The sequence below is a fragment of the Eschscholzia californica genome, unplaced genomic scaffold (genome assembly GCF_041429995.1).
Source record: "Eschscholzia californica isolate CP2 unplaced genomic scaffold, dmEscCali1.0.p SCAF_1, whole genome shotgun sequence".
Taxonomy (NCBI): Eukaryota; Viridiplantae; Streptophyta; class Magnoliopsida; order Ranunculales; family Papaveraceae; genus Eschscholzia; species Eschscholzia californica.
Genome location: NW_028238198.1, coordinates 47904263 through 48048441, shown reverse-complemented (window position 1 = coordinate 48048441; position 144179 = coordinate 47904263). Strand labels below are relative to the sequence as shown.

The 144179-nt window shown below is 37.1% G+C and overlaps 9 protein-coding genes and 1 pseudogene across 17 annotated transcripts; 4 read left to right on the top strand and 6 right to left on the bottom strand.

The window, feature by feature from the left end:
• Positions 1-673: 673 nt before the first annotated feature.
• Positions 674-3112, bottom strand: LOC147567281 (uncharacterized). Its single transcript, XM_086657390.1, has one exon. The coding sequence runs from the start codon at positions 3110-3112 to the stop codon at positions 674-676; it is 2439 nt and encodes an 812-aa protein (XP_086513516.1).
• Positions 3113-9310: 6198 nt separating this feature from the next.
• On the bottom strand, positions 9311-14161 carry LOC147567280 (uncharacterized). The gene is made up of 5 exons (XM_086653915.1): positions 13634-14161; positions 12406-12503; positions 12254-12319; positions 9773-10635; positions 9311-9593 (listed from the first exon to the last, which is right to left on the bottom strand). Exons 1-5 carry the CDS (start codon positions 14032-14034, stop codon positions 9582-9584), a joined length of 1440 nt encoding a protein of 479 aa, XP_086510041.1. The 5' UTR covers positions 14035-14161; the 3' UTR covers positions 9311-9581.
• A 25399-nt stretch (positions 14162-39560) lies between these two features.
• On the bottom strand, positions 39561-40288 carry LOC147567279 (ferredoxin-A pseudogene; annotated as a pseudogene).
• Positions 39561-49426, bottom strand: LOC147567278 (transmembrane 9 superfamily member 1-like). The gene is made up of 12 exons (XM_086653914.1): positions 49138-49426; positions 44791-44983; positions 44578-44682; positions 44405-44422; positions 44214-44311; positions 43979-44131; positions 42866-43000; positions 42572-42738; positions 42251-42345; positions 41710-42083; positions 41269-41542; positions 39561-41033 (listed from the first exon to the last, which is right to left on the bottom strand). Exons 1-12 carry the CDS (start codon positions 49243-49245, stop codon positions 40966-40968), a joined length of 1788 nt encoding a protein of 595 aa, XP_086510040.1. The 5' UTR covers positions 49246-49426; the 3' UTR covers positions 39561-40965.
• An 873-nt stretch (positions 49427-50299) lies between these two features.
• On the bottom strand, positions 50300-54249 carry LOC147567277 (short-chain dehydrogenase TIC 32 B, chloroplastic-like). The gene is made up of 8 exons (XM_086653913.1): positions 53929-54249; positions 53552-53783; positions 53372-53451; positions 53131-53287; positions 51747-51825; positions 51400-51481; positions 51252-51310; positions 50300-50701 (listed from the first exon to the last, which is right to left on the bottom strand). The coding sequence occupies exons 1-8, from the start codon at positions 54044-54046 to the stop codon at positions 50516-50518; spliced, it is 993 nt and encodes a 330-aa protein (XP_086510039.1). The 5' UTR covers positions 54047-54249; the 3' UTR covers positions 50300-50515.
• A 2713-nt stretch (positions 54250-56962) lies between these two features.
• LOC147567276 (uncharacterized) lies at positions 56963-59851 on the top strand. Of its 4 annotated transcripts, none has more exons than XM_086653911.1 (7): positions 56963-57127; positions 58020-58079; positions 58164-58235; positions 58488-58721; positions 58887-59030; positions 59256-59320; positions 59567-59851. In XM_086653911.1, the coding sequence occupies exons 1-4, from the start codon at positions 57072-57074 to the stop codon at positions 58690-58692; spliced, it is 393 nt and encodes a 130-aa protein (XP_086510037.1). In that variant the 5' UTR covers positions 56963-57071; the 3' UTR covers positions 58693-58721; positions 58887-59030; positions 59256-59320; positions 59567-59851. The 4 variants fall into 4 exon arrangements, with proteins under 4 accessions (XP_086510037.1, XP_086510036.1, XP_086510035.1 ...); XM_086653910.1 differs by having other exon boundaries at positions 59246-59320; XM_086653909.1 differs by having other exon boundaries at positions 58887-59320.
• A 1246-nt stretch (positions 59852-61097) lies between these two features.
• On the top strand, positions 61098-77056 carry RECQ4A (DNA helicase (RECQl4A)). Of its 2 annotated transcripts, XM_086653907.1 has the most exons (28): positions 61209-61375; positions 61965-62058; positions 62684-62778; positions 62887-62982; positions 63067-63231; positions 65175-65232; positions 65557-66066; positions 66181-66348; positions 66422-66552; positions 66661-67036; positions 67559-67690; positions 70568-70654; positions 70766-70893; positions 72551-72671; positions 72754-72905; positions 72982-73117; positions 73509-73632; positions 73715-73785; positions 73891-73959; positions 74080-74208; positions 74300-74458; positions 74570-74650; positions 74745-74906; positions 75034-75089; positions 75806-75932; positions 76099-76196; positions 76293-76370; positions 76443-77056. In XM_086653907.1, exons 4-28 carry the CDS (start codon positions 62954-62956, stop codon positions 76867-76869), a joined length of 3774 nt encoding a protein of 1257 aa, XP_086510033.1. In that variant the 5' UTR covers positions 61209-61375; positions 61965-62058; positions 62684-62778; positions 62887-62953; the 3' UTR covers positions 76870-77056. The 2 variants fall into 2 exon arrangements, with proteins under 2 accessions (XP_086510032.1, XP_086510033.1); XM_086653906.1 differs by lacking the exon at positions 62684-62778 and having other exon boundaries at positions 61098-61375.
• Positions 77057-92633: 15577 nt separating this feature from the next.
• LOC147567274 (proteasome subunit alpha type-4-like) lies at positions 92634-96192 on the bottom strand. Of its 2 annotated transcripts, none has more exons than XM_086653904.1 (2): positions 95244-96192; positions 92634-93520 (listed from the first exon to the last, which is right to left on the bottom strand). In XM_086653904.1, exon 2 carries the CDS (start codon positions 93505-93507, stop codon positions 92755-92757), a length of 753 nt encoding a protein of 250 aa, XP_086510030.1. In that variant the 5' UTR covers positions 93508-93520; positions 95244-96192; the 3' UTR covers positions 92634-92754. The 2 variants fall into 2 exon arrangements, with proteins under 2 accessions (XP_086510030.1, XP_086510031.1); XM_086653905.1 differs by having other exon boundaries at positions 92634-94573; positions 94818-95334.
• A 14474-nt stretch (positions 96193-110666) lies between these two features.
• LOC147567273 (uncharacterized) lies at positions 110667-113956 on the top strand. The gene is made up of 5 exons (XM_086657388.1): positions 110667-110972; positions 111941-112051; positions 113436-113491; positions 113591-113641; positions 113761-113956. Exons 1-5 carry the CDS (start codon positions 110667-110669, stop codon positions 113954-113956), a joined length of 720 nt encoding a protein of 239 aa, XP_086513514.1.
• Positions 113957-122889: 8933 nt separating this feature from the next.
• On the top strand, positions 122890-129153 carry LOC147567272 (DNA-binding bromodomain-containing protein). Of its 4 annotated transcripts, none has more exons than XM_086653901.1 (8): positions 122890-123278; positions 123522-124237; positions 124342-124419; positions 124947-125190; positions 126628-126724; positions 126974-127112; positions 128061-128399; positions 128704-129153. In XM_086653901.1, exons 2-8 carry the CDS (start codon positions 123581-123583, stop codon positions 128905-128907), a joined length of 1758 nt encoding a protein of 585 aa, XP_086510027.1. In that variant the 5' UTR covers positions 122890-123278; positions 123522-123580; the 3' UTR covers positions 128908-129153. The 4 variants fall into 4 exon arrangements, with proteins under 4 accessions (XP_086510027.1, XP_086510025.1, XP_086510028.1 ...); XM_086653899.1 differs by having other exon boundaries at positions 123032-123278; positions 126625-126724; XM_086653902.1 differs by having other exon boundaries at positions 123060-123278; positions 123525-124237.
• The last annotated feature ends 15026 nt before the right edge of the window (positions 129154-144179 follow it).

The following is a 144179-nucleotide window of genomic DNA, read 5'->3' as shown; positions in this document are numbered from 1 at the left end:
AACTCTCTCTCCTCAAAAAACCCTAAGTGATGTTTCCACACACCATTTACAAATTTCACCCATCTATTGTTGATGGTCAATTTTTGTATGTGTTCAGTAGCCATACTCATGTTTGTTTCATAAAAAAAGAGTTACAAGACAATGAGGAATTAGCCCACAGCCCTATCAAAAGGGTTGGCCTCTATTTATGTCATTCCAACTTTGCCTTCCATACAGGGGCGGAGCCAGGATTTAAAACTATACAGGACTAGCCTAAAAATTTTATAACTATATTTTTTCTTACGATAAATATATATTTGTCGAAAATAACATGTAAAGCCAATTTTTGGTGTCAAAGTACAATTTTGTAACATTATTGTCACAAACCATATATGAGAAGTAATATCATACCTATTAAGAATGCGAAGTTCGTCCGTTGCAATTATATCCCATACTTTGTCCAAAAGACTACCTATCAAAAGAAACATTTTGCAAAATATCATATACTAAGAATTTATCTATACAATGCGATAGTTCATTGAATTATAAAGTTCACAAAAGAGTAAATAAGATCAAAGTAATATTTTCATTTCATTGTGTACATACTACCACATTTAGCATATAACAAAAGAGGGTATATAGCAAAAAACAAAAGATGTACAAAACATCGAAAATCAAATGACATGTAACTATACTACTTGAGTTGAGCCCTACGATCCTTCAACTTATAAAATTCATCAATTATTAAATCAGAATCGATTGTTTCGGCTATTTCCTTCTCGATGTGTATAATCATGCAGTCTCTTAGGAAATCATCCTCCATTTTGCTACGAAGTGTTGTTTTGACATGCTTCATGGCTGAAAATGCTCTCTCAGTAGTTGCCGTAGAAACTGGTAAAGTTAACACCAAAAAAATCAATCTATAAACCAGACAATAAGACTTCGACATTCTTGTTTCAACCAATTTCTTGCACAACTCTGACATCGTAGCTAAATTTTGAAATTCCGAATGGTGAAGCACATCATGCTCATAATGTGACAATTGGCATCTCAAACCATTTATATCTTGGTTAGTAAAATCTTCTGGAAAATACTTTTCAGCAAGAAGGCAAATATCATCGATCTTAAACGACCTAAAAGCATCTGTAGGATCCAAGGTTGAACTAAGTATAAGAAGTTCGATTGCTTCATCAGTAAACCTTGTATTCAACTCCTCTAACTGAAAATCGATGGCGACATTAAATAAATCTATATGGTAATGATGTGCCAATGTGATATTGTCTTGTTGCCGACAAGAACGAAGTGAACCGACTACATAAGGATCACTCATATCCGGTATTATCACATCATTTTTATTACAAAATGCTTCTACTTGTTCTATGAAAGCATCCCAACCATCTTGTCTCAACTCCCTAAGAAGTGATTTTGTACTTTTTACAAGTCTCATTGCATTGACAATATCTTGAGATTTTTTCTGAAGAGCTTGACAAAGCAAATCAGTGATCTCCATAATCTTACACATCAAATGCAATATAAAAACGGTTTGAAACGTTGTCACCGCAATGAACAAACCCTCGGCTTCTCCACATAAAGTACGAGTTGGTGCGGTTTTCATTAAATTTCTAAGAACTCCACACGTTGCACTAAACATATCGATCAAACTCTTCACGGAACTTAAGTGGGAGCTCCAACGAGTAGCCCCCGGTCGTTGCAAGTTGCTTATTTGGTTTAACCCTTTGCCCGTCTCAAGCTCATCATCTTCTAACAAACTCGCAATTTCATTAACTCGAAAAGATTTTAATTCATCTTGCCTTAAAGGTGAAGCACAAAGAAAATTGACGGTGGCATTCAATGTTGAATAAAATCGATAAATAGCATTTACGTCTTTACATGCTCCAACTAGTGCTAGTTGTAGTCTATGGGCAAAGCAATGCACATAGTATGCATAAGGACAATCTTTAAGAAATAATGCTTGCAATCCATTAAAAGCTCCACGCATATTGCTAGCACCATCATACCCTTGACCTCGCATATTTTCCGTATGGAGGTCGTTACGAATAAAGACATTAGTTATTGCTTGCTTGAGAGTCAAAGAGGCGGTATTTTTCACATGTAAAATATCAAAAAATCGTTCTTTGATAGATCCACCATCATCAACAAATCGCAAGACAATACCTATTTGCTCCTTGTGTGATTCATCTTGTGCTTCGTCGACAAGAATGCAAAACTTTGATGATCCAACTTCTTCTCGAATCTTGTTTCTTACTTTGTTAGCAAGGATTGATAATATTTCCTTTTGAATTGTAGGAGATGTATATTTAGCATTTTGTGGAGCATTTTCTAAGACAACTTGTTGGATTTCATCATTGTTCTTAGCCAAAAGTTTTACCAACTCAATGAAATTGCCACGATTCAACGAATTTGTAGATTCATCATGCCCCCTAAATGCACTTGTTTGATAGGCAAGATATCGTAAACAATCAATAGATTCGTTGAGTCTTCGCCGATTTTTCTTCACTAGTTCCTTCGATTGTACATTAATCATCTTATCAATATGTCTAGATGTCCAACCTAAATCTTGACAAGCTTTTACGGCCAACATGTGTTGAGAATTATGATCTCCCATATGTGTTAGGAATGCACATTTTTTTCCATCTTTGACACTCTTCCATCTTCTAAATCCTTGATCCGTAAATGATGTACGTTTTGGAGGATTTGTTTCAAAGATAAAACATGGAAAACAATAGGCCGCATCTTTTGTAGGAGAATACTCAAGCCAAGGAAATAAGGTATACCAAGAATCTTGAAATCTTCGGGATTGCTTTCCAAACTTTGTTGTTGGGTAGTCTTTAAGGATAGGTTGATAAGGTCCCGCATTAAGATATGCACGTCGAAGTTCATCTTGTTTGTTAATAGGATGTTTCCAAATTTGAAGGCGCAATCCCAAATCACGTATAAAAGATGTAGCATCAACTTCTTCTTCTAAAACATTCAAAGGAGGTTGTCCATCTTCTACTAAATTTTCAATGTTGGATATAGAAGGTGGAGGTTCTAAATCATTTTTGTTGTTTTCTCTTGTTGAAGTAAAAAACGAATATAGAGTTTTTTTTCCTTCGTTTGGGTACTTGAGCATCTTCGGACATTTTAGCCTAAAGTTAGATCAACATGAAAACAAAGCAAATTTAGATGAATTCTTACTCTCTAAGTTACAAAAAGATCATGGATCTTATTAGCTAAGTCTTGTCTAAAATTCATATACCCCTTAAACTCATAAAGACCTAAAGTTACAATCAAAATTTCATCCAAATCATCTAAACTAGTAGCTCAATTTATCTACACCATTAACCCTAACAATAAAGTAATGGACAATGAATTAATGAATCTCAATTATCTACCTAAAAATCAATAACCAAATAGAAATAGTAATACCTAAAAAAAAAAACTTTGGGTAATCCCACCAATCCACCATTGCTATTTGTACTTATCCTTGTCATAAATCAACCTCTCAATAGTTCAAGACCTTTAGCAACAGAACCGTTTGTATTACCTTCACAACTAAAACAACTCTAGTAATGGTTTTCTAATTCTAAATATAACGGATTTCGGCTTCGGCAAACATTTCATGATGATTGTTTCCAGAGATGCATAGACAAACAAACATATAAAAGTCATATTACTTCATTTTTCATTAATCAGAGAAAGTAGAGGACTTATTTTGTTCCAAATCTCTCTAACTAGGAACCAAAACTTTCCCATTCTCTAACCTTATTGTAGCTCTTACCACATCTTATTTGTCTATATGCATAAAAGAATTACTAACAGAAACATCAATAGATATACCAAATAAGAACAAGTAATGAATGAATCATGAATTTTGCAAAATGAAAAGGATTGAAAATGTGGGAAAAGATTATCGTCATCATATCATAACATACCTTGAACTGAGGATGAGTGGGGACTGATTTAGGGGAAAAGATTATCAAAATTAAAGATTATCATCATCATTGATTTCACGAGCAAACCCTCTCTCGGTTAAGATTTCAGTTCGTAAACCCTTTCTCTCTAGTTCGTAAACCCTTTCTCTCTCTAGTTCTTATCAGACAAGATAAGAGGGAAAAAAATATCCCTGGCTGTTTTACTAAAATGACCCTTCCTCTTTATAAAAATAACCGAACTACCCCTGGTTGCAGCCAGGGGTAGTCTCTACGTGCATCCGCCCCTTGCTTCCATACTTCAATCACTATTGTAACCCTATGGGTGCTTCTACCATGTGGCCTGAGGATAAAAGATAAGTCATAAATTATTTTCATTTTAAGAAATCAAAGTTCAATTTCTCCATTACAACAACAAAAAAAAAAAGTTCAATTCCGCCTACACTTTTAATAATCGCATATTGTAGAAAACTCTAACTTAAATCGAATTAGTATTCGCACTCTGCTTTTCACCGATAACACTAATGACTACCATGTTTTGTAACTATGTACCCAGTTCTGTTAACGCACGGAGCAATATTGTATGTTGTTCTCATCTCTCTTTCATCCATCTTCATGTCTTAATGACTTGATGTAATATCCTTAATTTTTAGTTAAAAGGTATTCAGCAACTTGTCAGGTAAAACAGGGGTTATCTTTGCAAAAGGTGCAGGTTTTAGGGGATTTTATGCAATTGGGTAAAATTTAGGGGATGTATTACAATCAGGCAAAACTTTTTTTTTTTTTTTTGAGGTACAAGAAGAACTAGCTAAAACAATGATACAAAGCCTCCGGTAGATCAGATACAGAGAGCCACAGCCAGATTCTCACGTTCATACGACTTCATTTAGCTAAATGATCCGCTTTGTAGTTGCCTTCTCTGAGGATATGAGTATAGATAACTTTGATGAAATCACCTTCTAGCTGATGCACCTTTTCTATAAGCTTTTCTGTCTGCCAGGAGAGATCTGATTGCTCTTTATTAAGTTTCTGAACTATATTACGGTTGTCAGTTTCAATATGAAGATAAGCAATGTTCTTTTTCGTAGACCACTCGAGAGCTTTGATGATAGCCCCACATTCGCATTCTTCTGCATTTTGGCCCCGAATATTGGAAGCCGCTGCCGCTATAAAGTTTGCCTGGTTGTCGTGCATGATACACCCAATACCTGCTAATTCCTACGCTGCTATAAAAGAGGCGTCCACATTAATTTTAACAAAAGGAGGTGTCGGTGGTGACCATAACTTAACATTTTCGTTCTGCTGTGAAGTACGCTGATGGTTAATGAGATTAGTAGCACATTTAATTTTATATATGATCAGCATCGGATTAGTATTATTCGACGAAAAGCATTTATCACATCTGGCTTTCCATATGTGCAAAGAATAGTCGCAAATAGGCTACTTATCTGTTCATTTATATCTTTCCATGAAGTAATCCAGTCAAGCAGATTTAGGATATTAACCGATATAACATTAAAATGTAACCAGATCATGGCCGCCAAGTCACAATGTAAGAGGACATGGATCATTGTTTCCTGTTCCTGACAAAATTCACATGTATAGTTGTTACCAATATACTTACCAATTTTATCTCTTACCGGTAAGCTGTTAGTACAACATTTCCATAGGAATAGTTTGATTTTGGGCATTATTGGCATGTGCCAAATGAAATTCCATTCCTTCGTCTCATAAGGATAGTGCTCAGTTCGCAAATAATAGTACATGGATTTAATAGTGAATTTACCAGATTTGGTTAATGACCATCTAGCTGTGTCGTCCAACTGTCCCTGTAAATTAATACTCAAGATAGTATTGCATATATCACTGTTAAAGCATTGAGTTAAAATATTTGTGTCCCATTTATTATTGCTAATCAGCTGAGCCACCATAGTGAGGTTACTATTATTAGGGTTGCTTAAGGGAGGAGGATGATTAGGTATCCAGTAGTCATGCCAGATATTTATGTTAGTACCTTTATTAATATCCCAAAAAGTAAGTTTGGACACTTTATCAACATGTTTGGATATGGATTTCCAGAGCCAAGAGTGGTGATTTTTCGCCTCTTTAGGTTTATGATCTTTGGTGAAATATTTAGATTTAAGGATAGAAGCCCATGGGGAGCCAGGATCTTTGATGAGCAACCAGACAAGTTTACTCAAAAAAACTTGATTATCCAAAATAGGGTAACGAAATCCAAGCCCGCCTAATTTTTTGGAAGACAGATAGCCGACCAGTTAATGGTATGGATCGAATTGGGTTTTCCCCACCAGAAAGCTCTTTGCAGAGCTTCAATGCGATTGCTTATATCTTTTGGGATGGCAAAGCATTGCATTTGGTATCGGGGCACAGCCGCTGCTATTGTATTAATAACAATACAACGGCCAGCTTGGGAAAGGAGAGAGGTTTGCCATTTGAATAGCTTATTCTGAATTTGAGTAGTGAGAGAAGAAAACACTTTCTGTTTATTGGCTCCTATGAAAAGATGAGTGCCAAGATATTTATCGAGGTTAGAGGATTGGTGAACTTTCAGATTTCGAATAATCATACGTTTGATTTCAGATGAGTGTTTTTCGAAAAGAAAATAGTAGATTTGTCGAAGTTAATCATCTGGCCAGACGCCGAACTGAAAGTATCGAGGATGTGCTGAAGCGAAGAGGTATTGTCCAGGGAATTCTGGCCAAATATGATACAATCATCAGCGAATAGGAGGTGTTTGATATTAATACTGGTTCTGGGGATAGGGAAACCTTTGAAGGGCGTAACCACCCTGTTAGTTTCCAGAAGACGACTGAGGCCTTCCATGGCAAGAGTAAACAAGAAGGGAGAAAGAGGATCACCTTGCCTAATGCCCCTGCTGACATTGAAGGTAGGTCAGGTCTGCCATTAATGAGAACAACCATGGTCGAAGTAGAAATACAAGTGTGAATGAGGTTAATCCAATGAGCCGCAAACCCCATCCGACTCATAATTGCCTCTAAGAAATCTCATTCGATACGATCGAAAGCTTTAGATATATCAAGTTTAAGAGCAAAGAAACTTTTCGATCCTCGAGTGAGCTTAAAAGAGTGCGCCACCTCTTGACTGATAATAATGTTATCAGTAATTTGTCTACCGGGAACATATGCTGCCTGAAAAGGCGATATGATCTCATGGAGAACCGATTTGAGACGATTGGCCAGAATTTTGGTGATGATTTTATAGGTGGTATTCATAAGACTAATGGGTCTATAGTCAGACGTAGTCAGGCAAAACTTGAAGACCAAAACGTAAATTAATATGCTCACCATTTGGTTCTAGGGTTGGGAATATGGCCAGGCAAACCGATCCACCCGCAAGTGACCACGAGCGCCCACTAACCGAGTCGGGCAAGGCACGTCTGACTTATAAGTGTCTAGCGAAAGGTCGCGGACTAGAGAGGCTTCCCGGAGGTCCGCATGTGCCCGTCCACTTCAAGGATTGCTCATCGGTCCGTCCAGATACTCGTCCGTTTACGCGCTCATTGTCCGAAAGAATACCGACCCTTAGATTACCTAGGGTTAAATTACAACTATTAGATTATCAGAAGGCTAAGTATATAACTCATAAATTAACCTAAATCATTTTATTCTTCTCATCTTCTGTTATGATATCCCAAATTCCTAACCCTGGTCGAGCGGTTGAACATTTCAACTTTCAACCCTAATCTTTAGTCTTCAACTGTTTTTCATGACTTCATCCTTCAATTTCAACCTTCTTTAACCTTCAGGTTTCAACCCTCTTCTAACTTCAAGGTTTCAACCGTTCAACCCTGATCTTTATTCATTTCGGTTTTATTTAAGTTATCATCTTCAAGACTTCAACCTTCAACGGAACAAGCCAACGGCTACCTTCAAGGTTCAACTCTCTTCAAACACATCTTGAAATCTACGGACCTGTTTGTTTCAGTTCGAAACCAGATCTTCTCATCTTCGAATTTCCTCATCTTCAAATCATCTTGTTTATGTTCGATTAAGTCGGTAAGATCTTCTCATCTTCTTCTTTTAATAGATGTTAGTTTATTCTTTTGCAAATTTTAAGGCTCGAATTTCTTTTTTTTAGTTAATTATATTCTAATTACGTCATTTGAGTTTCTCACCTAGTGGAACATTCTTAGTTTTTTTTAAAGAAATCGACTACGATCTAAGTTAGTCGTTACAATGCATTGATACATCATCAAGATGTGATAAGCACGATAACCGCTTAAATTAAACCAATAATTAAAGAGGCCTAAAGCTCGACAACAAATAACCTAAAGCCCGACAACATCTACTTTAATTAGTACCTAAATTACATGAGATAAATCTTGGTGATAAACTGATGCAGGCGCATAAACGTGTGGGCCCACGTCCACGTGTGCCCACACCCTATTGGGTCATAATAGTAGTTTATTTAGTAGAGGAGAAGTTACTCTAATTTGATATTTCTTTAATTTTAAGTTTCTATGTTTGAGTAGTTTATTATTTTAGGAATTCTAGTTTGAGTCTATCTAGGAAGGTTTATTATCTTATAAAAGGAGATCTAGTCTATGTTATTATTCACCTTGAAGAGAAAAACCATTGAAGTTATTAAGAATTTAAGTTTATTTTATCGTTTCTTACAGTTTTCTTTAACTATTCATAGTTTATTTTATTGTTCTTTAATTATTCCGCTGCGTCTACATCATAAACCACCGAGAATCAATCCCAAGACTTCATGGACTTAAGAGGGATGTCCTACCACTACACCAAAAGATGGTGGACAACATTCTTAGTTGATAAACAAAGATTTTTATAAGAAATTTTATAGTACTTGTGGACAATATAATTATAAAATGTTTAGATTTTAATATTTCGGTCTCTATCTCTCATGAAATAAGTTCTAATAACAATAATTAGATTCTTTTTTCCATGGTAAAAATGCTTAAGTAACAAGCCTTGAAAGATAACCGAAAGTCCGAAACTATTAGACACTCAATCAATATCGATAGTGAGATACCGACCAGGACCCGACCCATTGACACCCTAGTAAGAAGTTTTCTAGATGTGAATGCTTATTTTGGGGGATGATCAATACTTACCAAAGGTGATGAGTCACAATGTATTAAAAATATTAAAGTCAGTTGAGTAGAAACTATTACGTTTCTCTGCTTCAAAGATAGTGTATAGAAATGATAATTATTATAAAGAAAGAACGATTTGAAATTCTCTTTATGAAGCCTAAGCTAAAAAAAACCAAAAGATTGAAGCCCATCCCCAATCCTAAGATTAATTTGCTCTATATCACAACATTTTATTCCAGGGAAGATGGATAGAGATGAGTACGACCGAAAAATAACATAAGCATTTAAAAGGAAAGGAAAAGAAAGAAACAGGAGCTATAGTAGTAAATATATTAATTATTATACTACAATTTTCGAAGATGTAGTGCAATTCCACTTGAACCATGATAAGGACACAATGAACAGAATGCAGCCATTAGTTACAGAAATACATACTCTACTACTACTACTCTATGGTAGGCCTGTAACAAGTATTCTTGTCAAAAGATACGGACAGACGAAATTGCATTCACTTGTTTGCCAAAATCTTCTCATCTTTACCTCCTTCCCCCACGGCATTTATGTCAATATTTTCAGTACCGATCCTGCAGTAACCAATATTAATTGTCAGACGGTTGGACGAGTAGGTAAGATGTAGACAATGGAAATTTCAACTGCCCGTAACTCCATTAAAACTTAAAACGCAGGGGCAACAATAGAGAAGTAACCAAGATAGTTCCTCTCAGCCTCTTGGAAATGGAAAATAAGATGAAAGATTTCATACTTGTTCATTCCTTGCTTGTCCCATTGGCACATAACCTCCTTGCTCTTCTGGCTTGCCGTCTGACTGCACCTGTTGGAACCTTTGTCCTTCTCCAGGTCCAGGATAACTCTGCCTGAAGCCAGGGCTGATACCTCCTTGCCCATATCCTCCACTTGGTGGGGAGCTGAAATTCCTATTACCCCCACCGAAATCCGTCTGCCCAGCAGGTGCATAGTTCCTTTGATCCCCTTGCATGAAATTTCTCTGTTCTTGAGGAAAATTACCTTGATCACCTCCCCTATAGTTAGATGAAGGCATTGGATCTCTTCTATCCCCTGCATAATTCTCTCCCCCTCCAGGGGTAAAGGCATTGTCCCTACTACCCATTGGCATGGGATCTCTAAGCTGTCCCTGTCCTGGAGACCCATAATTTGGCTGTGGCGAGTAGCTCTGCTGAGCCCCAATGTTCCTCCCATCTCCTTGCGTTGGCGCATGTCTGTCATATGGTTGGTATCTTCCATCTCCTTGCATAGGAGCAGGGCGATCATATGGTTGGTTTCTTCCATCTCCTTGCATAGGGGCCTGGCGGTCATATGGTTGGTTTCTCACATCTCCTTGCATAGGGGTTTGACGATCATATGGTTGGTTTCTCACATCCCCTTGCATAGGAGCTTGACGATTATATGGTTGGTTTCTTCCATCTCCTTGCATGGGGGGCGGGCGATCATATGGTTGACTCCCTTGTTGTGGGGGCATTGTGTTTCTCGGGCCGTCGTACCGTGGCCGATCATAATTTCGATTACGGTCACCATATCTTCCTTGCGACCTCCCGTATTGAACTGGAGGCGGCCTTGGTATGATTGTCCCATTAATATACTTGTCTCCTACAAATATTGTAAATCAAATACATGTGAAAAAAAAATTCATACAACGATATAATGACCCAAGATTGCTGATTTGGCCAATCAGTCTCTGAAAAGGGTAATGCAGGTAGAAAATGTTAGTTTCATCCAAAAGGTGGGGCAGTAGTGAGTTTGTATTTCATTAAAAGAAGGAAATCTAAACTGCTAACTAGATCCAGAAAAACAAAAAATAAACAAGAACCTAAAGTATTAACTTGTAGTTTGTTTATCTAGGTTTGACAAATAACATTAATTCAAAACTGGTTGCTCTATATATGAGTAGAACTAAAAAGGAAGTTAAAGACTATATTCAACCAACTTTAATGATGTCCAGTGCATCAAGGTTGCTAGGGATAAAACAAAGGAGGGAGAGGTTAAATTTTGTGGGATTCAGGCATGGAGAAGCGGGCATGAGGTGCTTAAATTCTATAGATTTATATGGTTATACAATATATATATCATGTTATAAAATATGGTCATTTGATACGTATATATATATATATATAATCAACAAATAAACTACATTTTGGTATATGTGTAACGTATAGTTGTATACTTGAATAAGAAAACACAAAAGCTTATCAGTAACACGCGGAGAGGCGCTAACTTAAAAAGGCGGGGTATCAAAAATTAAGCTCGAAAAATCGGAACCGGGAACTAAGCGGCCAACCGGGGCCTAGCAGCCTAGCTACCAGGCGGGATGTCATCGGGGCCAGTCGAATATCATCGGTAAATATATATATGTATGTATGTATATATTGAGAGAGAGAGAGACTTCCATATACAAAATATAGAGAATGCTTGTTTACCACATATTATCAATTATAAACTCAAACTATCAAAAAAACATGAGTTTTTAAGGCTTTAAGAGCTTTAGTTTCAGAAATTTGAAAATAATAACAAAATGTGATGCAGAAGATGTGAAGAAGAAGAAGAAGATAAATCAAACCACAAGAGTGAGACATAAGAAAAAGCAAGATAGAAACCATTAAGAGTATAGAAAGAGACAGAGTGAGAGAGAGAGAGAGAGAGAGAGAGAGAGAGAGAGGAAACCAAGATAGAAGTTACTACATAGAGAGAGAAAGAGGGAAAAATGAGTTTTAGTGAGAGAAACTTACTAACAATGGAGGTTGATTCCTGAATCCTTGAAGAAAATAAGTGAAGAAGGAGAAGAGGAAGAGAAAAGTTCGGTGGGCAACTTGGAATAGAACAATAACCCTAGATCTAGGTTAAAAACAATTTAAAAAACTGCTCATCTGAGCCGACTAAGTCGGCGACTAGCCGCTTTGGAGCTATGCGGCTCCTACTCGCCGACATAGTCAGCTTCTGAGATCGACTAAGACTCGAAGCCCTAGTCGATCGCCTAAGACTAGAAGGCCTAGTCGATAGCCCTACTGCAGCCTGTGCCTAGACGTTGATTCTATAAGCATAGGTTAAATATAAAATAAAGCCTTTTGGACTGGCGAGATAAAGACACCGGCTATGACAAGACACCATGGTTACGAGAAACCCTTTTGTATAGAAAATGAGGCTAAACCTTAATCACTCTAATCCAATCTTTATAAGAATGCATCAAGAAAGAGAGAATTTGCAGCCATACCTCCATACTCCTTGTTCACTGGATCAATATATGAATCTGGCAAGATAAAAACAACTCCTGGCAGCCCTGGATTGAGCAAAGAAAGAAATGTTACAAGATATGTCACTGTAAATCGGATATCAAGAAAATAACTTGATGATAAGGATTTTTACCTCTGAACTTTTCTGACATTTCCTCTGTCATAACAGCCTGAAACCCATTATATGTTGTTGTGCTACAAGCATACATTCTCTTTTTTGCCTCTTCAACACTGAACTAGTATTTGATACCAGTCAGTTCAAGACTCTTGATATTAAACTAATGTATCAAAAAATTTCTCTAATAGAAATGCAATCCCAGAGTAAAGGAAGAAAATGACCGACCATATGTATTGGTCATTTGAATATTTCTATATGGCATAAGAACAACACACATGACTCCCCTTGTATTTTATTAAAAAATCTGTTTCCGTTTCAATTACATAACAGTAGAAATGTGCTGTGTGCACCACTTGAATGGGGCAAGAGATGAATAGGGTGGGTCAACCATTCAGGACGGAGCATCCCATGTGCTTTCTGCAATACATGAACTAGGGTTTCCACGTACAGCAAAGCCTGCTCCTTAAGAAGCTAACTAGGTAAGGTGGAATCAGTATGTCTGTTAAGAATTCATGGTCTCGAGGTTTAGTCGACGAAGTAGCAGTAGTTGAAGTCAAAGTGGAAAGAGAGCCATAATTGAGTAATAGGCGAAAACTTAGCCATCAGTACAAAATTGAGGAATCTAGAACCAGTGAATCAGTACGACAGTACAAAACCAAAATGAGTGAACTTGCACATATTATTATGATCATAAATGAACTCTTCTAGTTCAGAAAGAAGTGAAGTGACGACGACCCCCATTAAACAATATAAATATATGATTATCCCACTTTCCTACAACGCATGAAAACCCTATCTCACAAGTAATTTGCTAATGAACTAATTCCATGATCATACAAATATACAATTGATAGTGAACTTCTACTTAACTACCCAATTTCCATGAATGAAAATCTACAACAAAAATTTTCACATTGTAAATTCTGTCTATACCAAAGTACCAATCAAAGAACTAAATTTCGAAATATTTTCTGTCGAAATGACTGAAATATTTTCATGCCTATCGAAATTTAACTAAGTTTCTCTTAACAATGCCTTGTGAAGGAAATAAATTTCGAAAAATTTCATTCCAACTGACCCAAATATTTCCATTTCCATGCCTAAAACCAAAATTTCATTCCTTGATACCAATTAGGGCTTTATTAACTCCAATTGGATCCTCGTTTCATTCTTTATTGCTCTCAGTCAAATGTATTTCAACAAACACAATAAACAATAGATAATCAATGGCATAGTTGTTTACCTTCCAACTACTTTAGCTAGGGTTTGCACGTAAGTCTCCACCATCTCTTCAGGAGTAGGTTTAGGATCCTTTGGGAAGTCCATTGTGATAAGCCAATGGTTATAATCGCAACCCTCGAAAAGAATCGTGTCTGGAGATATCTTATCATCGTCATTGTTGTTGTATGACGATCTTGACGAATAAAAAGAAGGTAAAGATGATCGAAATGAGTGAGATTGAATTCTACTATGATTTTTAGGGTTTTGAGAGATAAATACATTGTAGGACAATGGTAGTAAAGGGGAGGATTTGTTGGACAGTGAAATTGATGAACAAGTAGAAGAAGTGATGGAGAAACAACGAGAGTTTCTAATGAGAGAAGATGAGAAAGTTAAAGCTCGACGTAGTCGAATTGAAGCCATGGATTATATTTTTCTTTCTCTTACTGAAAGAGCTTCTTCGCTTTCTTCATTTCTGGGGTTTAGCGGACCTAGGGTTTTAAAGCGACCAAGAGAAAGAGGGAAAGGAAAAGTAGGAAAATCGGGAAACGGACCTGACCCAGGCACTCAGGGCTAGGGGTGGGAATCGGGCGGGTTCGGGTGGGTTCGGGCGGACGATTTTCGGCTTCCGGAGGGAGAGCAAGCCACCCGATCGGGATATCGGACGGGTTTGGGCGGGTAAATATGAGCATGTGGGAGCCCGTGGCCCGTTTATGCCCGTTCGGGCTCGGGCGGGTCGGGTTTCAGGTTCCGTTTATATTAAATTAGACTAAATTAAAAATAACATACATAAAAAAAACATATTAAAAATATAAAAAAACTAAACTAAATTTCATCCATTATATTTATATAATCTCTACACAAAAAGTTACATCAAAAGTCGAGATTTTTTCACAAAAAATTACAGGATTGAACTTAAGTCGATGGTTTGTCGGGAGCCGTTTCTAGAATCCGTCGAAATATGATCAAGTTGGTGTTTCCACCAATCTTTCAAACGAACAAAACCTTATGTATCTGTTTCAGAGATGAATCTACAACTTTCATCATCATCCATTTATACACTATAATACTATATCATCTATCATCTAACGAGTTGCCGATCGGTGAACCAACAAAGAAAAAAGAACATTTTAGTACCACATCATATTAAAAAAAAAAGTTTGAAATTAAATAACATTACATCTCTGTTTCCAGATCATATGTAATTAAAAAAAAAATTGTTTCAGAACATCATAAACATCTCTGATCAATACTTTCTCATATTACAAAAGAAAGTTTTAACTTTTAATAACCTTACATCTCTGTTTACAGATCATATGTAAAACAAAAATATTTGTTTTATAACATCATAAACATCTCTGATCTATACCTTCTCATATTACAAAAAAAAAAATTGAACTTTTAATAACCTTACATCTCTGTCCCTTCACAGATCATATGTAAGAAAAAAAATTTTTGTTTTATAACATCATAAACATCTCTGATCTATAACTTCACATATCAAAAAGAAAGTATTACATCTCTGTTTCCAGATCATATGTAATAAAAGAAAAAATTTAATTTGTTTCATAACATAAACATCTTTGATCTATAACTTCTGATATTAGTCTTTTAGGTTTGAGGGATTTAGGTTAATGTTTGAGGGTGTTTGAGTTTTTAGGGTTGTCGGTGGTGTGGTGTGGTGTGGTGGTGGCGGTCGGCAGTACTATGGTGTGGTCTATCCGTTGTGAATGTGAGTGACTGAGGCAGCTTTAGGGTTTAGGTTAGAGAAACTGGTTTTGAGAGTTATTTATAGGCTAGATATTTTGGATCCAACGGCTATTGATCAGCAGCCGTTGGATCATAAAGTGATTAAAAAGTTAAAGGATGGGTAGCGGGTAGTGGACTGGGTTGCGGGTAACGAGCACCGGGATGGGTCGCGGGTATAGTTCGGGTAGTTCGTTCGGACGGGTATTATTTCGGGCAGGTCTCGGGTATAGTTCGGTCGGGCGGGTCGGGGTCTAATTTCGGGCAGTCTGTTTGGGCCGGTACTCGGGTAAGCCCCCTACCCGAATACCGCCCGAGCCCGCCTGAAAATTCAGGCCGGGTACACCCGTCCCGGATCAATTTTTGTCTCCGGGTAGGCTCGGATCGGGCGGTTAGGGCCGGGTTTCGAATTTCCGGACCGTTTTCTCGGCACTACTCCGGGCAAGTCAATGCCCAGTGAACTGAACGGGTGAAGTCAGCCCGTCAGAAACCAAAATCTCATGCACAAAACCGGTTGTGTGGATTAGTCCGTGACAGGCTTTTCGGGATGGGAAATTTTATGGGCAATGCCCGAATATGTTAAAGGCATGTATATTTTGCATAAAACTTGGTCAAAACAAGTTGACCACTAATAATTAGACGCAATAACCAATTGTATTTTTTCTTTGTTCATCTTCTGCCGGGCAAGAGTCTACTGTCGGCGTACAACTTCTTATTTTCAGGACAGATTAAATGTTAAAGAATTGAATTAACAGTAATTATGAATCTAGGTAAATATTCTGTTGAGAAAAATAACCACTCCAAATAGGTGATCAGTCTATTTAGAGCTTTTCTCTGATGCAGAAAACCAGGATCTTGGATGAAATGGTGAATAAATCGAACATAACCACGAAGCAAATAAAGAATAATGACACACAAGATTTATAGAGGTTCGGAGCAAGTCCTACGTCCTCTGTCAGCGGCACCAAGCAAATCCACTATGAATATGAAGTTACAACTTACCGAGTTACCGTACACAAAGTCTAGTGCATTCTCCGGTTACAAAATCTCACTACAACTCTCACCCTCACACACTTACACAACTCTCCTGATCTCATACTCTTTCTTTCTCACTTAGGTTTACAGAAATTGAAAATGAGATTCTCAAACTTGTGAATGAGCATGGTTATTTATAGCCTTCATTCACTCGTAAGATCAATACAAGCCATTAATGTTTGGCAACAAATTCTTTGCTTACCTTCCTGCATTAAATGCATGGGATACAATTTCCTCCTCAAATCAAGGGAGGAAATCAATTCAAAGACTTTCTTTCTTCCATCACAGATAGAAAAATACACATGTTTTGTGTGAAGCTCAAATCCTAGGCTACATAGCCTTTTTATTTTCACCTTGACCCCACAATATAACAATCTTCCACTTGGGGTTAAGTAAACTTGTGAGTTGGAGTTGTAGAATATTAACCTTAATCTTTTAACCTGGTTTGGTGCTAACACAACCTTCTTGATGCGGCTACCCGTCTCTCTTAGACCGAGAGAGCTACTGAAGCCTTGCAGAGCTTCAGCTTCTCAATTGTGACCCCTTTAGTAAACATGTCTGTTAGATTCTTCGAACCAAGAATTTTTTTCAAGTAGTAGCTCACCATCTTCAAGAAGCGACCGAATGAAATGGTAGCGAATATCTATATGCTTTGTCCTTGCATGATAAGCTGAGTTCTTGGCGAGATGAATAGCACTCTGACTATCATTGTACAAAATATTATTCTTTTTCTCATGCCCCAACTCTACTAATAAACCTTTCAACTATATCATCTCCTTGCTTTCTTCTATCACTGCTACATACTCTGCTTCCGTTGTTGACAATGTCACCAGCTTCTGTAACCGTGAGTTCCAACTCACTGCAGTCGATCCCAAGGTATAAACATACCCTGTCGTACTTCGCCTTTTATCAAGGTCACCTGCCAACTGACCCTTCAAGTTCTTGATTTCCTGTAGAGATGTTCCAGCCACTAACATATCATCAACATATAGTAACAAAATGATGTAACCAGAATCAAACCTTCTGATATAGCAACAATGATCTGCGTTACATCTTGAGTAGTTGTTCCTGAGCATAAAGTTATCGAACTTCTTGTACGATTGCCTTGGGGTCTGTTTTAAACCATACAAGCTCTTTTGAAGCTTGCATACCATTTCCTTCTTTCTCCGATAAACCCACTTGTTCTCCAATGCCTTCTTACCTCTTGGTAATTTTTTCAACAGCCATGTGTCGTTCTGAACAAGAGAGTTCATCTTGTCTTTCATGGAAAGCTCCCACTTGCTTGAGTCCTCATCTTGTAGTGCTTCATCAAAATGTTCTGGCTCACCATCATCTGTCAATAGCAAATGATCCATCACATTAGCATATTTTGGATTCGCCTTTGGCACACGTGATGATCTCCTTTGGGGCGAACACCGTAGATGTCTCGGTCTGAACACCTGACTGGTCTTGTGGAGCTGGCGGAGAAACTCCCACTGCTTGTGGAGTGCCTCCATGCTGCATCCGATATTCCTCTTCACCTGGAGTCTCTGCTTCTTCCACCGCTCTACTTGTCGTCCATGGAGTATCACCCATGTCAACGTATTTTTCTTTGTCGACTTGAGTGATTGATCCTTCACCTATGAGCTGTGTTGCATCCCTGCTTTTATACAATACATATTCATTGAAGGTTACATCCCTACTCCGGATTGCCTTGTGATAGGCCTAAAATAGGTCTATTCCCGCAAGTATACGGGGTCAAGTTATAGTAAGTTAGTAAATTCGTGAATCGTCCCAAGGAATAGGTAGGTAACTTCGGATATTGAATGCGGGTTTAACCCAATAATAGAGATGTCAATAACTACTTAGACTAAAAAACACACGCACCCCACTCATAAATTAGATAATTGATTTGCAAGAAAGAAGAAAATAAATAAAACTAACTAAAACCTATCTAAGAAAGAGGTGAGAAGATATCTAAGGTTATAAAATCCCCGCAATTTTCACTTTATAAAACAAGCACTAATTACTTAAATCTCTTTTGTATTTACTCGGGATCCAATATAATGAACTATTTGGATTCCGGATGATGTTCTAGATAAAACAATTTTATAATTACTAATTCGAATTGTCTTCCTTATAGAGATTCGGATCGCTTAACTATTGTTCATCATCTAAAAAGCATACTCCATCTAACAACTTAACGAAAGTATGAAATATCTAATTATGAGGCATGAGTAATGGAAAGAAAATCCAATCCATATAGATAAACAATCAATAGACATTAAAACACATCAAGGGACTTTAATTAATCAAGAACGCGTGTTACAAAGATCCAAAATGGGTTTCATTCACAACCTTAGATTGCTAAGTTAACTATACATGAAATCTAGAGTAACATTCATTGACATTGTAAAATAAATGAAAATACTAAGAAATTAATGGAAAGAAATCACCAAGAATGTTCAAAATCCATATTCCCATGTATCTCCATTTTATCCAAGATTTGCTCCAATTGTGCTCAAGAATTTTACTCCAAGAAATCCATGTAATAGCTATTTTATTGCCACCCAAATAAGAAAATGAAGGAAAATGAAGAAATTAGATGTAGAAAGAAGAGATGAAGGGGGATAAAAATGATAGAAGAATATGGAAGAAAGAAGGAGATGACTATTAATGGAATAATAGTGGTAGAGAGGAAGTAGTAGTAGTAGTAGTAGAGAAAGATGGAAGAAGAATGGAAAAGATTGATTTAGTAGTAGAGAAGAGAGAAAAAAATAGGTAAGAGGGGATTGAGAGGGTTTTCAAGTCTAGCTTTTAATGGAGGATCAAGAGTTTTTATATAGGGTTAGGGTTTGGTATGGTTAAAATGGTAAAAAAGAAACAAAGAGGGTTACTTTTGGAATTTATGAGGGTTAAATTGCAAAACCCTAAAAATAACCAAATGCATTTGGCGGCTGGGTAGGGTTTGTGGTGTTAGGGTTTTTAATCGGAAGCTATGGTGCTTTGTGTGCAAGATAGCTCGGTGGATCGGTAACAGAAATCGTCGGATTAAAGGAGTACGCGGATCTGGATGGTTTGGGAAGGGGACACGCGTCTGGGACTACCCTAATACGCAGCTTCGGGTAACACGGAAAAGGAATGAAGGAGGTGACGCTCAGCAACCGTCGATCTGGGACACGCGAAAGCCAACGTACCAGATTAAAACATGGGCATAGGACTACGGAAATTGTTGCAACGCGCTACACTGGATCGCGCTCAATGACCCAACTTCGCTGCTCTTCGGGTATACAGAACTTAGATGCACTGGCCTCCAAGATATGCCTCGTGTCTAGAGTAATACCGCAAGCCAGAACCGTGCCCGATAGTGTCCCGAATGCTGACCAAATGTGCACCAAATGTTGACCTGACTTTGACTTTGCATATTTCACTCATCCGGACTCCGAATTGACTTCCGTTTTCTCCTACGAGCTCGTCTCGGACTCTACTTCTCACCCATGCACTGAAATTGGCCAAGTTACCAAAATATCCTCGACTCCAAATGACCAAAATACCCTTCATGCATCTCTTTTCTCATTTTTAACCGTTTTTCACACCTAACTCTGCAAAAAACACCTAATCAAGAAAATCAACCATTTTATTATAATAAAGACCCGAAACGAACTAACTCGACTAAATTAAACGACTTAGATGAGACATTTTTATGACCCATCACCTTGTGAGTTTCATGGTCCCACAATTTATATCCAAATGCATCATCTCCATAACCAATAAAAATGCACTTCTTTGCCTGTGGCCTTATCTTTTTCCTTTCTGTAGGATTAAGATGGAAATAAGCAACACATCCGAAAACTTTCAGATAAGAGAGGTTAACCTTCTTGTCGGTCTAAACCTCTTCTGGAATCCTCAAATCTAATGGAATGTTGGGTGTCTAATTGATTAAGTAGCCGTTTCTAAAGCTTGTGCCCAAAAGGCTTCAAGCAACCCGCATTGCAGTCTCATGCACCTTGCTCGTGAATTTAGCATCCAATTCATACGCTCAGCTACTCCATTCTCCTGTGGTGTCCCTGGGAGCGTCCTCTCCATACGTATCCCATTAGTAGAACAGAGCTGTAAGAATTCCTTCTTGTCATACTCACCACCATTATCTGACCTTATATATTTTGGCTTCAGACCAGTTTCTGTTTCAACCAATGGCTTCCATTTCTGACATACATCAAACACGTCAGATTTATGTTTCAGAAAATAAATCCACACCTTTCTCGAGTGGTGATCGATGAAGGTAACAAAGTATTGAGCACCACCCTGAGAAGGGACATCAGCTGGTCCCCGTACATCTGTATGAACCAGGTCCAACTTTTCTTTTCTCAAGCTTCTGCCACCTCTGTGAAACTCACCCACTTTTGCTTTCCCAGAACACATTCTTCACAAAAACCCATTTCTACGTATTTTACTTCCGGCGAATGACCTGTCGAATGTAGAATCTTCATGTTCTTCTCACTCATATGTCCCAACCTTCTGTGCCATAATCTGACATCTTCAGAACTACTAGCCACTATTAGAGTAGGTCTTTCTAAAGCTTGGTAGAAAGTACTATTTCGAAGTCCTCGAGCTAATACCATAGCTCATTTTGTAACTTTCCAATTTATTTTAGTAAAGTGAACCTCACAGTCGTCGTCACAAACTTGGCCCACAGAAACCAAGTTCCTTGTCAAATTTGGGACATGCTGCACATCCTTCAGCTTCCATGTTGAACCGTTGACTTTTACGTTCACATCACCTGCACCGATGATATCACATGCTTCACCATCACCAAGGAAGACTTGGCCAAAGTTCCCTTCCTTGTAAGAGGTCATGATCCCCTTATTTCCTGTAGCATGGAAAGAAGCTCTTGAGTCTACTATCCAAGACTCATTCATACCGTCCTCGGAGAGTAATAGAAAACTCTCGGTAATCACATTGTTGTCATTAACAATGAAGACTGCATCGTCCTCTGCAGCTGCAACTACATGGACCTCTTGATCACCCATGTTTCCCGTATTGTTAGCACCCTTTCTTTCTTGACAGTCTTTCTTCATGTGCCCTTCTTTATTGCATGTCCAACACACACCTCTAGGCCTAGATCTTGATCTCCCCAAGATTTGCCTCTAAATTTACCTTTAGATTTATCGGAATTCTTATTAAAATTCCTGCCTCTGTCATATTGCATGCTTAAGACGGACCCTGAAGAAGAGCTAGAAGTGGTGTAACCTCGTTCTAGTCTCCTCTCTTCTTCACCAAGTATCATAGCCGTTACATTTTCTAGCATTAATTTCTCACTACCCGCCGAGTTGCTTATAGACGTCACAGTTGTATCCCAACTCGACGGTGATGATGATAACAACCTTAATGCTTTAACCTCATCCGAAAATGTAATGTCAACCTTCGAAAGTTGGGAGGTAATTGATTTAAACTTTCCAAGGTGAGCAGATACTGTCTCGCCTTCATTTATTTTTAAATTAAATAATTGTTCACGCAACATAATTTTACGTAAGGTTGGCGACTTCTGATAGAGTCTATCCAAAGTGTCAATTACGTCATTTGTTGTAGATATTTCTTCGACATTGTTGTAAACTTCCTCCGTAAGACACCTACGGATCACGCCAACACACTTGCGGTCAAGAATAACCTATTCTTCATCATCGAGTTTACCCTTCTTTTCCACTCCATTTAATGGAGCATGAAGATCTCTCTCATATAAATAATCCCCCATCTGTTATTTTCAATATGAGAAATTTTTACCGTTGAAAACCCGAAACCTTGCTACGTTATTTGATTTATCATCCATAACTCCAACACCGATATAAACACTATTCACGCCAAAAAACACCATTTACGATGAAAATACTATTCACGTCGAAAACACTATTCACGTCGAAAACATTATTCACGTCGGAAACACTATTCACGTGAATAGTAACTCCGTCCACCGACAACAGAAAAAATTCAACAACTCCTAACCCGGAAGCTCTGATACCAGTTGTTGAGAAAAATAACCACTCCAAATAGGTGATCAGTCTATTTAGAGTTTTTCTCTAATGCGTAAAACCAGGATCTTTGATGAAATGGTGAATAAATCGGGCATAACCACGAAGCAAATAAAGAATAATGACACCCAAGATTTATAGAGGTTCGGAGTAAGTCCTACGTCCTCTGTCAGCCGCACCAAGCAAATCCACTATGAATATAAAGTTACAACTTACCCGAGTTACCGTACACAAAGTCTAGTGCACTCTCCGGTTACAGAATCTCACTACAACTCTCACCCTCACACACTTACACAACTCTCCTGATCTCATACTCTTTCTTTCTCACTTACGTTTACAGAGAATTGAGAATGAGATTCTCAAACTTGTGAATGAGCATGGCTATTTATGGCCTTCATTCACCCGTAAGATAAATACAAGCCATTAATGTTTGGTAACAAAGTCTTTGCTCACCTTCCTGCATTAAATGCATGGGATACAATTTCCTCCTCAAATCAAGGGAGGAAATCAATTCAAAGACTTTCTTTCTTCCATCATAGATGGGAAAATACATATGTTTTGTGTGAAGCTCAAATCCTAGGCTACATAGCCTTTTTTATTTTCACCTTGACCCCACAATATAACATATTCATCGTCAAGAGTCATCGCGATATGAACAAGAGATGCATTACAAACCTGATTATCTTCCGATTCGTCGTCGATGATGATTTACGATACAAACTTTGATTAATTGAATCGGTTAGTGATGATTTGACTAGGAGAACGACGGAATTTGTTGATGTGATTTAATGGCTTCAACCGGTGGAAACGATTGAAGACAATGACATAAGATGATCATCATTATTGCTGAGAAAAAAACCAAAAAATCTCATAATCCACAACATTTTTAGTTTGAAATCTAGAGAGAGGGTAACTGAGTTCACTCGTTTGAAATCTCATACACTATTGAGAGAGAAAGTTTCATAAACAAAGGAACCTTAGGGTAGATTTCAAACTAAAAATCTCATGAACCAGAAAAAACGAGATTTCAAACCTAGAAAAAGGACCCATTAATTTGTCGACCTTCGTTTATGAAACTTTCCCCCTCTAGAGAATCCATTAACCAAGTTTAGAGAGAGATGAACCGAGTTACTTAATGTCTCTCTCTAGAGAGGGAAGAAGAAGCACGAAAAAAGTTACAGTCGCCGGCCGAATTCCGACCGGCGACTTTAATCGGAGAAGAGAAGAGATTTTTTTTTTATTTATGGCTTTGCCAGCCGGTGATTCTCCGACCTGCGGCGACCTAACGTCGTCAAGTTCCGTTAGGTCAAACATTGATTGAGGTATTGCCTCCTAGTCACACATTACCTTTAACCATTTTAGAGATTGCCTTTAGCAAGCTTGCCTTTAACAACTTTGGACATTGCCTATAAAATCTCCCTTTCGGGATTCTGATCGATCGGGTTACGGGTCCACTCGTAACACACAGTAATATAAAAGGTGGGTGATTTGGGAAACTAAACGGACGAAGTCAGCCACGGCAGAAACCAAAATCTCATGCACAAAACCGGTCGTGTGATTAGCCCATGGCGGATTCGAAATTTCAACGGGTCCGGTTATGGGTCCACTGGCGATCGGAAAATAAAAAATTATCCGGGGTACAAATTTTTTGGTAGAAATAAAAAAAAATTAGAATTCCTCCAAGCACTACAGAGAACTTTATTAGCCCCCCCCCCCCCCCCCCCTTTTTGTTAAAGGGTCTCTCTGTGAAACCATTGACTTAGTCAATTTTAAATGACCATGTTTGATTAAAGGGCCCCTGATGCAATGGGTCATAAAGCCCCACTTTGAGGGTCTATATCGCCCACATAAGTATCCCCCGTCTTAACTCTAAATCCCTCAAAAACTCAAATCTCTCAACAACACTCTTCTTCATTTTTGCAAGCAACCACGGATGAACAAACTTCCAAAAATTTTGGAGAAATAGCAGATAATTCAGAAAAATCAATTTCTAGACAAGATTTATTCTTTAAAGAGGTATATGAACATTCCCTAAGACATTTTTGACATTTTTATGATCTATTTGTTGGTTGTATGAAGATTTTTTTGTGAAAAACGAAGGTCCGTTCAATCTGGTTCCACCGAATGGCGTTTACATATTACGGGCAGACTCGACTGAATGGAACTATTCTAAGAAAAAAGTATATTCGATGAAGTTATACCATAGTTTCTTTCGACCCATCGGGGTTGTCGTGTTCAATACAGTTGCCTAATGCCGAACTCGACTTTATGGTCATGGCTCGAGCACACCGTACTAAAGAAAGTGAGTTTGGTCTGGTGTGACTGAATGCATGCTTGCAAAATAAAAATCCATAAATCTAATGCGATTTAAAACATTAAATCGAAATACTAACATGCACTTCAAATAAGGTTTAACAATCATCTTCCTTGTGTTGCTTCTTCTTCCCTCTTTTTTCTCTCCCACTACCACCATTAACTCCGGTGAGCTCCACCACAAATTCTGGCGTCCTCCACCAAAACTTCCGGCGTCTTCCTCATACTCCAGCGACCTCAACCACCACGTTCGTTCAGAATTTTATAGTTTAGCGTTATTCAATTTTTATGCAAAATTAAGAACTTTTAATTCAAAATCCGACCCAAGACTTTCTAGAGACAAATTTACTCACAAATTCATTGAATTCAAAGTTTTATCTATTGAGGTGGATCTTTGAAATTCTTCCTATGATGGGTGTACATAAAACTATTGGGTTAAAATAACCAACCAAACCCTTTTTTCTCTTCATATAACAGAAAAACTTCCAAACCCTTGTCGTCAAACCGAGTGACCTCATGTCTTCCTTCTCGGTTGTTGTAGGTCTCCTTCTTTACCTCTCTATCCGTTGAGCAAGGTGCAAGGTAATTATTCTTTCAACTTTTCCCAACTACCAATGTATATATGTTTCTCTCACTACCACTTTTTCCCAACTACCAATATATATATTTCTCTCACTACCAGGTGATTGTTATTACTTTTAACTAAGAAAAAGGCGATTGTTATTGATTTCCAAGTAATTATAGGTTTGAAAAGTACTCTTTTGATTTCCAATGTGTATAGGTTAAGCATGAGGTTGGTATGTAGCACTAAATAATTACTATTTTTGATTCCCACATGTCATCTTCCAAACTTAATATATGTTTTGAACGGTTGATTTCATAATTGTATGATAGTAACTAAAATGTAATTCACATGTACAGTTATATTTTTAAGATTAATTTATATGAACTTATTGTTTCATATTTTGTGTGAGATTAATATAATTCTAGATTAATTGTTAAGTAAATTTTGTGTACGTTCAATTTGTTTTTGTTAGATGAGTTCACAGACAGCGAAAAAGTATATGAAATGGACTTTAGATGAAAACGAGGTGTTAATTCAACTTATTGTTGAAGCCATGAACAACGGTAAATACGGTAAAGATGGTGCATTGTCGAAGACTTTCTATGACCATGTTCTAATTCCAGCTCTAAATAAAAAATTTAACGGTAATAAAACATCATATCATGTGAGTAGTAAAATTAAGAAATGGAGAGGTAAGTATAAACAAGTTAGAGATTTAATGAATTCATGCTCTGGGTTTGGTTGGGATGCAAATAACGGTAAGATTACTGTTCCACAAGAAGTTTGGGATGAATACTTTAAGGTAATTAAGCATCAAATTATATCTAACTAATTGTAATAAATTTTTTAATAAAGTATTAATCCACGTAGTTTATTACAGAAACACCCTAACAGTAAAGATTACCGGAATGAAAAATATCCAGAATACGAAGATTGGTGCACGATATTTTCTGGGTCTTCAGTTGTTGGAGGAAATGCTTGTGAAGCATCAGTCGACGGGCTACAGGGGATTAATGTCGACAACTTCGATGTTGATTTGGACCCTTTTCCTAGCGAAAATAACCATGACCAGTCTTATGACCCTCAAACTGAGGACAATACTTGTAGACCGAGTCAATCTAGTAGGAGCAAATTACATGTCCAACGAAAACGAACAAGGACTCAATATGATAAGGTTGGTGAAAGAATGATTCGAGTCTTGAAGAACTTGTTCACACTACAAGGAATCCAAACGATTGGCGTAAAGCACTTTAAGATATTCCTAGTTTGGACTACTCAATGAAAATGAAAGGAGCAAAGCTCTTACAAACACCGGAGCAGAAAATGATGTTTTCCATGATGAATCTAGATGAGCGAAGAGATTGGATATTATCTGAGCTTGATAAATGAGACTTCAGAGCTTAGGGTTTAAGATTTATTTCAGTTTGTTTTGTTTATGCTTCAATTTATACTATGTTTTAATCATATTAGTGCAACGACAATATCGTTTTATTGAGACTATTTACTTTATCTTTTCCATTATGTTATTTATAATGATCTAAATCCTGGAAGTAAGTGTTATGTTATAATTTTTTAACGTATTTAATTTATGTATATCTCTATTTATTAGGATTTTTTCAAATGGATTCTGAAAATGATTTCGAAGGTGAGGAACATGTAGAATAAATTGTTAATAACAATGACATTATTATCCGTGCAATTGCACTCTCTTGCAGTTACTATACACATGTAAGTATGTCAAATGCTCAAAGAAAGTCAATCACTAGTAAAGCGTTTATTTATATGCAACAAAAATTAAGTGATTCCCCTGATTAGTTTCGTGAGATTTATAGAATGTATCCATATACATTTCTCAAGTTGTGTCGAATTTTAAAGGAGAAATTTTTTTTAGTGGATACTTGTTATGTTACTATGGAAGAGATGCTTGGGATGTTTCTTTTAACGGTTTGTCAAAATAATAGTTATTCAGTTACTCGAGAAAGATTTGATAGATCTGAATTTCGTACAAGCATAAATTTTAAGAAAGTGTTGAAGGCGTTGACCTTATTAGCTCCGGAATTAACGGCGAATACTCCAACAACCGCCTCAATGGAGATCTTAACAGATGACCGCTTCAATCGTTACTTTCTAGTAATGAAAAAAGTTATTTTGGTCGAAAGTTAATTTATTTTATATTTTACTCTTAATTCAGTTATATAAATCATGTTATATTTGAAACTTAGGATTGTATGGGAGCTATTGATGGTACATATATTCCAGCTATGGTACCAATAAAAAACTCGATTCCATACCGTAATAGAAAATGAATTATATCACAAAATGTTCTGGCGGCGTGCACATTGCATTTGCAATTTATATATATTCGTAGTGGATGGGAAGGATCAGCAAATGATGCAAGAGTACCAAAAGATGCTTTAGAGGGAAACATTGGATTTAAAGTGTCGCGTGGTAAGATAATTATTATTTTTATCAAAATTCATTTTAATATATTTGGATGATATATGAATATTGTGCATCTAATTATATTTTGTTGTAGGTAAATTTTATTTGTTAAATGCCTGGTATCCTAATCGTCCACAATTTTTGACACCATATCGAGGAGTTCGATACCATTTAAGAAAGTTTGAGAGTACTCGACGTCCAGAAACTAAAGAAGAATTATTTAATCATCGTCATTCTTCTTTAAGAACCGCGATAGAAAGAATATTCAGAATATTTAAAGCAAGATTCGAACTTTTTAAAACTGTTCCCTCATTTCTATATAAATCACAGGCACAATTAGTTTTAGCATGTGCAGGATTACACAACTTTATTCGAAGATAATGTAGTTCAGACGAATTTGCTCCAGATGAAGAGGAAACTAAAGAGTGTACCCAGGATGAAGATTATAATGAAGAAATACAAACTCAAAAACAACAACGATAACAAGCTGGTGATTGGAGAGATAGTTTTGCTAAAAGAATGCGGAATGACAGAGTTATACAGTTATGTCGAACATTTGACTTTTTCTTTTTTCTTTTTTCTTTTTTCTTTTTTCTTTTTTCTTTTTTCTTTTTTCTTTTTTCTTTTTCATCGAAATTTAATAATAATTATGATGTTTTACGTACCCAAAAATTCAGATCATTCGATTTTCACATAAGATGGAGATGTGTGTAGAGAGAGAGAGATAAAGATGGAGGTGTGTATACAGAGAGAGAGAGGGAGAGAGAGAGAGTGGAAGATAAAAATGGAGATGTGTATACAAGGAGAGAGAGAGAGATGATTTTTCTCGTGTTTGAACGACTTAAATATAAAATGGACCCTTCAAAGATCTAACAAGAAAGGTTCAGGCCTTTTAAAAACTTCAAAACTTTTAAAATAATGTCCCAGTACTTAATAGTTTTAGAACATAAAAGTTTTGGTCCCTTCAAAGTTTTAATAAAAAAACCCTGGAACTCTTAAAGAACGTAAAAGGTACAGGACTTTGAAGTTCCAGTAAAAAAAGTCTTAACGAATAACAGGCCCTAAGGGAACTTTAATAGACCCCCCCCCCCCCCCCCCTCTTTTTGTCAAAGGGTCTCCCTGTGAAACCATTGACTTAGTCAATTTTAAATGACCATGTTTGGTTAAAGAGGCCCTTATGCAATGGGTCATAAAATCCCACTTTGATGGTGTATATCGCCCACATAAGTATCCCCGTCTTAACTCTAAATCCCTCAAAAACTCAAACCTCTCAACAACCCTCCTCTTCATTTTTGCAAGTCACCACGGATGAAGAAACTTCCAAAAATTTTGGAGAAACAGCAGACAATTCAGAAAAATCAATTTCTAGACAAGATTTATTCTTTAAAGAAATATATGTGTCACGCCACGTGTCCCAAAATAGACACTACCACGCCCCGGCAATTCACAAACGAGACAAAAATCCGACAGGGTCGCCTCTGTAAATCGAACCGGTCGCACCTGTAAAACCTGTCATGCAAACCATACATTCGCATATACAAGAAATAAACTATCGAGCGGAAGCTAAACAAACTCAACTCAGTTTCGGGTCGAAACCCGAACCACAAAAATACAAAAGCCTCATAAAACGCCGATACAACTTATAAACAACTCTAAGTGCTAAATATATACATATTAGAGTTTGGTTTCTACAATAAATACATAACTTGGAAATAACGAACATCCAATAAACGAAAAACCAACGAAAACGACGCAACACCTGCACAGTGACAATTGTGGAATACATACTTCGCCTCGAGACTACAAGAAACACCTGCACACTGACAACATGTAGGGGTCAGAATACTCACCGACACGAGTTATTCTGGTAAAAGACCAATCCAAAACCCATCACGTTTTTAAAAGTTCATTTCATAAGTTGTAAACATCATGACAACACGATTTATCAAACCAATTACTATATATACTATATATAAAACATTTTCCTGACATCTAGCAATCAATAGCAGTGATTAACTGCCCAACCATGGTGCGCTCCCAATTAAGAGAGAGTTCCTCAGGTGAATCTATAGTGCGTTAGATAGTAGCAGCTCATTTAGGCACTAGCTAATGCATTAACATCTCCTCGAGAAAGAGACTTACCCCTAGCCAGTAAGTCACTCTCCTACCAAGGGACTTCACAATCATTGAAGAGTTTACCTCGTGATACATATATATCTTAAGCACCTACATACGTTTTTTATCACCGAATTCGAATAAGAGAGCCGTCCCACAATACCCATGGAAGGACCTGAACCTCATTTTCTTCGGTACCCTGTCATGCATCTAATGCGATCTCTCAAAATCAGTTACATTCATATATCAAAACTCATATTCTCATTTAATTGATTATCTTATCAAACACGAAAGTGGAACAACCAAGAGTCATATCGCACACAAAGCAGAGGGATTCCCAATCAATGTCACCTCCTAGGCGAGCGGTCAGGGTGTACGACCCTGAGTCTCGAGCTGGACGCATGAGCACCAATGGCCAGCAAGTGAAGCACTCTACTCCCACAGGTCTCATGACTAGTGTCGCACTACCTCACCGGTCTCACACGGGTCATACCCAATGTCCACATGTCATCCTAACCTCAATGGCTACGTGCCCGTAGGATGACATAATCCGTAGTCGGGTACATACAAGAAAACCCAAGTATTTCACAATCATCGTAAAAACAGTTCGAAAGCATTTCTCGTATCACAACAAAACCATTCCAACATATTTCAGTTCATCACCAAAATTGAGTTTCATGCTACCTAAACTCTAGTTATAATGACACATATATAACAATACAAATTAGCACATTTCATTATCTATAAAACCATGCTGGATAAAGGATTCAGAACCCCTACCTAACGGTACGTCTGCTCCGCCGAAATCGTAGCAAAATCGTCTACGATAAGCTCCGGCTCCCCCCTCTACCAAAACCATAAAGAACCGATACAAACATTAGGTTCTAAACGAAGAACCTTTGCACGACAAAAACAATCAATAAAAGAAAACAACGAAAACTTAAAACATAAAAGAAATCCGTAACATTTGGAAGACTTCGAAGATATACTCGAATTCCGATCAATCTCTAACTTTCATAGCCATGTCCAAATAAGATCAATCCTATACCGTTTGAAAGATATTTATATCCTTAATATTTTATTATTGATTGACTTCGCAAAATCAGATTGAATCAGCTTCTAAATTAGCAAAATACCTCAGATGTTTCCTAACAACGTACTGTTCACTATAATTGTCACAATTCTCTCATCGTTGATCCATTTCAACCTATTCTTAAGTAGTTGGAAAGGTTATCTCATTTATAATGTTTTGTTCTCAGGTGGTTTCTCCTAATTTTAATTAGAACATCTCTGAAAACCACAAAATGTACGCAGCAGTGCATTAGTTTCACTGACCGTAAGCTGCGTGTTCGAACACTCATATTTCTCTCGTCCGAACTCCAAATTATTCGTATTATACATTTCTGGAATCGTCACGAGACAAGATACAATATCGCTGAGGACTAAAACAGGTTTTGGAACCACTACAACTAGTTAACATAGTAAAACAGTAAGCAGATTTCATGTTTGCTGAATAGCGCGCTGCTCGATAAAATAATAAAAACTTCCTCGACCGAGATCCAAATAACTTGTGCCATACCTTTTCGGAAAGCTAAACTCCTAAAATACGACTCTCGTATTTCGGGAAAGTCCGTCCGAGAACTCTACAAGGCCCAGATTGTACGACAACAGACTCCACTATGCAGTCCTTCGAAATTGTGGTTCGATCATTAAACTAAGCGATTTAACTTCTCTAACTTGTGCATAAGTTCCAAAATTACATGATTCCAATAGCATAAACCCTAGAGTTACCTGAGCTATAAAAGTCCAGAAATTTTAAGATCGTGAAAACCCAAGAATTCTGAAATAAGTAAATTCTGTCGTCAAGTTAGGGAATTACCTTGATTTCGATGTTTTGCCTTCTCTTTTGATGAAACCCAATCAATTTCTATAAAATTCGAAACCAAATACTCCAACTCAACTACAGAAAATTGGATTACGAGAGAGGGAGTATGAATTTCTTACCACAAATTCTACAAAACTATACTAGATCACTTTTGGGAAGTTTGAATTCTATAAAAACATCAATCCCCATACAAAATTCCACCCAAAACACTCGTTATCCATCTCACAAAATTTCGGTTTGGTCCCTGGTTTTGACCGGATTACAAAATACCTCCCAAATTTGCAATCTTTGTCGATTTAGCCCTTCTTTTGACTAGAACTAAATGCCAAATAGTCCCTCAACTAACCTTAAAAAACGGGATGTTACAATATGAACATTCCCTACGACATTTTTGACATTTTTTATGATCTATTTGTTGGTTGTATGAAGATTTGTGAAAAACGAAGGCCTGTTCGGTCTGGTTCCACCGAATGGCGTTTACATATTACGGGCAGACCCGACCGAATGGAACTATTCTAAGAAAAAAAGTATATTCGATGAAATTATACCGTAGTTTCTTTCGACCCATCGGGGTTGTCGTGTCGTATATGTAAGGGCCAAAACTGTGTAGGTCCACCGAATTCTACTCCAGAGGTTACTGGTGCTCAATAAAGTTGCCTTATGCCAAACTCGACTCTATGGTTATGGCTCGAGCACACCGTACTAAAAAAAACGAGTTCGGTCTGGTGCGACCGAATGCATGCTTGCAAAATCCAAATCCATAAATCTAATGCGATTTCAAACATTAAATCGAAATACTAACATACACTTCAAATAAGGTCTAACGATCATCTTCCTTGTGTTGCTTCTTCTTCCCTCTTTTTTCTCTCCAACTACCACCATTAACTCCGGTGACCTCCACCACAAATTCTAGCGTCCTCCACCAAAACTTCTGGCGTCTTCCCTCATACTCTGGCGACCTCAACCACCATGTTCGTCTCCTCTTCCTTTATTTCTCTTTTTTTCTTCCCTCTTCCTTTTCTCTTCTCTATCCTTCTCTTATTCTTGCTCTCTAAGTTCCGACAAAGGTGAGAGCCCCTTCGCCTATAACTCGTATGATTTCCATATCCAAACGAAGGGTTGGCGAAGGGGCCCTCCCCTTCGTCGGAACTTAGACAAAGAATGAGAAAAAAAAGTAGGGAGAACGGTGGAGAGAGAGAAAAAAAGGAGAGAGTGGTCGCCGACCAAGAGCTCGTGCCGGCAACATTGGAGGTTGTGTTTGGCTGGAAAAAAAATTCTTTTCATCCCTTAAGATTTTGCACCCCGAATACTTTTTTTATTTCCCAAAATCACCCACCTATAAGAATCATGAATACTCTCTTTTTGAGGTGGATTCCAAACTCGTTACATCTTTAAACAGTATGCATACATCATGAATTAAATAAGTTGTATACCTACCATCACAAAGACATATTGCATCCTTAGGGCCATATAAAGACCCTTAAGGTCATTATAGAGCTTAAGGGTCTGACAACCCACCGGTTCTTACATTTACCTTATTTAAACTCTAGTGCAATAAATCATCGATTGCCACTTCTATTAAAATCGAACCTAGACCCCCCAGAATGCAAAGTCAGTGCCCAACCACAACCTCTATTCAATAAATCATGCTTGAGTCAATAAAAAGCTCCATTGATTTTTATTCATAATATTTCAGTAAATGAGTAAGCAATCAACAACTTCTTGGCAGAAAATATTACCTAAAAGATCTATTTGAAAACTATGTGAAAGCAGGTTTCCAATACGAGGTGGAGAATTGTGAGAGCAGGTTTCCAAATTGAGTTTAGATGGCAATAGTCAATAGCACCCGAATAGAAGTATGTTTCACGACCACCATAAGCCACAAACCGCCTATTGCCATCTAAACTTAACCTCAATTTGGAAACTATGTGAAACCGCCATCCAAGAAACCGCCTATGTCACAAAGCCAATTGAAGCACCGTCTTCAAACTGCCTCTCACAATTCTTTACCTCGTACACAATTTGATATACTTCAAATTTTAGACGAACACCAGGATACTCCTTGTAAGATATATCTGCTTCTTGTAACTTCATCCGACTGCGCCATATGACCATGGTTGTCTAGGTACCCTTTTACAGGATCAAGTCTACCGTAGTTCTACCAATCCTTCACATAAAGTTTATCTTGTCGCCATTACACCCTTTCAGGCAACTTAACACGAGCCGATTTGTAGCAATTCCAGGCAATGCTGAAACTTGCTACATGTCACCACTTTAGTTAACATGTCCGCGAGATTCTCATCTGTGTGAACCTTCATGAGAGAAACATCACCTTCCTCTATGACATCTCGTACAAAGTGATACCTGACATCGATATGCTTAATACGAGCATGATAGACCTGATTCTTTGCCAAGTGAATCGCACTTTGACTATCACACCATACATCTACGCGCTCCTGCTTAATCCCTAGATCATCCAGAAGACCCCACAACCACAATGCTTCCTTCACACCCTCGGCCATAGCCATATACTCGGCCTCCGTAGTAGATAACGCAACTGTAGATTGTAACATCGATCGCCAACTAACTGGAGCGCCGTGTACCTTAAATACATAACCAGTAGTAGATCGTCTTATATCTAGATCATCTTTTATTTCTGAGTCAACATAACCGCTTACTTGACATGTGTCTCCACCAAAGCACAAACCCATATCAACGGTACCCTTCAAGTACCTCAAGACTCACTTCACAGCTTCCCAATGTGTCTTCCCCGGGTTTGCCATAAACCTACTAACCACACTGACCGCTTGTGAAATATCCGGACGAGTACACACCATAGCGTACATCAAACTGCCAACTGCACTAGCATACGGTACACGATCCATATGATCCTTCTCCACCGTAGTAGTGGGAGATTGTCTTCTCGAAAGCCTGAAATGTGGTGCCAAAGGTGTTGACACCGCCTTCGCATTCTGCATCCCAAATCGAGAAACTACTCATTTGATGTAACCTTTCTGATTCAAGTACAGTTTCTTACTTGACCGCTCTCTCTTAATCTCCATTCCCAGTATCTTCTTTGCAGCGCCCATGTCTTTCATCTCAAACTCTTGACTGAGTTGAGATTTCAACTTATCTATCTCGACCATGCTTCGAGAAGCAATAAGCATGTCATCCACATACAAAAGGAGATAAATAAAGTCACCTTCGCAAAGCTTCTTGATGTATAAACAACAATCATAGTCACTTCTGCGAAAACCATGCTTTAGCATGAAAAAATCAAATCGTTTGTACCATTGGCGAGGAGATTGTTTCAATCCGTAAAGGGACTTCCTCAAACGACATACTTGATTTTCTTTACCCTCAACCTTGTATCCCTCAGGTTGAGCCATATAAATTTCTTCTTCCAAATCACCGTGCAAGAAGGCAGTTTTAACATCGAGTTGTTCCAGCTCAAGATCACTGTGAGCAACAATACTCAATAGCACCCGAATAGAAGTATGTTTCACGACCGGAGAGAAAATCTCGTTGTAGTCGACCCCTTCTTTCTGTGCATAACCCTTGGCCACTAGTCTTGCCTTATACCTTGTACCCTTGATCTCAAAAGAATCTTCTTTCTTCTTGTACACCCATTTACAACCAATAACAGACTTACCTTCGGGTAATGGGACAACTTCCCATGTCTTGTTCTTGTGAAGAGACTCCATCTCTTCTTGCATAGCAACCAACCAACTCTCTCTTTCCTCCGCGGTAATAGCTTGTTTGAAGGTGACCGGCTCGCCGTCTTCCACCGAGAGTGCATATTCAACCAGATTTGCCTGCCCGTAATGCCTAAGAGGTTTGTCTGACCCTAACCTCTGTACCGGCTTATATAACCGTTTCGGCCTAGTGTGTACCGAAACATCCTGCTGTTGTTGTTGTAAAACTTGTGTACCTTCCCCTTGAACCTCCTCATGATCGGATTCATCAATTTTCTCATCCTGAGTATTATCCTGATCCTCCACCTGATCATGATTCCTACAAACCCGTTGGTCTTCGGCTTCTACTTCCACTACTTGAGCTTTAGTAGACCCAACATCACCACAACTAGGCACCGTAGCTTTCGCCATAGCTACAATAGATGACTCATTAAACACCACATCTCTGCTGATTACAAACTTCTTGTCTTCCGAACACCATAGCCGATAACCCTTGACTCCTGTAGCATATCCTAAGAAAATTGTCTTCTTTGCTCTATTGTCAAGTTTGTTACCTTTAAAATGGTAATAGGTCGTACAACAGAAAACCTTAAGTCTCTCGTAATCTGCATGTTCAGCTGACCACACCTCGTAAGGTATGCCGCCATCTAAAGAAGAATGTGAAGACATGTTCACAATATAACAAGTTGTACCAATAGATTCTGCCCACCATTCTACGCCTAATACCGAATTGGAGCGCATACATCTAGCCTTCTCAAGTAGTGTACGGTTCAATCTTTTTGCGACTCCATTCTGTTGAGGTGTGTTTACTAATGTCCAGTGCCTCACAATGCCTTCATGATTACAAAACTCCTTGAATGCCCCATCCGTGTACTCGGTCCCATTATCCGATCTTAACGTCTTCAGCTTTCGACCAGATTTGTTCTCAACCATTGCTTTCCACACCAGGAATGTGTTGAATACCTCATTCTTGTGCTTCAGAAAATAAAGCCAGACAAATCTCGAATGATCATCAACAAATGTAACAAAATACCTGGAACCACCCTTGGAAGCTAACTTTGCCAGTCCCAGACATCGGTATGTACGTAGTCTAATACCTCTTTGCTCTTGTGCTTGCTTGTAGAGAACGTCACCCTGTGTGTCTTTCCGAACACACAATGCTCACAAAACTCCATGCAAGGCTTCTTCATGTCCTTCAACAAGCCTTTTCCGCACATCAAAGATAGACCCTTTTCTGACATATGCCCAAGGCGCATATGCCAAAGCCTCGTACTAGCCGTTGGATCCCTTCCACTGATTCCTACTGCTACATCTCCCGTAATTGTTGTCCCCAGAAGTTTGTATAAATTTCCGTAACGAGTACCTCTCATCACAACCAAAGAACCCTTAACGACTTTTATGGAGTCATTCTCTATAATTATCTTACAGCCGTTCCGCTCTAACACACCAAGGGAAATTAGATTTTTCCGCAAATCGGGTATGTGTCTTACGTCCGTCAATGTTCTCACCACTCCATCGTGCATCTTGATACGTATTGTTCCGAGTCCCACAGTTTTACATATACTATCGTCACCCAGTATAACTGTACCACCATCTATACTCCTATAGGTAGTAAACCACTCCCTATTTGGACACATATGGTTTGACGCCCCTGAATCAAGCATCCACTTATCGGAGATCTTCTCAGACACCTCTGTTACCGAGAAACATTCGTCAGGGTCTTCTAACACATATCCCGCCTCTTGCATCTCTTGTTTCCCCTTGTAGCCTTCGTTCTTTTGCTTCAACTTTTTTTTTTGGACAAGCCGCTTTAAAGTGGCCAAGCTCACCACAACTAAAGCACGTTTTCTTGAAAGCGCCTCTAGATTTGGATCTAGATTTCCCGCACTTTCCCTTTCCCCTTTCATTACTCATCCCCCTCGTTACAAATAACCCTTGTGTTTGTTCCTTGTCTACTCTACCCAACGCCATACTGCTAGTAGCAACCTTACGAAGGTCATCCGCTAATAGCGAATTTCTCGTCTCTTCCATGCTTAGACTATCACCAACAAGCATCAAAGTTTGAACAAGGTTCCCATAGGATTTAGGCAATGAAAGTAACAATATGAGGGCTTGGTCCTCAACCTTAACATCAATATCCTACAAATCTGAGATAATCCTGTCAAACCTATTCACATAATCCTGAATAGAAGAACCCTCTTCCATTCTACATGTGAATAATTTGGATTTTAAGTAGACCCGATTCGTTAAAGTTTTCATCATGAAACTGCTTTCTAGCTTTAACCACACACTCGCCGCCGTTGTTTCTTCGTCTACTAGGAACGCCACGTCCCTCTCAAGACACAACATAATGGTAGCCCGTGCTTCGAGATCTAACTCTTCCCAATCCTCATCTGACATATCTCCTGGAATCTTTCCCGTCAACGTCTTGTGGAATTTCTACGAGATTAACAGATTTTTCATATGCATCCGCCAATAAGAAAAATCGTTTTTCCCATTGAACTTCTCTATCTCATATTTCCCTGATTTGACCGTACCACTTCTCGATCCCATCTTCTCTTCGTTCAATTTCAACAAGGCTCTGATACCAATTGTTAGTTCTGAAAGTCGCGGAAGCTCGAACCTATTCTAGAAATTGATCCGATTATGAAAATTAATCGAAAAGCTATGCCAAAATCAAATATGCGAACAGAATTTAACGAGGTTCAGCTTAAAGCCTACGTCCTCGGGCGAACAAGAAATCTTTATTGAAGGATAGATGAAGACGACTCACACAACCCGCAAGTTCGTCCCAAGATGGTAACGTATAGAATTTAACCTTCTATACTAAATCTTCGACGACCGAGAAATTAAACACCGCTTAAAACTATGAACAAAATTTCTCTCTCACTTGCTCTCTCTCTAGCTCTCTCTAAAGAAGAGTTGTTGAGTCGTTGTGGTTGTTGTTGATACAAAGCACTTAACCCTTTTTTATATTATTATAAGCCGGTGGGGGAACCAAATTGAGAACCAAAATTGGAAACTTCAAACCCGCCATAAGCCACAAACCGCCTATTGCCATCTAAAAGCAATTTGGAAACCTGCTCTCACAGTATCATAAAATGGTCCAAGGAAGCCAGCCAACAATCAATCATCTTGAGTAATGGTCTAAAGAAATGCAGTAAGAAAAGTGGTAACAACATTGTTGTAAGGAAAAACATCTTTCAACATGAGTTACGTGAATTATCTATCTAAACTGGGGGACATTCGACCCATCCTGACGTACTAAATTTATAATGTAGCGACACAACGAAAACGAAACAATTCATCGCTAGGAAGAAGGTTAGGAATCAAATCTGTAAACTTACCAATTGAAACCACGTAAAACTTGCCTTATTAGATGATAGACAAAACACTTCGTCCCATAAGCCTTTCTTACTGATTATTCCATGAAGCATTCGAGTAATATGCTCACTAGTATGGAATTATCCAAGAAAGAATTCTCTTGTGCAAAACAATAAGCATGAATGTATGGGCAGTCCATCAAATATGAATCTCATTAGATTGCCAAACATCATAAGTGAATTACCAAGAAAACTAATTAAAAAAGTTTTTAAAGCTTATTTTCTTCACCAAGACATTTCAGAATTTCTTCCATAGAATCCTTCTTCACCTCGAGGTATGGCCCATTTGGTAGCCCAACATAACTTGGTGGTTGAACATGGTATTGCTGTTCCTAGTGGCTAGTGGGTTGAAACCTTAAATATCTAATGGTTATGTTATATTTCTAGTCAACTCTTAAACGAAATTGATAATCCATCATATGTTATGTTTTATATCTATTGGTAATGATGACCTTATACCCCTTTGACGATGATAAGTTATATCAAACGGATCGATTGATTATTGGTCTCTCTTTTTATTGAACGAATTTATATATGTTTTATCTAGAAAATCAGCCCTAGTTGGTGAGATATGTAATATGTTATATCAAACAAATAATTCATTGGCTAACTCTCCATTTGATGTTCTGGTAATTGTATTTGATTCAAGCACAAAATAGTACAGCTGAAATGGATATAATGAACTTTAAAAGGGATGCCATCTGATAAGAATCACAAAACATCTGGAGATATAAAGTTTTTTAGTCTATATTTGTTAGTTCAAAATGAAACAATTTGACTTTGTTTATTACTGATTAAAACCAACAAAGACATAGATTAAACCACATATGACATGATAAGATTTAACAAAACCAATTGAAGTTCCATCAAAATCCAAAACACAAGCATAACTTACTACTCAGATTCATAACAAAATGAAAACCATACTTCTATAGATGATACATAAATCAATGGAGTAATCATCAATCAAGCAGTTAATTCCTCTTCTTTGTGGGTCTCAATGACGACATCGGATTGAGGATAGGCCACACAGGTGAGTACCCAACCATCTTCAATCTGATCATCATCGAGGAAACCTCCGTCGGATTGGTCTACAGTCCCTCCAGCTACTTTGCCGGCACAAGAAGAGCAAGAACCAGCACGGCAAGAGTAAGGAAGATCGATACCTTCCTCCTCGGCCTGGTCAAGAATGTAAACATCATCTGGGCAGTCAAATTCTTGAGGTCCTTCAGGTGTAATCAACTTCACTTTGTATGTAGCCATTGCTGTTATTCGCCCTCCTCGGCCGCCTTTTAGCCCAAACAAAGCTTGACCCACGTTAACAAACGAGCGAAGACTCGAAGTTGGCTGTCTTCTAATGAAAGATGTGCTCACCATGGTGCCTGAAAGTGGGGAAGAAGTTGCCATTTTTTCTGTGGGTTGGCTGAAGAGAGTAGAAGAGACTTTTTTCCTTAGATGGTTTGAGAACTATAAAATGGGTTTCTTAGCTCACACAAGAGAGAAAGAAAGAAGCAACCTGTGGCTATAAGAGATAAGAAAATGTGTTCTATCCTGACACGTGGCAGCTGATAATGGGTTGGTTTATCTCTTTCCCTTTGAAGTTCACAAGGTTATCGTTTGTTTCTGACTGCCACAAATTTATTATCTATGATAGAGTTGAGGCTGGCCAATTAATAACACTACACTCCCCTTACACCTTCGAATACATCAACTGAATAAACGAGGCGATTTTCTGCAAAGATGTCTTCCTCGTACGGGGACGTTTGAATAGTAAAAAGAGGGTGCATTGTTAGAATTGCTCTTTCCTGTAAACATATTCGGGCATTCTATACTTTTGAGTAAAAATGAGACAGTATGCCAAAGAAGAGTTAAATCGGTTTATATATTTTGAGTGAAATGAAACATAGATTATTCCTATGCTTAAGGTCCAATGAGAAACCAAGATATAAGGAATCTGAGTATATTATGTTTACTATCTTATGTTATTAGTCTCTGCACTTTAATTTAGTTCATAAAAACTTGCTACTACACTAAACAGCCGTGAATAATAAAAACTTCCCGATCTAGATATGAACCGTATCCCCAAAACTCGCTTAGGTTCCATCTAAGAGACCAAACAGAGACTAAGCCTCTTCTGAAACACTTCTACCACGGAATTAAGTCGGTAGGCTTAATCACATTTGATGTTTCTGTAAATTCTCCTAACGAATAAAGTAGATCCCAAATAACCAACAGCACCTGCAAATCCACATAGAAGAAGAAATGAATAAGAGCCATTGAGAGGAGTGAGACATTATAATAAGACAAGAACAAGCATTCTGAAATCTGACTTGCATAGATTCAGACCTTGAGTCAGATTTCATATCTTACTTTGAGAAAAAAAAAAAAAACATACTACCCAAAGACTATTTGCTAGTTATTAGAACTAATATCAAGGTTAATCTGTCAAATATGAGAAAGTGTAGAAACTCACCACAGAGGATTCCTAAACCAAGACAGAACATGAGAGTGTATCCAAAATAGAAGCTAGTCTGGAAGAAGCCTGACATTTTGGTCTTCACATAATAGTAGTATATCGAGTAGAGGTACACATATACAGCTGTTGAAGCAGCAGAAAAGAATGAAGTCCATTGCCAATGATAATTCTCGGCGTTGAGCAAGAAATATGTCCCCACAATTGTAACACAGATAGTAACAATTACGAGAATCACGAAAACTAGCAACATAAAGCCGTATACATAATACACCTGCCATCCAGATAAGTGCAAGTCAAATGAGATGATTGGGTTTGTATATAGAATGAATGGTAGTTTGAGTGAGAACTAGCACCTAGGTATAGGTAGAAAGATCTATGTACCAAAGGATAACAAAATAGTTCATGTTCATCTCAAGCCATTAGATTAATGACATTTACCTTGTAGTTCCAGAAGGATGTAAAGACGAAATACATTTCGATGAATATGCTGCCAAAAGGAAGCAATCCTCCCACCAATGAAACAACTGACGGTGTGAGATACCATTTCTTCTCAGGGATTGGACGGGGAATGGTTTTCACACGACAAGGATTGTTTGGAGCACCACTCCAATTCTTGCCAACAACTGTCCCGAGAAGTGCTAGAGGGAAAGAGATGAAAGCCCAGATGACTAATACAACCACCATGGTACCAAAAGGAATAGCAGCTAGAGATCTGTAACCTATAGCAACTGTATTTAGAGCGAACCCAATCCCAAAGCACATGAATGGAAAAAGTGACGCTGTGAGGATCATCGACTTAATCCAGCTTTTACCTGAGGGTCAGAGATAAGAGCTAAAGACATCAAATTACAAAAAAGAGTGATTGTAATATAAAATCTTCAACACATATTTAAACATTAAAAACTTCCATTGTGTGATTTAAATACAAAAATTATTAATGAACTGCCAAATGAAGATAATTGGGTGATGGCAAACATACCACCATAACGTGAGTACAGCCCACCGCTGACGTAACCCGAAATGAAGGATGTAAGAGCATAACATACTATAAAAGTGGTAACGATTGCTCCTCGCCTGAAAGATATTTAATTAGTCCTTTGCTGGTTGGACCAGAACAACTGGACCAATGTAAAATAACACAAAGTATGAAGTAGATATTATAAATGGAACTGGATCCTACAAAGATGGCGTGCACTGCACTATCAACAATGGAGTAAACACGAGGAAACAAAAGATGATCACGAAATTGTTACATAGCAAGTAAGAGTAGACTTAAGTATCCGATAGCTCAAGAACATACCCAATATATAACATCCCAACAATAGCCAATAGGATGACTAGGAGAACAAGCATGACCAGCTGAGCACCTGTCCCAACAACTGCTGAAAGTAAAACCAAATTGCGGGGAGGGCGAAAAACATCTCCATGGACAAGTTTCCAGCCAGACTCTTCGCTCACATCTCTTTCCTGATGATATAAGTGTCGAGATAACCTTTAAACGATTAAATTTATTTCAAAGATTGTTTAGAAGAAAAGGAAGCTGAAGAAGAAACTGAAAACTGAATTGACCGAATCGTAACAATAGAAACTTCACCAGGATCTCCAGATCATCGTCTTCTCGGGCATATTTGGCGTAGTCGTTTCGAAGAGTTCTCATTAATATCATTGACACCAAACCAGTAAGGAAGATAACCATCATGAAAGAATTGAAAATAGAGAACCAATGAATCTGAAATACAACAACCAAGCTAAATGTAAATTTCAACTCCAATAGCGACAAAAGCTATTAGTACTACTCACCAGAGACCATAAGTGGAGGGGTTAAGGCAACACTGCTCGTTGGAGCAGAGGGGGCCTTGAGCAGATAGTAAAACATATAGGAATTTTATGTTCAGTTGCAAGCTTTAATTGCCAGAGAGTCATACTTTAGCCGTGTCAGACAGTCAGAGAGTCATACGCTCAGATTACTCAAGTCAGACACTAGGAACCTCTCTGGCACTCGCAGTCACTTCAGCGATTATAATATGAGGTTTGTTAATGTACACGTTAATGATCGTATTAGAACCATAACGTACAATGTTGGGTTAACGTCTCCGTATATTGAAACATCGGTTGATCCAAAAGTAGAAAGTGTTAAGTGAAAAAAAATAAGATATAAAGTACATATGTATGACCAAGTCCCCACTGTGGCCTTTCCACTCACAATGCCCGACACACATTGTATCGACTAGTGGTGTCTGTTACATAGTTTAGCACTTACTTTGCCTTGTTCCAGTATCCATGTGAAAAACTGAAACCTTATCCTCAAATTAAACACAAGTCCTTTTCAACCACTGGACTTACCTAAAATAGTAGTAATATATATACATATGTACATTCACACACATATTAGTGCTGAGGAAAATTTAGTTGATGAATGTAAGGTGAAACAATTTCCTACAGCTCATATTTTAGTTTGGTATGTACAGCAGGTGTGGTTGTAGCAAATTAATTATATATCAAATGCTCTTCTGAGCGTTACTTTCTTCCTCTTTCTTGGGTTCCTGGGGTTTACTTTGTTATGCATTATTCCTTCTCAAAAACATGTGTATTTTTTATGCTATTCTTGTAAATAGCTTACTGACTACTTAACGACTTACAAATACGAGGTATTCCCCATGCCTTACTTAGCTTAACTATCGTTCTAGAAAAGAGATTAGATACCAACCTGATGCTCAAAGAAAGGATAGTCCAGGTAAACATCAAAACGCCGTGCAAATGTGATATTTGTTGGAATCCACTTCACTGAATATGTCATGTCTAATACCTTCCCGACTTCCAAGGGTTTAGGATTTTCTTGGGTAAGATTAACGTGAATAATCTGAACAAAATTAAAAAAGACAAAATTAAACACCAGAAACAGATATCTATAATGATCAGTAGGGAGTTTAGAAGCCACAAACCTGCTCCCCGTTGTATTTAACAACAATATCCTTATGTGTATACAGATTACGTTTGTTGTTGTCACTGTTTTTATCAGAATGTGGCTCACCAACAAAACCTGATCATCGTCACATATCCATTCATGAGAAATCAAATAAGACAATCTAAACGGACACGAAATTGAACTGACAGGATTGAGACAAGTGCATACCCCATAAAGGCAGATCGTCTGGAGAAGCAATCAGCAGACAGAAAAAATGTAAACAATTAGAACTCCAAAGACGAACATCCAAAAAAAATCTTGAATTTAGGGAAAGAACATTAAGCCATGCTGAAGACTCAAATTATTAGGTACGAAATGTGGAAATCATAAGAATACCATACCCATGAAGAATTCAAACCAATATGTATTCTCAATTGCATCCGTAAACTGTTTAACCTTCGCATTATCCAGATTAATCTCACAAATGGAACTCCTTTCCACATTTTCTGCTCAAAAACATGATAGAAAAGTGCCTTTTATTGTAACTTAGCTATTACAAAGAAAGAAGTTGAAATTTAAAAAAAAAAAAAAAAAAAAAAAAAAGGTCTACATACTTTTAAATTTTATTTCAATCTGGCTATCAATGAGTTCGTTTCCACCGAGCACCTCTCCAAGTCCACCCCACTTGTGAGCTGCTTTGCCAGGTGACTGGCAAAAGGGAAGGCTGTAATAGTTATATGTTTCTTGTGGATTATTATAAGGGCCAACTTTGTTTACCCAAAGAGTAACTCGATCTTCTTGTTGATACTGCAGGTAGAAATCAGATAGCAATTAGCAAAGGTTTGCATGAAATATTTGTAGGAAAGTGGTAGCAATAATAGCTCAGCAAAAAACTGTGCCTCCTACTGTTTGAAAAATTGATTGGACTGCCTTACTGCCTTTCACTGGCAATGAAGAAAAAAAGGAAAATCAAAGTAAAATGCTAGTATGATATCAACATCCAGATTAAATAAACAAAAACAATGAAATGAACCACTACGTAACTTGTATTCTGCCAAGATACCTTTACCCAGAACATGAGCACTAATAGATAGTGGCAAGGGGAAATTTGCAACAACCATCCTAAAATGTACAAGTTCATTTGCCAGGGCTAAGCTAGAAACCCACCCATGGTACTATAGTGGACAGCAACGGTGGCAATTAAAGCAAGTATTCCCCATTTTCTGATCCCACGGCTCTTTACAAATATAAAGCCAAACTTAAGGAAACATGAGATTTCTCGGTTGGTCAGTTATATAATACTATAATATCCCCAGGGTAAGAAAAAACTGACTATACAATATCTAACTACATAAAAAAGCCACTCCCCATTGTGATGAATGAGATTTCAAAAGGTTTTCAAGAGTTTGATAGGGATCATGATGGAGACCATCCTTAGCCGCATGGGCTTCTCGGCCATGGCAAAATAAGGTCTCACGGTTAAGTCACCTAGGGTTTGGAATTGGATATTTTCAAAGTAAGGTATTTTATTTGTTTAGGAGTTTTCAAGATTAGGATTAGTAGCAATCGAGGAAACTAGAGTTTAGTGATTATCGTATTTCATATTTTGTGTTTATCCAGGACTCCAGGTTTGTCTAAAACTCTGTATAAGAGAGTCTAGGTCATCTTTTATTATTATCAATTAAATATTTATCAATCAAGATTATTATTAATCAAGTTTAATGTTTTTATCGTTATTTTATCAGTTTATTTAGTTATCTTATCATAGTTTTAATGGTGGATTCCATTAGTTTAACGCTTCCGCAACAATCTACATCAGCTGGTATTCAGAGCTTGAAGAATCAGGGAACAGAAAATGAACTTTTTTCATAGATACATCTCATCTTGAATGTTGGAAAAGTTTTTCACGTTTAGGCTAGGATCCCTTTCGAGATTCACAACAACTCTATGTTGATCGAAAAGATCAAGAAAAATTAATAACGTTTCCAAAATTCCTCTATTTGATGCTTAATATCATATAAATTTTTGGATTCAACAGGTAGAAGATCGGTTCATAAATCCGACATGTTCATGACGAGGATAAGGTTTTTGTCGTTGAACAACACTTATCCGAAAGAGTCTACGACAAATTCAAGGAGATGCAGTGGAGACTCTTTGATCAAGGAAACTCATTCATTGATGATTGGAATCAAGTGAAAAGTATTTTTCGGTATGCTTTCCTTCCTTTGGATGAGTATTTGTCTTATTCTGAATCACAAATTGATTCTAGAAAGCAATCATCACATATTTTCTCGACTACCAGTGTTGAAGAAGAAGTCTGCTACAATAAGATAAATGGGTTCTTTCAGACAGAGGAAGAAGGAAACAACTCGCCGTTTGCCGATCCAACCCCCAATCCGGCTGCACATGTTTCTACTTCAACTGATTCGGTTGCTCTAACTACGGTTTCGACCTCTCATAATGTTGGCCGAACTGCTGCCCTAGCCGCACCACATGGTTTTCTCCTCGCCACAAGAGATATCTCCGTTAAGGTTGCATCTGATCAATCTTTTGAGTTAGTCCATAAGTGAAATATCAATGACTTGGATTTTGACTGGGAGCATTCAAAACTTCAACATCAACAAAATTATTTGATAGCTTCATATGTTTGGGAACCCGGAGATAACCCACAGCTGTCAAATTCATTCAATCTTATTCCTACTGATCTAGTTGTGAATATTTTGACAAGAAAAGCAGGTAACATATATAATATCTTGTACGACGCGAATTGGCAAAAGAAAGTGATTTGGACAAACAAATAAGTTGGATTCACGAGTATCATGATTTATTGACTTCTTATCTTTCAAAATTTCCAAGAACTGCTTACTTCAACTGCAAAGATCTTGATTTGGATGTAAATAACATGAATGGTATGTTCAGTTACTTTACTTGAAAGAAGTGGGGGTATAAATATTTTAAGCTCAACTGTGAGAGATTAGTACTAATAATGAATACAATTGATCTCGTTGAGTTGTTGTTGCATACATATATCAAACCACTAGCTGATGTTCCAGGTCATGCATACTTTCATACTTAGGTCAAAATATTCAAATTGAAGCGGCACATTAAGCTAAGATTAATGTATCTAAAGCTAAGTTGAAAGGTGGGACAGGAGCTAAATTGAGATTGGGTCAAACTGTTCAGGATGCGGCAAAAATAGACCACTATTTTTTTTGGGAACCAAATAATTTGTTGGTCTTTATTTGTTCTCTAGAATTCACTTCTTCACTTGATGGTCGGAACCTCGATAAGTTATTTGAGGTGGTTATTTGATGCAAATGATTCTAAAATATGTTAGAAATTCTCTAGGGTATGGAGTAGTCAAGTCAGTAGTCTAATTAGTCAACGAATATTAAATTTTAAATATTAATGAAGTATCTAGGTAATGTCAGAGTTGTCTAGTTGCTGTCGAGAGAAGTGGAACGGTTGTATCTGGAATGGTGTAAGTAGGGAAGCTCTCTAGTTTGTAAGTCAGTCTACATCTTTCTGAAATTAAGGAATAGTAAAGTTATTTCCTAGCAAAGGGTTCTCAAAGTCTTTTCCTTGGTTTCAACTCAAGAAATCAGGACTCCGACGGTGTTTGGAGTATTACCCTTCCAATTCTAAGGAAGCAAGTACTAATCTGTTTGCTTTATTATTTAAAGAAACAAGGTCCTATACATATCGGGATGGAAGACGATATTCATTGTTGTTTTTCCAAGAAAGAATGAGGTAGTATTTGTTGTTTCTTTCATCAAACTAAAAGATGACGGACGATGTCGCAATTTATCAGAAGTTTATTCAATACTGTTGATTTTGCGAAATTCTTCGTATCAGGGGATCCAGATTATAATGGTGCTTCGGATCATCATTATCTTCTTCGAATTTTCGGCAAATTTCGTGCAAAATGGGAATTAAGGATCGCATTGTTGAGTCTCACTTGAGGGCAAGTTCATTCTCGGACGGGGAGTATGATGGAGACCATCCTTAGCCGCATGGACTTCTCGGCCATGGCAAAGTCGGGTCTCACGGTCATGTCACCTAGCCACCTAGGTTTAGGAATTGGATATTTTCAAATTTAGGTATTTTATTTGTTTAGGAGTTTTCAAGATTAGGATTAGTAGCAATTGAAGAAACTAGAGTTTAGTGATTATCGTATTTCATATTTCATGCTTATCTAGGTTTGTCTAAAACTCTATATAAGAGAGTCTAGGTCGTCTTTTATTTATTATCAACTGAATATTCATCAATCAAGTTTATCAAGTTTATTATTAATCAAGTTTATCGTTTTTCTCGTTATTTTATCATTTTATTTAGTTATTTTGTCATAGTTTTAATGGTGGATTCCATTACTTTAACGCTTCCGCAACAATCTACATCAGATTATCTCATGACTAAAGGCCTCTTTTTCATATACTATTTGCTTACATTGAAACTGTTTGAAATAAAGTTCAGTAGAAGTATAACCCTTTTCGTTGATCGAGACAAATTCGATTTACAAGGTACAATCTACATATTCATGACCAAGTGAATCATTTTCCTATTTATTTAAAACACCAATGACATATAATAAAAACAATAGAGTAAAGCAGTTACTAGCTTATAAAAGAACAAAAAAAATTGTCTGAATTAACTGGTAGTTATGGCAGATTGCCTATATCAGCTCTTTTCACCCATTTCTTTCAGAATTTACACATTAGATTAGGGTAATTTCTATAATGACTATTTAAAGGAGGGAGATAATGACAATAAAACCAACTTTGAGATCAAACCCTCGTGAAAAACAAGACCAGTAAATCTCATTTTTAACAGCTATCTACTAGTAACATTTTATGATTGAGTTACAAATAGATCTAACGAAAACGAAATCAAAATTTGAAAGGAATAACGAAACAAGCAAAAGAAGATCTATGAAACTTTGAGCTGATTTATTTTAAACTTACCTTGTGATCTGACTCGGAAGCAAATGAGGAAGGGATGAAGACGGAGAATAGGATAGAAAGAGAAATGGCGATTAAGAAAGATAATAATCTGACATTGAAACCCATCATCCCGCCTGGTTTCCTCCCAGAGATCCTGATTATTGATAAAAACTGGTTTTTCGTTTTTTTTAGAGAGAGAAAGTTTAAAGAGAACCAACCTGACTTAACTCGTACATTTAAATTTTGAGAAAAGAAAAGGAGGGTTTGTGTGCATTTCAATTCTTCTTTCTTTTTCAATCAAATGGGACTTAAAATTGTTGTCAGGGTGCCTCCTCAGGTTGGTGTCTCAGTGGGGCACCTATCTGCCCATGATCCAATGGAAGATCCATCTTATCTATATGTAGGCTAGGCATAGTGCTTATATTCATATGATATGATCATGCATCCATTTGGCCGGCTAAACGGTCGATCGGCCATAGAGTCGTAATATTGAGATCTGGTATGAAAGAGTGAACACTGAAATTTGATTTAGAAGTGTGACACGTTGTTATTTAACTTGTATATATATCAGGGGAAAGTAGGACTTCTTGTAATTTTTTGTTAACAAACTTAGCATACTTGTCTTTAGAAATCTTAAATACTTCTCAATAGACTTCAAGTAGCAGACGTTGTGCCCAAACAATGACTATTGGTTAAGGGGTAACCTCTTGCTTCGTGTGCTTTTACGCTTGTGAAGGCTATATATGAGCATGGTTCTTCTCTTGAGTATTATCTTTGTGTAAGTTGTTTTGGTGATACGGCTTGACGGAGGAACGACCTCAAAATGTAAGTTTGGTGTGGGATTACTATCGTTACATATTCAAAGTTGAATTGTTGATGAAGTGTTGTCCCTTTCTTAGTTGCTGAGACTACAACTTACGTGATAAAATGTTTCCTCGTCTCCAAAAACAAGTCTAAATCTGGCAAGAATACTTATTATAAAATATGATTTTACTAAAGATACGAATGTACAAAACAAATTCATATTTACAAGTAATTTGCTCATAATAAAATTCAAATTTTAGACTGGGAACACAAACACGGCCTAAGTCTAATTTTGCATTGAAAATCCAACATTTAGTCCTCATTACGAAAAGAAATACAAAAAAAAAAACAAATTTAGTGGTAATTAAAGAGTGTAACGTCCTTTCATCCTCAGTATATATATAAATTGAGTGTAATAAAGCAAAGATTCACCAATCAATGTATACGTCACGGAGAAAAAAAAACAGTCCTGAAATGTAGGAGAAGTGCAGAATATCAATCGAGAATTGTACACATAAAGCATAATTTGGAATGCTCATAGATATTATAGAATTAGACAGAAAAAGAGATGAAGAGGCAGAGTATTAATTGGATTTTATTTGATGTTGTTTGCTTTCTTTAGATTGTTAAGCAAGTCGGTGCTAAAGTCCCAGAGTTTTTTACTCAAAACAACGTCTTGTGCTTGTGAGGAAGGGGGCGTTTCTTTGCAATCGACGAAGTATTTTCCAGTAACACCTTTCACGTCAGGATGGAGAGCAAGATAACATGTTGTTGATGCACCCTGCAACATAATCACACATTTTATACCTTCTTGAATCCCATATGCTGGTGAGGATGGTCTTGGTCTGTTGTGGGTAGTCTTAGCCCTTTCTTACCCAAAAGTTAGCTCGAGGTAAGATTTTCTCTACACTCATAAACTCACTATGTACCCCTTCCACCACCAATGTGGAATTATATCTAAGAATCTCTCTCCTCACACATTGCCTTCGATTTTGAAAGTTACTGGGCCGAAATATGTTTTATCCTGAACTTAGATACCAGTTGGTGGATGGTCTTTGGCCTATTTTACCCTAAAAGCTAACTCAATAAACTCGCCTCGTTTTCTTTCACCGCCAATATGAGATTATCCTAGCATCTTTTTTATTCTACATATTATAACAGTTCACGTGGTTTTAAGTTCACTATCGATCAATCTATGTGCTAAAAGGAAAGGAAAGGCGAGCTTAACCACCCTTTCCAAGGCTCGTCCTTAATGACGTCTTTCTCTCCCTCTTATACATTAAAAGTTAGCTCAAAGGTTCATCTTGAAATCCCAATAAGTATCTTTATACCTGAGGTATGTCTTTCATAAATGGCTTTGATAATATTGTCAGCATATGCAATGGAATTCCTGCATTAAGAACAAACAAAATTTTGTTCTCGGAAACAAGAACGATTCAAAATAGTTTACCAATATAAACTGAGGAAATAGATACTAACCTTTCAAATTCATATATCGAACAATATTAGTGGCTATTATTCCTGGATGTAGAGAATTTACCGTGACATTACTCCCCTCCTCCTAATTCATAATATTATTCCATAGTGAAAAAAAAAACAATACACTATTAAATCAAGATAATGTGAAATTTAAACTCAAAAAGACAACACGAAATTGGAAAATATTGGAAGATAGCTAAACAATGCTAGAAACATAGACAAGGTTAACTGTGAGAAGCCGTTGGTTTCAGTCTTAGTACTTTAAGGGCACCAAAAAGGTAACATGAACACCAAATTAGCATCTAACATAATCTCCATATTGCCATAAAATTAAATATTAGACTCACCTCCAAATGTCGAGCTAACTCGTTTGCATGTAGCACATTCGCAAGCTTAGATCGGCTATAAGCTTGATATCTATTGTACCTAAATATTTCAGTTACAGTGAAAAAAATCGTTAAAATGGTCATTATGAGCTGATTAACATAAAAACAAATGATAAAAATGGGAAGGCAGCCAAATGGTTGCGACGGTTTGCAACATGGTTGCCCCAGTTTTGCGAAATGGTTGCGACAGTTTTCCAAAGAGATGCGACAACTTGCAAAAAGGTTGCAAAAAAATAGCGGATTTTTAACTAAATAAAACACATTTCTTTTTGTGTTTTTCAATAAACAAAATATACGTACTGGCAGGGGCGGAACCAGGATTTCATATCAAGGAGGGCAAGCCTAAAGACTTTATAAAATAAGCTTCTACATAAAATACATAGGGTCTTACAAGATACAAGACAATTTACAAATAAACGTAACATTAGAGTACCAAAATATCGATAGATCTTTATTAATCATTCAACATTTTAAAGAACAAAAAAGTCACATAATTTAATTAATCATTAATATAAAGTTCTCGTGTTATAATTATGCAATAGCACTTTAAGTAGAAAAAATACAAACCCAAGACTGTATCCAAGCAAAAAACAAGATTTCCTATAACAATTGGTTACTTAGTTTGAAACTAAAATGAAACTTAAAAGAGGAGGTGAGGCAGTTAAAGGGTTTTGAACCCGTGCCTTTGGGTTGGAAGCCTAGAGAATCTACCACCAGAGCTAAAGTAATTAGTCAACAATAGTAGTTTTTATTACATATGTGGAGATCAGGCCGGGCAACTGCCCAGCCTGGTCTCCACATAGTTCCGCCCCTGCGTACTGGGTTTTTAACCAAACAAAATACAATTTGTCTTTTTAACTTAAAAAATCTTAAATTGGGTTTCTGACCCAATCTCCTGTAGTTAAAATGACAACATAACTAACCCCTTGTTTATTTTTCAAATAACAAGAAATGATAATGACTTTGGGCCATCGGGGAATGCTTTCAGAAAAAGTTTGTTTTTTTGCATTACGACGGATTTTTTCGAAGTTATGTTTCTTATAATACGAACTATTGTCAAGAAATTGCAAGTTCTAAACTATTCAGAACCATGGTTAAACACTCGTATGCAACCATCAGGAACTCCTCGGTAGGTATAGAATTGTTTACAAGGTTTAAACTCAAATCTGCACGAATAATTAAATCTTTTCTCATTAACAATTTTACTAGAAAAATGAAAAAGAAAAAGAATTTGACTTTTTTTTATACAGTATAATTTTTTCTGGGGTATGCATTCATATAAACATTTGTAAAAGCAACTTAATTAAATCTTACGTTTTTTTTTGTTGCAATAATTAAATCTTACTTGGTCGGGTCGTTAATACTCTCAAGATTAATCAAACAATCTTTTTTAGATCTAGTATGAGCAATAGAGGAGACATTCACTATTCTTCCTTCTACCCCCGTTTTCTTGGCAGTGGTTTTAATCTTGTCCATTAGGAGTTTTGTGAGCAAAAAATGCCCTGCATATCATCACAAAAAAATTTAAAAACATATAAAATGACAATTAACTTTTCGTTTTTTCTTATTCGTATAATTCATTGTACCTAAATGATTTGTAGCAAATTGTAACTCTATTCCATCCACGGAGAGTTCGAAGGGGCTAACCATTATTCCCGCATTATTTCTGTCGAAAAAAACAAAAACATGTACTCAAGTGTAAATGGAGTGTGAGAATAAATAAGTGATAGATCTCAAACATGAAAAGTTGTACTAATTCGTCTTACATGAGTATATTTAGGTGTTTGTTAGAAGAATTGAATGAACGAGCAAATGAGGTTATAGATTTGATGGAGGTCAAGTCCATCTCCATGACATCAAGCTTTGCTTTAGGGTTTTCTTGAAGAAGATTTTCTTTTGTTTTGAGACCACTTTCCAAATTTCTTGCAGGTATAATCACTTTGGCTCCTCTTAAAGCCAATACTCTTGCTGTTTCTTTTCCAATCCCACTACTTGCACCTATACAAGTATTGAGTAGACTTTCAATTTACTACGAGAATAACCATAATAGTATAGGAATTCGGAGTTATATCGATGCGATTGAATTTCGAGAACTTCAAAAGTTGTCATTCATGGTACATTATTGAGTAATATTATTAATTACCTGTGACAATTGCAGTAAGGCCAGTGGCATCGATTCCATCCGTGACTTGTTCAGCTGTGGAGGAGTACCCGAACCCGGATGAAGATCCAGAATTCTGGAACCAGTTCCAAACTCCCATCTTTGCTAGAATATGGCCGAGTTGTTTTCTGCTAATAGGTGGTTTCTTGGTTGGGTTTCTCACTTTCTTGTAGTATATGTGATATATGAATGGAAGGAAAAGTTTTACGTGTTAAAGTTTTTCAAAGATAAGTTTTCAAGTGGTGTTGTGAATACTACTTGTTAAGTGTCTTAATTGGTCATGTCAAATGCCATGTGGAAGACAATCCAACCTAGCTAGCCTAGCCTCTTGTGTTAATATGAAGTTTATCTTTCTAAATTCTTTTGGGGAGTTCTATAAGCGCCTACACTGATTGCCATAGGCGCCCCGTTCACTCAAAATTTTGAGTGATTCATGTGTAAATGGAAGCTTGTAGCCATTATGTGGGGCGCCTTTAGATGTTGCCAATTATTATTTTTGTAAGTATTATCCCTTTCTCTTGGTTTTGGGATCCAGAAAAGTATTCGTAGAATAAAGACTTTGGTTAATTAGATTTGACATATATATAACTTTATTTTGAGTGCACATGCAAATTGATTTTTTTTTTGCTTTTCTACCATAATCTTCATCTCACTTTCTATATCTCTTGCTCGTTTTATTTCTTTCTCACTCTCTCTCATGCTCGTTCCCTCTCTCTCTCTATCTCTTTCTCTATCTCTTTTTTCCTATCATTCTCTCTCTAGTCTATCTCATGTTCATGCCATTCTCTCTCAATCTCTTTCATGCCATTCACTATTTCTTTCATGTTCGTTCTCTCTCTTTCTCTCTCTCTCTCTCTCTCTCTCTCTCTCTCTCTCTTTCTTCTGCCATTTTCTCACTCTATCTCACTATCTCGTGTTCATTATCCCTCTCGCTCTCAGAGTTCCGGGGAAGGGAAGTGTTTCCTTCACCGGACCCCCACTTTGATGAGGGTTTTCAGCGAAACGTTCCTCGAGTGTTTTGTGACCGACCATCTGCGGAAGTCTGAACCCTCGAGGAGGGTTTTGTTGGAAACTTTCTTCTCAACCAAAGGGGGTTTCGGGGAAGGAAACACTTCCCTTTTTCTTCCCTTTTTTCTTGTTCCTCTTTCTTGCTTCCTTCTTCTTCCTTAGCCTTTTTTTTTCCTTTTTTTCTCTCTAGATTCCCTAACCCTAGCAAGATGATGAAGAAGATGATAATTATCTCAAAAATCTCAGTTGACCCCTCTATTTCTCTTCTCTAAATATAGGCTTCTTTAAAAGGGGTGCCTTCAAGATGTTCTTTTTTCTTCTCTAGTTCTTCTTTTATTTTTGTCATGGGCTTGGACTTGGGTTTTCCTTTAGAACCTTGAGGGTTCCTTCGTAATTTGTCCTTACATTCTCTTTTTTTTTTTTTTTTGATGAAGGTCTTTACATTCTCTTTATTCTTAAAAAGATCAAAATGCCTTTTGACTTATTTCTTGCTCATTTCCTCTCATTTTCTGTAATCTTCTCATTTTTTTCCTAAGGTTGATCGTATTGCTCCTAAATCATTTGACCTTTTAAACGTCTCTTTGTTCTTTTTAGGTGAAAAATGACCAAACTACCCTCGGTGTTTTTTATTCCGGTTTTCTCATAGGCTTCTATTCTCATTTGATTCTATAATGTTTTGTTCTTGATCTTGTTTTACTTTCGTCTCTTGTCCTTCATGTTCACGTGAGAGGAAAATGTGATGTTTTGTTCCATTTTTTTTTTGTTGATCTTTCCTTTCATTAATTAGAATAAACGTTATTACAATATTTATCAACTAAAATACAAGAAACATTATTCCATTTCTTGCTTCTATTCTTCTTTCTTGCCCATTTTGTTAACTTGTCTGCTTGCGAGTTGAAATCTCTTCTGGTGTATTTGAATTGGACTCTCTCGAATTCTCTTCTGGTTTCTCAGATTCTTCAAATGTTGATCAGCGATTGCCAGTGCACCGTATGCCTTTTATTATGGATATGCTTGATGAGATTCATGTTGTCGCTTTCTAGAATTATTGATTTGTAATTTTGTTCTTTCGCCCATACCATGCCATATAAGATAGCCATAGCTTCACTTTCTTCATTATTTCCAACCCTCGAGGTTTGCACTTGAGCTTCTATAAATTTGGATTCTGCATTATGTGTGAAACTAATTCCAGTATTGGATGTTACATTAATAAAGGATGCATCAACATTAATTTTAATGAAGGGGTTTGTTGGTGATTGCCATTTTCCACGAGGTTTTTGTTTATTTTCCTCTGGTTTTGTGTTAGATTTTGGAAATGTTTTGATCATTCTAATGACTTTATTAAGATCATTAATCTCATGCTGGAAAAAGTAGTCACATCTTATTTTCCTCTGGTTTTTTGTTCCGTTTTGTTCCATAATTCATGCTTAACTTCATTATGTCACCTATCATGAAAACATGTATAAATTATTAAAAAATGTCGTAGTTGGACTAACTCATCTAAGTTGGGTGATAGAAATGTGACATTTTCACGCCACACCAGTTATCTCTCAAATATGCACTACAAAACAAACCGATTTTAGCTACGACCCTTTTGCTACGGAGTATTAATATCATAGCTATTAGTCACTATTTGCTATGAATATTTATAGGGCGTAGCAAATGCCGACCAACAACTACAAAATTTTTGTGCACTTGTTACACATGCGGCTGTGTCAAGTGAGTGTGAAACACCAAGTTTACGAAAATTGGGAACTGTCTTTTGACTACGGTTTGTTGTGCGTAGCAGTTGATGGTCATTTGCTACGACACGTCCGTAGTTAATAGAGCAAAACCGGTAGCTGATATTGATTAACTTTGGCACAAAAAAATTGCGCCAACGATATGGAAAATGCGCCAAAAATTTGGGAATTGCGCCAAAAAGTTAGGGTGCTTATTGTAAAAAGACCCCGAATTTTGGGTTGCTCTTTTAAAATATGTTAAGATTTGGGGGTTCCCAAATCATCCCCAAAATTTTGTTCTATTTTGGAAATAGAACTTGACCAGACGGCAGTTCTAATCGAGCAGAAAGGGCTTCGAGAGAGAGGGAGTTCTGCCAGAAGGGTTTCCAGGAGGAAATGAAGGATTTTCGAAGAGACAGAGTTGGAGCAGGAGGAGGAGGAGGTAGAGTCGGGTATATCACTGGTTTTCCCCTCTTTTTCTTTGAGTAAAACTTTTCTGAGTTGATTTTCTGGTGGAAAAAGAAGGTATTTTACTAATTTTCGGGTGGGATGGTCAGGTATTTCTTTATCTTTTGATTTCTTTTTGCAAAATATGAAACCCTTAATCAAGATAATAGATCTTTGATTTTGTTGCAAAGACAGATGTAGTTGTATTGGTCATTTTCAATCACTGGAAATCGATCTTTGATTTTCTTGCAAAAGCTTTAGAAGATTATGGAGATATGCATGATTTTTCAGCTTTTAGTCGGATGGATATATCAAGCATAGGTGATGTCTGATGACTATGATTATATAAAAACCATTAAAACTGAAACGTGTGATCTCTTAAAGGCCAGTCTTTTTTTGCAATGTCTTGTTGAAGGACAGTCCAAAGTTCAAGATCCTAAAGAACTTCATCAGGCAGTTTCAATTCAATATTCTATTAAAAAAATGTGATTGATAATGGTGGGGTTTCTTTCATTTTATCTCTACTATGCCATTTTACTTCTCATGTTGTGGGTTCAGAAGCTGTTGGAATTCTTGTGAATTTAACTCTTAATTGTGAATCAAAGACAAATGTTATGTAACCTGCAATTGGTTGGCCACAACAATTCATAATCTTGTCAAATTCTTAATGAGAGTTTCAAAGAACAGTACTCAATTTGCTTTATAAGTTTTATGGGTTGTTTTGTAACTAGCTCAATCTTGTTTAGCGTCTTTGTCCACATTTAAACAAAAGAGACCAACTACTGGTTCCGCACCTGGGTAGGGAGACTAATCCATTTGTGATTTTCTATTAATGTTTTCACTATTTTCATGACTGAACATGTATCATTATTCTGTCATTCTTTATTTTACCATCAGCTCATTCGCTAGACATGCTCAACCAACTTCTTGCCAAGAAAAGAAAATTGGGCATAACAGGTGCACTATATTAATTTCACTGCTTTCCATCCTTACTCTCTAGATGTAACAAAATTTGTCAGGAAACGTTGATTTCTCTCTCAGGATGCCTGATGCCGGGTTTGTACATAAAAGTTATAAGCGGGCAAGATTTCAAGTAACTCAGCTTAGGTTAGAGTAAGTCGTAACGTATTATCCTCCTTCGACTCAACTTCCATATGTGATAAATAATCTGTAACTATCTATATATGTTGATTAATTTGTGTAGAACTTTCCGAAATAACTCGACTTCTCTATGTAATTAAAGCTGAAATGGTATGGAAGTTGCACAGAAACCGTTGTTGATAGGGACCTAATTGTCTCGCTCTACGTTCTTACTAAATCACCTCTTAATTAACTATTTGTTGGTTTATTTTGATGATTATATAGTGCACATGTTTGTGGTACATGCCAGCAGTACAAAGAGTGTTTCTCTTCCATCATTATTGAGACCATAGAAGATCTAGTTAGTGGGTTAGTGAAGATATTTGAAGTTGACGAGGCAAATAAGATTATTCAGAAGATGAAGAAGAGGCTAAAAGGGAGTGTTATCGACTCACAAGAGAATGTTGAAAGCTATCTTTCTTTGTCGTAAAACATAATTTACTGCCAATTGATCAAATGGTATGTGCTTTTCCATTTGTTCAAATTTCATATACCATCTTGAAGTTCAATGTCTGATTATAATACTCAGTTATTTGATTCTCAACTTTGAACTACCAATAAAGTTCAATAGTATGTGCCAACTCCATTAAGTTTTGGCTTCCTTTAACTGTTTTTGTTTGACAGGCACATGCTGCTTCAGCAGTCCACAACTTCAATGAGAATTTCATGCACACCTGATAGTTCAACTCCTTAGATGGAACAATGAGCAAATTGATTATGGTTAACTTGAGGCTTTCTGCAGGTACCTTATTCAAGAGAAAAAGAGAGGTAAATCTCTAGACGATGCAGTTGCAAACTTCCACTTGCAAAAAATGGATTTGTATGTGCCTAAAAGAATTTTCCATATGTTAGAACTGCCATCCTCGTGATTTTTCCCTACATTTTACCATTTTTGGTGTTTGAATTTATATTCTAATCCTTCGTCGATTTTAAAATCGAAATGTAACAAAGTTTTGTTTCAATATGTGTAACATGATCGAGAGACTAAACTAGAAGCCGGATCGATCAGGGTATGGCATCCGTCAAAGTGTTGGTATCATGGTAAACTATATCTACAGGTAAAATCTTCTGAACTCGGAAATTTCATTTTTCAAATTCGGTTTCTTAGTTCATTTGATCTATGATCTCATCTAGTGTTGCTGAAACCTCTTAAACGTTACATGCCTCTCCAGCCTCGGGATGTCATAACTAGCTTGTCTCAATAGTTCATTTCAATCCATGGGATCCTCATTTTTCCGAACTTAAAAGAATCTGAAAGATTATTATACTTTAGAAAAAGATATTAACTGAGAAATTTTCTGCAGGAACAACAAAATTGAGGAGAATGCTTAGTTATATTAAACCGCGGGCACATTCACGCATAAGATGACATTTGGCGATAAAAATTATAAGTGTTCGTAGGGGATTTTTAGTCCAATGCTCACCCGTACTTGGGATCAACGTGTGTACTTCTTTTATTTGATAGAAGATGTTTATTTTTTAATATCGAATGTTTAGCTCTTTTGAGGAATGAATACAATTGATTGTTCATACATACTACTGTAACTATTAATTATTTATTTGATAAACCCAATAAATTTTTTTGTGTATATAATTATTATTTCATTAAATGGTATTTTTTTTTCAAAAAAGTAAGATCTTTAGTTACGGACTTTGCCGTAGCTAAAATGTGCCTTTTTATTATGGTATTAGTTCCATAGAAAATAGTCAAAAAGTTCGTAGCTAAAACTATTTGCTACGGGACTATCTGTCACGGCCCGTGGTCTGTAGTTATTGATCATTTGCTACGGAATTGTTTGTTTTAGCTACGACTGCAGGCCATAACAAAAACGTGTCTGTTTTGTAGTGATGGGTCTTATTGATTGAAATTTTTCCTAAGTGGTTTCTTACCGGCCCTGATTCTTCATGACTAGATCTAGATTTTGGTCCGTTCATGAAGAACATAAATATATATATATATATATATATACACACACACACACTCCATATATATATAATTTTTTTTGTTGAAGAGAGAAAGAAAAAATTAAGAATTTGAGGAGAATAAATTTCTATTTTTAATCTCAAGACATGAGAACATTTTCAAATGTCTACTTCAAATCTCAAGACCCAGACCCACACTTGAATAACTTTCTTTAACTTTTACGTGTCTGTGTATGTATTTACTTTTAGATATTCCTATCTTATCATTCTAATTTACCTTTTTAATCTTTCCTTCACTGAATCCGGACAAATTTGCTCACGAAATAAAAGGTAGGAAAAATAAAGGAAAAAGAGGGGGAAAAAAATACAAAAAGGATGTGACTAAAAATTTCACAAAGGTCATAATTAATGATCCGTCATAAGCTGGTTTTTAAAAATTGAGGTTATTAGAGCATCTCCAATGCAACACTCAATCTTAAAATCTTAAGTGCCACCCATGACTAGAGTTTTTATAGATGAAAACATCTCCAATGCAAAACTCAATTGAGGTCTTACGATGATGTGGAAGCATTTAATTTTGAGATGTCTCAATTACAAACTCTATTTTTGAGATCTCTTTTGAGAGTCTTAAATGTCCTAGTCATCAAATTTAATTTTCGGACCAATAGAAAACCTTTCTTTCTCAACCACTTTTTCCTATTAAAAGTATGTGTGATGTATACCTATTAGAACTTTTCTGAGTGTTGCGTTGGATAAAGACTTAAATTAGAGACACTCAATTTAGCGTATAGGAAAGAGAATCTCAATTGAAACTTGACACATGAGTCAATTAAATTTTTTCTTGAGTTTTGCATTGGAGATGCTCTTATTATCAAACGGAAAGTCATGAAAAGAAAATCTGGGAGTTACCTTGGAAGTTGATCATTTACGGAGGGCCATTTTGGTGAGTTAGTCATCCTTAGGGGGCTATAATGGAGTTATCACAAACAAATCCCGCTCATCTCTCTCTATTCCCTCTCGTTTAATTCACTCCCGCCTATTCTTTCTCTAAACCTCTCTTTTTTTTTTTTGAAAAGTCTCTTAACACTTCTCTCTCTCTCACGCTTCTTCGCCGAATGATCGGTTCTCATCATCGACCTCTCTCAATCGATTAATTATCATTAGAAATCAATGTGCCCGGATTCCATCAGGTAAAAATATTAGGTTTTAGTTCATTCTTAGGGTTTACAACTAGGTTTACATTTTGGGTTTAGTTAGGGATTATTGTTTCTCAACTTTCGATTGAGTTGTTTTTTTTTCTGTACTTCTAGGAAAATTTTGTGTAGTTCTGAAATCATTTCCATTTGATTTAAGTTTGATATCAGTCTTCATTTTGAATTTAATTTGATTTAAGTATGAACATTAAATGGACTGGCTAATTTGATTTCACTCTGAACAACAAATGGACTGGCTTCTTCTGAAGTTTTTGAGAAGGAAAATGGGTAGTAAAATATTGAAGTGAAAACGTGTGAATTTTGGGGATGAATCCAAAGTAGAAGTAAATTAAAAGGGAAACAAACAGTATCTTTAATGTGGAGAATTACAAAACAACTAGGTCAATTAAAGGATACACATTACATAACAAGGGTTTTCTATACCAACCCTATGTGAGTTGAGTTTTTACAAATCTAATTTGCAAGAAGAATTGAACTAATAGTTGCTTATAAGTTAACCTATGATTAGATGCATTGAAATTTTCAAAGGAATAAACTACATTCAGTTGGTTCTCTTCGTTTGCAGGAAATATTACTCGTGGTCCCTCCAGCGCCGTGCACAGTAGAAGTTCTGTATTTTATAACGTGAAGGGTGACTGACTGCTTACTTGCTTACCAAAGTAGGTTTCTTCCCTCAACTTTAAATTGCACTTCTATTTCTAATACAAGACTTCACATATTAAGTATTTGGTGATGGTAAATTTATTTAAATCTAGCATCCTCATGGGGTGCTTAGGGTGTTGGTACTTAAGTATGGTAGGTGGGGAAACTGAGAGTGTGTTTTGTTTCTAAAATATCCAATAAGCCGAGTCTGATGGGATAAAATGAGTGTAGGGGTAAAAAGTAGTGGAGTATATTGAGCCAACGGAATGGGGGCATAGGAAAGTGTTCAAAATGGATTGGTTTGTTCAAAAGAAATCCATGGACATAGGTGATGTCGAAGTAGTGATTCTCTCTCTTCCCTTCCTTATGTCTCACAGTCCTTCTCTACCCCCCCCCCCCCCCCCCCCCCCCCTCCCTCCCCCCCCCTCTCACTTATAGATGACAGGGAGAGAGGAAAAGGAGAGAGAAAACAATTAGGTCAATATTATACAGTAAATGGAGATTATACCGCACTCGTAAATTCGGTTGACCTCGGCAAATATTCATTAGCATAATGTGCAAAATAGAACTGTTTGTGCCCTACGGCACGGGTTTCACCTATTATGTATATATATAAGTATGTATATAAAGATATACAATTAGTCTGAAGGGTGGCCGATCCGGAGTCTCTCTTCACTTGGAGATTGGGGGCGTGGGTTAGCAGGTCCTGTTGCAAACCACTTAGCAAGCAAATCCTGGTAGTATAATATACTTTTACATACTTGTTTTATCCACCGTTCTATGTTTTAGTTGCTGTGTCACCCTTGAATTTCCTTCTGATTTGATATTTAATGAGATGTTTGCAGGTTCCTTTGTTTGAACACGGCTTAATAAACTATTGCTCCTTTTCACATACTGACATCGTGTTAGTAAATGACTACAGGAAAGTTTCTTATGCAAAAGTAAGTGCATGATGTTGCCCTCCTTTAGCAAATTTATGGTCTGTTCTTTTTGTTTGACAAATTCAATTTCGTGGTGTTATGCAGTGGAAGCAATTTGAGTAAAGATTCTAAATCGATTCCTAAATTCAATTGGGCGCAACATGCCAACGCATTCGATGGTTTCTCATGTCAAAATAAGTTTCTGAGCTCAAATTTTCTTTACTCCTTACCAACACAAAAACCTTGTTCTGAAGGAAGTACAGGTGCAAGGTAAGCATCAAGAAAATTTGTTGCATTTTATTAGGGCAGGAATTAAACTTTCCATAATACTTAACAAGTCTCTTTTCTTTTTTGTTTTTCCTCTCGCATGTAGAAACTAGAACATAAAAAACAAATGAATTTATTTAGCTGATTGGCTCTACGAAAGAAAACTTCTACAAAATGGTGTCAATAACATCAAGTTCTTCTTAGAGATACATCACCGACTAGTTATGCACCTGTTCCCAGAGTAAGAAAACACCATAAGTTATTTGTCAATTCATTGTATTACTGGTGAGGTAGGAAGCTTATTTTGGGGTTTCCCATCTTTTCTTAAGACTCGAGATCTTTTGGAGATCCAACTGATTGGTTACGGGTAAAAGTTTGTTAGATGACACTTTTTGTTGTGGGATGTGGACATTGGAAGATACACATTTGATGCAAATAGGGTTCCGACGTGTAGCCTCTTAATTTAGTTTAAAATTTCCTTCAATTAAAAGTATTCATAATTTGTGCTTTAGAGTTGAGGGAGTTGAGGATTTTTTTTTTAAAGATTTTCACAGTCTCGTTATTATCTTCTACAAATATGTTATAGTTTATATTTATGTGAAATTTGAGGTTTGAAATTGGTGTCTTAGCAAGGTAATTGGTTATGGTTCTTAATACAATAACAAAGTCAAAGTGTATATCACCCACCATTACTCATCAAGAAAGTAAAAAGTTAAAGATTAACAAATATAAGATATATTAATCCAATAGGATATATCAAAGAATATATAACTATTTTTATTGCGAGCATGATCTATAAGCCTGTGACCCTGTAACTATTTTCTTCAGTAATTTTGAGCAAATAATTTATTTACTAGCTAGGGAATTTTTAATATGTAGACTTTAGAGCTTCAATTGCTCTTTTCAGACTCGTTGCAAGGCTTCTGACTGTCATTCCCATGATATTTGGTTATATATCCTTACATGCTTTCCTTTTAAGGCAACACTGCCTTAAAATATATAGGATTAAAGCTTTGACTGAGAAAAGTCTCTTCAAATTTTGCTGGAAATGAGCAACACACAGGAGAGTTCCTGAAGTACAAGAAAGTAATCATACTAACATATTTTAGAGGATTTTTCTAACCTTATTTAGTTATATACAATTATACATGATACAAGAAAGTGATCATACATTCATACTAAAAAAAAGTGGTCTATTGGGGTTCAATATATGAAAACAATTCTCAACTCGTTTTTCTTGAGTCAATTCCTGTCCTTTTATATCCTCACAAGTCACAATTTATTAGTGCTAATAACAGCTTATTCTGGATTATGGAAGCGTGAACTATTTGATGGAAATCACTAGGATTTTAAGTTTAGGAACCCAAAAGCACTCCAGACAGCGTGTTAATAGATTGAATGCTATGCAAAATAATCAAATCACCTAGGCTTCCATTGTCCAGAGCTGTGGCGTTTCTGGGGATTCTTTTCGTGCTCTATGGGCACATGTTGGAGAAATTCGGACACTTAGGAATTGACTTTATATCTTTAGAACAATCGAAGAGTCCAAAAGAGAGGCGAAGATATGTGGAAAGTGATCCATTGCAATTTTGTTTTACTTATTTTGGTCGATAGGTTTTCTTGTTATAAGATGATCCTTGTTCCCCTGTAAGTTTGTTTTATTCAATATATTCTTTTTCACTTCCAAATTTTTTTTCAGTTCAAGCTAATGCTGGAAACTTGAACCCATGACTTTTTGAGCTCTATTATCGTCTGCTTGTGTATAGTAATTAGTCCGACCTGGTAGATAGCAACAATCACAGATACTTTTTGGACAGATAACTGATAAACAACACTCACGGTGGAATATGCATTTTCATAGGATCCCATACCATATTTAAATCGATGATGTTTTTGATCGGGAATATATATGTGTTTCTGTAACAGTTTATAATATCTGTTGGCAGGTCGATGGCTTGTGCAGGTGTAAATTGTCAAAGGGTGCAAAATTCACAAATTAAGAGGGTATGTTGCCGAAGGCTGCAAACTTCAGTTCTACTTGTAACTTCACTGTTACCAATTATGCTGTTCTCCTTGCCATTATCTAGTGACCACTTTAGTGTTATGCTTAGTGTTTCTCATCATTAATAATGAAACAAGTCATGCTCTGAAAGTTTCAGATTACCATCTGGTTTCATAATTATTTATACAAAAATTCATGTCCATGCTCTTTGTTTATCAAAAACAAAATAACATGATGCTTTCATTTTTTGCTTAACGACTGCGTATGATAGACATGGCATCGCTGGTTTTCAAGTTTCGTTGGTTAACTGTGTCAAATATTGACAGGCTTGGGAAACTCTTTCTAGCATTCAGACGACACGTAGGAATTACTTACGACCTGGAATATCGTCATCTGTACCTGTATGTCAGAGTAGCGATGCAGACAACTTACCTTCCAGGACCTTAAATTCTTCTAGAGATCCCATTAGTAAAACTACTTTATGGAGCACATCTGAGATATCTCGGATATCTTCTGAAAATTTGAGGCATGTTGAAGACTTGCAAAGGCATCAAAACTTCAGCGACTCCAATCCAAGGGTTGACGAATTCGGACCTCAGAGGAGTACTTCTTTCTCAGAAAGAAGAACGGATGATGCCGAAGCTGACAGAAGTGCACATCTGGGGTTGTCATATGGGAGGGAAGAATCAATTGTATATAGTTCTCCAGCAACCGTTGGATGCAGATCTTTTTACCAGGCCAATGAATCTTCTGGAAATTATATGATAAATACTAAAGAAAACAACAAGTTTGACGAAAATTGTGCTGACGATCTAGATGATGATTACATGCTTAAGGTAATATGTACCTTAAACTATTATACAATCATATGTTCTGGTACAGGTTTTAATATATATTAATATGTCACTGAAAAAGGTATTGTTTTTTTTGCCTTCATTTTGTGGGTTCAGATTGATGTGGACCAAATTGCTATGGATTTCAAATCAACTTGCACGCCTCAACCGTCAGTATCCAAGCTCCCTGTTTTGCATCAGGTTACCAGTAATGATGGTTATGCAAGTCCTAGTGAAACAAGTTTGCCACCAGAATTATCCACCGAATGCAATCATGGCTTTAAGGTATATTTTTGTTCAGGTTCGTTTTAACCATCTCAGTTCTATTTTCTTTTACTCATTACTACAATTGATCCAGGTGGCACTTTGCCCAGAAGCTGCGACTCATCTCCAGGAGAATAAGGACACACTAATTGCCATATCAAATGAGCTTCTTGACAATGTGAATGACCTTAATCCACTGCAGATAGACAGGCTTCGCCAGGATAGGTTGATCCCTTTTTCATCTACATTTTCCTCCTCTGTCCTAGTAGATGCTTTTAGTTGTGATCTCTGTAAGCTTTCTCATTTTTGTCGTATATGTTTATTCTTCATCAGGTTGCAGTTGAATAAGCAAATTCAGCAGCTTGAAAAATATCTACAATCTTCGTCAAGGAATGAAGAAAGACAGAAGTCACGTTTTTTAGCATCCACCACTGCATCTAGGGGTTCGCAATTTGAGACTCCTCAAGTAGGAACCATCAGGGTAGATCCTCTGAGATTTGATTCCCAGGTCCATATAAGTACTAATCCAAATGGCTATAATAATGGGGTCCCATCATCGGTATCATTCACTTCTGTTGATAGGTTTGTAACACCAAGCATAGTGGAACGGGAAGCACATATTCCAAAGTTTGTCGACGTTAATTACATTGACGGATCAAATGATAAGAGATGGAGTAGTATTGATTTCCCATGGACCAAAAAGCTTGAGGTTATTCTACACTTGAGCTAAATCCTTTTCTTTATAAACCATTTATCGTTTTGCTTTTTTACCTCTCATCTGAAGTTCCCATGAGGCCATGATCCATGGAGATGTATCTAACGGGGAACTGAATAGAAATAGGACTATGTAAAACGACAGTTCTCTACTGCTGATGATGCTTCTAATACTCGTAATTATTTGCATTTGTTTGAGATTTCTCGGAACTCATACTTTCAGTCTTCATCTATATTCAGTCTGTCCTGAAAGCAGTTCGTATGAAAACATAGGTTTCAGCATTGCGATTATCTAACAAGCTATAACTATGACACGTTAAATTTCCTATAAGATCCTCATATTATATTTCTTGGTGACACGCAATGTGGTTGAATTCTGTCTTTTAGCATATCCAGGGGAGCTATGCTTTAACATTTTGCATATAGTTTTCATGTTTCAGCTATACTATACCCATAATCATAAAGTCATAACTATGTACACCAAACGGGTTCTTCTAACATTTGTACATTGTCTCAGGCCAATAACAAAAAAGCATTTGGGAATCATTCATTTCGTCCGAATCAGAGGGAGATTATTAATGCAACAATGAGTGGTAGTGATGTTTTTGTTTTGATGCCCACTGGAGGTGGAAAGAGTTTAACATATCAGGTTTGGACATCACCATTTTTTTTAGCTTTTCCTCTTTAGGTCTGTAGATAAATACTTCATCATATAATAATGTTTCTCTTGTTCATGATGGTCTGCCTTAAAGGCTCAAGCTACCTGAGTAGTTTCTAGTAGGCAATATTGAGTAGACGTAGACCAGTTGACTTGTTTAAGAAAGCCATTAACTAACAGAGAAGATGACTAAGTTAGCCACATGGGTAGAGCCAGGATTTTAAGTCAGGCTATGCTAGCGTAAGATTACCAGTCTAAATTCTTACAATGATGCATAAATATTTGCAAACTGCAATTTAAGGGCAATTCTATAGTGAATATAAATTATATAACATATTTTTCCTTCCTAATTGACTGATTCTCACTCATATCTTAAACTTTAACTCAATTCAAATAAGTGGTTACAAGACGCAACTAGAATAAGGCATACTAAACAAGAATGTGAAACAGTTATTCTCTATTGCCATAATATCTGATAGTTGTCTAGAAAAGTACCGATCGTAATAAACATTTTTCAACATACGATTTAATAAGAGCTTGTTTGAGAAACTAAATATGTAAAAAGAAATTGATCTAGTAATAAACTTCACATACGAAGAAATAAGATCGAAATAAAATTTTCATTTGTGATTGAAGCAAAAAAAACTAAGAAACCATTACGAGTTTACTGCGAAACAGAGAAATAATAGTTGTGATAGTAATTTGTGGACAAAAAAGTAACTTTATTTTTTTGAAACTTCGAATAAATGTATAGGAAGGAAGATCTATACAAGCATACGAGGACGACAAGGTTAGATGTTATGACATATTGACATCCAAGCCTCCCAATTATGAACAAAATCGTTATACGAAATTGTTTTTGCATGTATAAGGTTTCAGGACCAAAGGAACATGATACATTTTACATTTTCTACTATGGTGCTAAAGCTGTTCTCTTCCGTGAAGATTTTGTTATTTCTTTTTGGGTTATTTCCCTAATGGCCCCCTACTTTGTGACCAGCTTCCCGCCTGGCCCCCTACTTTACGAAAAATACCCATATGGCCCCCTTCCGTTATAACACCGTCACTCTCTCTCCTCCATCATGTTTTCTCTCTCTGCCAAGTCACGCCACATCACCTTTTAAGCCACCTCATCATCTTCTCCGGCATGGGTCGCCGGCCGGCCAAATTTCCGGCCGGCGACCTTCAAAATTTTTTTTTCTCTCTCTCTAAAAAAAAAAAATTTTTTTTTTTTTGTTCTCACCTCTCACTCTCTCTCTAAACTCCGGCGAAGGGAAACCCTTCGCCGGAGTTCGAGTCTGTTCAAGAACAGACGGATCTGTTCTTGAACAGACTCGATCTGTTCAAGAACAGATGAGTCTATTCAAGAACAGATGAGTCTGTTCAAGAACAGACCTTCACGGTCTGTTCTTGAACAGATCGAACTCCGGCGAAGGGAAACCCCTTCGCCGGAGTTTAGAGAGAGAGAGAGGGAGGAGAGAATAAAAAAAAAAATTTTTTTTTTTAGAGAGAGAAAAAAAATTTTGAAGGTCGCCGGCCGGAAATTTGGCCGGCCGGCGACCCATGCCTGAGAAGATGATGAGGTGGCTTAAAAGGTGATGTGGCGTGACTTGGCAGAGAGAGAAAACATGATGGAGGAGAGAGAGTGACGGTGTTATAACGGAAGGGGGCCATATGGGTATTTTTCGTAAAGTAGGGGGCCAGGCGGGAAGCTGGTCACAAAGTAGGGGGCCATTAGGGAAATAACCCTTTTTTTTTTTTTTCTAAATACCCCAGAAAATGGGTTTTGAGACCATGTTCCATAATTCTTTACGGCCTTTGTTTTCTTCGCCCGTGCCGTTGTTGTAGAGCTTGGTTAATTGACTTCGGGTGCACCAGCTAAGCTTTAGAGTATTGATGAAACTATTCCAAAGGCCTGATGTTACTCGGCAATGAGTGAACCGATGGTCTATAGTCCCTGACGCCTCTTTACACATGGTACATCTGTTGAACAAACTGCAACCCCTTCGATTCAACTGATCCATAGTCCTGAGCTTATGCATACATGCTGCCTATACTGTGAAACGGACTCTGGGTGGAGTGTGCTTTTTCCAGATTACATGGCTTGTCAACAGCCAGATTTCTGTCTCGTATTGATTCGTCCTTCTGTAATAATTCTTGACATTGATCTTTTCGTTCTCTCTCTCTTTCTCTCTCTTTCCATATCCTTCTATCTTCATTTCCATTTGGCATCACTCCCTCTATGTTAAGCAGGTCTAGCAAGATGGCGATTTCCCAATCATTCAAAATCCTCCTGCGATTCAGGTCCCAGGGTCTATGAAGAGAATTATAGATCTGGCTAGTTGTAACTTCTTTGGTGTTAGCTATAAAATATATAGCTAGATAAGTATCCTTGAGGCTGATGGTAGAGCACCATATATCTTCCCAAAATAGAATCCGCAGACCATTTCCAACTTTCCATTTCGCTAGCTCCAAAATGACAGGAAGCATTCAACTATCCGTGCTTCGAAATTCTTTAGCTTAATCTATTGACTCTATTACACGGTAAAATAATGTTTAGCGAGGAGAAGTAATCAACTTCCCAAAAGGCATACTATAGGTGCTTGACATGCTATCAGTTCTGCTGCTGCATATAATATGCAAGTGGATAATGTGAGTGTTTATATTATTCGCTGGTAATGGTTTTTACTGGTGGTCTTTTTTTCGCTATAAATATCTACAACAATCACTATAAAAATGAGAACCGCTTTTGTGATTATTGGGTTTTGCTTTATCTGTTTGATGTTCTTGACCGTGCTCTTTTCCTCTGAAATATTATTTAGTATATTATCCCATTATTTCCTCATACATACTCCATTTTATTTGCAGCTTCCTGCTCTTATATGTCAAGGAGTAACCTTAGTTATTTCTCCGCTTGTCTCACTGATTCAAGATCAGATTATGCATTTGTTGCAGGTATTATTTGTTATATTATTTTCTCAGAATCTGATTTTTTATATTCTTCGTCTATATCACAATATATATTTAGTTTTAGCACAAAGTTTGCCTCTGACTAATCCATTGCAGGCAAATATTCCTGCTGCTTATTTGAGCGCCAATATGGAGTGGACTGAACAGCAGGAGATCTTTAGAGAACTGAGTTCTGGTTGCTGTAGATACAAGTTGTTATATGTCACACCAGAAAAAGTTGCTAAGTGAGTGCGGTTTAGTTGACTTCTTCGTGTAACAAGTAAATAAAAACTAATTAGAAACTGATATTGTAGTGTAAGCCACTTTTGTAGTTACTCGTTAATCAAGATGATAAACAATTTAAGATAACTCTAAGTGTAAAGAAACTTACATTTAAACGGAGGTGTTAAACTTCGGTCTTGCTTGAAAGTAAAAATTCATGGAAATACTTCGGTTAATATGGGAATAGTTACTAATCTACAGAAATGTGGAGATGTTATGCAAATAATGAAATACTGTTTCATTTTATGTAAGGGCTTACGAAGATCATCCTCCTAGAAATAGATGAGTTCATACGAGCACTACATGTAAGATTATATAGTTTGTTTTTTATATGCAGAAACCGGGATGGTAGTTTAATAATTTTATATGGAAGGTAACTGTGGGTCGCGTTCTAATACATTGTGAACCATAGTCTCTATTTCTCACCAGGTGTCTTTTATATTTTCATAGTTCTCCAATGCCCCTAGAATCCTAGATCTATTTCACAGTTCTATTATTTACTGATAGCCCTACTTTATTATTAGTGTTGCCTGTAAGTTTTGGACAAATTGACAGAATCTGTAAAATACTAATGAATTTGTCTTACTATATTTCTCCAAATTTTGATCAAAACATACCGTTAGTTAGAAAATTTTGGTAATGTCGTGGATAAATGTAAACAGAGGGAGTAAGTGAAGTTTCCTTTCGGTCGAGTCCGAAATTGAAATATTTCGGTCATTTTGCTAGAAATATGTCAACATGTCATGCTTCTAAGTTTTTAGAAAAGGATTCTAGTTATATCATGTTAACAAGAATGTAGGTTCTTCTCTTTATGTTCATTACTGCATTTTCCCATTTTATATAGTTAAGCTCTTTCAGACTGGAAGTGTAATAATGGAAAAGGCTGGAGAAGCTATGGTGTTGATCTCATAGTCGGAAGTTAGATGGTCAAGTGAGCGGCTAGTTCCTACTAATTGGGAACAACGATTACTCAGCCCAAGATGTTAATATGTATGCATGTGTGTGTGTGTTTACGTATATACCAGATGGAGGTGGCGTAGTTTGGTAGGCGCATTCGGGGACTGGGCTCCTGTGTTACCGTGCTTCCAGGTTCATTTTGATGAGGAGAAAGAAAGATGCCAGAAGAATACTTTTAGTTTAGGGTTAGGTATAGGTTGTTATCAGAGTCATCAACAATTGGAAGTCTAAGAGCCTAAAACAGAACCTTTCGTAAATAGCTTTTCATTGCTCAATAGGGAATGTTGCTTTAGGAGTTCCTCTATGGTAATCTACTACAAAAAAATCGTAACAGTTCTGAGTCGTATGTTTTCCACTTCGCGTTCCTTTTTTATTTATAATATTGAGATATGGCTGGTAGAACTAATCATTTTTACTTCAGTTTAGGTATTAGGTACATGCATACCAATTGGTTCCCTAACATGAGCAAGGAAATAGTTATAATTTGTTATAGATAAGATTATTAAATGAGTACAAGTGGAATAAAAAACATTATTTAACGTGGTCTCCGAAAACTGGTATTCTTGGTACCTTCAGTTTTTCTCTTATTTGGCGCTGAAGACTATAGAACCTGAAAATATTAATGAACAATCACTTTGGGCATTGTACTGATTTTGATTGCAGGAGTGATGCTTTGGTACGACAGTTGGAAAGTTTGCATGCTCGTGAAGCACTTTCTCGTATAGTTGTGGATGAAGCTCATTGTATAAGCCAATGGGGACATGATTTTAGACCGGATTATCAGGTTTGTGACAAGTCCTTCCACTTTTCATCCTTAAATGCTCAAGGTATGATGCTTTATGTGGTTTTTTTTTTTTTCTCTTAAGGCTCTTGGTATTTTGAAGAAAAAGTTCCCAACTACTCCGGTGTTGGCTTTGACTGCTACTGCAACAGCAAGTGTGAAGGAAGATGTTGTGCAAGCTCTTGGTCTTGTGAATTGTGTTGTGTTTAGACAAAGTTTTAATCGACATAATTTATGGTGAGTGTTGAATAACGTGACTTAGATGGTTTACTAATTCGAACTTTTGAAATACTCACGGATTGTGGATTTGCAGGTACTCCATCATTCCCAAGACAAAAAAATGTTTGGAGGACATCGACAAATTCATTAGAGAAAACCATTTTGATGAATGTGGCATTATTTATTGTCTCTCTAGATTGGACTGTGAGAAAGTAGCTGAAAAATTACAGGTTTGTCAAATTTGAATGAGCATTCCCTTGTTGTTGGGACTTCGCTATGATGCTGATGGTTTATGTTTATCTAAAGGTGTGCAAACTCGTTCAGATTTATGGTTTGTGAAACACCGATTTAGATTGTCAAGAAATCATGAATAAGTTCCTAAACTGTAGTTGCAGTCTAGAAGTCCTGCGCTCAGCTTCTGCAAGTCCTATCTAGTGTGATTTCTTTCGAGTAAAAAAAGAATCTCCGAAAGGCCAGTAAATGAGTAAATAACAACAAAACAACAAGTTCAAATTCTATTTTATATTGCAGTCTGCTTAATGTATTTTGAGTAAATGATCTTGTCTGGGTATTCTTACTCTCTGTTCTTGCATGTATAATGAGAGGCTCTTTATCGTTCAGGAATATGGTCATAAAGCATCATTTTACCATGGCAGCATGGATCCTCAACAACGAGCATTTGTTCAAAAGCAGTGGAGCAAGGATGAGATCAATATAATATGTGCTACTGTAGCTTTTGGGATGGGTAATTTTGTTCTTCTGTGCTAATTTACATTCCAATGGTTATATATATATATATATGTTATATACTGACCTCTAGAATTCAGGTATCAACAAACCCGATGTCCGGTTCGTCATCCATCACTCCCTCCCAAAATCAATTGAGGGTTACCATCAGGTCGTACTTTAACCTTGACCAACAGATTCTGATAACGATAATGTTCAACATTGAAGTTTCACTAGCTGGAATTTTCAAACTTATTATACCTTCTCCATTTCATAGGAGTGTGGTCGTGCTGGTAGAGATGGTCAATCGTCATCATGTGTGTTGTATTACAGCTATAGTGACTATGTAAGTTAAGCACAAAATATACCTAACCCAATTTTGTTATCTTACAGTTGTACTTAAAGTTGGACCTTTATTGTTCTTGGTATTTGTTTACTTTTCTTAATTTATGTTTTGTGTATGCAGATTCGAGTTAAGCATATGATTAGTCAAGGAGTTACAGAGCAAAGTCCCTTTGTATCTGGATATAGACGCAATTCTGTGACAAACTCAGAAAGGGCTTTAGAAACAAATATTGATAATCTTTTGCGAATGGTATACTTCCTAGGAGCTGATCTTCTTCTATCTTTTCGTGACTTTCGTCTAATAAATGAAGTGCTTATAGAAGTGTTTGTGGATGATACAGGTTAGCTACTGTGAAAATGATGTTGACTGCCGGCGTCTTCTACAACTGATTCATTTTGGGGAAAAATTTGATCCTGGAAACTGTCAGAAAACTTGTGATAATTGTTTAAAGACATTAGGTCATATTGACAAGGATGTCACGGAGATAGCAAAACAATTGGTGGGGAATGAATTATCTTATGACATTTTTTACTTCATTTTATTGTTTCCTAATAAGATCCATCCTTTTAAGTAACTGATCAGGTTATTTTATTTTTTGTATGGCGCTTAGGTTGAATTAGTTAAGTCCACAAGACAGCAGAGTTCATCATCTCATATCCTGGAAGTCTTCAGGGGTTCCATGAGCCAAACTGTAAGTTTATGTGGCAAACATTCCTCAATGTTCTTAATTTCTTTCGATCTTTCTTTTCATCAACTTGTTGTCTCTGGCTGTATGAAAAAATTAGGTTAAGAAGAACGGACACGACAAAGTGAAGCTTCATGGGGCTGGTAAGCATCTTGGAAAGGGTGAAGCCTCCCGAATACTGCGCCACCTTGTAATTGAAGAAATGCTTGTAGAGGAAGTTAAGAAAAGTGATATTTATGGATCTGTATCAGCAGTGCTGAAGGTACCTCAAGTTATTGCTTAATTTGCACGTGATATTAAGGTTTTCATAATTGTGTTTCTTAACCATGGAAAATGCGCATTCATCTCTTTCAAGGACATAATTATTTATTATCCCATGTGCTCTTTAGGTCAATGAATCAAAGGTCTACAATCTTTTCACTGGTGGACAAAAAGTTGTCGTAAGGTGAAGAACTTCACTCTCTTTTAGTTCTTTTCTTTGGCTGATATTGTTCCTTGCTGAAACCTAATGTTTTTATTATTCTTAAAGATTTTCTCTTGGTTTTATTGAGTCTGCGGACCCATGTTTGCCATCAGTGTCACCCAAGCTATCAAGCAATGGTGTAGGAACCAATGATGCTTGTGTTTGTCGTAGAGTCGTAAATTTGGAAGTGACACAACCTAGGTGTCAATCTGAATCTTGATGCACAAATATAGTCTAAAAAATTAGAGTTTATGCTCTTCCCTCTAGTGTATTAACAGACACATGGCTACTGTCCCTGACGCTGTCATGCTCAATGTACCAGATACTCTACCTCTCCATGTATACTGCATAGCTGATTCCTCATGTTTTTGTGGGTTGATCTTGTACCCCGAATTGGCTTAGCGGAATCTTCAGCCTTAATTAGCCAAGGTCTCAATAATATAAGAGCATTGCATCAGATGCTCACATGGTAGCGCATTGCATACTGGTACTGTACCACGTAAGGAAGCGATCCACATCCAGCGACATTGGTCATGCTTCATTGAAATTTCTGGTTTTAGTTGTTGGAGGAAAATGTGTTTTTCGAGGTTGATCTTCAGCCCGAAAGGCTTTCGATTGTTGTGTTTCTCGTCAAGGTGTTATATGTTATATCTGTTCTGTATCTCTGGTTGACAAGTTGTTATTAATCAACCTATTAGGTTCCCTGCTTCGACAAAAGCAGCCAAGCCAAACAAATCTGAAGCATTAGGGGCAAAAGGCGGGCTTACAGGGACTACGAGTCCGCAGTATGATACTGCCAAGCAACCTCTGTATGATGATGATTCGGTAATTAACTCTTGATCTCTCCTAGATCTGTTTTCTTTTTTGTTCCTTGCTATTATTTATAAACTTGTAATATAACCATACTTACAAAAAATGAATAACGGGTTCTAGAGCATGATGAATTGGAAATACCTTGTAAGCATACATGACGGTTTGCCTATGGTTGCAGGCTGCTTTTCGTAAAGAACTTGTTACGTGTTTGAAAAATCTTCGAAGTACTATAATTAAAGAAGCTGGTGACGGCGTGATGCCGTACCACATATTCAAGTGCGCCCTACTTCTCTCTTAGCCTGATTCCTTCACATATTTCTTTCTTGACCAGTCCTGACGCCTCTCTCTCTGTCACTCTCTTGCCCACTATAGGAATGTTACATTACATCAGATCAGCCATAGAGTACCCAGGACTGAAGAAGAGCTTCTTGAGATCAGTGGCATTGGCAAGTAAGATTTATACATATTGTAGTTATGAATGTTATTGTCAAGCTTTATATTTACAAAATTCAATTAATTCAGAGTAAAGGCAAACAAATATGGAAAGCGGATACTAGAAGCCATTGAGGATTTCCTCAGAACTCACAAAAATCCAAGTGGTGGTAGTGATAGTACTGAAGCAAACAAGAGGCCAAGAAACTTGAGATCTGGTTTAAATGCAAAAGAGGAAGAGGACGATGACTTCGATAACAGTAGCGGCTCACTGAAAAAGAGAGCAACAGAGGAAGGGCTAAACAGAAGTCCCGAGTTCAGTACACCAAAATATGAACAACTCGTAGATAGTGAACTAGATTGGGAAGAAGAAAACGATGTCAATGACATGGACATAAACGGGTCAGAGGCAGGTCAGAATTCTCAAGGTAGAGTATTACCTTCGTGGTCGAAACCAGGTAACACGCCTTATAGTCAAGGCCGTAATTTGATCGAAGATTTCTCCTTCAAGGGTTAGATATAATGTTTTAATCATAATCAATATTATGTATTTAGACTAAACAAACTTGTACACAAACCAAAATCCTTTTGAAATTTCGAGTTATGTATTGTGTTTCATTGTACAGTCTTGTAACGTCTCAGAAAATTCTGTTTCGGTAATCAGATTTAGATCTCTTTGAAATAACAGGGGTTATTTGGTGACAGTCTAGAAAACTACTGGAGCAAATTCATATTTGTATTAGACAAAGAACCTCCTATATGCATGATACTTCCTTTGGTAACTGAAAGGTCGACCTTCTCTTACTGTACTAAACAGTGATATGCATCACCTTGTAAGGATACTAGCCTTTTGCTTTAGGCCTGGAATCTTGATTCTAAGAACTCTTTTAACAAGATCCCGCTCATCATGAACGCCTAACAAATAGTAATAATGAAATCATGTTGTTGATTGCCCTTGAAACGTCCACATCAAGTATGGGTTAATTCCCTTTTGGCTTTCCTATAGTTTGTTTTAACCCAAAGATCCTTTTTCTTCTTTTTGCAGCAGTACCATTGAGGCAATATTGTGATGTTTTTTTTTTTTTTTTTTTTTCATTTATCGACCTCTAACCCTTTTTCTCTCCTCCATATCACCCCTTACTTCATGTCATCAAACACTCCTTCACCTCACATCTTCTTTTTCTGTATGCAACCGTAGAGAAAGATGCCAACAACCCTTGGTGGAGTGGTAAGAGGTATAATCTTTCACCTAGAGATTAAGGGGTCGAGGCACATGCTGAGCAAATAAAAAAAAAACCTTAAGAGAAAGATCTCTTTCCTCTCTTTTTCTCTCTCTATATAATTTTTGTCAGACAAAGTGGAAGAGAACACCTTCGTTGAAATTTTGTCTTGTAAAACCAGACCTTGAAGGTTTGGTAGTAAACCAGACCTTCACATGGATCTCTCTTAATCCAGACGAAGAGCCGTGTGGTATTACCAGAAGAGAGAGAAATAGAAAAGAGATCTTTTCTTTTCAGGTCGCCGAAGAAAATTGTTGGCAGACAACATCCTACCGGCAACCGTGAAGAAGAAAAAGAGGGGGAGGACGAAGAGTTTTTTATGATGTTGAGTGGGAAGTGTTATGAAATCATAGGTTAATCAATGGATAGAAGTAAATACGTCAAGAAGTTGGTATCATCTAAATCAACATAACATACAAATAAATAAATAATCCCCGCGAACAAATGGAAATGAAGTGTTATGAAATCATAGATTAATCAATCAACAGAAGTTATGACACTTGATGCTGCCCCAATAACCCACAATACAACTTTTGCAATAATATACACCTTCAAAAATGAAGGAGAACTTATTTGACTAGCTTGCCTAAGATTAGGCTCCCTATTTACCCTTCGGGTTCTGTGATGCCCTATTTCCTGAAATGGTTCAGCCGGTCGGATAAAAAATGACTCCATCGATTGATGGCACAAATTTTGTATGACTAAATGCAGGCCAAGCCAATAGGATAAGAACATGCAATATTCTTTTGGGGCCAAGGGAAGGAAGGGCTTTGCAATTTTTCCTAATAAATGATTAGCCATCACGTGGTCTCGTCCCCGCTGCATCAAGATCTGCCTACGCACTATGTTACATTCATTGGCAATGAAAATAGAGTTGGAGGTCAGCCCCGCTCGGCTTTGGGGAGGAGAGAATTTCAGAAAGTCACTCCCAGAAACGCGCATAGGATGAAAGGAAGTCAGATATAGCCGTCATTCAGTTTGAGCAACTGATGACAATGGAGTGGATTGCCATGTTAGCTGCTACTGCGTCTCGTGTGATACTGAGGTCACATGGTTCGCCTAGGTAAGAAAGAACCAGAAGTTGCTTTTTGGCCAGCTCGCGTCCTTTCCCTCATAGGTCTATCTTATCGTTGCACACGGCCATAGCCATAGTTCCATACAACTTGTGAAAAGGGATATTAGGCCAGTACAAGCGATACTTGACAGTACTAGTTCGAGGTAAAGGTTCTCAGCGTACTGGTACTAGAAAATCATACTAATTCTGTGTGCCTACTGACGCATCGCCGCCACCAAATAATTAATTAGAAGTGAAGGTCTATAATACACCTTGGGATCCATTTAAATGTGGAAAATGTACTGGATGATTTAGGAGGGCTTGCAGCTAGCTTCGACCCCACAACAGGGAGCCACCTTCCAGCTACCTGAACCGGCCCTTTAGTTGCGGATATAGGTTGAAAATGGGTCAGTTCTTGAACGCATTAACAAAAAGCTTTCGGCATGGAAAGCCAGGACTTCGTTCAGAGGAGGTAAACTAAAACATGTGAAAGCTGTGTTAGCAGCTTTACCTGTTTATTATCTTTCCGTGTTTGCTATTCCTATGGGGATTTTGAAGACAATTGAGACCAAGATGTGTAACTTTTTATGGGACAAGAGGAAGATAGGAGACCCATGTGGCGCGGGAAAAATCTTCGAGGACTCACCTAACTAAAGTAGGTCGGTGTGGCTAGCCAGTCTAAATAAGCTACCAACCATTGACGTTCTTAGAAGAACAGAAAGAATCATGATACTGTTGGGTGCTTTACTTGTTCTTACAAGAAGATTAACAAGAAGATAATTGCTAAACTTAAATTGTATTGAAATAGATGCTATATTGTTGAATGTTGTTTTTGTTTTTGCTTGATATCTTCTCATTACAAAGACATCTATTTATATAGATCATAGATGATAGACATAACTATTACAATAACTCCTAGACTCTTAGACTTACAAACTCCCAACTTTTGATTTTCTAAACTCTCAAGTCTTGATTGACATAACTCTTGACTCTTGAGTAACATAACTCTTATGTAATTAAAAACATACTTAAAACATAGATAATTATTTTTCTAGAAATTACTAATTACCTTTCAACACCCCTTCATAATTTGTAATTTTTAAGAACTTCTTGAACTTCTCAAATTTCTCACTATTGATGGACTTCGTGAGAAAATCAGCTGGTTGATCATTCGTTCCAATGAACTTTAATTTTATCTCGTCTTTGTTTACCAAATCTCTAATGAAATGGTGACGCAATTCAATGTGTTTCGTTCTTGCATGAAACACTGGATTTTTTGTCATAGCAATTGCTGACATGTTATCACAATGAATGAGAGTAGGTTGTTCTTGAGTCTGAAGTAAATCAACGAGAATTCTTCTCAACCAAACTCCTTCACATGCTGCCTCAGTAGCAGCAAGATATTCAGCTTCAGCGGAAGATAATGCCACGGTCTTTTGTTTCTTTGAACTCCATGAAACAATATTTGTTCCGAGACAAAATATGTAACCTGATGTACTCTTTCGATCCTCTAAAGATCCAGCCCAATCACTATCAGTATAGCCAACTAATATTGTTATCTTCTTCTTTCTTATACAAGATGCCTTGTTTTCTTGTACCTTGAAGATACCGTAGAACCTTTTTTGCTGCTGCATAATGAAGTATACTTGGCTCATTCATAAACCTTGATATAAGACTAACCGAGTGCATTATGTCTGGCCTTGTATTTGTGAGGTAAATCAAGGATCCAACAAGACTTCGAAATAATTTTGATTCAATTTGTTTTGCTCCATCGTTGACTTGTAATTTTTCGTTCAATGCCATAGGAGTAGACAACGGCTTGCACTTGTCCATCTGAAATTTTTTCAATAAATCATCAGTATACTTTTCTTGAGAAATAAATATCTCACCTTTTGATTACTTCACTTGGATCCCAAGAAAATATTTCATAAGACCCAAGTCAGACATCTCATATTCTTTCATCATTTTGTTTTTGAAATCCTTCACCATATCCATGCTTGAGCCCATGTAAATTAAATCATCAACATATATGCATACAATAAGAAAATCATTTTGGCCTTCCTTCTTCACATAGAGTGATGGTTCACTTGGACTTCTTTGAAAACCATTCTTCTGAAAATAATCATCAATTTTGCTATTCCACGCTCTTGGTGCTTGTTTAAGCCCATAAAGCGCTTTTTGAAGACGATAGACTTTGTCTTCATGTTCTTGCAATTCATAGCCTTGTGGTTGTTCCACATAGACCTCTTCTCCAAGTTCTCCATTAAGAAATGCTGATTTTACATCTAGTTGATAAACATCTAGATCAAATTGTGCTGCCAAGACTAGAACTGTTCTTATGGTTTCCATTCTTGCAACCGGTGCAAATGTTTCATTGAAATCAATTCCGGGTTGTTGTGAGTAACCCTTTGCTACTAACCTTGCCTTATGTTTTTGGATAGAACCATCTTCATTAAATTTTGTCTTATAAATTCACTTAAGGCCAACAACTTCCTTGCCTTTTGGTAGGTCTACAAGTTTCCAAGTTTTGTTCTTTTCTATTGTAGCAATTTCGTCATCCATGGCGCTTCTCCAAACTTGTTCATTTGCTGCTTCATGAAAAGTTTGTGGCTCACTAGAGAAAAAAGCTACATCACACGACTCATATATATCTTGTAATGCCCGTGTCTTTCTTGGTGGTGAATCTGGACTGCTTGGCCTTGTGGCACTTGATGAGCTTGATTGTGAGTTTGTGTTTGGACTAGATGGTGGAGTCTCACCAACTTGTGGTTCTTCTCCCTCGGTTACTGAAGGCTCCAAAATTTCAAATGAATTTGGTGCTTCAGAAGAACTTCCCCAACTCCAAGCTGTCATTTCATCAAATACAACATCTCTTGAAACAATCAACTTGTTAGTGTTAGGATTAAAAAGTCGATAGCCTTTAGATTCATCACTGTAACCAGCAAAAATAAGTTTTTCACCTTTCTTGTCAAATTTTTCTCTTTCTTGAGAAGGAACCAGTGAATATGCTATGCATCCAAAAACTTTTAAATGATCAATTACCGGTTTCTTTTTGTGTCAAGCTTCAAATGGTGTCTTGTTCCGAACAGCCTTTGTTGGTGAACGGTTAAGAATGTAAATTGATGTGTTGACTGCTTCAGCCCAGAATTTGTTAGGAAGATCTTTACCTTTTAACATGCTTCGAGCCATCTCAACGATTGTTCTGTTCTTTCTTTCCGCCACTCCATTTTGTTGTGGGCTTCTTCGAACGGTGAGCTGCCTTTGTATGCCATTTTCTTTGCAATAGTTCATGAATGGACTGTAAAGATATTCACCTCCTCGATCCGTTCGGAGAGACTTAATTTCATACCCACTTTGCTTTTCAACATACACTTTAAATTGAAGAAATGCTGAAAAAGCTTCAGATTTTTTGTTAAGAAAGAAAATCCACATCATTCTAGTAAAATCATCGACAAATAAGATGAAGTATCTCTTATCTCCAAGTGACGGAGTCCTTGTAGGTCCACAAATATCTGAATGTATCAATTCAAGAGGGTCTTTGGCTCTATAAGATGTTTTAGGAAATGGGAGTCTATGTATTTTCCCATATATGCATCCTTCACAAACCTGATTTGTCTTTTCAATAGAGGGGAGCCCAATCACCATATTCTTTTGTTTAAGCAAATGCAATCCATTATTATTCAAATGACCATATCTCAAATGCCATAATAATGTTTTATCATCATTTTCACTTTTGAAGGCAAATGTGTCAAATTGTGACATGAAGAAAGGAAATACCTTGTTTTGGTTCATGTCAATTTCAGCCAAGGTTTTGTTATTTTGTTTGCTGAAAATTCTGCATTTTCCATCTTCAAAATATAGTGAATAACCCTTTTGCAGCAACTGTCCAACACTTAAGAGGTTTTGGGTCAAGTTAGGAACATATAAAACATCATTGATTAATTTTTGTGTACCTCCTTTTGTATCCACTGCAATGACTCCCTTACCAATTACATTTTGAAGATTGCCATCTCCAAGCTTCACTTTTGACTTGTGACTTTGATCAAGCTTCACAAAGATATCTTGATTTCCCGTCATATGATTGCTACAACCACTATCCAAGTACCAAATGTTGTTAGTTACATTTTGGGTATTCATACAAGAGAAGAGTTGATGTTCCTCCTCATCTTTGATAAAGTTTGCTTCTTCCTTATCTTTAAACCAACAATTTGTATAGGAATGGTTTGCATTTTTGCATCTTTTGCATTTGAACCTGCAATCTTTAGTTTCATGATTAGATTTTTTGCAAATTCGGCAAGAGGGGTTTGAATTATCGGATTTTGATTGCCAATTTTCCTTTCTTTCTTTACCACCTCCTTTTCTACCTTGCTCGGATTTAGAAAATTTCTTGTTTGAGAAATTATATCTTGATTGGAAAGCTTGCTCCAAAGGTTGATTTGTTGATCTATTGATTCTTTGTTCATGTGCTTGAAGAGAACTCATAAGTTCATTCATGGTATATGTAGATAGATCTTTTGATTCTTCAATAGCTGCAACTACATGATCAAATTTTTGAGGAAGACTACGAAGGATTTTTTGAACAATTTTCTTGTCCTCAAGTATATCTCCACAACTTCGAATTTGATTAACAATTGTAGTCACATGAGAGGAAAATTGCTGAATATTCTCACTCTCTTTCATAGCTAAACTATCAAAGTCCTTCCACAAGGATTGAAGTTTAACTGTAATAATTTTTTCAGACCCTTGAAACTCATTTTTCAAAATTTCCCAGGCTTCTTTTGATTTTACTGCACCCATAAGTCTAGGGAAGATTGTTTTACTTACCCCTTGTTGGATGTATTGCAATGCTTTTGCATCTCTTTTCTTTGTTTGTTTTAGTTGTGGTGCATCTAGTGCTTCTTCATCATATCCATCTTCAATGAACTCCCACAAATCTTGTGAGATGAAAATTGTCTTCATTTGAATGCTCCAATAGTCATAGTGCTCACCATCAAAAACAGGAACTGAAATTGATGAGAGGTTAAAACATGAATTGTTTGTCGCCATTGGTTTAAAATGAGATAGATGGCTCTAGATACCAAATTTGTTGGGTGCTTTACTTGTTCTTACAAGAAGATTAACAAGAAGATAATTGCTAAACTTAAATTGTATTGAAATAGATGCTATATTGTTGAATGTTGTTTTTGTTTTTGCTTGATATCTTCTCATTACAAAGACATCTATTTATATAGATCATAGATGATAGACATAACTATTACAATAACTCCTAGACTCTTAGACTTACAAACTCCCAACTTTTGATTTTCTAAACTCTCAAGTCTTGATTGACATAACTCTTGACTCTTGAGTAACATAACTCTTATGTAATTAAAAACATACTTAAAACATAGATAATTATTTTTCTAGAAATTACTAATTACCTTTCAACAGATACGTAGATGTGAGCTATGCAGGACGAAAGAAGAGTCAGAGAACCACCTTTTCATCAATTGCAAACCAGGCAGTTTGGAGTTATTTCATCAAGAACCTTGGACTGCAGTAGTGTATACCCATTACCCAACAGTGTTTACTAAGTCCTGGAACAATTGTAGGGGCTCAAGAAACCGAAACACAAACAGGAATTATGGAATCTCATCCCCATGAAAATTATTTGGTGTCTTTGGAAAGAAATGAACAACAGAGTCTTTAAAGACTAACAAAATCTAGAATTTCTTTCATTTTCTCTTGCCTAAGGAAATTTGTCCATATGAGCATAAATCAAACATGGGCCAAGCACATAACGTACATGGATTTTTCTTTTTTAATTGGGAGGCTATAATTGTCAAAATATTTAACACATATAGCTAACAATCATAAGAACAGAGGGCATACCAAAGTCCCAGAGTTTTGAGTATATCAAATTGAGAAACAACCGTTCATCAAAAAAAAAAAAATTGAGAAACAACCACAATGTTCTCTTTTTCGTGAATGAACAGGTGTTATATCTGTTGTTTCCAACATAAGATGAACAGAGCATTGCTGAAAAACAATTCAGCACCATAACAGAAAATTATAGTGCCAACAATTGGTATCCCAGTTGGTCATTTCATCTACTCCGCAATGCGGAGATCCCAGGTTCGATCTCATGGAAGTGCAAATCCAGAAATATTGAACTTGGGTGTAAATAAAGTAGTTTCTGTGGGCTTTAGGCAATTTTTACTTCGTCGGCTTTAGGGCATTTAATTTGGTCGAAATTATAGTATGTTCCTGAAATTGAAGGCAAAAGAAGGTACTGTATATAACTCTGGGAGAACTTTACTTTTGATATGTGGCATACAAATAGAACAACCTGATTGAAGAATGGTCGATATTCCATATCCTGAGACCCCAACGTGTCCAAATAATTGCTTGGTAATTCATCTTAGATCTTAAGAATTTGGGCACCTGCAAAAGTTTAACCACCGAAATGAAAATATAATTCTACGAGATTATTCTTTCATCTCAACTACAACACGACATGGAAAGCAAGGTTGATAACTCTAGGGTTTCCTCTCAAGAGCTCTCGAACAGAAGATGATAGAATGAGTCTAGGGTTTCTGACCGAGACCTGTTTTGGTCTTCTAAAGTCAAGTAGTCATTGATTGACTTGGTCAAGGTCCAGCCCTTATATCAGCTTATGAGAAGTCTTCTAAAGGCACCTGCAGGATTAGAGAATAAGTAGTTAGTAACTACTTTTAGTTAATTCAGTTACATTCTGTAATAAAGATAACAAACTATTAGCTTTCTCTTTAAATAGCTAATTATAATCTCATTTGGATTAAGATTGAATAAAATCTGAGTATTAGAGAAACTTACATGGTATCAGCAGTCTTGGTTAGATCAAATTAGGGTTTCTCAGCAATACTCCAACAGCAATCTCTTATCCATCATCAACATCTCGTAAAATCACATCAAGAAGATGAAAATTGAGTTAAAATCATCATCAATATCAAGTAAAATTGGATCAACATCAAAGTAAAATCATCAATATTAAGTAAAATCAGATCAACATCAAAGTAATATCAAGATCAAAGTCAATTTAGATCATTCACTTACTGTTTTTTTTCGTGCTCTTCTTCAACAAGGTTTTCTTTCTCATCATGGCTTCTGCAAATTTAGGTAATCTCCCACCTATTTCCTCTGTAACTAGTTTCATTACTGAGAAACTTGATGACTCCAAGTATTTGATGTGGAGAGACCAAGTTGAAACAATGCTGAATACTTATGAACTCATAGGGTTTGTAAATGGTTCCTTTGAAGAACCTTCTCAAATCAAGATAATTCATGGAGTAGAACAGGTGAACCCTGACTTTCTATTATGGAGAAGTAAGGAGAGTTTTGTCAAATCTTATCTTAAAAGTACACTTTCTAAATCTATCTATTATGACATTTATGGATTGAAATCTGCACAAGAAATCTGGAACTATTTAGAAATCACTAACAATGAAGGGTTAGAATAAAAAAAGATCAACTAAGAAGGAAGTTACAGAGTATAAAAAAGGGTAATTCTTCTATTTCTGAGTACTTAAGGGAATTAAAACAAGTTTCAGATGCTTTACTTTCTGTTCATGATAGGGTAAATGATTCAGAATTAGTCAGACTAGCTATTCAAGGTCTATCTTCTGACTATGACCAATTCACAATTGCTTTTAGGGCTCATAATGAGCACCTATCATTAGCACAACTCAAATCCAGACTTATCCAACATGAACAATGGTTACTTGCTAAAGAGAGTGATCAAGAGGTATATTATGTCAAAAAAACTGTTCCTTCTTCTGTCCAAAGGAACAAACCATCTCCAAATTTCTACAGAAATCAATCTTATGTGAAAAAGGAAGTTCTACTTCACAAACCCAAGGTACTAAATCAAAAAATCAAAGAGCTGATGACTTTGATTTCACCACAGTTCCATGTGGAATCTGTAAAAGATGGGGCCATGTTGCTACTGACTGCTATTTCAGATACAAACCTAACAAACCTCAGTCAGGTTACTATACTGAAGAACAGGATCACAATGATAATATTGGTAGTGATGAAATGCCAAAGTCATATCCTTATGAAGAGGAATCTCTTCTTGAATGCAACAATGCTATTGTTTCTACTTATGAACAAATCTCTACAGATACAGATACTGATGTGTTTGAAGAGTGTTACACTGCTATTGAACACTCACTTGATGACATTTTTGAAGATTGTAATTCTTTCTTTACTCATGAGGAATGTCATGTTATTTCTCATACTTCTGATTCTGTAAATCACAAAGACAAAGCTTGGCTAGCTGATACAGGTGCTAGTAGCCATATGACCCATACAGGTGAAAACTTATCCTCATCTCAAGCTTATAATGGAACTGAGGCAGTAATAGTTGGCAGTGGGAAATTCTTACCAATTGCCAGTACAGGCACATCTAAGCTATCTACTTCTACTCATGTTTTTGATCTTCACAAGGTTTTATGTGTTCCTAGTCTTAAAAGAAACTTGTTATCCATTTCAAAGTTTACAAAGGATAACTCTGTGTCAATGGAATTCATGCCATGGGGATACAATATAAAGGACATTTGGTAAAAAAAAAAAATCTTAGCAGAGGGTCCTGTCAAAAACAATTTATACCCTATAGAAGTTCAAAGTAACTTGCTTCAGTCTAGAACAGTCTCAGCTCATACAGCTCAAGTAGCATCACCATATACAACTTGGCATGCCAGACTAGGTCACTCTCATAGTGGTGTCATAAAACAATTACATCAAGAAAACAAAATTCTCTTATCCAACCCTAGTGATAAATCTTTTTGTAAATCTTGTGAGATGGGTAAAAGTAAATGTTTACCTTTTGAAGCTTCTACTACTACTACAAATACACCTTTGCATTTAATACATTGTGACATTTGGGGACCAACCCCTGTTTCTACACCTAATGGGGCAATATATTACATTTTATTCTTGGATGATTTCAGCAAATATAGTTGGGTGTATGCTATGAAGTTAAGATCAAACAGTGTGAAATGTTTCACTCACTTCAAAGCTACTAATGAGAATTTACTCAAAGAGAAGATAGTTTATTTTCAGTTTGATGGTGCTCCTGAACTTCAAAAGGGTGAATTCAGAACTTTTCTAGACACAAATGGTATAATTTTCAGAAGTTCTTGCCCATATACACCTTAGCAGAATGGGAAAGCTGAGAGAAAACATAGGCATATCACTGAGTTCCAACTAAGACTCTTAATGGGGTTTCTCCTTTTGAGGTACTGTTTCATATATCCCCTGATTACTCTATCTTTAGGATCTTTGGTTGTGCTTGTTACCCTCACTTGGGAGAACTTAGAAAGAATAAGCTCAGTCCTAAGAGTATCCAATGTGTATTTTTGGGGTACAACACTGATCATAAAGGGTATAGGTGCTATGATCCTCTTACCAAGAGGTTATATATTTCCAGACATGTCTCCTTTGATGAAAGCAACTTTCCTTATGCTTCCATCCTTGAGAAACAGTCTGGGTGTGATCAGAATTCAACACCACATATCTCATTACCTTTTCCTTCTTTGGATTTATCTACATCTGATCACTCTGAACTAGGTTCATCTAGCATTACTACCAGCACACCTACTAGTTCAGTGCCTAGTTGTTTACCCTCTCATGGATCAGGGACACCTAACTTAGTAGCTAGTAAACCATCTAATCCAGAGTTGCCAGCTACTGATCAGATTGTTACAAGAAGGAAGAATGGTATTATCAAAAATAAGCTATTGCCTACTGATTTTGTGGCACATTTTTCATCACCTCACACTCTAAATGTTGCCTATTTGTCCATTCTTCAACTTCCAACTGAGCCTACTACTTATAAAGAAGCATCTAAGCATGTTGAATGGTATAAGGCTATGAATGAAGAGTTTCAAGCTCTCCAACAAAATGAAACATGGTCACTTGTACCAGCCACAAACCAGATGAATATTTTAGGCTGCAAGTGGGTTTTTAAGCTCAAACAGAAAAGTGATGGCACTATTGAAAGATACAAGGCTAGACTTGTAGCAAAGGGTAGGGGTGTACACGAGCCGAGCTCTTAACGAGCTGCTCGAGCTCGGCTCGACTATTGCTCGTGCTCGACTCGAATATTAACGAGCCCGAGCTTAACACGAGCTCAAAATCAAGCTCGTTTACATAAACAAGCCGAGCTTGAACATTCTTTAGTGTATCACGAGCTACTCGTGAACAGCTCGTTTAACATACTCTTATACTAGTATAGTACATAATTACGTGTTAGTATTGAAACTTGTACATGAAATATCATCCATTAAAAAATTATCGGAATATGAATCATTAATCATTATTATTGTATGTGACAAAAAATCATTGAAGTATTTTGATGATTTAGAAAGTTTTAATTTGAAGTATTTTGATAAACGAGCTTAAAACAATGCGAGCTCGAGCTCTTTCAAACTTATACGAACCGAGCTTGAACAAGTAGACAATTACTCGAACAAGTTCGAGCTCGAGCTCGAGCTCGACAGTCAAATACACGAACCGAGCTTGAACATCTTACTACTCGGCTCGGCTCGACTCGAGTACACCCCTAGCAAAGGGTTTCCATCAACAAGAGGGTGTGGACTATGAAGAGACATTTAGTCCTGTGGTCAAGGCAACTACTATTAGACTTATCTTAACAATAGCAGTCACCAATTCATGGATTATTAAACAACTTGATGCCTCAAATGCTTTCTTGCATGGAACTCTAGATGAAGCTGTCTATATGATTCAACCACCTGGGTTTACTGAATCAGGTAAGGAATCATATGTTTGCTATCTTCACAAAGCCCTTTATGGTCTTAAACAGGTTCCTAGGGCCTAGTTTAACAAGTTTGCATCTTTTCTACATACTTATGGCTTTCAAAAGAGCAAAACAGACCACTCTATGTTTGTTTATCATCTCAACTCTGATATGATAGTTCTATTGCTCTATGTGGATGATATAATTCTCACAGGCAGCTCTGCTATTATGATAGATAAGCTTATAATTGATCTAAGTGCAGTATTCAAAATGAAAGATTTGAGTACTCTTTCATATTTCTTGGGTATAGAGGTTACTGCTTCTCCTCTACAACATAATATGGTTTTAACTCAAAACAAATATACTCTGCAACTACTCCAAAAGGCAAATTTACTGGAGTCAAAGCCTTCAAAGTTACCAGTTTCAAGTGGACAGAGGGTTTCTATTACTGATGGTGATGAGCTTTCTAGCCCAACTGAGTATAGAAGTTCGGTAGGAGCACTCCAGTACCTTACTCTAACTCGTCCATACATATCATTTGCAGTTAATTATGCAGCACAATTTATGCACAAGCCAACATCAGTTCATATGGTTATTGTCAAGAAGATATTAAGATATCTAAAGGGAACTATGGGGTCAGGCATTTGTATTACTGCTAGTGATCTATCAACCCTAATTGCTTACTCTGACTCTGATTGGGCTGGTTGCCCAGATTCACGAAAATCTACTGGTGGGTTTTGTGTATTTCTAGGGTCAAGTCTTCTCTCATGGAGTTCGAAAAAACAAGCCACTGTGGCTCGCTCTTCTACTGAAGCCGAGTATAAGGCTTTATCTTTGGTAGCAATAGAGGTGATTTGGATTTCATACCTTATGAGCGAGCTTAGGATTGCTATGAAGAAACCCTTTGTGTTGTACTGTGATAATATAAATGCCAAATACCTTGCTTCAAACCCTATTTTTCATGCTCGGACGAAGCACATCGAGGTGGACTTCCATTATGTTCGAGACTTGGTTATGGATGGTACTGTGGTTGTTCATCACGTTTCTACTCTTGAACAGCTTGCTGACATCTTCACGAAGGGACTTCCACTCGATCTCTTTCAAAAACTGAGGAACAAACTCATGGTTCATCAATCTTCTTCACCATTAGTTTGAGGGGGGCTGATAACTCTAGGGTTTTCTCTCAAGAGCTCTCGAACAGAAGAGGATAGAATGAGTTTAGGGTTTCTGACCGAGACCTGTTTTGGTCTTCTAAAGTCAAGTAGTCATTGATTGACTTGGTCAAGGTCCAGCCCTTATATCAGCTTATGAGAAGTCTTCTAAAGGCACCTGCAGGATTAGAGAATAAGTAGTTAGTAACTACTTTTAGTTAATTCAGTTACATTCTGTTATAAAGATAACAAACTATTAGCTTTCTCTTTAAATAGCTAATTGTAATCTCATTTGGATTAAGATTGAATAAAATCTGAGTATTAGAGAAACTTACAAAGGTGTCTTATCAGCATTTGCTGACTTAAAGAGAAAGAGTCAATAATAAAAAACAATGGTGCGACATTAATAGCGTGACGAAATAAAAACAAGGAACTGAGATAAAATCAGATTCTGGGATGACATTTGCTGCCATGTATGCCAACTAATGCTAATGATAAGGTTTTCTGTAGCATATCAAACAACAATAAGGAAAAGTCAGACAAGATCGATGTAAAGATTGAGAACGGTATTGAACTTGGGTTTCAGAAGGACCCAGATAACTGAGAATTGGAGAACATAACAACACCTTCGTGTTTACAACAAATATCTCATTATTGACATAGCATGAAGACAAAAGATGTTTTTTTTTTTGTTGAAGAAGACAAAAGATGTTGGACCTTGGGAAGGTATACTTCTTGGGAAGCCTATTCTAAATGGGAAAAATATCGAGTGGCAAGTGATACATTATACTCTTGCAAGATAACTAAAAAACCTAAACTGTCACTCTTCCTATAGGCTTGCTTTAGGAAGCTGCAAACTGTAACACAACAGATGTGATCCAGGCGAGTGCTACTTCCCACCTAGCTAGGGGTGGGAAAAAGATCCGGAAGACCACTATCCGACCCGTTCGACCGAGATAAAAAGTGTCAATGGACACCCGATGGTCATAACGGTCAGTGTCCGACCGGCCCGAAAGAATTGGCGGACGGTCACGGTCAAAATTCTATGTCGAAGGACCGACCGCTAACCGACCGACCAATATAGACCGTCCAAATAACCTACCGTACGTGTAACCGAATAGGTTGAAGAACTAAACTGCCCTCATTTTTAGAAGTTGACCGTGAATTTTATAGACATATGAATATATGATGGGCGTTGGCTATAGTCATATAGTCCTCTGGAAGACCAAACATTAGTACATGGCTTAATTATATCTTGTCAAATGATGATCAACTGTGTTTTTTTCTTTTTTATATTTACTTTTGATTTCTTGATTAAACATCTTCATTTGTAAGTAATTTTGTTTGTGGTAATAAAAATAAAGTTCTGAATTTAAGTAAATTTTATTGGAAAGCCCGGACCGAGACTGTCCGGTGTCCGACTGGCCCGGTAAAATAAACGGTCTTGGACGGTCAATGGACAAAGAATTCTTGAGAGTGACCGTCCGCGCCCGCCCAAGTAAATAGATGGTCCCAACAGTTTATGTCCGAGTCGACCGGTTCGATGAAGTTAGAGTCCGGTACCGACCGGTCCGGACCGATTCCCACCCCCACACCTAGCTGAGGTTGCAAGAGAGAACCCGACTTCTTTTTTAGCACGTCACATCAATAATAGGACTAAGAAACCTAAATGGCAAAGGAGATGGCTTCTCTTTTAAATAGAGTAGCTTAACAGAACCGTGTGTGTGTATACATATATATATTTGTCATGTACAACATCTCTCAGATACGCAGCAACTTGAATTAGGGCAATACTGTTTTTTGGTATGGTTCCACATTTTGCCTTCAGTACAGGTGAAATTTATGTAAGAATATCGAAAAAGACATTATTTATTCTTAAAACCAAGCAAGTTTAGTCTTCTTCCTACTGATGATTGTTTACGAATCAAGCATGGTTGTGTATGCTATAGTTTTTCTTTCCTACTTCATTGCCACTGAGAAGAGTGAAGTAATTCTATTAGAAGGTTCCAAATTCAAATATAGCTGAAAAAACATCATAAATTTCATTAAAGAGTTCCAAATGAGATGAAGGTTCAACTTAATACAAGCATGTTCGAAAAATTCAGCTTCTTTGCCCATGTTAACGTATACCAAATGCAAATCAAGAAGACTCCACCACGGGTTGGGTCACCCCAACCTTCACCAACAACTTACTGAGTGCCTCGGATGAACAAACCTGGTACTTCACCTCTCCAGAAGGCGCAAGAAAAATTTCAGCTAGTTCAAGCTTCTCAGACGTAAGGCTAGTACTATCCATGGTTTTGCTTAAAACTTTCAATGCAAGTTCAACTGCTTCTTCTCTAGTAATCTCATCCTTGTAATCCTGCTTCAACATTGACTGAGCAGCTTGGTTGTTAGCACCTACAGCAGCAGCTTTCCATCCGCTATAATTTCCACTTGGGTCACTAGCGTAAAGCTGGAACCCGTAATTCTTATCCCAACCTGCAAAAAGAAAAGAGACACCAAATGGACGGAGCCCGCCGAATTGGGTGTAACCTTGTTTGGTATCACAGAGGGACTGAACCAGTTGTTCAACTGGCATTGGCTCTTGGTATGCAAAAGTGTAGCGTTGGGCTTGGACCCTGGCTGTGTTGATTAGAATATTGGCATCGGACATTATTCCTGCAACGGCACAGGCTACATGGTCATCGATTTTGTACATTTTTTCGGTGGTTTTCGAGGTTTGGAGGAGCTTGGAAGTGACCTTCTTTTCTCCAATCAAGACGACTCCATCCTTGGATAACACACCAATTGCTGATCCTGCATTTCCAATGGCCTCCATTGCGTACTCAACTTGGTACAGACGACCTTCGGGGGAGAAGATCGTCGTACGACTATCATACCTTCGAGACATTACAAGACTTCACCTGCAAAATACGATAAACAGCACAATATTTTTATGATACCTATTAAATTGTAAACGCGATTATTGATTATTAAATAGGTTGGACAAGAACACCAAGATAGAAATATGAAACTATAAGAGTAGAAGTACAAATACTTCTGCCATATAAATCTGTTGGTTCAGTTAATGCTTTCAAAGTGGTTTATTCGTATGCGTCTAATTGACAACTATACCAATTGCTATCTATCCAATGACCCGACGAGGAATCAATCCTACTGTCATGTGATATTGAACATGGAAAAAAAATACATCCCTCGTTTACTAGTACTTTTTCATGAAAAAGTAGGAGAACCTTTTGGCTTATATTGGGTGGTAAGACTGGTTTCGAACTCATCAATGATTTCCATTACCCAAATTCCAATCAAAATAGCCGATGATTCTGGAAATGTTAAACTGACATTTCATGGTAAAGATCATACGCACACTGAAAAACTGTTTCACACGAGGATCATTCGCCTTATCCTCATTCATTTGATCACATTTTTTAACAAAACAAGGACATCAAAAACTAAAATGCACAACAAATGGGAAACCAAAACAACCCTAAACATTTTGATGCGAATTGGATCCGTAAAGCCCTACGCAACATGGATACTCCTCATTTATTTTGTCAACTCAAACAGAGATACAAATATTTGATACTTCTCGATATTCAAAGTCAAGTGAATGTGTATAATGAGGAATTTTGTACATACATCTCTTGTTTACTTGCAAAAAATCGTCTTAGGTCCATAAACCACTAGCACTAGTAACTTAATAATCAACACCTTGATATGTTGATGGTGACACCCGTAATTGTGTCCATGTTACATAGGTAAAATGGTTTAACCTAACATAATGAGAAAAAAACAGCAACTCAAACAAGGGCAAAACGATTGATTAGTATAGTAGCAACTAAAAATCTGTAACTGTGTCCATCACATCTCAAGCAATCGAGTAGCTATCCTACTCCGTCTCAAATTTCAACTCCCTCACTAGGTAAAAGCCTTCAAATGTACATCAAACTTTTAAAAGACTAAGAGCAACTCAAACGGGGAGCTGGGCTCCTAAACTAAATATTTCGAAGCCACCCCCCAGCCACTCCTCTCCAAGAGGGAAGCCCCTCGGCAGCGCTCCCCAAGGGGCTGGGAGCCTTCCCCAATGTATCCGTTGGGGATCCACATCCACGCCATTGCTCCAACCAACCCCATTTGGTCATTTCCGCCATTCTTGAGATGATAATATCATTGCGTGAGATGTTTATTTGATGTTATCATCACGTTACGTCTATGTTCATTTTCTTTGCATCACAAAAATCTCTCCAAACATTTGCCATTGTTGCTACCCATTCAATTTGTCCTTGATTACTCTCCTCCACATAAAATCCTCTTAGTTCCCCCCCCCCCCCCCCCCCCCCCCCCCCCAAATAACCATAAAGACACAAATCAAACAACAACAGCTCTTCCTCTACAACCACAATCAATCTCTGATTTCACATAACACCAACTTCCCAGAAAATAACCCTAATTTTTTTTCTTAGTCAGTTACCTAAACTTTCTTTCATATTACATAAGGAAACTACTTTTACAATAACCCTATACAAAAACCATAGCATCAACATTTTCAGGATGAAAACCCTCTCGAAATCGAACCTAATAAAATTCAACATAGAAAGAGAAAACTAGAGGGTATAAGAGAGAGAGTACCTGAGTGTTGAATTTGAGCTGCTGCTGAGAGTGAAGTTCTTGACAAGAAAAGAACTTTCTTCTATACCGTGTTTCTTTCAGATATTTTTTTCGTTTTTTTCACTATTAATGCTTTTCAAAGTTGATTCTGCATCAAGCAACAAGGCGCACGATATTTGCGCCCCATCCACAAATGTTTCCACCCCCTAAACAAATGAAGGACCAAAACTCCATATTCTATCTTTGGGTGCTTCTAAAGGCATCGGGCCAAAAAGCTGTAGCATCCATCTCTGTTAGCACTAGGCCCAACCGCTCCTTTCTCTATTAGCACCGTCCAACTATGTAGGCACCGGTCAAGTAGAGTTAACCCTAACCCCTCCATCCATCTCACACAAAATCCAACCAAAATTTCGGTCAGAAAAATGACGCCCTAAGACATACTAGACTGGAGTACTGAACCAGTCCGCCCGTTTCCATTAAGTCACAGATTAACCAATCCATTAATCTTCATATACTCACGGATTTGGCTAATCCATTTCTCTTCACATATTCACGGATTTGTCAATCCGTGAGTATTTCAAAACAAAGATGCCAAATTCTTCAATAACACAATCAGTCTGCTTCTTCACCTTCCCCTCAAAAGAAACGTATAAGATCTTTTCTACACGGTAAGTTCGATCTAAATCTATCTCTCTGCATCAGTTCTCTGTTCTAAGTAATGAATCTCATCAGACGAAACATTAAAGAAGCTTACTACACGATTAGGATTATCAACTTTTACAACATCAATTGCTATCTTCATGGCTTCAATTGACGGCTTCATAACAACACAAGAATCATCATATTTCTGGTGGAGAAGTAGAAGATTTTGACTCAATGTCTCGAAACAGATAATTTCATCAAAGCAGTCTTCTAACCCAAGTCTTTCGATAATCTTAATCGCAAAACTACGACGAGAGTTTGTGAAAACCTGCAAGTTTTGTATAGAATCAATTAGGGTTTCAAGGGAATTGTGTTCCAAAATTAGGGGTTTAAGAAGAAAAAATAGTTGATTAGAGTTACTATTTTCTCTGTTTGATGCTTCGAAGAAGGTTTTGTAATTGAGGGGCCGGTTCAATTAATTCAAAGTTTTTTTCTCTCTAGTTCATCCATATTTCTCAAAATCAAATAGGAAACAAGATGAAAGAAAAGAGATTCAAATTAGGGTTTCTCTCTTAGAAAATCTGTATGGATGGAATCCATGCAAAACAAAGTAGAATCATGGATCAGAGATCAAAGAAATAAAATCCCTAAAGTTCAATGGCTTATCCCTCAATTAAAGTGGTCATAAAAAATGATAAAGAACAGAAGAAGAAGCTTCATGAAGAGTTTGAGAGAAGAAGAAAACAACTTTAAGATCTTTGTCATGTTGCTAAAGCTGAATCTGTTTCTGATTTGCAAGATATTCTTTCTTGTATGGTTCTTTCTGAGCGTGTTTACAAGGTATTTGCTTAATTTCAATTCTTGGTTATGAAATTTACTTTCTTTTCTTCTGATTAAATTAAGGATTTTGTTTATCTTGATTGGAATTAACTTGTTCTTGGATTATATATAAGATTATCACAAAAATTCTTGGTTCCTTCAATGGTTTGAAATGAAATTAGGTAATTTGTGTGTAAAATGGAATCTACATTATGTTGGTACTTGAAAGTGCAAGTCACTGTTTGAAAATTTTGGAGGAAGAAGAACTAGTATGGGGAAATAACGAAGGTGAACTTCACCACATTAAAAACCGGTGCTTATAGAGAACTCGGGTCAATGGCCATTGACTCGAGTCAATAAAGTTTTCGGATGCTAACAGCCTTTTGGCCCGGTGCCTTTAGAAGCACCCTCTATCTTTTTTAGAGGCGAGAGCTGAATTCCCCCTCAAGTCAATTGGTGCCAACTCTGGTCAACAAAGTCTATCTTCCTCCAAATCGAAAGTGAATGTCCAAATCTATATAATAAAGTATCTTTCCCCCTCCTCTCAATGGCTAGAATTTATCTCCACAAATTTGTCTTTGATAGTTGAGATTTAACTATTTAAAAATGGATGGCTCAGATTTAATTGAAAAAGCATCTAACGGTTCAAATTATAACAAATAGCATCTAATCAAAGATTCCATTTTCAAAAAGAAAAATCTATACCCCAGGCCCCACGACAAATCCTTCTCCTACTTCCCGCCTATTCTTCTATTTGAGTTCGCATGCAACCTCTCTCCCCTTCATCTCCCAAAATTGTTTTCCTCCTCATCTTTTCTATTACCCTCTCAAGATCTCTCATGGAAACATCTCTAGCAGTTATCCCTCTCTCTCTCTCTATCTATCTATCTATCTATCTATCTATCTATCTATCTATCTATCTATCTATCTATCTATCTTTCTATCTATTTATCTCTCTATATCTCTATCTCACACAGGCACACACAAAACCCCCCTATTCTCTCTGTCTAGGGTTTTCATCATGTTTCTTTATCTTGATGTAGGGTTTTCAGCTCAAGGGTAGCAATTTTAGGTACTATTTTCTTAATAAACCATTGATATTATTACACTAGCAATCTGGATGTGTTATGTAGGTTAAGTTCTATTTTGATTTTATTTGGGTTAAGAATGAGTGTTACGTTTCGAAATTGCTTAAGTTCTATTTGATTTGTAAAAATGTTTTTTTGGTTAAACATGAAAGTTTCATTGTTTTCTTAGACTAAGCTAGAGGTATAATCTTTCACCTGAAACATAGACGGTTCAACGTGATATTTCATCCAATGACTATGTTTCAGGTATAATATTACACTGAGTGAAGTACGTGAAGGGATTTATACCCTTATACTAGTGTTTATAGCGGATAACGACATCTAATGTCTAACACTGTGAAAAGGTAAAACCTCGATGAATAGAACAACACAAACTAAAATAAAGAACACAATGGTTTACGTGGTTCGGTCGGAGGATCACGACCCACATCCACGGAGAAAGCCATTAATGGCTACATTATATTATCTCCACAATCGTGGGATTGATTGGTTACAGACTCGAAGACTCAATGCAACTCAATTGAATGTAAAATACATAGAGGTCACTTCTATTTATAGAGTGATTTGGGTATCTTATTTTCCTAGGACTCTATCTAGGATAAGTATAAATAATATCTTCATATATCTTGGACGGTTGATATGGATATCTACGGATCTCGATTCATCTCGATCTTTATACTCTAACACTCTCCCTCAAGTTGGAAGCGGAACTTGTGGAGTTTTCAACTTGAAAATTGAACTTGGAAAAGATGGATGTTGCTCGCATGCGATCAGATTCAAACTTGAACTTGAACTTCCACGTAGACTAATTTTTGTTTAATGTCGAACAATTTTCAATGGTGCTGAATTCTTTGTCTGCAACTTAAACTTGTAATCGCACATAAACTTGATATAATATTTTTGTCTTTCGTAAGCTTGAATCTCATTCTTTTCTTCTTTGTTTTCTTTCTTTCTCGAGCTCGAACAAAATTTGGTGAGAAGGAGGTCAACTTCTAATTTATCAACAAACTAAGGAGGAAACGATACCATATGCAGTCGATGATGGAAGAGGGGAACCGGTGGACATAATAGATTCATCTCGAGGATCCATGAAGAGGATGATGAAGACATAGTGTCACAAAAAGAAGAGAAAGGTGACAGAAAAATTATGTCACAACTAGAAATAGTTGGATATAAGAGACAGAAGTAATACGTCGCAAAAGAAAATTTCCAACAGTAAAGAACTGTGGCAAACGACTGTCACAAAACAGAGAAGTTGTCACAAATAAAATTGTGACAATTAAGACCTTTAACAAAATAACTAGGGTTTCCCGAAATCAGCATTTCTCAAACTCGATTTAGGGTTAATGTCAAATAATAGAAATCACATGTAATGTGTATTACACTCATAAAGAATGATTTGTATGGACCATATGAATCGGACTCGGCCAAGATCAACCGGCGGTGATCGGTTTGTAGAGAGAGAGAGAGTGATCGGAAGTTATCACTATGGATTCGTCACCAAATCGAACAAGGAAATTGTTGGTGGTCAGTAGAGTGACGTCCAAATCGATGAAAGCAATCGATTGGTGAGTAAAACTCGTCGAAATTCAATAAACCAGACTCTAGGGTTTATGTCGCGAGGAAGAAGAAGAAATAGTGGGTGTTGCCTCACATTACTACATGCAAAGGGATGTCCACCAAAGGAGACTTGACTTTTGAAAATAAAAGATTGCTCATAACTGAAACTGTGTGGTTTGAGACCGAATACGGTCTAATCTCATTAGAACGATGGGTATGAAGCCATAAGCCAGATGAGACATTGGGGTCATTAGCCATCTTTTTAGGTCTCTGTTCTTGAATGCTTTTGAAAGGCATAAAGTGGGGTGAGGCAGGTACCTTACTGGAGTATGGCCACTTCATAGAAGATTGTCTCATGGATATTAAATCGACGTAAAGCAATAATAGGCAAGGAGGAACCCATTAGAGCATGTTACTGTGAACAAATCTCCACCCTTAGTGACATGGGCATGTGGGCGTGATATCTTGTAGATTTAATACCCAAGTAAATAACGAAGATCAATGGAAAACATAAGATAATCTTGGATATAAATTCTTCTTGAAAATCCATAAGAAGGTGATTGAAAAACACAAGATAATCTTGGAAAAATTAAAAAATTGATAAGGTGATTTATCGATTATCTAATCACAACGATTACAAATTGAAGAAGAGTCTAACAAATCGACAAAGTGATTGAAAGGTAGAATCACGACGCAAGACAATCGTTGAAAATAGCGGAAGCTATTTTTTTTTTTTTGATGAAACAGTATTGATGAACCTGCTTAGGATAATTTAATCGATAAAAAAAATCGAGAATTTGCGAAAGTTTAATCAGGATTGATTAACCTGCTCTTGATACCATGTGAAAAGGTAAAACCTCGATGAATAGAACAACATAAACTAAAATAAAGAACACAATGGTTTACGTGGTTCGGTCGGAGGATCACGACCTACATCCACGGAGAAAGTCATTAATGGCTACATTATATTATCTCCACAATCTTGGGATTGATTGGTTACAGACTCGAAGACTCAATGCAACTCAATTGAATGTAAAATACATAGAGGTCACTTCTATTTATAGAGTGATTTGGGTATCTTATTTTCCTACGACTCTATCTAGGATAAGTATAAATAATATCTTCATATATCTTGGACGGTTGATATGGATATCTACGGATCTCGATTCATCTCGATCTTTATACTCTAACAAACACTAATATCTCCAAGATCATCATGCAAAACTAGTAATTAACTAATAAGAAGACAGTAGATTACCTTAATCGCTATTTCCTTCGAGCTAGTTGAATAGATTAAAGAAGACCAAGAGCTTCAAACGTAGCTCCTCTACTTGGGACACCGAATAGTGTATTTAATCTCCCTCCTTGAAAGCTCGCTAGCACTCCAATGGTGGTTTGATAATAAAAAGACCTTCTTCTTGCTTGACTAGAAGATAACTTGGGAATTAGCTCACTTTCTCCTCTCTACTTGATGTGGTAGAGTGAGAAAGCTTAGAGAGAAATTCCACACCTTATTCTCTGCCCTAAGAGTGTTTATATAGAACCCTAATAAGAATCAACCTCCTTTTAGGTTTCCTAAAACACCCTTTAGAATAAGATTTAGGGAAATTATCGAAAATAACAACTAGTTGATATTTTCTCAATTCCCTAAGGAGGAGGTGTCCAAACACCACAAAAATTGGCAGATATAATGCTTATTATATCAGAAACTAACCTTCCAAAATTCATCCCAATCCGAGTCCTAGAAGTACCCGAATCGGTCTAAGCCCAAAACCCTTATTTCGGGCCTTTTTGCTATCTTTTGCCCAAATTCTATTTAGGCCTATGAGATATGTGTAAAGTTTTGAAGTCAAGATACCCTAATCAATAGGGTAGTGTTTGTATTTATATTGAGAGAGCCAAAAGTACAAATTACAATGTTGTCCTTGAATAGAAAGTAAAATACCAATAAGCCAAACCTATACAATTATACTAAGTATCATGTACAAATACACTAACATCCCCCCTCAAGCCGATCAGCCGGAAGCAAGAGAGAGCTTGATCATGAGATTGTTGAACTTTGAAGTTGATAACCCTTTGGTGAATATGTCGGCCAATTGGTCTTCACCGGAGATGAAATGAACACGTAGATTACCATTTTTGACTTGTTCTCGTACAAAGTGAAAATCTATAGCGGCATGTTTTGTGCGAGAATGAAGAATCGGATTAACCGTTAGATAAGTGGTACTAAGATTGTCGCAGTAGATAATAGGGGTATTTGATAAGAGCACCCCCAATTCACTTAATAAATTTTTAACCCATATTATTTCCGCAGTGGTATGGGCCACAACCCTATATTCGACCTCTGTGGAGGACCGGGCGACAGTCGGTTGGGTCTTGGAGGCCCAAGCAATTAGATTTGGCCCGAGAAAAACCCCATAACCAGACGTGGACCTTCGATCATCGGGTGACCCAGCCCAGTCAGCATCTGAGTAACCAATGAGATGATTACTCGTGGCTCGCCGGAAAGTTAAACCTTGAGAGAGAGTACCTTTGATATACCGGAGAATTCTTTTAGCAGCGACGAGATGAACAGATGTAGGTTTGCTCATAAACTTCGAAATTTGATTAACACCATAAGCAATATCCGGTCGAGTTAAGGTCAAATATTGTAGTGCTCCGACCATCCCTCGAAATAGTTGAGGGACAACGGTTCTCCATCAAGTTTCGATAATTTTGAACCAGAGATGACCGGAGTAGATACCGGTTTCGAATGTAACATTCCAAAACGATTTAGGAGATCTAAAGAATACTTACGTTGAGTGAGACGTAAGTAGTCTTTATATCTTGAGGCCTCCATGCCTAAGAAGTAACTTAGGTTACCAAGATCAGAGATCTCGAATTGCTCTTTTAGGTTTGTAATTAATTTTTGTAATAAGAGAGAGGACGAACTAGTAAGAATTATGTCGTCCACATATAGAAGAAGGATTGTGAGATCGGACGACGAATTAATATAGAACATGGAGGGATCAGAAATCGACTGAGAGAAACCAAGCTTCAAAAGACTACCACTAAATCTAGAATGCCAAGCCCTAGGGGCTTGCTTCAAGCCATATAAAGCTTTATGAAGCTTACAAACAAATCAGGACGAGAATTATCAATAAAACCTTTGGGTTGATGCATACATACCTCCTCATGAAGATTTCCGTTGAGAAACGCATTTTTCATATCAAGCTGATGAATTGACCAATTTCCTGTAATTTCTAAAGATAACACCGATCTGATCGTCGCTGGTCGGACCACTGGACTGTAGGTTTCGTCATAATCAACCCCATACTGTTGTGAGTAACCCCTAGCGACCAATCGAGCCTTGTATCGTTGAATCGATCCATCTGATTTCTGTTTGACCTTGTAAATCCATTTGGAGTCTATTATATTTGCATTTGACGGTGGTGGAACTAAGGACCAAGTTCTATTCTTAACAAGAGCCGATACTTCTTCCTCCATAGCTTTTCTCCTGTGAGAGTGTTTCGAGGCATGATGAAATGTTGAAGGTTCATGATAAGGAGAAGACGAAATTGATTGAGAGAGAAGGATCTTAGGTTTTCTGGTTCCATCACGAGATCTTGTGATCATTGGGTGGATAGAGGAAGAGTTAGGGTTTGATGGACGGTCGATGGTGTTGTCGTCATTTGCAGAGGACTGATTTGGTAAAGTAGAAGAAGACGAAATTGTATTCTGATTAGAATTAGAGGAAGGAAAGGGTAAAGTGGTAGTGGGGGACACAGATGGCAGGGAATTAGAGGGGACCGTGTCATTGGAGGATGACAGAGCAGAGTTGTCGATAGGGAGTAGTGGGGTGATATTCGTGGCAGGTTGTGAACCACCAGTTGGAGAGTCAGTCTGATTTGGCAGCGGAGATGACGACGCGTGTAAAAGACGCGTTGACTCAGCAGGAACCAAATGACCGTTAGAAGGAATAGGGACCCAATCTCTGACCGTCCATTCTAACGAAATAGGGGAAATGTTAGGGTTTTTAGAATTTTTCGAATTTGGGGAGGAAGAAGAAGATACAGAGAAGGGAAACAGATTCTCATCAAATAGAACATGACGAGAAACATGGACGCGAGATGAATCCTCATCAAGACATTTATAACCTTTGTGGAGAGGGCTGTAGCCAAGAAGGATGCAGGGTTTAGTTTTAACATCAAGTTTAGATGTTCGATAAGGAGATAAAAGTGGAAAACACCTACAGCCGAAGGTTCGAAGAAATTCATAAGTGGGTTTGAGATTAAACAGCTTTTCAAATGGAGATATGTAATTGAGAACAGGAGTTGGAAGACGATTAATAGTATATATTGCAGTTTGGAAGGCATCTGGCCAATATGTTAATGGAACAGAACTTTGATGAAGAAGACAAAGAGAAGTTTCTACTAGATGTCTGATCTTACGCTCTGCAACTCCATTTTGTTGTGGAGTGTGACGGCAAGAACGACGGTGTTGTATACCATTTTGAAGAAGATAATTGGATAAATCAGAGTTAACATACTCTCCACCACCATCTGATTGAAGCGTTTTTATGTTTGTACCAAATTGCTTTTCCACAGAAGCTTTGAAGTTTTTAAAATGAAATGTGACCTCTGATTTAGCTTTTAAAAAATATAACCAAGTGAACCTTGTAAAGTCATCTATCAATAACAGAACATATCGATGTCCTGAACCAGAAATTTCAGGGGAAGGACCCCATAGATCAGAATGTATGATCTCATTAGGTGCAGACGAATGATGAACAACATATTTAAAAGGAAGACGATGATGTTTACTTGAAACACAACTTAAGCAATTTGAGAAGTTCATTACAGACTTTTTAATTTGCAAATCATTGTTCTTAACAATAAAATTAAAGATTTTCAGGTGAGGATGAGCAAGACGTCGATGCCACACGTCAGAAGTGGTAGAAGAAGCTGAGGTAGGAGATGAAGCAAGCAGTGACACTGGTGGTTGAGAAGCTTTGGGAAGAGATAGGCGAAAGAGACCTTGATCAATCGTTCCTACTAGGAGTCTCCTCCCTGTTGGAATTTCCTGAACAAAGAAACCATTTCGATGGAATACCACAAAGCAGTTAAAATCATGAAGAAGATGAGAGACAGAGATTAGGTTCTTTTTAAATGAGGGTACAATTAAAACATTTTTAAGAGATATTGGAGTTGATGGGAAAGAGATGTTTGTAATACCAGAAACAGAGGCTAACTGACCTGTTCCCACCATGACTTGTTCAGGACCATGAGCTTCAGATCGAGCAAAGGTAGAAGCAATATCAGAAGCAATGTGCATAGAAGCACCAGAGTCAATGTACCAATTTGGGTCAATAGGAGCAGCATCAATGCCCATGGCAGCAAAGGAGTGAGCTAACTCAGAGGTGTTTTGAAGTTTGTAGCATTGTCTTGCTGTATGACCCATCTTCCCACAGTATTGACATATGATAGGTGAAGAAGATGGTGGAGGTCCAAGAACAGAGGAGTTGTTTCGAAAGTTTGATCCTCTGTTTGAGTGATAACTCCTATTACCACGATAACCACCTCTACTGTGGCGACCTCTGTTACCTCTTTGATTTGAGTATTGAGGAACACGTTGAGAGTAAGGAGGAGATTGAGCTACAAAGGCAGTAGGTTGAGGAATAGTAGGTTTGGTGAGTTCAAGACGAAACTCATGAGTTAAAAGCAGGGAATGAAGTTCAGAGTAAGTGGGGGGAACCAAACGAGTGGTGATTGAAGTAACAAACCCTTCATAATCAGGGCCAAGGCCTGAAAGCACAATAAGAACAAGTTCAGAGTCAGCAACAGAGTGCCCTATAGCCGAGAGAGAGTCTGAAATTGTTTTGATTCGAAGAAGATAATCAGATACAGAGAGAGAGCCCTTTTTGAGAGTTTGAAGTTGGAGTTTGAGGTTCATTAAACGAGCAGAGTTAATGGATGAGAAGTTTCTCTCAAGTGACTCCCATACCTCTTTGGAAGATGTTAATCCAAGAACTTGACTTAAGATTGGCTCAGTTAGAGTGTCATTTAGCCATGAAAGTAACATTTGGTCTATTCTATACCAGAACAAATATTCAGGGTTCCTTTCAGGTGGATTAGGAGAGTCAGAAGAGGAGGGTAAAAATTCAGATGGAGGTGGGAAGGAGCCATTGATGAACTTGAAGAGGTCTTGAGAATGGAGGATGGGTAGGAGTTGGCTTTTCCAGAGTAAGTAATTGGTGTTATCTAGTCTAATGGAGACTAGGTTGGCAATGTTAGAAAGAGCAGGGAAGGGAGATTGAGGTTGAGGTTGGGTTTGAGAAGAAGGAGAGGAAACAGAAACAGTGATAGGTTCGGCCACTGAAGAAGAGAAAAGGAAGAAGATACACTGAAAACCAAGTGAAGAAGAAGAAGATTTCTAGGGATTGGCTCTTGATACCATGTAAAGTTTTGAAGTCAAGATACCCTAATCAATAGGGTAGTGTTTGTATTTATATTGAGAGAGCCAAAAGTACAAATTACAATGTTGTCCTTGAATAGAAAGTAAAATACCAATAAGCCAAACCTATACAATTATACTAAGTATCATGTACAAATACACTAACAATATGTTTATGGGACATTCCCAATGTTATATCACACTCCCACTAGTCATATCATCCGATTAAATACCCATTCTTATGTGTAACCCGATGTAGGATCCGATCGAAGTTAGCCGCGAATTACTTCGTAATTCGACGATCGTAGTTGGTTTCTAGCTAAACACTACGACCCCTAAATCAATCGGACTTGATGATCTTCTTCATCAATTGTCCTAGCCGACATATTGCTCGCATTGCCATCTTGGTCGAAGGACATCTCCTTCAACTCCTTCAGTACGAGGTCTTGGATGACCAATTGCTTGGTTCATTATGGAGTTTGGGTAGTTAATATGAGATGATTGTACTCGGTATCAAGCATTGTTCCTTTGTATATCGTAAATGATAGACAAGGGCAACATAAATTGTCAGCAAAGTTAGGATTTGATTAATTAGGGGTTTGAGATCGGTCAAAGTGAGGTTTCTAAAATATTAATTGCAATAAAGACCTCAAATGTATTTGCTAAATCTGCCAATTAACTTGCATTGACTCATTTATAGTCGTGTATCTATTAAGATCTATATATATTGAACTAGAAACAGTGTTAAATCAATATGATTCTCTTTATTGTTGTTTTATATGACTTTTAGCTTCGAAATCTGATGCAATGGTTAAAACACCCTCTTCTTTTCATTAGTTAAGGTATTTATTTTATTTTTCTTTTTTGTTAATAGGGTTTGAAGAAGACGTATGTGAAAACAACGCAAACTGAATTCCATACTTTGTAAGTTTTTTTTCATGGATTCTAATTAATTTTAACTTTTTTGATTAGTTAAGCCTATGGACTCAAACACTTTCACCGATACGTGAACACCAGTGCTTTAGTATAGCTATAGAGGATCTTCGTTCTTTGTTGTTAGAGTTTGAGTCAGGTTATCGTACACTATGAGCTCTTAATTCAGACCAAGGTTGCCAGATTCGCTCATAGTATTGACGAAGCGACCTGGTTCGCGCGTACCCTTTTAGGATGCGTTCGCGTACCAGATCGCGGTTGAGAACGAACCCTAACTTTGAAAACGACATGGAAAATGAAAAAAGTTGCTAGTTTTTAAAGAAAAAGAAGATGAAAACCTGTATTATCTTTTGAGTTTTGAAATCTTCACATCATACCAAAGTCGAATAAAGATATGAAGATGACAGTCATCATGGGTGTCTTTCTTACATTGTCTCTGGTAGTTTTCGGACTCCATTGATGAATAGAGAGAGAAATACTTGAAAGAGGAAGACAAACTGCTCTCATATTAGGGTTTTGACCAAAGGGTTGGGGTTTGTTTTATAAATAAAGGTAAACTCTCACCGTCAGATTAAAATATTATGTAAGATTATATTGTGACCATCAGATTAGAAGTATTATAAAATTCGAATTCCCTATCAAACCGTCAGATTAAATATTAGTGTTGTACAATCAATTTTATTCATAACATCAATACTAGTACAAACTGAATCTTTTCTAGTGCTTCATAAACATGGCATTCGGGAAAAAAAGAACAAGAGATGATGTTGAAATTACATCATCACAGATGAATAATGTTGATCAAGAAGACAATATTCATAATTTAGACGAAGAACCTGATAGGCCCAAAATAGGTCTATTCCCGCAAGTATACGGGGTCAAGTTATAGTATTTTAGTAAATCGGGAAATCGTCCCAAGGAATAGGTAGGTAACTTCGGATATTGATGGCGTAGTTTAGCCCAATAATCAAAATGTCAATAGCTAACTTAGACTAACACACACACACACACACACCCCACTTCATAGATTTGATGATTGATATGTAAGAAATAAGAAAACGAATAAAACTAAATAAACTAACTAAGAGAGAGGTAAGAAGATATCTAAGGTTATAAAATCCACCGCATAATTTCACTTTATAAAACAAACACTTAACTACTTAAATCTCTTTTGTATTTACTCGGGATCAAATATAATGAACTATTTGAATTCCGGATGATGTTCTAGATAAAACAATTTTATAATTACTAATTCTAATTGTCTAACTTATAGAGATTCGGATTGCTAAACTATTATTCATCATCTAAAAAGCATACTCCATCTAACAACTTAACGAAAGTATGAAATATCTAATTATGAGGCATGAGTAATGGAAAGAAAATCCAATCCATATAGATAAACAATCAATAGACATTAAAGCACATCAAAGGATTTAATTAATCAAGAACAAGTATTATAAAGATCCAAAATGGGTTTCATTCACAACCTTAGATTGCTAAGTTAACTATACATGGAATCTAGAATAACATTCATTGACATTGTAAAATAAATGAAAATACTAAGAAATTAATGGAAAGAAATCACCAATCAAATTCCATATCCCCATGTATCTCCAATTTGTCTAAGATTTGCTCCATTTGTACTCAAGAATCTTACTCCAAGAAATCCAAGTAATAGCTATTTTATTGCCACCCAAATAAGAAAAAGAAAGAGAAGGAAGAAATTAGATCTAGAAAGAAGTTGGAAAGAAGAGATGAATAGGGTAAAGATGATAGAAGAATATGGAAGGAAGAAGAAGAAGACTATTAATGGAAGAAAGAATAGTGGTAGAGAAGAAGTAGTAGTAGAGAAAGATGGAAAAATAATGGAGAAAATGGATTTAGTAGTAGAGAAGAGAGAAAAAAATAGGTAAGTAGGGATTGAAAGAGGAGAAGGATATTGAGAGGGTTTACAAATCTAGGTTTTAATGGAGGAGTAAGTGTTATTATATAGGGTTTTGGTTTTGGTTGGGTTAAATGGTAAAAAGAATGAAAAGATAGGGTCACATTTGGAATTTATAAGGGCTTAAAATATAAAAACCCTAAAACACAACCACATTAAGTCGGCGGCTGGGTATTAAAGGAGGGTTGAAGGAGACACGTGTCAGCGTGTTAAAGCTCTTAGGGTTTGCTGGGAAACGGACGCTAGAGTGCTTCTCGGCCGAGCCATTATTAGTACGGCAGCAAACATGAACCGTGAGATGAAGGAGTTGGCTGGATCTGGGCGTTGGATGACTGGACATGTGTCGGCTGCTGGTAACTTGGCGCGGCATCAATGACAACCGTCAGATTATGGAAACGTGGAAGGTTGCGGCTGAGATTAAGACGTTGGCACGGGACCACTTAATTAAGCTGGGACGTGTTGTACCGAATCATGCCTTAAGGGTCCGATTCGATGCGTAGCGGAAATACGGGAATGGGATACACCCGCCTCTGCAGCGCGCCACGTGTTCCTCGGTGTACCGCGTGCCAGAACTATGCCCGAAGGTGTCCCACCAGTCAACATCCTTTGACTCAACTTTGACTTTGATTTATTCCTTCGTCCGGACTCCGATTTGACTTCCGTTTTCTCCTACGGACTCGTCTCAACCTTTACTTTTGAACCACGCACTGACCTTGGCCAAATTACCAGATTGTCCTTGACTCCAAATGACCAAAATACCCTTCATGCATCTTTTCCTCGTTTTTAACCGTTTTCACATCTAACTCCGCAAAAGACACCTAATCAAGAAAACCAACCATTTTATTATAATAAAGACTCGAAACCGACTAACTTGGCTAAATTAAACGACTCAGATGGGGCATTTTCATGACCCATCAGAACCCAATGAAGACGAAGTTTCTAATAATGACAATAATACTCGTTCAGGCTCGAAAACTAATATCGGTAAACAATCACACGTGACAAAAGAAGATTTGATATCTAAACCGTTACTTAACAAAATAATTATTGGTGGCACTAATCCATCAAAAAATTCTGCAGGGTCAAAGAGTTGGTCTTGCAAACATTGCAGAGGTAATTTCACTAGTTCATATACATGTATCCATTCCCATTTTTTTGGTGTTGAAGTTGGAAAAAAAAGCTGGAATTAAGTGTTGTGATGCATTAATGAAGAATAAAAATTTGTACGAGAAAGTGCGTAAAAGAGTGTATGAAGCAGAAAAAAAAGGAATTTCTTCTTCACTGAAAACTCTACACTCACAAAACCAAAACAATCATTATCAGGCAGTCCTCTTGAAGATGCATTCAGACTTATGGATAGGGATATGGTTGATATGAAAGTGATGAAGGGGTTATGTGCAAACGGAATTCCTTTTAATATTTTGAGAAATCCTCAATTTTATGAGATGGTAACAACAATTAATAGAGCACCTAAAGGTTACAAAGCTCCATCTTACGAAAAAGCAAGAACTACGTTATTAGATGAATGAAAATGAAATATTGAGAAAGATACGACACCTGTCAAAGATACAAGGTATTCTCACAGAGTTCAAAGAGTTGGTCTTGCAAACATTGCAGAGGTAATTTCACTAGTTCATATACATGTATCCATTCCCATTTTTTTGGTGTTGAAGTTGGAAAAAAAAGCTGGAATTAAGTGTTGTGATGCATTAATGAAGAATAAAAATTTGTACGAGAAAGTGCGTAAAAGAGTGTATGAAGTAGAAAAAAAAGGAATTTCTTCTTCACTGAAAATCTCTACACTCACAAAACCAAAACAATCATTATCAGGCAGTCCTCTTGAAGATGCATTCAGACTTATGGATAGGGATATGATTGATATGAAAGTGATGAAGGGGTTATGTGCAAACGGAATTCCTTTTAATGTTTTGAGAAATCGTCAATTTTATGAGATGGTAACAACAATTAATAGAGCACCTAAAGGTTACAAAGCTTCATTTTACGAAAAAGCAAGAACTACGTTATTAGATGAATGCAAATGAAATATTGAGAAAGATACGACACCTATCAAAGATACAAGGTATTCTCACGGAGTTCATTATTTTAGATGGTTGGACTAATACGAAACATCAACCTTTGATCGATATAATTGCAGTAAATAGTCGAGGTGCCATGTTCTTGTATGCTCAAGATTTCGAAGGGGTAGAAAAAACAGGTTTAGCAATTTCAAATTTTTTAATTAAAGCGATTGAAGAGGTAGGATCATCAAACGTGCTACAAGTAGTGACGGACAATGCAGCAAACTGCAAACTTGCCGGTAAGGAAGTTGAAAAGGTATACAAACATATTTTTTGGTCTCCTTGTGTAGTTCATACTTTAAACCTTATCTTTAAAGATATGGCAAAAGCATTTGACTGGTTTGCAAGTACTTACAGAAGAGGAAAAATATTGTTAAATACTTTATAAATGACACACATGCTTTAGCTATATTTAGGGCTCATTCCAAACTGGAACTTCTAAAAGTAGCAAAGACTTGATTCGCGTTGCACTATATATTGTTAAAGCGACTTGTTGATTGTAGAGAGGCTCTTGCAACCACTGTTGTTGTTAGAACATGGAAAGATCTAGTAAAAAGTGGAGATGATCACACAAGAACTTTAAGAACATTAGTTACAGAAACTATTAATAGTGAGGGATTTTGGATGATGTGGAAAAATAATACGCATCACCAAACCGGTATATTTTTTAATCAAATTTTGTGACGGAGAAGGTAAAAAATGGGTGAAATTTACGAAAGGATGGATAATATGCTTGGTGAAACAAAGGATATTATGAGAGATGGAAATCGTGTAGACAAGTACCCCCAGATTGTAAAAATAGTGCTTGAAAGATGGGGAAAAAAATGAATATTGCAATGCATTGCCTTGGATTTGCTTTAACCCACGATATTACGATCCTCGGTATCTTGCTACACCTACACTAGGTGGTACTACTAGAAAGAGTCCAAATCAAGACAAAGAAGTTATGATGGGTGTTATGGAATCATTTGCAAAAATAGCAAAAGATGAAAAAGAGTCAAAATTATTCCGTGAACAATATGCAATATTCCACTCAAGAAAATGTATGTACGCTATGGCAGCTGCTCAAACTGATGTTGTGACCGTGGACGCTATTGATTGATGGTCAACATATGGCTCATAAACTCTAGAGCTTGCAGAAGTGGCAAAGAAGGTAAACTTGTTATTATTATTTTTTATATTATTATTGTTCATAATTAATTTATATGTTCGTTTATTTTATAGGTATTGACCCAACAAATTACTAGCTCATCGGCTGAAAGAAATTGGAACACATATTCATTCATTCATAGTGTGAAGAGAAACATGTTGAATTTTGAAAGAGCTGATAAATTGGTATACATTCACTCCAACATTCGTCTCCAATCTAGATTCTCTGAAGGTTACAAGAATGATCCGTATAAGAAGTGGGACATAAATCCTGAACATACACATATAGATGATTCCATTGTGAGGCTAGAAGACATGCGTTGAGAGTCTCTTGAGGATGTGGTTGTTGATGATAATAGCGAAGATGAAGAGATACCATCCAACACTCAGAGCAGTTCAAGTTTCATATCAAGTTTTGCGAGAGGAAGTAGTTCAAAAGACAAAGGAAAGATGATTTTGTATTAATTATTTGAGTTTTTTATGCTAGATTTTTATGTTTCATTCAATTTTATATTTTATCTTCAAACATTAATTAAATTACTGTGTACTAATTTCTCAACATAGTTTACTTTTAAATATCTATAAATTAATCAAAGTAGTGAAATTTACTTTCATACATACATGTAAATATATATATATATATATATATATATATATTTTAATTATTGAGCGTACTGACATAGCGTACCGACAAAGCATACCCCAATGTACCGAATACTCCCAACCCATCGTACCACGTACCCGTACCATGTAACGGAACGTACCACGTTCCAGGTAACCTTGATTCAGACTCTTCGAGTCAATATAGATCTACAACTGAATTTCAAATATGAAATTAGAAATAGTCGTTTATCTGTTAAGATCTATATTAGTTGCAATAAAGACCGCAAATATATTTGCTAAATCTGCCAATTAACTTGCATTGACTCATTTATAGTCGAGTATCTGTTAAGATCTATATTAAACTAGAAACAATGTTAAAGACATCAAATGTATTTGCTAAATCTACCAATTTACTTTCATTGACTCATTTATAGTCGTGTATCTGTTAAGATCTATATTAAACTAGAAACAATGTTAAATCAAATATGAATCTCTTTTTTGTTGTTTTATATGATTTTTAGCTTCGAAATCTGATGCAATGGTTAAAACACCCTATTCTTTTCATTAGTCGAGGTATTTATTTTATTTTCCTTTTTTGTTAACAGTGTTTGAAGAAGACGTCAATGAAAACAACGCCAAACTGAATTCCATACTTTGTAAGTTCTTTTTTTTTTCATGGATTCTAATTAATTTTTAACTTTCTTGATTAGTTAAGCCTATGGACTCAAGCACTTTCACCGATACGTAAACATCAGTGCTTTAGTATAGCTATAGAGGATCTTCGTTCTTTGTTGTTAGAGTTTGAGTCAGGTTATCGTACACTATGGGATCTTAATTCAGACTCTTTGAGTCAACATAGATCTACAACTGACTTTCATATATGAAATTAGAAATAGAAACATACACCATTATCTTCTACGAATGTCAGTTCTAGCAATCTTCTGGATTTCTTTTTGTTTGTTCGCAGCTTGAGACGATCATTGGGGGTATAATATTTGTGTTGTCACACAAGGATCACCCCCAGTTCAAAAGACAAGGTGAAGACCTATTTGTCGATCACAAATTGACTTGGATTGATGTCTTATGTTAGTTTCAATTTGTGTTGTCCCATTTGGGAGGTAGGCATCTGCTCATCAAGACCAACCTTAGGAAAGTTGTGAAGCATGGTAAGAGGTAATTTTCATTGATAAAAAACCATCAAATTTTCTGGGATCGTGATATACTATGGTGGTACAGTTAAAATTAATATCAATATGAATGTGCAAATTTATTTGAGGTGATAAATGATGCAGAATGTCGATGTACCAGAAGGTCATTCATGAGGGGAAAGCTATACATACATTTATTGTGGGGTTTCCTGACTCTTTGACTCCAGAGCATGCAAGGCACGAAGAATGTGATCCTATTAAGGCGATAACTCAAATGACGGACATGAAATTGGATGAAAGGAAGAAAACAACAATGCTTGATGTGAACATCGAGGAATAAATAATCCTTTTGTACCATTACCGAGTTCAAGTTTAGACTCAAGCTCAAACTCAAGCTCTAAGGTCAATAGGCATATGTAGAGGATGAAGAGATGGTGGTGACAAGAGGGTTAATTAATTGATTTTGACTATTTTTTGGCGTTTGTTTGCTTATATTGTTTTAGAATGTTTAGAGCATACTTACCTCCGTGAATGGTTGGATTTTATTTTTAGCTCTTTAATGCATTTGAAAGAACTGTCTGTGCCCCACAGGCACGGGTTACACCCTTGTTAAGGACTATTTTACAACAGAAACACATGTATTTGTCTCACAAATGTGTTATTTTCACTAAAAAATCTTAGTCCAAGTCTCTAGGGGGGTAAGAGGCAGGTAAGAGCATCACCAATAAGTTAATAAAAAACTTTAAAAAATGTGTTTTTGTCAAGTGTCAATTAAGATTTCATTCTTAAGTGACAAAATAGAGACGGTCCAAAATTTTTGTATCTCCAATAAAATATTCTGAAATAACTCTATTTGATACATATGTTACTCTTTAACTCGATAGGAAAGAGTAGTTAAAAAAGAAAGTTTTTTATTGATTCGATTTTAAAGCTTGATAAGGTGATACGTAGAGAAACTCAAATCTCTACAATAAATAGACGCACATCATCATGAAGTGTCTAGTAGAGTATACCACTGGAGAAGGTTTTTAATAAAAAATGGGTTATTTCCCAAATAACCCCCAACTTTGTGACCAACTTCCTCCCTATCCCCCTACTTTATAAAAAATACCTAGATTGTCCCCTTTTTCAGATTCCGTTATAACACGGTTAACTAGTCATCACCTCGTTTTCCTCCATCTCATCACCTCGCTTACCCAAAGTTTGAAGGTCGCCGACCGGAAAATTGGCCAGCCGGCGACCTTCACCGAAGAAGATGATGAGGTGGCGTAACAGATGATGTGGCAGAGAGAGAAAAAGAGATGGAGGAGAGAGAGTAACGAAAAGTTAAAGATAACTGAAAAAGGGGGCCATATGGGTATTTTTGCTAATCTTGGGGGCCAAGCAGAAAGCTGGTCACAAAGTTGGGGGCGATTTGGGAAATAACCCTAAATTTTTTAATATTTCTTTTGGCGCAATTTTTCGTCTATCTAGTAATTTAGTTAACTTACCCCCTCGAAGTTGACATTATTCATTCTACCCACTCAAACTAACTGTGTCATTGCCGATACACCTCAAACTAACATATTCGGTTAAATTTCTTAATATTCCACTTAAGGTACCCACAACTGGAATTAACAACTTTAGTGCAAACAAAATTTTGGGGCGTGGAGGATTTTGCATTCTCTACAAAGGAGAACTAGAAGACGAGAATGATTTGCGGTGAAGATAATAGGCTGGGGTGATGAGTTGTAACGAATTGACGGAGTTCATGTCTGAGATTATTATTCTAACTAAAGTCCGACATTGGAATCTGGAGTTTTTTCTTGGTTGCTTTTAGATGACGATGAGAGACTTCTTGTGTACGAATAAATGCCAGAAGGGACTTTGAGTCAAAATCTTTTTCACGAGTTGCAAGGAGTGTTTACGCCTCTTTACTGGACCATAAGATTGAAGATTTTCCAGATGTTACTAGGCGAGTTGAGTATCTTCATGGTTTATGCAAATACTCTTTCATACACAAAGATCTTAAGCCCTCTAACATTCTTCTTGGGGATGATATGAGAGCTAAAATTTCAGATTTTGGTCTTGTAAGTAATATTGCTAATGACAAAGTCTCTTTATATACAAAATTTGTCGAAACTTCTGGTTATCTTACACTAGATTATGGTGATAAGAAGTTTACTTTCTTCCTTAACTAACACCTTCGTCATTCTACCGCGTTATAGAATATAAGTTACCCTTTTGCAAGAAGTTGCAATCATTTTTGCAAGAAATTGCAACTCTTTTGGAAGTAGTTCAAATCCTTTTGCAAACCAAATGCATTTTGCAACTAGTTGCAACCTTTTCGCGATCAGTTACAAATTACAAAAATACTTACGGATCTGAATTTCTACAAATTTTGTGTGACATTTTATACCAAAACAAAAAATTTATAAGAACTTTTGACTCTCCGAACAATGTCGTATTGAAAATAATGATCTTCTGGTTAGTCGATATGAGCTTAATTTGTGAATGTTTTGGCTCCACTTTAGTCAACATGTCCGCGGGATTCTCATCTGTGTGTACCTTCATGAGAGAAACATCACCTTCCTCTATCACATCTCGTACAAAGTGATACCTGACATCGATATGCTTAGTGCGGGCATGATGAACCTGATTCTTCGCCAAGTGGATCGCACTTTGACTATCACACCATACATCTACGCACTCCTGCTTAACCCCTAGATCATCCAGAAGACCCCACAACCACAATGCTTCCTTCACACCCTCGGCCATAGCCATATACTCGGCCTCTGTAGTAGATAACGCAACTGTAGATTGTAACATCGATCGCCAACTAACTGGAGCACCATGTACCCTAAATACATAACCAGTAGTAGATCGTCTTCTATCTAGATCGCCAGCATAATCTGAGTCAACATAACCGCTTACCTGACATGTGTCTCCACCAAAGCACAAACCCGTATCAACTGTACCCTTTAAATACCTCAAGACCCACTTCACAGCTTCCCAATGTGTCTTCCCCGGGTTTGCCATAAACCTACTAACCACACTGACCGCTTGTGAAATATCCGGACGAGTACACACCATAGCGTACATCAAACTGCCAACTGCACTAGCATACGGTACACGATCCATATGATCCTTCTCTACCGTAGTAGTGGGAGATTGTTTTCCCGGGAGCCTGAAGTGTGCTGCCAAAGGTGTTGACACCGCCTTCGCATTCTGCATCCCGAATCGAGAAACTACTCGTTCGATGTAACCTTTCTGATTCAAGTACAGTTTCTTACTTGACCGCTCTCTCTTAATCTCCATTCCCAGTATCTTCTTTGCAGCGCCCATGTCTTTCATCTCAAACTCTTGACTGAGTTGAGATTTCAACTTATCTATCTCCACCATGCTTCGAGAAGCAATAAGCATGTCATCCACATACAAAAGGAGATAAATAAAGTCACCTTCGCGAAGCTTCTTGATGTATAACCAACAATCATAGTCACTTCTGCGAAAACCATGCTTTAGCATGAAAAAATCAAATCGTTTGTACCATTGGCGAGGGGATATTGTTTCAATCCATAAAGAGACTTCCTTAAACGACATACTTGATTTTCTTTACCCTCAACCTTTTATCCCTCAGGTTGAGCCATATAAATTTCTTCTTCCAAATCTCCGTGCAAGAAGGCAGTTTTGACATCGAGTTGTTCCAGCTCAAGATCACTATGAGCAACAATACTCAATAACACCCGAATAGAAGTACGTTTCACGACTGGTGAGAAAATCTCATTGTAGTCGACCCCTTCTTTCTGTGCATAACCCTTGGCCACTAGTCTTGCCTTATACCTTGTACCCTTGATCTCGGAAGAATCCTCTTTCTTCTTGTACACCCATTTACAACCAATAACAGACTTACCTTCGGGCAATGGGACAACCTCCCATGTCTTGTTCTTGTGAAGAGACTCCATATCTTCTTGCGTAGCAACCAACCAACTCTCTCTATCATCCGCGGTTATAGCTTGTTTGAAGGTGACCGGCTCGTCGTCTTCTACTGAGAGTGCATATTCAACCACATTTGTCTGCCCGTAATGCCTAAGAGGTTTGTCTGACCCTAACCTCTGTACCGGCTTATATAACCGTTTCGGCCTAGTGTGTACCGAAACATCCTGCTGTTGTTGTTGTAAAACTTGTGTACCTTCCCCTTGAACCTCCTCATGATCGGGTTCATCAATTTCCTCATCTTGAGTATTAGCCTGATGCTCCACCTGATCATGATTCCTAGAAACCCGTTGGTCTTCGGCTTCTACTTCCACTACTTGAGCTTTAGTAGACCCAACATCACCACAACTAGGCACCGTAGCTTTCGCCATAGCTACAATAGACGACTCATCAAACACCACATCTCTGCTGATTACAAACTTTTTGTCTTCCGTACACCATAGCCGATAACCCTTGACTCTTGTAGCATATCCTAAGAAAATTGCCTTCTTTGCTCTATTATCAAGTTTGTTACCTTTAACATGGTAATAGGCCGTACAACCGAAAACCCTAAGTCTCCCGTAATCTGCATGTTCACCTGACCACACCTCGTAAGGTATGCCGCCATCTAAAGAAGAATGTGGAGACCTGTTCACAATATAACAAGCTGTAGCAATAGATTCTGCCCACCATTTTACGCCTAATCCCGAATTGGAGCGCATACATCTAACCTCTTCAAGTAGTGTACGGTTCAATCTCTCTGCGACTCCATTCTGCTGAAGTGTGTTTACTACTGTCCAGTGCCTCACAATGTCTTCCTGATTACAAAACTCCTTGAATGCCCCATCCGTGTACTCGGTCCCATTATCCGATCTTAACGTCTTCAGCTTTTGACCAGTTTTGTTCTCAACCATTGCTTTCCACACCAGGAATGTGTTGAATACCTCATTCTTATGCTTCAGAAAATAAAGCCAGACAAATGTCGAATGATCATCAACGAATGTAACAAAATACCTGGAACCACCCTTGGAAGCAAACTTTGCCGGTCCCCAGACATCGGTATGTACGTAGTCTAATACAACTTTGCTCCTGTGCTTGTTTGATGAGAACGTCACCCTGTGTGCCTTCCCGAACACACAATGCTCACAAAATTCCATGCAAGGCTTCTTCATGTCCTTCAACAAGCCTTTCCCCCACATCAAAGATAGACCCTTTTCCGACATATGCCCAAGGCGCATATGCCAAAGCCTCGTACAAGCCGTTGGATCCCTTCCATTGATTCCTACTGCTACATCTCCTGTAATTGTTGTCCCCAAAAGTTTGTATAAATTACCGTAACGAGTACCTCTCATTACTACCAAAGAACCCTTAGCTACTTTTATGGAGCCATTCTCTATAATTATCTTACAGCCGCTCCGCTCCAACACACCAAGGGAAATTAGATTTTTCCGCAAATCGGGTATGTGTCTTACGTCCGTCAATGTTCTCACCACTCCATCGTGCATCTTGATACGTATTGTTCCGAGTCCCACAGTTTTACATATACTATCATCACCCAGTATAACTGTACCACCATCTATACTCCTATAGGTAGTAAACCACTCCCTATTTGGACACATATGGTGTGACGCCCCTGAATCAAGCATCCACTTATCGGAGATCTTCTCAGACACCTCTGTTACCGAGAAACATTCGTCAGGGTCTTCTGACACATATCCCGCCTCTTGCATCTCTTGTTTCCCCTTGTAGCCTTCGTTCTTTTGCTTCAACTTTCTCTTTGGACAAGCCGCTTTAAAGTGGCCAAGCTCACCACAACTAAAGCACGTTTTCTTGAAAGAGCCTCTAGATTTGGATCTAGATTTCCCGCCCTTTCCATTTCCCCTTTCATTACTCCTCCCCCTCGTTACAAACAACCCTTGTGCTTGATCCTTGTCTACTCCACCTGACGTCATACTGCTAGTAGCAACCTTACGATGGTCATCCGCTAATAACGAATTTCTCGTCTCTTCCATGCTTAGACTGTCACCAACAAGCATCAAAGTTTGAACAAGTTTCTCATAGGATTTAGGCAATAAAAGTAACAATATGAGGGCTTGGTCCTCATCCTCAACCTTAACATCAATATCCTTCAAATCTGAGATAATCCTGTCAAACCTATTCACATATTCCTGAATAGAAGAACCCTCTTCCATTCTACATGTGAATAATTTGGATTTTAAGTAGACCCGATTCGTTAAAGTTTTCGTCATGAAATTGCTTTCTAGCTTTAACCACACACTCGCCGCCGTTGTTTCTCCGTCTACTAGGAACGCCACGTCCCTCTCAAGACACAACATAATGGTTGCCCGTGCTTCAAGATCTAACTCCTCCCAATCCTCATCTGACATATCTCCTGGTTTCTTTCCCGTCAACGTCTTGTGTAATTTCTGTGAGATTAACAGATTCTTCATCTGCATCCGCCAATAAGAAAAATCGTTTTTCCCATTGAACTTCTCTATCTCATATTTCCCTGATTTGACCGTACCACTTCTCGATCCCATCTTCTTCTTCGTTCAATCTCAGCAAGGCTCTGGTACCAATTGTTAGAACTAAAAGTCGCGAAAGCTATCGAACCTATCCTAGAAATTGATCCGATCCTGAAAATTAATCGAAAAGCTAAGCCAAATCTAAATATGCAAACAGAATTTAACGAGGTTCGGCTTAAAGCCTACGTCTTCGGGCGAACAAGAAATTTTTATTGAAAGATAGATGAAGACGACTCACACAACCCGCAAGTTCGTCCCAAGATGGTACCGTATAGAAATTAACCTTCTATACTAGATCTTCGACGACCGAGAAATTAAACACCGCTCAAAACTATGAACAAAAAATTTCTCTCTCACTTGTTCTCTCTCTTTAGCTCTCTCTAAAGAAGAGTTGTTGTTGCTTGTGTTGATGTTGTAGTTACAAAGAACTCAAGACCCCTATTTATATTATTATAAGCCGGTGGGAAAATTGGAAACCTATTGAAACTGCCAGCAAGCAATTGCCAATTTAAACCGCCTATGTGCATCCACTCAAATTCAAACCGCCTCCAATTCCTATTCCAATTCAAATTTGGAAACTTGGAAACCGCCTCTTAGAGAATGAAAAAGAACCAGCCAAGTCTTGTTGCATTTAGAAGACCTCATGAACAATTCCTGCTACTTAAACAAATTACAAGTAACTAAGACTAACTAAGAATAAGTAACATTACTTTTGATATCTATAAAGTCTGAGAATGTTAATTCGCCCTCAAATTTCATTAACACTAGTAATGTCACCAGGGTCCACTCTTCATTTTACCCAAGTTTAAACTTTCCCTCTTTTATCTTTGTTTCCTTACAGTAAAATCCTACTAAAGCCTAATATCAAGGGATGTCATTCAAATGATGATTTCTTCTTCTTATTTTCAGTTGTATACTTGTATATCCTTCAAATACACAAGTTATAAAGTACTTTGAACTTTCAAATATTCAAAACGAAACTTCTGTTGCTTTAAAGCACTAAGAAAAGCTTCACAAATAACGTCGACGGAGGAGAACAAGTAGCTTTTGTTTCAACATAATGATGGCCTAAACTTTGTTGAAGTTTTCACATTTGAATTTATGTTCCCCTTCAAACATAGAAAAAAGGTAGATAGTCTTTGTTCTTTTTCCTATGTAATAGCTGAAATATGACCTTGAGTCAGACACGAGGTTAGAATTCAGTATGTTTGTTTTTTTCCTGATTCGTGATGTCTGACTCATCTGGGTGGTCTGGTTTGAGTTAATTCTAGGTCTATTCTTAAGAATAATCTAGTATTTGCCTCCTAACGATCCAAGTCTAAACCGTCAACTGAAGTTTATTTGCATTGAAATAATGACATATACAATCACAAAATGCAACATAACAAAGTTTATAGTAAAGATAGAGATTGCTTTTTTACTTGATCTACACATCTCTAAAGCAAAGAAAATATTGGGAGACTCAGGCTTAAGTAACAATAATATGAATATCAGACGGAACTCACAGAACATGCCTCCGTGTGTGTCAATCAGGTCCGACAACGATTGTGTTTTGCCAATTTAGAGGAAGGTATTTGTCACTATACTCTGATGTTTTGAGTTCGACTTCATTTTTCTGGATTCAACTAGCCCTTCATGTCCACCACTGAGTATTAGCATAATATGTATGAACCAAGGTCTCTTGAAGGCCAGGGATTGCTGGACGCATATGTTGTCCTATCAAAGTTTTTGTTGATGCAGTTTTGCACGTAGGCGGCCGCTCTCTAGCTTGGAAATTTCATGGATTCAAATATTTGAATCCTAACTTTGCTGATCAACTTGTTTTTAGAGCTCAAAGAACCTCGCTCTATGACAACCATTTTTCCAATTTGGGAATTTTTCGGCACTGAAATCCCATCCAACTCCATCTGAGATGTGCTTATTCTCAAGGGGAACACTTTTCCTAGTAGATTTATTCTTCTTCTCAAGTGGCACTTTACATTATCTCATCAAAAAAAAAGTGGCACTTGACATTTTAGAGTGTGAGTGTCCCATTAGAGATGCTCACCTCCTAATTGTTCAATGTAAATGTCTCAATTGAATTTTTATTTCCAGAATGTTTTAAATTCCTCTGTTCAAAAGACATCTCCAATTCAACACTCTAAAAACTTAAAAATCATTTATGCGTCGTAATCTAGATGAGTAATTTCATTTTTAATATTGAGTGAAAAATTGAGATCTTTAAGAATAATCTCAAATACTGAATTTCTTCTCAAGACATATTAGAACGAAATGATGGCGCATCATCTTAAGACCAAAACTGAGTTTTGCATCATCGGAGAGAGTTTTGCATCATCTTAAGACCCAAATAGTTTTCGTAATTAATTCCTTTATCGAGATGCATAAAGAGCATCACCAACGCAAAACTAAAACACAAAACTTTATTAGTCTTATATGTCAAGTATAAATTGAGATTATCAGTCCAATGTGCCAAAATATGGATCCTCTAGTTTTTACATGTCTATAATACAAAATTCTAAAATTATTTTATTTACTTTTGTGGCATGATGACTTTTGTAAAGAAAAATTATTGTGTATAAATATATTAAGACTTGACGTCTACTACTCTAAAGTTTAAAAATGTTGGGTTGGACAATTAAGATATCTCAAGACAACACTCTAGATATAAAGTGTTGCATTACAGATGTCTTTTAAATTCAAACTTCTGTTATAAAAATTCGACTCAAGCATATCGATTCAACAGTAATGTTTTAGAATTGAAGTTAGAGTTGGATTCAGTGGACTTGAGCCGAAATCTGTTATAAAATTCGGCTCGACTCCGCCGATTTGAATTTATTCAATAATTTTCAAGGTTGTTGTGATCGGTGGACTTGATCTGATTTTGTAATATAATAGACTGTGCACCAACTTTAAGTTAAAAAAATAATGTGGAATTGCCTATTTTGAGTGAGGCACCGTCGATTTCTCAAAGAAAAAAAAGAAAAAAAAAGAGGGGGAGGCCCTCTATAGAACTGCCCTAAAACTTTAACCTTAAGAGAAGAAAGACCAAAACATCCTCACCATCAAAGATTTATTTCTCCTCAACTACTACTGTTCACGGTTCTATCTTGGTATCATATAAAAACCTAAAGGGCGCGAGAATTCGAGCTGGTCTTCGCGATATATCTTCTGATTCCAGCCTTCCAGGTAATCCTTCTTCTTTTCTTCTTCTTCTCATTCTTTCTGAACTTAGTTTCTCTGATTCGAAGAAATTAGGGTTCGTTTCAGTTTGAAATTTTGTTATCTCTTACCAATTGGAATTTATCAAGTAGAAATTAAACTTTTGTTTCGTGCCTAAACTTCTTTCCTAAATTACGAAAACCATAGCAGAACGTATGCTTGATTTCTTCTAAAAGACTCAAGATTTTTGTTGTTGTTGTTGGAGAACAGCAGATCAAGATCTCAGTTGGGTAATTTAGAATTTGGGACCAAGAAGAGGCTAATTGAATATGAAACGCAAACGTGGACACAAGAAAGGGAAACAAAAAATACTTTCTGATTTTCCTGAGTCTGTGACGGTAAACACAGATGACAATTCACTATTGGATGAGGAGGATCCTGATGATGAGCTTGATGATGATCAGTTGGATTCTAATATGGAGGTTGAAGTTCCTGATCCTGTTGTGTCCAATCGACTGGCCACATTTGAGAATGCTAATCCTGATGGATTGGGAGTAGGGCGAGTAAAAGTAAAGCTCAAGTCCTCAAAGTTATTAGAACCTCAACATACTTATTCAGATATGCAAGGTCAAAGTGATACAGATAAGAGTAGCCAACGTTTAGGTTTAGAGAACCAAAGTGAAGTGGTAAAGACAGATGATGGTGCCAACTCTTTGCCTCAAAGGAAGATTGTTGTTTATGAAAAATCATCGAGGAAAGCAGGAACCTTGAAATTTAAATCTTCAAGTGGAATAGGTTCCTTGGATACAAAAATAAACCTGAGTGGTAGTACTGCACATATGCAGGATGAGATGAATATGTGGACTGCCTCAGACAACGGCAAGATTGATGACCTAGCAGTGCCTAAGGAATCACAGCACAGGGAACCAAAGTTTCCTCTACAACATTCACGATATAACGAGCAAGAACTGACTGCGGCTCTTACGGTACAATTACATAATAATTTGAAGCTCTTACTTCCTTTGGATTTGACTTGATTATCTTTTGTGCACTTAATTCCAAATTGTGTCTTCTTCACTGTGTGCTTTAGGTGATTAAGAAAATTATGAGAATGGATGCCGCTGAGCCCTTTAACATTCCAGTGGATCCTGAAGCCCTCGGAATACCTGTAAGTATACACTTCAAAACATTCTAAAGTATGGGTAACATAGGAAGAGGACATCCCATCTGTATAAGCTACCTACGCTATGATAATGAAAAAACCACTGGAAAGTTTTTGTACATTTAAAAAAAAAAACCCCAAAATCATGACAGTTTCTTCCTTTCTATACTGAACAAGTCTCGTTACGCACAGGCTTTGTTGGGATGTCATTGAGTGATCACGGCCTTTAATCCTTCCATGACATGTTTTAGTTGATTTTTTAATTTAAGAAATGTGAAATTTGTGGGGAGATGAGTCTATCTGAAAACATAAAATAAAAAACAAGTAATTTAAACCTTCTTGCTACAATGCTACTAATGATACTTTATGCTGGATGTTGCTATTTAAGTTTGATATTCGCATTTCTATATTAGGATTATGAATTCAGGTTCTGATTTCTAATCATAATATGCTACTGTGATGTGGTCACGTGTAGTATATGTCTTTCCTACTTCATTTCCACTAAGTTTATATGTGTTTCTTTTCTGCATCAGGACTATTTTGAAGTCATAGATACCCCTATGGATTTTGGCACGATATGCAATAATCTTGAGTGTGGTAAAACGTACATGAATTCTAAGGATGTCTTTAAGGATGTACAGTTTATTTGGGAGAACTGTTATAAATATAATAATAAGGGTGATTATATCGTGGACCTTATGAGACGAGTGAAGAAGAATTTCATGAAGTACTGGGTGGCAGCTGGGTTATATGTAGACCAGCAAAAAAGAACTAATGGTGAGAACAGCCTATAATTGCAGCCAATGCCTTGCATTTTTATTGTCGTTTTCTTTTTCATTATTATGTAAACCACAGGTGTTTCTTTTTATTGTTATTGCACCTTTCTTATTTAGATGAACAAGTCCTGATATTTTGAAATTAAGACTCAGTAAGAATCCATATCTGCTGCTGATCAAGAAACTGAATTGGAATTGCGTCTGATTGGTTAACACCTTAGTAGTCGGGGTGGGGTTTGGCTCGGAAGACGGTCCCTGATTCCACTAGAGTTCTTCCTACGAATGTTCTTTTTAATTATCACAGAAAAGCTACTCTGAAGCAGCTGCTTCAGTCAGCAGTGAGCAAGTGAAGCAAATAATAGTAAAGCTGCTGTAAGCAACAACATCTCACGTTCTTTTGATTTGAGGACAAAAATCAACAAAATTCAGAGATGAGAAAGAGAAGTTCAAAAAATTTATAATAGTAATAATAAGTAGTTGGAAGAAGAGAGCCTCAAAGAAGTTTGGGGACACCATGTTCTGGCCATCTGGGTGACAACATTGGCAGTTGTTCATGCTGTATAGCCTCCGGATATGTCAGTGTGTATTGCCCGGTGTGATCCCTGTTTTCTGGTCGATAGTAAAGGGTCTTTTCGTGATTCTAACATCATGAAATTGCTGCTATTGCATGGTTGATACTTGATTGGTGTACATGTGATGCCAAATGTGTGTCCAGTTATTGCACAGTTTGTTCTCTTGTCCACTATCAGTCGCGTCCGTTAGTTCAGGAATCAACCACAAAAGCTTCTTCTGTTCCTTATCTCTATAACGTGTTTTGATGCTTGCTCAGTTTTTTCTCTCTCTTCGATTGTTATACTCAAAATGCTTAGTGATTGCATATTTTGCCTTCGGGTTGTAAGTGGTTGTTGGTTACCTGTTATATGGCTATTATGGCGTGCACTAATGAAGCACGTTTTTTCTCTCTCTTCGATTGTTATACTCAAAATGCTTAGTGATTGCATATTTTGCCTTCGGGTTGTAAGTGGTTGTTGGTTACCTGTTATATGGCTATTATGGCGTGCACTAATGAAGCACGTTTTTATCAGTAAAAATGTATATCAATCAGATTAGGGAGTTAGAACTCTCCCTTCTCTTACTTCCAGTTTTTTCTCTCTCTTCGATTGTTATACTCAAAATGCTTAGTGATTGCATATTTTGCCTTCGGGTTGTAAGTGGTTGTTGGTTACCTGTTATATGGCTATTATGGCGTGCACTAATGAAGCACGTTTTTATCAGTAAAAATGTATATCAATCAGATTAGGGAGTTAGAACTCTCCCTTCTCTTACTTCCAGTTTAGCTGCTAATAAGTTACAACTCGTATTGAAAAGATATGTCCTTTACTTGTTCTCGTTTCACTTTGCAGCCATGTTAATATTCTTGTAATTCGGTTCTTAGCAGGTGGCGAAAGCATTCAGACAGAGAATGCTGCGCAATCCAGTCAAGAAAAGCATGTCAAAGCTACTCCTTCCAAAAATAAGAAGAGTAGACGTAATGGGTACAGTTCTTTTCTTTTTCATGTACCTTCACCTCTAAATATTGATTTGAATATTTGCGCAGATACTATAATACGCAATTCAGTTGTTTATAATTTAATGGGAACATTAACATAGTAATATACAGGAGAGTGGTCATTAAAGATGAAGTACAGGAGCAACCAAATCAGTCATTTCTGTGGTCTGAACTTGATATTTCTCTTACTGGAATGAGCCATAGCTTAGATCTTTTCTGTTTTGAACGTTTTCAGAATCAGCCACCACAAAAGCGACTGTCTGTGTGCTGTCTGTGTCGTAAGGCGTAAGAGAAAGGAACGTGAAGCAACTGCACGAGTTGAGAATCAGATTGAGATAAGTGATGGTAATCTTTCTCAAGACGTCAAGCAAGAGGTATACCATATATTTACTCATATTAAGCCTCGGTAATTGATGTTTAGGAACTATAACCCGTAAAGTTAAACAATAACAGTAGAAAAGCAATTAAGCTTCATCTGACAGTTACCTTATCTTTAGCTTCTTTTATAAACTGCCCATTGACAGTTAGAACTAGAAAATGATAAAGGGCCCTTCAACCCCCCTAGAAATTGCATTCTAGATAATACCTAGAATTTTTTATGCATTTTCTTGTAAATCGAATTTTCTTTGTGAAACAATAGCTGATTTTTTCAGTATCCTTTCAAAGGGCGGTCTAGTGACTGGCCACTATATCACCAATCCAGGATTATTACTGTGCCATCGTGGTTAATAGAGTGTTGTTTTGTTGATCCACTTCTAACTCCATCAGCAGCATGGTAACTCAATGGGATGGCTTGTTAAAGAAAAAACATCGAAGGGAGGTCTGGAAACTAGTCCCGGCTGCGATCATATGGAGCTTATGGCATGATAGGAATAACAAGATCTTCAAGGACAAGAATCCCAATTCGGATGTGGATATTGAGGATATTAAGGGTGTTATTTACTATTGGATTAGGAGAATTGATAAATTCAAAAATGTATCCTATTTAGATGTAGTAGTCAATTGGGAGGCGTGGATGTCGTGAAACATCAACTACAATGCCCCTCCCCACCTTGTAAATAGTTTTCTTAATATATTCAATCTAAATTTTCAAAAAAAAACAAACCACTAGTTATTGGGTGTTTCAGAAATGACAATAATGTCATGTAAGCACTTTTTAAATGACGGCTAATGATTCCTGGGTGGTTTTGCTAACCCTGTTATAAGTGGGCCAATGGAAATGTAATAGGACTATTCAACAGATGGTTATCATAAGAGGATCAGCCAGTGCTGAACTGTTCTACTAGTTTTGCCTTACCATGATTTTTCTACATGGTTTCTAGGAGACGGGAACTCCTTTCAGTGAGGATGCATCTTCGAATCAGGAACGCACTCCAGATCCTGGTGCAGATGCTGATATGGAAGAACAAATGAAGTCAGAGAGATCCGAGCAACATGGAAGCCCTCCTTATCAGGAAAAGCAAAATATGAGTGATCAGAATGGAGTGCACAACAAAGATAAAGGTGAACTTGGATCTGGAGGATTACTTAATTTACAAACTCGATCCCAAGAAATCACGGATTCGGGTTTGGTAATTGAACTTGGTTCTCATAGGAGCGATCGACAAGAAGAACAAACTGAAGAGCCTGACACAGCTCAGAAGTTGCAGCAAAAGCAAGAGGTTGGCATAATTTTTTATGCTTTTGTAACAACTTTATTTTATTGCACTATTGATATCTCATTTATTATTACGTTCTCTTTACACTCCCTCTAATGTGACCACATGGAGATGATCCAAATGATGATTACCTTCTGAAGGTGATCTATGTGACAAGAAGAGGTCATCCAACAATAATAAGCTCTTGGATCATCTCCATGTTAAAGAAACAAACATGTGAAGTGCAAATAATTTTTCCTTGGATTAACTTCAGCATTCAAGGCTCATCTGTTAGATTTGTTTTTCTTATTGATTGTGTTGATTACAGGAATCTAAGGCAAGGAAACAGCAAATTGAGATGTACAAGAAACTTTTTGGTGAAGAAAATCAACCAGTTCTAGAGTTATGCAGGACCCTATTCCCCGGCGACGTTAAATCAATATGGAATGGGCCTCATTCGCTGGCCCCACGTAAGAAATCAATGCGCGGTACTAGTGGCATTCATGCAGCGATAGCAATGTTGATGAAGTAGCTCTCATTTAGCCGGCTCCAAAAACGACGAGCACTACAAATTGACCATCTGAAATTACTCTCGTGCAGAACTGGTCCAAGTAGACTTTGTGCAGGTTGTCTTGATGGAACAGATGTAGGAAGTTCCTAATGAAGAAAGGAGTCTCTTAGTTTTAGTTTGGAATGCTTTTGGAGTTATGAATCAGATCATGTGTTTTACGTGTTGTAAGAAACAGAAGACATTAGCATACAAATTTTTTTTTTCATAGAATGTAGTATCTATTATCCTCGACAATCTCCTAAGACGGTCGTGGAAAGGAACCCTCCCCCTGTATGGGAAAGATGAGCTTGTGCAGGCCTGTTTACTCATGATGTTAAGCATCTGCAATTCTGCATGTTGTTGCTTATGTCCGTTTTCCCTAAAAGGAACCTGAGGGCTTTGGAGTTTAGGTCAAAGGCACCCCTGAGCGCCTGTACTTTGAGCCCCATGATGCATCCAATTTAGATTCACACTCATCTCACTCCCTTCGAATCTAGGAGGAAGGGAAGTTTTAGAGGCACACATTTTCTACGTGCCCACATCATACCAGACTTGTCAACTGATTTGGACCAAGGCAATTGTTAAATGCAGCAAAAAAGAATAAGAAAAGAACACACGATCAACATCAATAGAATTCTTAGAAAAGAAATTATAAGAGGAGAGAGAAGCTCTCGCCATCCCTCTCCTTTTTCCCCATCCAGAAACCTAAACCGCCTACCAATACCACCTTTCATCATCATATCCACGCACCAAAACTAACATGCAAGCATAGATTCCCACTCATCCAACTACCAGTGTAATAGATCAGCCCCATAAAACCTTTAATTCTTGGAAAAGCACTTTCAAATCAACCATAGACAACAACTACAGACAAAACTAAAACCTTTAGGATCCCACCTAATCAAAACCAAAACACCTCAACCACACCTTAATCCCTTCGGCAAATCGGATCTGCAAACAAAAGCACAAAGTAGGTCTTTCAATCCATGATTTCCTCCACTTATTGCTAAAACCTTGTTTTCCAACCATAAAAACTCAACCCAGTTATCACAATCCAGACTTCCTAGTTAAAACTAAACCCTAGATCTAGGTTTTTTTGGGACTAATTGGAGATTTAGGAAGCTCATACTCGGAGGCTGCACCACTACCAGAAATCGGCCGATAGATAGTGAAGGAGTTTCATCGAGTTTAGCAAAGATTAGAGGTCAAGGATGAAGAACAGGGAAGTTCTATATTCCCTTATCCTCTTTTATTTTCTGGTCTTTCCTTTTATCCCTGGATCTTGTTGGCTTGTGGGATTCTGCGTTGATTTAGACGATAAGAAACCCTTTAGCAAGCAACAAATCAATACAATTCTGAGTACACACCGATCGTATCTCCACTTTACATTTAAGTTAAGTTTCGTCCCTCACAAGAATAGTCCTCTATCTGATTTCAATTATGCCGGTCGTCCGGTCATGCTGAACCTTTATGCATTCTTAGTCCACAACACTAACTTTCGTTACATCATAGTAGCAAATAGTCATTCTAATTGCGATCGTTTTGATCGGATTTCTTTGTTAGTTTCACCCATCATTAACCGTAATCATTCTAGAATCACTAATCGAATAGTAGCTGGACACTTTGGCCCCTGGATCAGTCGAATGACAAATAGAATACATCTCAACTTTCCATTCGACCCCGGTCGACACCATATTTCGAATATAATTCTCCATATTAGTCATGCAGCTTATATCGCTTATCTTCCAGCTCACTTTTTGTTAATTACTCTTGTCGTTGATTTTCATATAGATTTAACTCTTAAACAAAGCTCCGTAACATGTTCATTTCCACCCTTATTCGCAATTTTATTGCGTGCATTTGTCGAAGTAGCAGGGTATTTATACTCGGGCTATGACGGCGATCCCAATTTCCAGGTATCTGACAGGTTTCTACTTTGTAGAATTCGAATAGATATGGTCTCTTTATATGGAGAATACTGGCGGGATACTCAGGAATCATTGTTTGATTCCATCTTGCAAACATCTCTATTTCTTCAAGAAATTTTAGATGTATGCTTACTCCATCTCAAATGTTACAGGAAGCTAGGAAAAAGTTTCATCTTTAAATCAATCAGACGGAATCTCAAGAGCAAATATCATATCAGACTAAAGAAGAGCTGCCAGCTTAGCAAGCTACAGAATGAAGACTGTTCGACTAATCAGAGATATTTTGTGCACTTCTTTAATTCTGTTATTTTGTTTTACTACTTTAGGTACTGTAATTTTAATTTCTTTCGCAGTTCGTTGTAATACGCTTTTTATATTAATGTATTACTTTTCAACAAAAAAAAAAAAAACATCAATAGAATTGCTCTTAACGAAAAAAAAAAAAAAAAAAACATCAATAGAATTGCAACAAAAAGAACATCAATATAAGGTGGTATAGGTGTCTGTGTGCCAGTAACCAATATCTCTCTCGTCTTCACTGCCATCTTCGACCACAATCCTTCCTCTCCATTCTCTCTCTAGCTGCTCTCTCGAGGGCTCTCTATTAACATGCAGAAGATAGCGAGAGAGGGATGGTGGTGGTGTATTGGTGGATAAGATGATGAAAGGAGTCAACAGTTGGTAGCTCAAGTGGTTCCAAGGTGTTTACATAAACTCCAGAAAGTCCTGGAGGTCTCAGGTCTCGAATCTCAGAGAAGGTGGAATCTTTGGTTATTTGAATTAGGATTATTAAGGTATAAATAATGCAGTTGGGCTTTAGGCCATAGTTTAGTTGGGCTTTAGGCCCGGTCTTGTTAGAGTTTGAATGGACGGTTATCGAGCTTATCACATCTTTGACGTATCAATGCCAAATGATATGATTTTCGTTGATCGTAGTCAATTTCCAAAAAAAGAGATGAAAGAAGGAAATCATTCTTTGGTCAATGTCTTTGGGGGGACATTTATTTGTATCAATAGCAAAATCTTCTCCGACAAGAATTCAGAAGGCCGATGCTTTGATTGGACAATAACAAATTCTTTTTTATAATCCACGAATGTCGACCAGTATGTTTATTGATATCTACCATTATATCTCTTCTCAAAATGATTTGAAATACCATTTAATAGTAAAAGAAAGGGTTATTTCTCAAATAGCCCCAACTTTGTGACCGGTTTCCTGCCTAGCCCCCTACTTTGTCAAAATACCCAGATAGCCCCCTTTTTTAGATTTCGTTATAACACCGTTAACCAGTCAACATTTCTCTCTCTTCCATCTCATCACCTCTCTCTGCCACCTCATCTTCTCGCCACCTCATCGTCTTCTCCAGCAAGGTTGCCGGCCAATTTTCCGGCCGGTAACGTTAAAATATTTAATAATTTAAAATTTTCTCTCTCCTCTCTCTCTAAAAAAAAATTAAATTTTAAATTTTCTCTCATATCTCTCTCTAAACTCCGGCGAAGGGAGTTTCCCACCGTAAACCAAATGATAATCTTCTTGTGACTTTCGAATTTCCATGTGCATGATCCTTTCCTATCATGGGAACCATCACTGTGAAATTCATAGCATCTGCAGAGAAGAAATCCTCATCCAGTGAAGATATGAAATATCAAAGGAGAAGAGGGAGATGATAAACCGATTGGTTTATCAAGTGAGCAAGAGAGATCGAGAGTCAGAGCAGCATAAACCGAATGAGAGAGAGAGGAAGAAGAAGAGAGGGGAAGAGAGAGAGAGGAAGAAGAAGATAATTTTTTTTTAGGTTTGAAGGTCGCCGGACGGAAATCGCCCGACGACCCCTGCTAGAGAAGATGATGATGTGGCGTGTTAGGTGACTTGCAAGAGAGAGGAAATGAGAGGGAGGAGTGAGAGTAACGGAAAGTTAAAGATAACGGAAAAAGGGGGCCATATGGGAATATTTGCTAAAGTAGGGGGCTAGGCAGGAAGCTGGTCACAAAGTTGGGGGCCATTTGGGAAATAACCCATCTCTAGATTGTCTCTTTCTCACTTAGTCATTTTGAGATACTCAACTATAAAAGCTTCTCTAATGCAACACTCGAGAAAGACTTTATATCGTGACTATAAAGTTAAGGGTTATTTCCCAAATAACCCCCAACTTTGTGACCTGCTTCCTGCGTAGCCCCCTACTTTATAAAAAAATACTCAGATAGCCCCCTTTTTCAATTATCTTTATAACACCGTTAACCAGTCATCACCTCTCTCTCATCCAACTCATCGCCTCTCTCTGCCACCTCACCTTCTCGCCACCTCATCGTCTTCACCGGCGAAGGTCGCCGACCGGCCAAATTTCCGACCGGCGACCTTCAAACATAAAAAAAAATTGTTTATCTCCCCTCTCTCTCTCTCTCTAAAGACTCCGGCGAAGGGGTTTTTCTTTGCTGGAGTTTTTAGAGAGAGAGTGAGAGGAGAGATTTAAAAAAAATAGAGAGAGAGGAGAGATAAATAATTTTTTTTCTTCTGTATGTTTGAAGGTCGTCGGCCGGAAATTTGGACGGCCGGCGACCTTCGCTGGTGAAGACGATGAGGTGGCGAGAAGGTAAGGTGGCAGAGAGAGGCGATGAGTTAGATGAGGGAGGTGATGACTGTTTAACGGTGTTATAACGGTAACTGAAAAAGGGGGCCAGGCCATCTGGATATTTTTTATTAAGTAGGGGCTAGGCAGGGAGTCGATCACAAAGTTGGGGGCTATTGGAAAATAACCCTAAAGTTAAATGATTTGTTTGGGTAGAACTTAGAGACCTTAGGAGGACACTCTCAATTTAGAGTATCCTCTTGAGGATCTCTAAGTTGAGTTTCGGATTGAAGATGATTTTGTTTTAGAAAAACTCTAAAAAAAAATCTTATGTGGCATTTTAAGTTTCAAAGTTTGAGAATTGCATTGGCGATGCTCTTAAAGAATCTTCAACGCAAAACTCAAAAAAGAAAGATCTTTATTAGTCGTATGTGTTATGTTTCAATTGAGATTATCACTCCTATGTGGGGAAAATAGAGATCCACAATTCTTTTATGTCTCCAACGCAAAACTCTAAACTTGTTTTATTTACTCATGTTGTATAGTTATTTTTGTAAAAAAAATAATTTATTATTTTGAAAATATATTAAAACTTAATTTATATTGGTCCAAACTCAAATATTGATGAGTTGGACAATTAGAAATATGTCAAGAAGACACTCTAGATATAGAGTGTCATCGAAAGATACCTCTATTTAACTACCTTCACATTACCTTAAAATCCAATTTGAGTTTTGTATTGGATACAAGTTTTCAAGTATATTTATAATAATCCTTCTTGACACTCAGAGTTTCTAAGATACAGTGTTGGATTGGAAATGTTCTAAGAGTCATGAGTGGAGGGTGTTGCATGTGGCTATGTCAAGTTCCCTCGAGGCACTCCGAGGTTGAATACAAGTAGGGGAATTGGATACACACGTTAATCTTCTATCGCGAGCGCACTTTGGGAATTACTATTTTGTTTGTGAGGAATACCAAATCAGGTAGAAAAATGAATAAAAAAGAAAAAGAAATACAAGACAACTAGATTTGAACCTAATGATACGAGGGGATACAAGACTTCGCAATTTCATCTTCATAACCATTTTCACCTCCATCTCCACTTCTGTTTTTTGTCCTTTTTCTCTCTAGCCCTTCTCTCTTTATCTATATTTCTATTAAGGTGGAAGTCTATTTCATCGAAAAATTCTATCTGGTTTGAGGTTTGAAGATAATCTGGTTCCAAATGAAAGAAAATATGGTCTTTTGAAACCAGAAGACGACCTAGTTTCCCCAAATCAGGTCATCTTTTCCGACAAGAGAGACCCTCACCTACGTTGGGATGGGGGTACAGGGACATAGGAGAAGAGAGAAAGAGGTTGAGGTGATGCCTGAGGTAGTGGTGATGAAGTCTTGTACTCCCCAGACTCATTGTGAGGTCAAATCTGATTGACCAAGTTTTATGCTCTCTATCTTTTCAACCCCATAAATACGTATTCTTTGCCACCGTAACAATATTCCCTAAAGTTGTGGTGGTTCCTAAGAGCATCTCCAATGCAAAACTCAAAAAAAAATCTCCATTCATCCTATGTGTCAGGTTGCAATTGAGATTGTTTTTCCTAGGTGGCGAAAATAGAGATCCTCAATTTTTTTGTGTTCTCCAATGCAAAACTCTAAACTTATCTTATTTACTTATGTGACATAGTTATTTTTGTAAATAAATCATTAGTTATTTAGAAGATATAGAAGACTCGATATTTATTGGTTGAAAATCAAATATTGATGAGTTCGACAATTAAAGATATCTCAAGAGGGCACTCTATTTCTAAAGTGTCCTCTTGAGATATCTATATTCCACCTCAACACGTCATCTTAGAGGTCGAAATAGAGTGTTGCATTGGAGAGAGTTTCTAAGAAACAACTCTGAAAATCATGTGGCACTCAGAGTTTCTAAGATTGAGTGTTGCATTGGAGATGCTCTAACTCTCTGTACAATAGCAATTGGTATTGGGGAATACAATTTTTTTTTCTTTAAGGAAAAGTATATTTTAAGAAAGGGAGATGTTAAATTTTGGGGCTTTAGATAACGCATGTTAGAAAAAATACAATTGTTTTTCTTATAAAACAACTTAAATCTTGCACATAAACTAAACTCTTAACCACTAAACTACAACTTAAATCATGCTACAAGTTTGTTTAGAATATAATTATTATTTCGAAACAGACATAAAATACCTAAACCCATGAGGCCCGTCATAAAGTTGGAACCCAAAGCGATCGCTTTAGTGGTTTTGAGGCCGGCATGTTCCGGGTTGGGGCATAAAGGGAGAAAGTAATACATTTTTTTTTTAATTCCTGCAATGAAATTGTGTAATTAGAAGCGCTCCGAAGGTATGGGTTGAATGATGGAACTCGTAAAATGTTAGAGCCACCATATTGGGTCGATAATTGGGGAGAAACGGGTAAGACAGTGAAAAAATTGATATTAATAATACAAACTAGACTATTATAACGGTTGGTTTCTCTAATATTCTATATCTTATCAGCAGTCCTAAAACTATAGGTCCTACTAGGGGTGGGAATCGGGCGGGCTCGGTCGGGCTCGGGCTACCAAGTGTCGAGCTCGGGCGGATCGGGCTCAGATAAGCCGAGCCCGAGGTAGTGAGCCGGGCGGATCTGGCCGGGCGAATCAATGACTTGAAGTGCCCGTAGCCCGTTCGAGCCCGGCTACCCGAACGGGTTTCAACGGGCTCGGGTCGGGCGGGCTTAAAGAATTAAAAAATATAAAATAAATAAACAATAATTTAAAAAAAAAACAATAATTAATAAAAAAAACAATAATTAATTAAAATACCAAGCATTTTATATATGATTATCAGATTATAATATTATATCATAAACAAAATTACATAATCATGAAGTTACATTTCCTTCCTTCATAAACAAAAAATACAAAAGGTCCAAAATATAAACAGAAAGTTACATTTCCCTCCTTCATTAATCGAGCAATTGAACTTGAGACATGCTAGGACTAGGAGTTGGTTCGGGTCGTTTAACGGATCAAACTCCTTCAAAGTTACATTAAGCTCATGTTTCCACCAATCCTTAAGACAAACACAACATTCCAACATTTCCGGAGTTAGGCTACTCCGATAGTCCCCCAAAATTCTTTTACCTAAAGAGAAAGCCGACTCGGAAGCAACAATCGAAACCGGGACAGCAAGAACATCACGGCTATTCGGGACAAAATCGGATACCTCTTCTCGTTCTCACTCCACCAACCCAAAACATCGAACTTTTCAATATTATCGACCGCAGGATCTGGCTCAGACTCATATCTAGATATTTCTTCGGAAGCGGTAGCTATAGGGTCCTTTCAGACTCTCTTAATACTTCTCCAAAAAGCACCACGCCTAGACGATCCATCGGGCTCACTCTCGGGTTGATCAACAATAGACGACGAAGAAACGGATGTAGGCACACTCAAATCAGCCGTATACTCTTTAAATAATTCACGTAACTTGCCGATCATGGTGATAGATTGCTCAGTAGAACACTTGATAACATGAGACGAACTATCGAAACAGTTCTCAAGTTCGGTTAAGAGTATATCAACTTTCATTTTGATCCTTGGATCTAAAATACATGCAATACCAAACCATACGGGAGTTTCACCCCAATACTTGCAAAATTTAGCCTCCATCGAATGAATAATGCCCGCGAACATAGGATCATCTCGATTATCCAAAAATACCATCCCAATATAAACCAAATACTCCAAGACGGAGTTAGAAGTCACATAATCAACACCAGAAAAGAAGTTGGTTGCCTCATAAAAAGGCTTCAAAAACTTGTACAACAAATTGGCGTGCTGCTAATCACTACTCGATAAGACAAAAGGTGGAGATCGATCAGATAAGAACGAGTCAATCGGATCCTTAAACGGAAGGGCACTTCTCAACATAAGATAGGTTGAGTTCCAACGATGTTTTACATCCAACTGCAATTTTTTTGGAGAATAATTCTTTGATTCACAATGCGTTCGAAATTGTGCATTTCGAGTCTCCGATGCAGAGATCTATTCAAGACAACCTTTCAGCCGTGTAAGCATTTCTTTAAACTGAGGAACTTTAAAACCATCCTGAACAACTAAGTTCAAGATATGACAGCAACATCGAACATGAAATAATTCGCCTCTCAATGGTAAATGAGGCATTAACTCGATTAATCGAGAAACAGACACAGTATTTGCACTGGCATTATCCATTGACAGGGAAAACACTTTGCCAGATATCATCCAATCATTAGTTAACTTATCATACAAAACATTGGCAATGTGTTCCCCAGTATGAGACTTGTCCAACAGTATGTAAGAGATGATTCTCTTTTGGACACACCAAATCTCATCGATGTAATGCGCAGTTATGCACATGTAATTAAGCCTCTGGTTCGAAGACCAGATATCAGAAGTAAGAGCAATTCGACCAGGAGCACTAAGTAAAGCATTTCTAAGTGCATCTTTTTCTTCCTTAAAATATTTAAGGATATCATTTCTAACTGTACTCCTGGAAAATGACTTGAACCCAGGATGGAAGGAATCAGTAATATAAAACTCAAAGAAAGGGTCCTCCACAAATTGCATCGGCAACTCGCGAAGGATTAAAAGCTTGATCGTGTTTTTCCGAGCTCTCGCCTGACTAAACTGAAATGATCCCATATTTCCACTATTTGGATCTTGTACCAACTTTGATTGAGATAAGTCAATTTTTAGTGCTGCAGCACACTTAAATGTGTGTCTCTTGAAATGGGTTGTCCCATTAGAAGATTTCGAATTTCGAGAAACACCACAAAAGTTGCATTTGGCCATTTTAATGATCTTGCCTTCATTTTTAGGATCAGGAGCATCATGAAAGGAATAAAAGTCCCAAACCTTAGATGTTCTATCTCTCGTACAGGTTGATTTTTCAGTCGGCATATCTACTTCGCCTGTAGGAGAACCAGCAGGAGCAGACACACCAGGAACAGGAGGATCAGCAGTACCAGCAGAAGATATTTCTCCATAAGCACCACTCTGACTCTCCGTCAAATCAACCTAAGTAGAACCACAACCAATATAGAAAGTCATTCTACAAAGCTGAGTTCATGAGAAGAGAACTAAGATAACGATATTCATCATCAGTTTGTAGGAACATCAATTTTCGTTCGGTGATTCAATTTCTAACCAGCTTCCTTGAATCACTCATTTTGGTTACAGTGTTCTAACAACAAAGAAGTGTCCACAATTGAGAGAACCATTTAGGCCCTTCCTCAATTCGGTCCTTCTAAGTGTTTAAACAAAGCATCCAAAACTGGAATGACAAGTGATCCAGTCTGAAATCATGAATCCTACAGAGAAGTTTAGAAACATACAAGTTAGAAATAGACAAGTTCAGAAAACAAATAAGTTTAGCAACTTAGAAGATAGAAACAAAGGAATTAGGATAGAAATAAGTTATGAAAACAAAGAGAAAAGGATAGAAGTTTTAAAAAAGAAAGAAAAAGAAAGAAGAGAAGAGAATAGAAGTTTTACAAAAAGAAAACAAAACAGGGAGAAGAGAATTAGTTTTAAAAAAGAGAAGTTCTAAAAACAAAAAAGAGTAATTTTAAAAACAAAAAAGAGTAGTTTTAGAAAAACAAAAGATAGTAGTTTTAAAAAAAAAAAAGTAGTTCTAAAAAAGAGTAGTTTTAGAAAAACAGAGAGAAGAGAAGTAGTTTTAAAAAAGAATAGTTTTGAAAAGTGAGAATTTAAAAAAACTTAGCTTGAAAGAAGGGGAAAGAGAGAGAAGAAAGAATAATTTGTTTGAAAAAAAAGAGTAGTTTGAAAAAAAGAGAAGAATGATTTTAAGAAAAGAAAATAAAGAGAATATTTTTTTTGGAAAAAAAAAATCATAGAGAGAAAATGTTTTGAAAAAAAAGTTGTTTAAAAAAAGAAGAAAAAGAGAATAGTTCGAAAAAAAAAAAAATTCAGTTGTCCTGAAGATGAAGGCAAGATCATGTTGATGTGAAGTATGAACACTCGGATTTATTTATCAATATTATCTATTTATCAATATTATCTAAAAAAAAGAATACTTATGATCTATGATCAAGTCTGACTGAGTTGTTTAAAAAAAGAGAATACTTATGATCTAAGATCTATTTATAAATATTATCTAATGGTTCTGAAACAGAACACTCGGATCTGTTTAATCAGACAGATCGATAGTCAGATGACTCAGATCTGTCTGATTAAACAGATCAAACTCAAATGAATGTGTTCTGTTTCAGAACTAAAAAAAAATTATTATCTATGATTTATTTATCAACATTATCTAATGGTTCTGAAACAGAACACTCGGATCTGTTTAATCAGACAGATCGATAGTCAGATCTGTCTGATTAAACTGATCAAACTCAAATGAGTGTTCTGTTTCAGAACTAAAAAAAAAACTTATCCACTATTTTTTGTATCTGTACATCTTACATCGACTTCAAGTCATCAACCATAAAAAAAAAAAAATTACAACAGGAAACAGACCTTTATCCGATCTATTTGATCAGACAGATCAAAGGTTTAGGACTCTGATTTGTCTGATCAAACAGATCTGACTCGTGAGTGTCGAGATCTGTAAACATTTTAAGAATATACTACCTTCAAAATAAAATACAAATAACCTATATCTAATAACAACATAATATCACTTTTCTCAAATCAAAAACAAATAACAACATAATAACAGAAAATAAAAATCAAAAACTTATCTAAGATGAGTTCGAAGGCTTAACCACTTCATTTGATCTGAAAGATCATCGGCGTATACCATTAACCGAACATCATCAGAAGTAGATCGCCTTTCTCCAAAGTCCAAACTCGAAACCCACATCGCATGCAAAAGTAGAAACAGTAGAAGACTAAAAGTAGATAGAAGATACTAACCATTTTTGTAGATCCTATCTGTTGGATGATGAAGGTGAGATGACCGGGAACTTTAATGTTTCGTTTAGGGCTTTAGGGTTACTTGGATGAAGCTTTAGGTTTTCGTTTAGGGCTTTAGGTACTAGGGTTACTGGTAGAGAGAGAGGCGGAGAGAGAGCTTTCATTTTCGTTAATGGCTTTAGGGTTACAGGTTACTGGTGTGGTGGATGGTGGTAGGAGAGAGAGAGAGGCGGAGAGGGAGAGAGAGGTGGAGAGGGAGAGAAGAGTTAGGGTTCGGCTTCTGAAACGAGGGGTTTTTATAGCCTGCTCGATTTAATCCAACGGCTGAGATGTGATTTGAAGGGGCGCCCTATCTCAGCCGTTGGATTATAAAATGACACGCGGGTTATTAACGGGTACCCTCTCGGGCTAACTGTCGGGTTCTTCTATCGGGCGATATATCGGGCTGTGTAGTCGGGCTATGAATCGGGCCGGGACTCGGACGGGCTTATCGGGCCGGGAAGCGGAATTGAGAACCTGTCCGAGTCCCGGCCCTATAAGCCCGAGCCATCGGGCCGGGTGAGCCCGGCTCGGGTTGGCTTCGGTCATCGGTCTCTCACGGTTCGGGCCGAACGGGCCGGATCGCGGGTTTCCGGACCGTTTTCCCAGCCCTAGGTCCTACCATGAGTATCAGTAACAATGTAGGTAGTAATAATGGTATCAGTAACAATATCAGTGTCACCACGAGTATCAGTTACACTATAGGTACAAATAATGATATCAATAAAAATGTCGGTGTCACCACGAGTATCATTAACAATCTAGTCTCCTACCTTTAGTATCAATGACATTATAGGACTAGTGTCGCTATCATTACCTTTACTTCAATTGATTATTTTACCGTGCTACCAACCAACTCAGGTGATTCAAACACTCCAATAACTTTATCATCAAACCTACAACCAACTGATTTGGATGGTTCGTCGTTTCCATGTTGACACTTAATTCTTCTCTAGACCAAGTAGAAGTGAAAGCTCTTTTACAGACTTACATATCAAAATATATTTGTAACTAAATCACCTCAAATTATTACAGTGATAATGCTGCGAGCTCACACAATGTATTACAAGGGGTTGCTGAATACTCTTAATACATGCATTTCTAAAACCCTATCAATCGACGAACAAAAATAGCTCTAGTATTGTGATCGATCAGTCGTACAACATCCCTAAACCCTATCAATTGACCAACAAAAGTAGCTCTATTACTATGATCTACCTAGATGGTGGTGCATGAGTTACGTACTGCGAAAAACAATACGAAAACTCATATGAAGAATGGTTGCACTAAAAACTGCAATTCTCCCATCCCAAAAAGAAGCATAGACAAATTTATTATTGCAAGAATATAATGTACAACCTATTGGTGCTACATCATGAGCAACAACCCACTAAGAAGCGTGAAACAGTGAAGTTAGTAATTGTACGCCCATTAAGGAAGCATCATAAGTCGCGAGTCGATTTTGACAGCATAATAAGAAATATATGCCATTCGAGTGAAACTCCACACTAATTTCTTCACCATCCTCGTTAGGAAAAGGCGGTAATGTAACCAATTCATTCAACTCCCATGAGTCCATATTCCACGCACAAAGTTGTATAAAACATCGTTATATAGAAAGACCAAATGATGTTACAATGTTGTTTTAACATGACAAAAATGGAAATAATAAATGAATAATTTAATAATTATTCTATAATGAAGCAATAAATTAATACCTCGGAATGAAAGACAGTGATGTTTTCATCCTCCATGCCAATTGCAATGATGTTGCTGCCTTCAGGATAAAAGGCAAGGTAGGTTGTCGGAGATCGTTGCAATGGGATAACTTTCATCAGGCTGAAAGTCTGTAAACCCCTTACTAAAATTTTGGAATGAAACTAAATATTTATTAAAAACATATAGTAAAGTTTAAGCCTAACTTATAATTTAAACTTTTGGTGTTTATTTATTTTGTTTTAAAATTGATCCCTCTTAATTGATACTTTAAACTTAACTATGAAGTTAAATTTCTAATTGTAATTTTAATTTAAGTATCTGTGTGTTGAATTTTTATTTTTAATCATTAATTTTCAATTTAAATTATATAAATTTAATATTGTTCCGAAATGAATTATTTTATAAGGTTTCGATTTGTTAAAAGCAAACCACCTAATTCACCGTAAACTAAATTTAGACATAGTTACTACAGTGGAGCATGATGCTAGGGTATCAACAAAATTTATAGGGTGAAATGTATTAGAAACCAATTTAAAAAAAAAAACATAAGACTTCTTTCAAATATTAAAAGTGAAAGGAAAACTTTAAATAATTTTTTAAATTTTTTGTATTAACTATTTTAAATCTCAAGTTTATTTTTTGTAATTTAGATATTTTTATAATATTCAAAACTATACAAGTTAAATAAGTTAAGATATTAACTTTCAAGAAAAATACCACATTAAGGGAATTCTTTGAGACATAATAAGACTCTCGTCAACAAAAAAACAAAATTTAACTTGGAAGACATCTTCTTATTAGGTCCAAAGTTGTTGAAGTTTTTTTTTGTATGATAGTCTTCATCTATTTTTTCTAACTTTTCTATCTCCCTTGCTTCTCTCTCAATTCTCATTAAAACATCTCAGTAGGTTAGTGGCATATTAGCCCAACAATTTTCCTTCCAAACATCACTTGGTTCTTCTAACTCACCTTGAACAATTAGATTAGATTTGATTTGATTTTGTATTTTTCAACGCCTAACCAATTTTTATCACAAATCATTTTCATACACCAGCCTAGAAAACAAGGTGGCTGATGTGGCGTGAAAATGTCACATTTAGAGCATTAAACTTCAATGAGTTAGTTCATTTCGGATTTTATCTCTCATAATTTATGTGTTTTTCTGGTTAGGTAGCTTATTTGGAGTGAGTTTGATTCATGATAAAACAGAATAATTCATCACATTTTAATCTCATGTAGAAGAGACCAGAAAAAATATAACCAGGAGTATTTTAGTCATTTTGTTAAAAATCAGATGTCAAATGATAAGTGGAGTCAATGGTGAATCTGACGGCGAAAACAAAAATCAAATCGGAATTCGGAAGGAGAAGTTGTGAAAGAAAGAAGTCGATGGATATTTTAGTCTTTTATGAAAGTTGGACAATGTAGAAAAAAAGATGAAGGCACCCCCCTTGATTTCTAAATGAGAAGCAAAGCCCAACACCCAAATCCCAATAAAGAAGAGCAAGGAGAAGTTATGTGAGCACCTCTCTTTAATTGTTTGGCCCAAGTCAAAGATGTTAGACCAAGTCATGATTTTATTCGGTGGTAGAAAAGAAAGAGAGAAGTCTAAAAAAGGGATTAAAAAAGCTAGGGTTTCGGAGTTTTCAAGAGCGTGGGAGCTAGGGTTTGGAGTTCTAGAGCTTTTGAGAGAGCTTTAGGCAAAAGAGAGGAAGGAGAAGCCGACCAACACCCAAGGTCGTCCAAAGGCCGTTAATTTTAGATTTTGTATTCCCAGACTATCCTTCATTAATTGTGTGTTAGAATGACGGAATCTTGACTCCATGGATTCATGAGTCCAATTAATTTTTTCGTTTGTTTGGTAACTAATAGTAATTCTAAGATTTATTATTATTTGAGTTTTTTAAACGCTTCTTTAAACTTTTTTTTTTTTAAGAAACCCTGTTCTCAAAAATTTGTTTTCTCAAAACTGTTTTTTTTCAAATATCCCTCTGTTTTCTTCATAAACTTTTTCTTTTCCAAAAATCATTTTTCACGTTCATTTTTGAAAAAAAATCCTCTTTCTCG

Coding starts and splice junctions, on each gene's coding strand:
- RECQ4A (XM_086653906.1), top strand. CDS start 62,954: ATGACTACAGGAAAGTTTCTTATGCAAAA. Junction 65,233..65,556: donor AAAATTCACAAATTAAGAGG/GTATGTTGCCGA, acceptor AAATATTGACAG/GCTTGGGAAACTCTTTCTAG. Junction 73,960..74,079: donor ATTACAGCTATAGTGACTAT/GTAAGTTAAGCA, acceptor TTGTGTATGCAG/ATTCGAGTTAAGCATATGAT.
- LOC147567274 (XM_086653904.1), bottom strand. CDS start 93,507: ATGTCTCGAAGGTATGATAGTCGTACGACGATCTTCTCCCCCGAAGGT.
- LOC147567281 (XM_086657390.1), bottom strand. CDS start 3,112: ATGCTCAAGTACCCAAACGAAGGAAAAAAAACTCTATATTCGTTTTTT.
- LOC147567276 (XM_086653911.1), top strand. CDS start 57,072: ATGAAGGATTTTCGAAGAGACAGAGTTGGAGCAGGAGGAGGAGGAGGT. Junction 58,080..58,163: donor AAGAAAATTGGGCATAACAG/GTGCACTATATT, acceptor TTTCTCTCTCAG/GATGCCTGATGCCGGGTTTG. Junction 58,236..58,487: donor GTAACTCAGCTTAGGTTAGA/GTAAGTCGTAAC, acceptor ATGATTATATAG/TGCACATGTTTGTGGTACAT.
- LOC147567273 (XM_086657388.1), top strand. CDS start 110,667: ATGAATGCAAATGAAATATTGAGAAAGATACGACACCTATCAAAGATA. Junction 113,492..113,590: donor TCACACAAGGATCACCCCCA/GTTCAAAAGACA, acceptor TTTGGGAGGTAG/GCATCTGCTCATCAAGACCA. Junction 113,642..113,760: donor GTTGTGAAGCATGGTAAGAG/GTAATTTTCATT, acceptor TAAATGATGCAG/AATGTCGATGTACCAGAAGG.
- LOC147567278 (XM_086653914.1), bottom strand. CDS start 49,245: ATGATGGGTTTCAATGTCAGATTATTATCTTTCTTAATCGCCATTTCT. Junction 42,346..42,571: donor GTTGGGATGTTATATATTGG/GTATGTTCTTGA, acceptor AATATCTTTCAG/GCGAGGAGCAATCGTTACCA. Junction 41,034..41,268: donor TGGTTTAGGAATCCTCTGTG/GTGAGTTTCTAC, acceptor GTGGATTTGCAG/GTGCTGTTGGTTATTTGGGA.
- LOC147567277 (XM_086653913.1), bottom strand. CDS start 54,046: ATGGGAGTTTGGAACTGGTTCCAGAATTCTGGATCTTCATCCGGGTTC. Junction 53,784..53,928: donor CCTTACTGCAATTGTCACAG/GTAATTAATAAT, acceptor ATACTTGTATAG/GTGCAAGTAGTGGGATTGGA. Junction 53,452..53,551: donor AAACACCTAAATATACTCAT/GTAAGACGAATT, acceptor TTTTTTCGACAG/AAATAATGCGGGAATAATGG.
- LOC147567272 (XM_086653899.1), top strand. CDS start 123,581: ATGAAACGCAAACGTGGACACAAGAAAGGGAAACAAAAAATACTTTCT. Junction 124,238..124,341: donor AACTGACTGCGGCTCTTACG/GTACAATTACAT, acceptor TGTGTGCTTTAG/GTGATTAAGAAAATTATGAG. Junction 125,191..126,624: donor CCAGCAAAAAAGAACTAATG/GTGAGAACAGCC, acceptor TTCGGTTCTTAG/CAGGTGGCGAAAGCATTCAG.
- LOC147567280 (XM_086653915.1), bottom strand. CDS start 14,034: ATGGCTTCAATTCGACTACGTCGAGCTTTAACTTTCTCATCTTCTCTC. Junction 12,320..12,405: donor AATGTCAGAAAAGTTCAGAG/GTAAAAATCCTT, acceptor TGCTCAATCCAG/GGCTGCCAGGAGTTGTTTTT. Junction 10,636..12,253: donor AGTGAACAAGGAGTATGGAG/GTATGGCTGCAA, acceptor CAATATTTGTAG/GAGACAAGTATATTAATGGG.